This window comes from Equus quagga, chromosome 6 (genome assembly GCF_021613505.1).
Source record: "Equus quagga isolate Etosha38 chromosome 6, UCLA_HA_Equagga_1.0, whole genome shotgun sequence".
Classification (NCBI taxonomy): domain Eukaryota; kingdom Metazoa; phylum Chordata; class Mammalia; order Perissodactyla; family Equidae; genus Equus; species Equus quagga.
The window spans coordinates 63,375,090-63,519,268 of NC_060272.1; the positions used below are offsets into that span (position 1 = coordinate 63,375,090).

The 144,179-nt window shown below is 36.4% G+C and overlaps 1 protein-coding gene and 1 long non-coding RNA gene across 3 annotated transcripts; one reads left to right on the forward strand and one right to left on the reverse strand.

Moving 5' to 3' along the window:
* Positions 1–2,055: 2,055 nt before the first annotated feature.
* LOC124240610 (uncharacterized) lies at positions 2,056–6,862 on the reverse strand. Its single transcript, XR_006888956.1, has 2 exons — positions 6,488–6,862; positions 2,056–2,395 (listed from the first exon to the last, which is right to left on the reverse strand). It is a non-coding gene; the product is annotated as an uncharacterized LOC124240610 (long non-coding RNA).
* A 17,075-nt stretch (positions 6,863–23,937) lies between these two features.
* COG6 (component of oligomeric golgi complex 6) lies at positions 23,938–105,451 on the forward strand. 2 transcript variants are annotated; one of them, XM_046664475.1, is made up of 19 exons: positions 23,938–24,134; positions 26,858–27,001; positions 30,982–31,053; positions 39,544–39,602; positions 42,757–42,868; positions 44,496–44,578; positions 44,948–45,018; positions 47,208–47,301; positions 52,427–52,555; positions 52,634–52,725; positions 54,458–54,522; positions 59,115–59,206; positions 63,902–64,019; positions 82,730–82,861; positions 83,197–83,364; positions 86,113–86,220; positions 89,339–89,392; positions 92,239–92,318; positions 103,895–105,451. In XM_046664475.1, exons 1-19 carry the CDS (start codon positions 23,982–23,984, stop codon positions 104,040–104,042), a joined length of 1,974 nt encoding a protein of 657 aa, XP_046520431.1. In that variant the 5' UTR covers positions 23,938–23,981; the 3' UTR covers positions 104,043–105,451. The 2 variants fall into 2 exon arrangements, with proteins under 2 accessions (XP_046520431.1, XP_046520432.1); XM_046664476.1 differs by lacking the exon at positions 89,339–89,392.
* Positions 105,452–144,179: the final 38,728 nt, after the last annotated feature.

Consider the following 144,179-nt stretch of genomic DNA (forward strand, 5'->3'; position numbering starts at 1 on the left):
TAGATTTCATATATAAGTGATATCATACAGTATTTGTCTTCCTGTGTCTGACTTATTTCACTGAAATAAAATGTGTTTTAAAGTGATTTCAGAAGCATATGTTCGTGTTACAAAATGTATTTTGGGGACAGCAACGTTTCTGCACCACTGTGTAGTAAAGGGCTTGAGTGTTTCCCTATTTCATCAAAGAGGCAGATATGAAACCAAGAGAAGAAACAGGTCTCTGTGCCCATCCTTCTCGAAAAGCTTAGTGAGATGGGCTGCAATAAGGCATCATTTGTTGATACCCCACTTCTCTGTTTTTAGGACTGGCTCCTTAATACTTGAAATTAAATAGGTAATCTCTTTTTCTATCCCATTCTTTGCTTTTTTGCTCGCCTTTTCTCCTTTGTCTCATTTCTTTTAGCTGTCCTGGCAATATCTTTTAATGATTTATAGAAAATCAGCCCACGCCAAAAAGATGATAAATTTAAGATTTCAAAAATAGTGCCTGGACACTTACTTAAAATTTTGCTGCACAGCTAAAAGGACCTACAACTAGACTACACAACTATGTACTGGGGGTGATTTGGGGAGAAGAGGAAGGAGGAGGAGGAGGAGGGGAAGGAGAAGAAGAAGGAGGAGGAGAAGAAGAAGAAGGAGGAGGAGAAGAAAGAGAGATTGGCAACAGATGTTAGCTCAGGTACCAATATTTAAAAAAATAAAAATAATTTTCCCATATTTTTTACTTAGAAATTCATTTGGTTGATGCCATGAGCTCAAATTCTACTTCCAAAATATATCTCAAATGTGCACGTGTTTCTCCATCTCTAGCCTACAAAAGGCCACACCCATCTCTCCAAAGCTTTACTAATGAAGCTTTGTCTGCTTCTTCCTTTATACTTCCATCTCCTCCATGGAGAACAATGGACCATATTACTCAGCTTCCTAAAACCATTCGTTGGATGGGTTTAGGATAAAATCTAGCATGCTTAATGCAGCCTACCAGGCCCTGCATAATCTGACCCCAGCTGTACATATCAGCTTCATCTCCTACCACTATTCCCTTCACACATTATGCTCCAGCCACATGGCCTTCACTCAGATCCTCAAACACGTCAAATGCTTTTTTCCTCAGGGGCTTTGCATGTACTGTTCTTTTTACCTGCCATGCTCTTTTCTCCAGTCTTTTCTCTCTCTGAAATTACAGTTATATTTCACTTGCTTTGTCTTTGGTTAATTCTAAAAATTAAAAGCCAATAAATAATATTTAAGAAATGATTATGTAAATATAAGTCATTATAAAAACAAGTAGTAAGATTGGACCCATTAAAAAAATTCACTCTTAGGTGTTTACTCAAGAGAAACACAGGGGCTGGCCCCATGGCCGAGTGGTTAAGCTCTTGCACTCTGCTGCAGCAGCCCAGGGTTTCGTGGGTTCAGATCCTGGGCGTGGGCATGGCACCACTCATCAAGCCATGCTGAGGTGGCATCCCACATGCCACAGCTAGAAGGACCTGCAGCTAAGATATACAACTATGTCCCAGGGGGATTTGGAGAGATAAAGCAGGAAAAAAAAAAAAAAGTTTGGCAACAATTGTTAGCTCAGGTGCCAATCTTAAAAAAAAAAGAGAAGCAAAAACATATGTCCATAAAAAGACAAATATTCATAGGGCTTTATTTATAAAAGCAACAAGCTGGAAACAATCCAAATTCCATCTACAGAAGACTGGATAAACAAATTGTGCCATATTTGTACATAGATTACTACTCAACAGCGAAAAGAAATGGACCACCAATAACACACAATAAGTTTAATCTCCAAAACATTATACTGAACAAGTGAAGCCAGACATGGAAGAGTACATATTGCATGATTCCATTTATGTAAAGTTCGAGGGTAGTAAAATGAATCTATAGCAATAGAAATTGGAACAACTGTTGTCTCTGGACGTGTATGTGGTGGTGGAAGGAAGGGAGCATTGGCTTGAAATGGCACAAGAAACTTCCAGGTGCTACCGAACCCAGGTTCGTTTTTGCCCGTCACCCAGAAAGCCAAACACTGAGCCAACAAGATTGAAGCAGAGAGAGAGTTTTAATCACAAGGCAGTGAAGTGAGGAAACAAGAGAATGAGTTTCAAATCCACTTCCCTGAAAACAGGGACTCAGGGATATACATGGGATAGGGGGCAAAGTGGTCTGAAATGTGGAGATAGATGGTTGGAGGTGAGGAGAGGTGAGATAATTGATGATCTGCGCAAGCGTAGTCAGACTTCATGGCTCTTCATAGGATGCATGTTCACAAAAAGGCGGCATTAGCATGATCTGAGGGAGGAGTTTTAGCCTCTTGACGTCAAAAAGTCGCTTATCGGATATCTGCGCTGGCCCAGTTGATGGGTTGGTGGTCTCAACAGGCCTGAAGAGGACAAGGGGTTCTAATCCCTAAAAAACAGCTCAAATACCCATTACTATGGTGACCCAGGCTCCAGGGAGACGTTATCTATAGGAACCTAGTGGGAGTCAGATAGCATGTTGCCTAAACAGCACAGTTAACAATGAGCGGGAGAACAGCTAAAGGCTATAATCAGTAATTGCAAAAAGGAAAAGGACTTTTGCTCCTAACTTCTTAACCATCAATGTCTACCTGTTTGCTGGTTTCACGGAGGTGATCGAAATGCTCTGTATCTTGCTTTGGGTAATGGTTACATAGGTAGGGTCAAAACTTAATCTGTACACTGAAGATCTGTGCATTTTATTGTGTATGAAATATGCCTCAATTAAAGAACTATATAATCTTATGTGTTTGTAATTTTGCTGCTGGAAGGAGATTTTTTCAAGAATGAAGTCCACTGAGTCATTTTCTTTTCTTTCTAGCTTCCTTCACTTCTTCTGGATCATATTAAAAGCATATGCATGTTAATAATGTGAGACATTAGCAGGCCTCCCTCTGGATCTATGGATCCCATTGTACACGCGGTGTTATGATCCCAGATATCTCATCCCCAAGCCTACATCAGATTAGAAGTAGCAGAAAAGTACACAGGAAGGCACATTGATAATAGTAAATAGCCTGACACCCTGATAGTGAAGGAGAAAGAGAAAAACTGAAAGTATGACCTAAGAATTCAAAAGAGTGTGGTCCTAGAATAATTGAAACAAAATCAGACAATGCTATACATTCCCCTAGCCACAGGGCATCACATTTTATAACAGGCTTTACCCAGAAATGTTAAATTATATGCAATATAGTCTATTTTAAATTCAAGTAAGAGTAAATACATGAACATTCCATCAAGAACAGTTTAAATAATTTTTTTTTTTTTGGTGCTCAAGGGGATAAAACTTCAGATATCTGGATTAATCCAGTTAGAGATTAAAGCCACTCCCTGGTAGAACCTAGGACTGGTGTCAAAGGAGCCACCTCTGAGTAGATGGCTACCATTAAACAATTGAGTGGAGCTCCAGGCAACTGGAAGGGGTCATGCAATCCCGACAAGTACTGACCTAACACCATTACTACCACCATGTAATTTCCTTACCGCTGTAACGATGCTGAATAATGCAGAAAGCATGTGCTTTCCTTGGGGCACATGGCTGTGAGCACTCCAGAGGGTGAGGCCCATGAAAAGGTCTTGCTAGTTTTTCTGAAAGTAAATCATTCTAAACGGGCTCCTAGAAAGTTTTCTGGGTGATTTCTACTCTACAGAGATTTGATTGCAGAAACTTTCTGGTATACTTTAAAAAAAAACCCAAAATTCAACTTCCTATAACACTTAGAAATTAAACACTTAGAAATTAAAAACACTTGGTTGTTGCATTGAAGGACAACCTTGATGAGTAGAACTTCAAAACTAGAGAAAAAATGAAACAGTCAATAAGACGAAATTTTCTGATTGTCAACAACTAAACCTTGTTAAACTTGGAAAACATAATGAAAAGGGGATCCATCCTAGTTGGGGCATTGTATCCTTGAGCCCAGATTCATGCTTGAATTAGATGCTGTGTATTTACAGGGATAAAGGACCATGGAGAATGAGAACAGGGAGGTGGATGCTGTTGGAAGGGGAGAGCATGGAATGTCCGTAGTGGTCAAGAGACATGCACATGTGGGTGTGTGGGAGGGTATCAAGGGAAATGAACTCTGCCAAGCTGATTTATTTTCTAGCTGCCAAAGCATTCCTGGGACATTCTCTCTAGATGCTGGGATTACAGAGGTGGCCAGTTTCAGCAATATGTTTACGCATTAGAAGCACAAGGATTTTTTTTCTAGCAGATGTATTTTAAATTCTAAAAAGACAATGATGACATTAAAGAAACTTGGAAACAAAACGACCCCTCATAATTCCACTGCTCTTTAACTGGTAGTATTCTATTTTTCTGTTTTCTTCTAGACTATAATTCTCTTTCTTTAGCAATACTTTTGGGAGAGTAAGTTTCCTCTTGGCATAATATGTATTAAAGCAGCTTCTGACCCTTAATAAACTGGGAACAATTCTCCAGTCATTCTGGAGAATTATATCATTCTGCCTTAAACTGGAAACTTGAACTGCAGAGACGAATTACCTGAAAATATCATTTTACAACTGTTGTCAAGATTCTCCTTTTCAACAACTGCTGATCAATGGTCCTTTGGCCAGCTGATGTAAAGGAAGGCAAATATTGTGGGTAAGAGAGCAACCCATTCTCCATAATGGGTTAGGGGTCATCCATCCTAGCTCCCTGTTTAATAAGGAAAAGGATAACCAGAAAGTTCACAGAACTAAAAGGTGCTAGAGCTGAGATTTGAACCAAATTCTTAAAAAATAAAACTTTTAATTCAAGGTAATTTTAGATTTATAGAAATGTTTTAAAACAGCACATAGAGTTCAGGTAGACCCTTCATCCAGCTTCCCCTAATGTTAACAATTACACAACCACAGTTCAATTATCAAAACCAGAAAATTAACAGTGGTACAATACTATTACTTAAACTACAGACCCTATTTGAATTTCATCAGTTTTCCCTCAATGTCAAAAAGACACTAGACTACACTGTCATTCTAGGATCGAGTCCACAAACTCACATTGCACTTAGTTGTTAGGTCTCCTTAGCTTCTTCTAATCTGGGAGAGTTCCTCAGTCTTTGTCTTTCATGACCTTGACACTTTTGAACAGTACTTCTCAGGTATTTCGTAGAATGCCCCTCAACTGGGATTTGTCTAACGTTTTCCCAGATTAGATTGAAGTTATGTATTTTTGGCACAAATACCACAGAGGTGAAGTGTCTTTCTCAGTGCATTTTATCAGGAAATACACATGTTGATATGTCTTATTACTGGTGAAGCGAACCTTGATCTCTTGGCTGAGATCATGTCCGCCAGGTTTCTCCACTGTCATTTTACTATTTTTCCTTTGTAATTGATAAATATCTTGCAGGAGATACATGGGGACTCTGCTAATATCTGTTTTCCCTCAAACGTTCACCCATGGATTTCAGTATCACTGGATCTTGCCTGCAACAATTAATATTGTGATACTTACGTGGTGGAAATTTTGTAATGTATTTATATCAATATGTATAGACTCATGGATATTTATTTTCTGTTATGGATTATAACCGAAGGCTATCATTATTTATTTTTTTGCTGAAATTGTTTCAACTTTGGCCATTGGGAACTCTTATAAGTTGGCTCTTGTATTCTTTTGTCATGCCTCATCATTGTGAGGTTGTTATCGTTTTGAGTATTTCCTTATTTTCTGACACAAGATTTTCCAGGCTCGATTAGATTTCTCTTACTCCAGCCCTAGAATCAATCACTATAAATCAAGACTTTTTTTTTTTAGTGAGGAAGATTGGCCCTGGGCTACGACCTGTTGTCCATCTTGCTCTTTTTGCTTGAGGAACAGTGGCCCTGAGCTAACATCTGTGCTCATCTTCCTCTATTTTGTATGTGGGTTGCCACCACAGCATGGCTTGATGAATGGTGTAGGTCCACACCCAGGATCCTAACCCGCGAACTTGGGCTGTCAAAACGGAGCAAACTTAACCACTATGCCACCGGGCCGGCCCAAGACATTTTGACATAAACCTCTTATGCTCCTTCCACCAGCTTGTGTTACATTTGAAACTATTTTGACTTGAACTCTTTGTAAATTTTCTCAGAAATATACTATAAAGGTCAATGGAGTTTGTACTTGTCAAGTTCGTTCTAATCGTCCGATGTTGCCTTGTGGTTACTCCCAAAGCTCTTCTGTCCACTCTATTCGATTGCTGGGATGAGGTAGCAAGAAGATGAGAAGATACAGAAGTGGATTTGAGTGTAGCTAAGGGTACAGATGTAGACAGAAATGATGTGGATATACATGGAGACATGAATGGGAGGCTGGGAGAATCCCTGGATGCGACTCAAATATACACATGTAAATTCATTCTGCTTCCCCACTATGCAAATCAAAAAAACACAAAAGTTTCAAACGCAAGTCAGAATTTTTAAAGTTTCATTTCTTTCTGGTGCTTGCTCCACTCTACCTGTTCGGAAGGTGCTCTCTGTGACTTCAGATTCTCTTCGCTCTCTCTTACTCTCTCAAGTTGCCTCCGGGGCTGTCTGGGCTGATTTGTGGGGTCATGGCAAGTCTTCTTCTTGCTGAGTCTCACACACTCACTGAGGACATATTAATATACTCTCTGTGTTAGGGACAGATAAACTTCAACATATGGGTGTTAAATGAAAACATAGCTAAATTCACAGTGGAAATTAAAAGGAAGACCAAAAACAGAAACTTTAAAATTCTAGATCTCTAATCTTTTGCATAAAACAATAGAACTTAAAAATCAGCTTAGAAAACTATTGCAAATAGATGAGTATGTATCATGATTTAGATACTTGCAGTAAGACCCATATTCCATTCCAGGATTTAAGAACACTTAAGAGTAAAAACCGCAGTTTCTTAGAGTTCGTTGTGAGTGTAAGGTTGTTTTTCTGCTGTATGAATAGTCATTCCACATCTTTTTATTTGTAGTTTTCTACAAATGCCACTATACTTTTTTCTATATGCTTTTCCCTGTATGTGCATGTGTGTGGCGTGTGTGTGAGAGAGAGAGAAGACGAGAGAAGGAAAGAGAGGGAGAGGGAAAAGGAAAGGGAGAGAAAGGGATGACATACTAGTTTCTTACTTTTACAGGAAATTTAATACATGTCAGCACAAATCTAACTGAGACTGACTCATTTGGCAGGAAGAACAAGTTCACACGCCAGAGCAAACAGAGAATGGGGTGAGATCTCAAGAAGAGGGAAAGGGTGGGGAGGCAGTCTACAATTTAAGATATGAGTAGCGGTGCTTTATTAAAATTGTTTTCAGTTTCTCATTGTCATGTTGAATTTTTATCCTGACCTCCACAGCACTTACCTTAAACTATCTAGGAAATTTCTTCCTACTCTCTGATCCCTGCAATCATTTAGTCATTTAGTTAACCTATTCTGCCTCCTCCATATCTTGTACGTTTATCTCCTCCTTTCTATCCCAGAGGTACTCACTCGGTTCAGGTCTTTACCAAGTTTTGTCTGGACTATTGCTATAGTTTTCTTCCCATCCTTGAATTGTTCATCCCTTAAAACTCATCCCAGGCATCTTTTCCTACTCAATAAGAGCTAGTCATTTCTTTCTTGATGCCATCACTGAACCTCATGTGAATCCGTTCGATAGTTCTTCCCCAAATGTATTCTAATTGATCATTTATGTACTTATCTCCCCTACTTGACTGAGGCTGTGAGCTCCTTGAGGGCTGGGATTGTGTTCCTATTTCCATATCCCCAGTGCCTGGCCATGTTGGGCACACTAGGTGTGAAAAATGCTTAGTCACTGAATGAAAAAATGAACAAATGAGTGAGTGAATAAAAGAAGGAGTCCACCCAGTTCACTAATGAATTATTATTCACTAATAAAGTACTCATTGTCAATCTCCAGCAAATGTTTCTCCCTGGAGCGAACAATTCACTACATGGAAGATCACATCCTTTAAGATGACATCTTACAAGCAATAGTTTCTCCTCTACAAATAATTATTTTCTCAAGTTGTTATTTTTCCTTTTTGAAGGCATCTGTAATTATTATGCCTCATATCTCCATCTAGTGAAGCAAACTGGTAATACAGCCATTGAGATATCTACATGTGAATATAAGAAACACAGATGTGAAAAAAATCATTTATAGAAAATTATCTTTTCTTCTCCAGGTTCAGAAACCTTCCATTGTGTCTACTTTGTACTTTCCAGAGTTCAGCAAGTTTTCTCTTGCCAAAGTAACCTATTTTTAAATATCCAGACAGTTTCATACCACTGAAAGAAAATGTGGATATATGAAAAACAATTATAATTAGGTTGTCTTTCATCACTTTTAAATCAAAGAGCTATTGATATTTATTAACACAATGTTATCTAGATATTTTATAGAGTAACATTTTTGTAAACTATGCAAATAATACCAGCAATTTGATTTGTGTCTATTGAGAAGATTTTAGTCATCAAAATTTGCTTCAAAGTAAATATTATTTCATCATAATACTCATTTTTATAAAGCTTAAAAATAAAGATAACAAGATATATTGTTTAGGTAAGTCTCTATCTATCTTTCTGTAGACTATAAAGAAAAGCAAGACATTTGTGAACATAACCTTCAGATGATGGTCACCTTTATGGAGAGGCTACGGGGAATGGAGCAGAGAGCAACCTCCAGTAGCTTCTAGAAGATTAGAAATGTTTCAATCTGTGTGAAGTCATGGGTTCATGGATGTTTATTTTATTGTTAGATGTGCATATTCTTTGACCCAGTAATCCTACTTTTAAGAATATCTCCTACAGAAACAAAGTACCAGTATATAAGGATATGCATAAAAAAAAGAGAAGAAAGAAAAAAATAAAATAAAGAAATGAATACAGTTGCTACATAACCTTCATGTATACTCTACTTTCGTATTTTTGTCCAAGTGTGATATGTATTGGTTTTTCATAAAGGCAAAATTTGATAAGTACTATGAGTATTACCATATAATATGCTTCAACAAAATTATCTATGCTTTAAAACTATTTTGTTAACTTTAAACAATATTGTAACTTAAATATATTGTTTGGTATAAATAGATACATATGCATAAATATAGTAAGGTATATTATGCTGATGAACATTGAATATTACAGAGTAGAGAAAGTCTGGTAGCATAAAAAGAGGTAAATGAATTACAATGCTTTCATATGGGGACTTAAGAAACTTAAAGTTTAAAATCATCCTTGCTGTATATTACAGGTACACAATGTTCTATAGCATTTTCTCCCACCTATCACTTTAGTGTGAATTGGTACTTGTTCACTCAACAATATTTTATACAAAAAACGAATGCCCCAAACTCAATGTGAATCCTGCCATTCATTATTGTTGTTATGAATTCAATATTTGCAGCTAGAAAGATAATTACATGACTTATCAAATTATAAAAGAAAATCAATTGTATTTCTATAGCTAGCAAGAAACTATTGAGAAATGAAATAAAAATTACCATTTGCAATAGCATAAAATACATAAACCTGTTTATAAAAAATACAAGCATATAAATGGAGAGGCACGTCATGTTGATGGATTGGAATACTCAAGTTTGTTGATTTCCTCAGATTGATCTATAGATTGAACACAACCCCAATAAAAACCTCAGTGGTACTTTTTGTAGACAATGACAAGCTGGTTCTAAAATTAATATGGAAATGCCAAGCACCAAAAGTAGACAAACCAGTCTCAAAAAAGAAGAAAAGAGCTAGAGCTTATACTATTTGATTTAAGACTTACTGGAGAACTAGAGTAATCAAGACAGCGTGCTATTGGCATAGTAATAGACAAAGAAGCCAAAGGAACAGAATAGAATCCAGAAAGAGACCCACATATATATAGTCAATCATTTTGACAATTGTGCTAAAACAATTCAATGGGGAAAAAGGTCTTTTCAACAAATGGTATTATCGAACTGGATAAACATATGCAAATTAAAAAAAAGAGAGACTGAAAGCCTACCTTACACTATACACAAAAATAAATTTGAGATGGATCATATTTCTAAACCAGTGTTTCTCAATCCTTTTTTCATTATTACCTCCTCCTCTTAGGAGCCTTTTTAGATGGATTTTCCCCCCAATCACCTCTCCTCCACAGTGGCCAAAATGAAAAAGAATAGACTTTGATAGTCCTGGTAGGATATTAACAGTCCTTCTTGTCACAAACAATGTTTGCAACTATTTTTTCTGATTGCTAAATGGTCAAAATGGGTGTGAAGATGGCAAAACTAGCCCTGCAATAAATTATGTAACTTCCATTACCTAAATTCCCTTCATTATCTGTGCCTACACAACATGGTTGGATGATATCACACTGAATTAATAGATTTAACACTTATTATCAGCACAACAGCCTGCCCTCTAAAATAAGCTTGTACATAATCAATTACTGAGCTAGTTGATATGTATAAGAGTGACCAAACCTATCAAAACCTGAAATCACTTCTTGTTTTTAAAAAGGTATCTTATAGCTGTGTTAGTCAATAAATAAGACTGGAAGTGGTCAATATAATTGAGATCTGGCAGATGATTTTAAATACAGTTGCACTCTCCTTGGAAATGGCCTGTAGAGATTTGGTGTTTCTTCCTGCTCCAAATCATAGACTCATGCCATGGAAAGGGACTTCAATGTGATGTTCCACCAAATGGAGAAGTTTCTTCTGGACCTCTCTGAGTTATTGTTAGCTGGCTCCTGCTTCACCCCTTCTAGTGAGAGTTGAATGTATGACCATTCCCTTGTTGGACAGTTCTAAATGATGGAAGGTTCTTCCTTTCCAAAATTTTCATAAAAATGCTAATCCTTCTTCCATGAGACGAGTCTCTCCGATTCCAAAGCCCATATTGTTTTATAGTATCACACGGCCTCCAAATGAATGCCTCCCATATGCCAAGAAGTTTGCAAGATAATTGTCAGGAATCCAAAAATTTATGAGATCCAGAACCTCCTCTCAAGGTGTTTATAATTTACTCATAGAAGAGATAATACATGCACATAATTATTTCTAATTCAAGTGCCAAAGAGAACCTTTAAGTACTATGAAACTTTGTTCAAATGAGGTAAAAAGAACGATACCCAAATAGAAGGAGATTTCATGAAGGAGAAACCTGGTGGGTGGTGATGATATAGAGGTAAAGCAGGGAGAGCATTCAAGGCAGAAGAGAGAGCATGTACAGAGCGAGGATGAAAAACACTGGGCGTGTTTAGAAACAAGACATTAGAATGCGTAGAGTGCAGCATAACATAAATATAAGGTAGCAGTGAGAGTGAAATTTAGGGGTGTATTGTTCAGACGGGCTGGGGGCAAATTAGAGAGCACCAGAAGCCAGAGACAGCAAGCACGGATTTGATTCTCCTCACCAGTGTTCTCCGAAGTGGGCATAACCCCGGAAGGGATGTAAGGGAATGCATTGGGGTTTGAGGAGATAGTCAAACTTCACTTACTTTTCATTTTTAATCTTAAAAATGAAAGGAATTATGCATTACTAACATTTACTCTATTGATTGACTGGGGTTTCCTCACTGTCCGTGTTTCGAGGCCCCAGGCTGCATTCTAGCACAGTATGGGAGGCATCCTGAGAAAAGGGTGGGTGCTCCATAATGCCAAGAGATTAGGAGGGACCCTTCACTTTTTGCTGGTTTTCAGTGAGCTGCTCGCTGGAACATGCTACCTTTCAGTGAGTTTTCGAATTTGGGCGTCTAGTTAGGTGGATTTGTAGATTATGTCATCTAATTTTAAGTAAACTCATCCTCACAAAGTGGCATATAGTTTAAAAAGATTCCCTCAGAACCCACCGATTGAAGATAATACTAATAATACAATCACAAGTAAATACAGAGTGGCAGAGCTGAGAGTCCTTCTACTCTAAGTACGAGATGTTATCGGCCACATTATGAAACAAACAAGGGGACAATCTGATGCGATCTGACAAAAAACACTATTCTAAAAAGTGACATTTGAAATATGGATACAGATTCAATTTTATTTATAACGAACTTTCTCATAAATGGTTTAATATGTATTATGCCTTTGTGAAATCTTGAGAGGTTTTTTTTTTTGCCATGATATCCCTTAAACTAGGTATTGAAACAAACTGAGCTTGAAACAAGAACAGCAACTTCAGTTGCTATATCACAAAGTATTAACCAAAATTTTCAAAAATAATGAAGCATATATATATACTATAAATATGAATGCGTATAAAATCCATGAATATAAAACAATTAAGCATATATAATACCTATAAATTATATGCTATGTAAGTAAACACGTATGATAGAATATTAAAGACAAAAATTTAGAGTTAAAAAGTTATCTGAAACATTAATGAATAAAATTATTCAACATGTGTTTATTTTCTCTTGACCTCAACCTTTTACATTTTTATGTGTGTTTAAGAATGTATCTAACATATTAGTACAGTTATAACTTAAATATATATTTAGAAATACGTGTGGGTCTGTACACTGCACGTTCTCAAAATGTTTAACCTGAGAGGGGGTGAGTTTTTACAAATCTGAGGACTACCACTTTACATTTTGCAATGGGAATTCATTAAAGATTTTGATCCAGGAAGCGATACAGCAATACATCAAGATGTATCAAGAACTGTATTTAAGAAAAAGAAAGGTACCAATGTGCTATAAAACAGACCATGATAAACTATAAAAGACAAAGAAGAGAGATGGTTAATAAATTGTTGAGCTAATTAAGGGCTGGAGCAAGAGAGAGAGTGATGGAAACAGGAAGGAGAAGCCAGACGTAGTGGATATAGTGGAGACAGGACATACAGGATTTCAGTAAATGATTCATTACAGGGGGAAGTGAGAGGAGTAATGGAGACAGACCAGAGGTAACTACGAGCTTCTCCTCTGGATAGCTGAGTGAAGAGTGAGGACGTTAATAAGAACAGAAACGCTATGTTTTCAGTTTGGTTTAGAATAGGATATAGTTTCTTAAATTTGGGTCATAGCTTATTTAAACAAATTAGTCTGTCCCTTTATTCACATTAAATTTTAATTTGCTCAACAAGTACTTATTCAACTCCTACATTTCAGAAACTGTGTACCAAGTATTCAAGTACTAAGTACCAAGTATTCAAAGAGGAATGAGATGGTCTAACCTCAGGGAGCTCACAGATTAGTGAGAATAATAAAAATGTATTGATAATGTTATATAATGTGAGAAGTGCAATTGCAATGAGAGAACCACCTGTAGGGTGATTCAAAAGCACATGGAAGGGACACCTTGCCTGACTGGAAACTTTTATGGAAGATGAGGTCCCTGAGCAGTCTAAAAGAACCAGTACATGCTAGTCAAGGGAAGAAGAAGGGAATGTGTTCAGGCAGAGTGGGTAGGATGGCTAAGGCAAAGCACAGTGCATGTAGGAAGCTCAAGCAGAAGAAGAGTTCCACAGAAATCAGATTCTCTGTGACAGGTGGACTGCGTAATTCTGCTCAGAGGCCATGGGCTCACATATTCTGAAAAAAAAAAAAAATCAATAACAATGCAAAGCAGAAGGCTGTCAGGCCTATGGCGACAGGGGGAGGCCAAATAGAAAGAAGGGGAAATATATAGCTATGCGCTAAAGCTGCAGCATAGATGTTAAACAATGAAAATATTAAGTGTAGCTATTTAAATTGGAGACATTACTATCCAGTGATTAAATGTGGTATGCATTAAATAAGAGAGGCCAGCTGGCAACCCTGCAGATTGGAACCGCCAGCACAGACAAGTAAACACCATTAGAAGCTTGCTCCCGGAGAATAAATTCATCCATTTAAAGGAAAGAGGACACAGCCAGAGCTCCAGAAGCTACATGAATGTTTATACCATAATATTAAACTATGTCTTTAAGTATATGCATGTACATATATGCGCCAGATGAAACTTGAAGCTGACAGGGGATAGGAAATGTGTGACAATATATGTGCTTTATCTGAGAATGTGGAACTGTTGCATGAGACTTGGGCAAGAATGAAGGATTACTGTACAGTTCCGCCGATGGTGGTATAAAATAGCTCAGATAAATGTAGCAACTATGTGCTACTTTACAGATTATATAATACATCTCCCATGCATCTTATTTCACCCAATCCTCATTACTCAATAACCCAGGTGGTGCTATAGCAATTGCAGATGAGAAGATTAAGTATTGGAGGCAAAAGATGAGTTGCCCAGTATTGTATGGTGGCAGAGCTGAGCTTCAAACCTGGTCTTCTGACTCCGAGACCAGGGCACCTACCACCTTACCAATGGGTTTCAGATGGGCTTCATGGAGGTCCAAGGGTTTTGCAGTTCTGTGTCAGGGACAGCATGGTGGACATTTGTAACTTTTCAGCTGTCAAGCATCATTCTCTCTTCCCATTGTGACAATGTATCAATATCTCTTTGGAGATTATCATTTGATAATTGAGGGATTTTTTTTTTAATGTGTAAAGATAGCTTTTTGTGCAGAGAGGAATCCTGACATCTGCATTCATTTTCATTAATAATCAACACATTAAAATTTTAATTGTAAGTTGTAGATACAACTTATATATTAAGTAAATCTACTTACAAATCTAGTGATGGTTAATTAATATTCAATTGGTTCCAAATTTAAGATATTAAATTTCCCCAAGCATTTAAGTATATCTTATAAATTTAATTCATAAATTATTTTAAACATTTAATATTAAAGTCATACAATTTATATGTTCTCCTAAATATTTAAAAACTTTATAAATGTGATTGATTTAATTATCTAAGACTTTTAAACTTAAAATAGGTATTATATCTAGTTTTCTAAAATATTTCAAACAGATAAGCAGATGGAATTACAAATCTAACACACAAAATATTCCTAAGTACTGAAATAACACTTATAAACCTAATAAAGACTTGATCATTCAGATTTATTTAAATTTATAAATTCTGTTAAAAACTTATTAAATACTATTACACCTTTTAAAATTAAATTCACACACAAAAATTTCAAGTTGAAATTATAAGTTTAATATATCAGATTTAAAAACAAAATAACACACTTTTTTCAGATGATTGTACACTGTTTAGATTTCCAATTTTCTTTTACATTTATTTTCTGCAGTTGTGGTCACCTAGATTTGCCCTTAACATTCTAAATTTGTACAAAACTATTGATTCCACGGAAGTGATTTTATCACTATTTTCTCTATGCTTATTTTTACATCTTCCTGGAGTTGCTAAGTCATTTATCATCTCTTTACTTAAAAACTTTCAGGCTGTGGTTAGAGATTCTGGACAGGGATCTGGAACCTAGTGGCAATTTCCAGAATAATTCTACCTGAGCTGCTTATTAATATACCAATCCTGATCATACAGAGAAGAAACTTTTCAAGTCCTTGCCTTTTCTTGCAAACAGTTTCATCTGGCTACTTCTTAGGCATTTTATTTTTAATATAAGTTCTGATACAACTCTACTATAACTCCTTCATAAATATAATTGCCTAATTTGGGTACACAGCATCATATACCCACCCCACCTCCCACCCCACCCAGTTGCAATTAATCTCTCTGTCTGTTCAAAGTTAATTGAAATCTGCACGACTGCCCCTTCTACTCCCCTGTGCTGGAGTTGTAACTAATCTCTTTACTACCTAGTTGGATTTTTGCGTCTTTTTTATATAGATTATTTCCTTATTTGTCTCACAGACCGCGTATTTATGGTTATTGTGTTGACGAGAATTACCTCTCCGGTGCTGCGTGCTGTCAAGTTGGGACTGTAAATCATGGTGTCCTGACCAATGGATGAGCACGTGGCCAAAGTGGACTCACTTCAGGACTTTGAATGTTGAGCAAAGGCAGAAGAAAGAATTATCAGCAGGGCCCTAAAAACCTCCCAGTGGTTCCAGCCACTGAGATCCTCTATTGCTGCTGGTTCCCAGCTGAGTCTTCAGCCTTCCCTTCAGTTCTCTGGGCTACCTTCATAGCCTTCCAGTAAACTATCCTGTCCTACTTTGCAAACCCCACAACTCTAACTGACACAGGCAGCCAAGGGGGAGCTGCATAGATGACAAAAGGGGTGAAGTAAGTGGAGAAAGGGCTCCAGGGTTACCCATGCTTCAGTCAGATCAGCCACAGTTATCCTTTCTGCACATTTCATTTGAAGAAGGTTTGAATTCCCATTTTACTACTAAAAAGCTTTGAAATTGTTACATCTGTGACTGCTAAGGTTTCAGTCAGGAAATCTTAAGATTAAAGAATTTTAAGGAAAAGTTGAAGGATGACAACTATCTCATAAAATGTGTGTAAATAAAAAATGAAATGAGAAACTTGAGGCAGCTTTCAAAATTCATGAGGTATCAGAGAGAAGAGAGAAATCAGGATGTATTTCCATGTGAGAAGCCTCAATGCCTAAACATTGAGGACTAAACAGTAAAGGCAGATAATAGAAGATCCAAAAAAAGGGCTCAGGGAGTCCTGGTTAAAGAGAGATAGGGAATGTGATGTCATTACTTCAAAGTCCCTGAGGAAAATACGCAGCAAAGACAGTACATGTTACAACAACTTCTACAGAGAAATTGATTTAACCAAAAATGAAAGCCAAAAATTTCATACCTGGTTTCTCAGCTTTTCTAGAAACTAGGGACATGCTTTAGATTCAGCTTACCAGACACACAAACATAGAAACACAATACAAGGGCTCAAAGAAACTGGTGCTGTGGAGATTTTTCCTAGAGGTGATGTTTGTGGTACTGTATCAGTTTGCAGTGGCAGCAGTGCCAATATGACCAATGGGAGGTGCAATGTACAGAATCAGCTACCAAAATCCAGGGTTCAGCTTGGAGGCCAGTGATGTCCTCGAAAAACTGGTCCTAGGGAGTAATTTTGACCGTAGTTCTGGCAACATGGCTTCCTTTTGTTTCTTCCTATTTTCTGAATTTGGTTCTCCAACTTTCACAGGGATTCTTTGATTTATCAGTAGTAACAGAACCTCAAGGAAATGATGAGGAATCTAGTAGCTGCTCTCTGGTCTGATTGGTGCTGAAGACAGCAAAACCAATTAGTTTTAAGAGAGAAGATTTGGGCAGCCTATGGCATGCAATAACTAAAAAGTTCATCTAATTATCACCTGTGGTCACTCTGGAATAATAGGCTTATTGATGGCAAAGCTTTGGAGGACCATGTGGCCTCCACTTTGATGGACATTCTTAATAATCAGATGAACAAAATGACCAATTCTGTAGATGGCAGTCATCCTTTTTCTTAACCACCCCCAAGTTTGTTCATTGGGCCCATGCACAAAGTAAAATAATGACAAGGACTTGGACTCAACAATGTGGATTTCCTTTCACTTGGCTACCACCGCTGCTGAGGGCCCAATTTGCCAGCTGTAGCCAAACTTGAGCCTCCAGTATATTAACATACCCTAGGAGGACTAGCAGCCATTGCATAATTTGATTCCTTCCCTCGTGTAGGAGAAATATTTTGTTCTATTGAACTAGAATCATGCTTGAATTTGCCTTCTTTTTCTACTATCTGTTGACTTATTGAATGCTTTATTTACTACCATAATTTTGCATACACTTTACACTTAGGAAAATCACTTTACAGTGAAAGAAGTATTTTAATACCCATGGACTTCATTAGTCTTATTGTGTATTCCATGATGAGGACGCAACTACAAAATAGTGATAGAAGCTATTATTGATTCATTATGGCAACAGTCAGAAGACAACACCTCAGAAGTTTAGGTGCATGCTATTCTTAAACTAGAGACCAGTATTTGCCCTGTTTCTCCCATAGCCTGAATATACGATTTAAGAACAAATGGAGGTGGGTGGAAATGGCACCTCTCTCTATGTTACCCACTTGCAAACCTTGCTCTTTATCTCCAAAAGTCTGGTACCACTGCTGATGCTGTCTCTGGAATTCTGTGCTGCTTAAACTTCTACTGCCTCCTGAACATGTAAGAACTGATGCATGTAATTGCAGAAACTAAGTTGAGATTAAAGGGGTTAGGGCCTTAAGAAAGAGAGCTTATACCAGGAGTAGCAACAGTTGTCCCATTGGACTGGATGATGGGACTCCTGGTGACAGTGGGTGAACAGACAAATAAGAGGGTTATGTGGTTGTGCTGAGTGACTGATCCTAACCCTGAATAAAGGGGAATTTGGGTTTTTGCTATATAGTAAGAGTATAGTATATAGTACAGTTAGGAAGGGATAAGGACAGAACCTAGACAATCACCCCAGTACCTCCCAGGACTTCCATGTCCTGGGGCAAACTTTAAAGAAAAGTACAGTAAATTAATACAGCCAGAACCACCAAGGCCCAGGTTCTTTGGGCATGCCAGTTTGGTTCACCTCACCAGATAAAGAACTTTGGTCAGCTGATGTGTTGGCTGAAAGTGAAGGGATCATGGAAAGGACAGAAATCATACATTCCAACAACAGCTTTGTGACAGTTGCAGAAATGAAAACTATGACATTTAACCCTTTCTATTCTAGCTTTTCTTTCTTGAATAACAGTTTATAGAGGATGACTTGGTGGTGGTTACTTTATAGTTTAGTCCATAAGTTGCATGATATTGGGAAAAGACTGTGACAAGATGAGAGAAAGACCTGGCCTTGAGCTGAATAGAAAAACAGATTCAATTTTGAGTTGTTCCTTAGGGGAGAAGGTAAGTTTTAGTCATGTGGTGAATAAATTGCATTATATTAGGTAAAAATATTTTTAAGTCTAAGTATAGGAAGAAGCGTATATGTTGATATTTTCCAACTGAAGGGCTAATTTATGGTGGACATTTGCCATTTATTTGTTTATTCATCTATCTATTTCTTTATTTATTAGTGGGAATAGGGGTTGCTCAGTATGTGAATACTCTGTCTATATTTAAGTAATTGTCTACTTTCTCAGCTCCCCTGGTAATGGGCACAACTCTGTTACCTAAGCTCTGCCAATGAGAAGCATCTGCCTTAGAATTTGAATAAAGAGAAAGTGACACAAAAAGCATAGACAGTGGAGAACTCTTCAGGAGGTGGTAAAGTTTTAAGCAACATAGTCTCCTGAGACAGCACTGGCAGTCCTGCCGTGGAGGCATCCTATGTCTACGGTCAAGAGTGTGGGTGGAGCCACCTGTCAGTCCCAAGCTTCAGCAGTCATGACAGTGGGGTCCACGATGAGCTGTTCTGTGGAGAGATTTTGATGATGGTTTCTGTGCCCAGCCTCCTTTGGTTACTGCCTCTCTTCTGAGTGTGGTTCTTCATCCTTCCTATTGATTCTGAGACTTACCCAATGTCCTTTTGTTAAACAAGTTTCTATTTAAATTGTCCATAGTCAGCTCCTATTAATTGCAATTAAGAACTCTAACTTATAAAGCCATAAAACTTCATTTCACAACTTTTCACTCCGGAAGCCTTTAGTAAGTACATATATTGCATAAGATATTGTGATGGAATCTAGGAAGGCAAAGATGAGTGACATAGTCTCCCTCATCCAGGCACTTAGAGTCTAGTGGGGAAACAACAAATCCATAAATAAATTTTAAAAATGAACATATGATACAAGTTATAATAGTTGTTATATATTAAGTACTATGGAACTTCATGAGGGATCAATTAATTCTGCCCCAGGACAGATGGGGAGCTTTGGGAAGGTAGAGAGAAGAAATCATACTTGAGTGGAGCCAGAAGGATAAACAGGATTTCACTAGTTTCACAGGAACAGATGTTCCTGGAAGAGTGGGTTCTATGAGTCAGCGTATGGAGACAAAAGTTTGCGATGTGTTTGCAGCCCAAAAAACACAGGTGGCTTGCATGTTGCAATCACAAGCAAGTGCCTAGAAGTAACATGAGTGATAATCTGAGATCTGATTATGAAAACCTATGTAAACCATATTAAAAATTTATTTTACTCAGTGACTGCCATCATGGTTTTTAAAGCAAAAAAGAGATATGACAAAATCCGTTTTAGATAAACAATGCCCGTGTCAGCGTGAAGGCAGTAAGAACTGTGTCAAGGAAATACTAACAGAGCACATTTGAAAGTTTACTTGCAAAAGTTTTGGCCTATGTTCCAAGGGAGAGGTGTACACAACTCAAAACCAAAACTGAGGAAGTAGCAATAGAATTTGATAACTAACTGCCAACTCAGCTGGTAACTAGCTGTGTGATCTGAGGTTAGCCATATATCCTTGGAAAGATTTCCTTAGCCTTGGATTACTCATCAATGACAGGGTACTAATTATATGATAAGATGGTAATGATCGTTATGGTGCAGGTAGTTATGAAGACAAGAACAGTGTATTAAGAGGATCTAGCACTGAGCCTGATTCTCACTAAATGTGGATGCTAAATTATAGGACCTATTATTACTAATACAGTGGAAAATGCAGAGGGCTGAAAATCCCATTCTATTCTGCAATTCACCAGACATGGCTTTAATAAATGTCATATATTTTGATGAAGCCACAGTGGCCAATCTAATGTGACTGCCACTTATTCAGAAGCCAAAGAGCAAGAATGCTTAAGTAAAGGAGAAAAGAAGAGAAGTGGGCGAAAACCAGAGGCCCTCCTTTCAACCTCAGCTTTGAAGGGAAGAATCTCCATATTTTACTCTACAGCGTGGTTCTTCTGTAGTTATATAAAAATGCTTTACTATTTTACATGCATGTATTTGTTCTCCCATTAAATTAAAATATTTAGGTCAGGACCTGTCTTTTAATTCTTTTAGTGCTCTAGTATATCAAGGAACTCGATATGCAAAAATATCTTTGACATTTTCACTGAAAGAAAACCTTTATCTTCAATAATATACACCTCTCTATATAACATAGTTCTCTGATGAGGCTTACTTGAATACCTAACTGTTGAAAAATATTGATTTTAAGCACTTAACTCATATAGTTAACCTCATAAAATATACGATAATTAGGTAAACATTAAAAAGTGTTTTTTACATTTTTTACATACAAATGGCTTTAAATGTTTAAATTTTACAATAATTTTCATCTTCATACTATTTCATATTACTTATTATATGTTACAACCATAATTTCAAATTATTTTGTTTCCTTTTTTTACAATTGCAAATTCAGAGAAGTACAAATAAACAAAGAAAAGTGGGCCATAATGATCCCATCTTAATAACCTCTGTTAATATGTTCAGTAACACAGGTAAGATTAGAAAATCTTAATTCGTTTGGAAAGGTACAAAGTGAAAAGTGGAAACTTTCCTTCCACAAGAATGCCATCCTGGAAAAAAAAAGGCTAAATTTACATGTATCTCTCTATTTCATATGCACAAGTGATCACACCATATACCCTATAATGCGCCTTATCTTTTTCACTTACTATATTTTGAAATTCTTCCCACATTAGTATTTAAATCTCCATCATAGCAGGTGACAGTTGCATAGTATTCTTCTGAGTGAGTGCACCATAATTTATTTATTCAGTCCTTTATAGATGGAACTTTGGTTGTTTCCATTTTCCCTCCTTCCTTCCCTTCCCTCCCTCCCTCCCTGCCTCCCTCCTTCCTTCCTTCTTTCCCCTCTTCCTCTCCCTCCCTCTTCCTTCCTTCCTTCCTTCCTTCCTCCCTCCCTCCTCAGTTGGGACATCAGAAATGTCTCCAGAAATTGCTAAATGTCCCTGATAGAGACAATTGTCCCAGGTCAAGAACCACTGTTCTCAGCCATAAGCATACGAATTATCTAATGCTACATAAATTACCCCCAAACTTAGTATCTTAAAAGAACAATCATCATAGTTTCTGCAGGTCAGAAATTCAAGAGTGGCGTGGCTAGGCAGTTCAGTCTCAGGGTTTCTCATGAGGTTGCAATCAGATGTTAGCAGGACTGCCGGCATCTGCAAGCTTAACGGGTGCTGGAGGATCCACATCCAGGCTGCTGGCTCACTCAGAGGGCTGGCAAGTGGGTGCCGATTGTTGGCAGGAGACTCAGTTCCTCTCCAAATGGGCCTCTTCCTTCCTCCTTTGCTCCCTTTCTCCGTTCTTTCCTTCCTCCTGCCCTTCTTCTTTCCTGCCCTCCCTCCCTCCTTCCTTTCTTCCTGTTTCTTTAGTATTACAAACTGAGATGTTAGGAATATCTTTGTCCATATACTTTGGCATATTTGCATTACATCCATAGCAAATTCCTAGCAGTGTGAGTGCCATGTCATGAGGACGTTCAAACAGCCCTGTGGAGAGTGTATGACCTGTAAATTATATATCAACAAAGTTTTAAAAAATCTAATATAAATTAGTATTTTTATCACTTAAAAACTTTGTGTATTTACCTCCCCCCTCATTCCTTTTTAGAAACAGCTTTGAGATATAATTCAAATATCATACCATTCACCTATTTAAGGTGTACAGTTCAGAAGTTTTTAGTACATTCACAGAGTGGTACAACCATCACCACAATCTAGGTTTAGAACATTTTCATCATCCCCAAAACAAACTTGTACCCATGAGCTACCACTCCCTATTCTCTCCTTCCAAAAACCCCCTCCCCCAAGAACCACTAATCTACTTTCTATCACTATAGATTTACCTATTCTGGAGATTTCACAAAAATGAAATTGTACACTATGTGATCTTTTGTGACCCTCCTCACTTTGTGTCCTATCATTGCCATTTATTTTAATTGTATATATTTTTAAGCTCCATAAGACATTACATTATTGTTTCACACAGTTGAAATTTATTTAGGTGTACACACTTATGCACACCTTGATATTTTAATTTTGGTCACGTTGAATTTGAATGTATATATTAAACATAAACGGTATCTTTACAATCTTAAGTCTTCCTGTTAAGAAGTACAATATATCTTTTCATTTACTTAAGTTTGATGTTTCCCCAGTAATACTTCAAAGTCTGCTTTGTCTAGGGTCTGTGTATTTCTTGTCGAAATCCTACTTCGATATTGTGTTTTTTCGGCCTTTTCTTTTTCTTTTTGCTAGTTGACCCCTCTCTTCTTTACTTACTAGAACAGAGATGAGTAATTTTGTCAGAACTTTCTTCATATATATATATACACGCAAAATGAGGCAAATTAAGGACAAAAGCTAAATGGTTAATGTTTCAGAAAAATAATTCACAAGAGGTTCAGAGATTTTATCATGATCCAAATTTTAAAAAGTGAGAAAAGAAAGAAAAAAATAACGATGTTTGTCACTAGACCCTCCTGAACTTTACTTCTCATCTTGTTACTCCTTCCGTTTCCTTGCTCTACAGCGACACTGGCTTTGGCCACTCTGTGGAACAGCCACGTTCCTTCTTGTCTTTCTCCTACCTGGCAATGATTTCACCCCATGTTTCAGATTCTCCTTCAAGTCTCAGTTTAGACGTCAACTCCTTCCCAGACCTTCCTGGGTGAAGTAGGTCCCTCCCTCCGTCACTCTCTTTCTCTCTACTTCATTTCCTTATGAGCACTCACCACAATCTGATAACATTTATTAACTCTTTTGTCTGAGGCAGGTAATATAGGTCCCCCAGTGCCTACCACAGTACCTGGCGCATAATAGGCGTTCAATGAATACAAACAACCCCCAATTCCCTTAAAGTGAATTTAATTAGAATTAACTTTTATTGAACGTACATGCCAGGCACAGGTCTTGGTGTATTTTATGCTTAGCTCAAACATTCACAGATTCAGGATTCCGAAATCCTTTTAATCCCATACATCTTAATCGCCAAACTAGAAATCCGATTCCAATTTCGGACCGCTTGGCGAATTCGCGTACCAGTCGTTCCCTCCGGCCCTGCGGTCCTGCCCCTCCTCCCCTCACTCCTCCCCCACCTCGCGCTTCTGCGAGCCTGGCTGGATGGCTGTCCCGGCAGAGCCTTCCGAGGGCGCATGCGCGGCACGCTGCGCACATGCGCACTACGCGCGCTGCCGGCGTGGGTCCCAGCTGGGGGCTGAGGTGGCCGCAGAGGAGCCGGGGGCGGGGCTGGCGGCGCCATGGCCGAGGGCAGCGGGGAAGTAGTCGCAGTGCCCCCGTCCGGGGCTGCCAACGGCCTCAGCAATGGGGCAGGTGGCACATCGGCGCAGAGCAGCAACCCGCTGTCGCGGAAGCTGCATAAGATCCTGGAGACGCGGCTGGACAACGACAAGGTAACCGGGGCTGGCGGGGCCGAGCACTGCCCGGGGCGGTCTGTGCCGGACCCACCACGGTATCCCTCGTCCCCGCCGCGCAGGGCACCCCAGGCCCGCGGGACCCACTGCTCTGCCGGCGCGGGGCGGGTGAGAAGGGGAGGCCGAGGGGCCCTTGGGAAAGCGAGGAGGTTTTCTGGGTGTTACCCCTGTTTCAAAAGGTTCCTCAAAAACTCTGGATCCCGGAGGCAGATGGTGGCATCGCCCCATCGCGGAGGCATTCGAGGGTCTGAGCAGGCAGAGAGGAGAGGAGAGGAGAGCACGGGGCAGATGCAAGGAGCAAGAAACAGATGCAAAGGAGCAAATTACCAGATAAGGCAACGCGAATCGGGGGTTAGGAGGACAGGAGAACAGGGCGCGGCATAGTTGAGCATTTCCTTTGACAAGTGCCAGCGGCTAAAATAATTGGCAGCGCAAAAGAATACTGCCTGCTTTTGGCTCAGATGGAATAGTATCTACTAGTTTCTGTTGTTTGCTAAGCACTGCGTATGATTTGTGGGCTTTAGAAGGTAAACTGTCCACATGCTCTCCCAAGTACCTCCTGAAACTTAGATTGCACTTTCCAGCGCCCGTCGTAGCCGGTTCTCTCTTCTCCATCACCGAGTCGCTGGGTAAATCGGTCATGCCAGTGTAGCATAAAGAAAAAGTATGTAGAAGTGAGAGCTTTACAGATAAATTTGTAGGTAACTGAAAATAAGCTGTCAATGAGAATTTGACTCCAGTCTGTAAAAAAATAACATCATAAAGTGATTAAGAAAGACAAGCTCTGGGGCCACCACTTATTAGATAAAACCACCACATTGCTGCATTATGGTTTAAGTAAGTCGCTTAACTTCTGTCAGCTTGTGTTTCATCATTTCTAAATTGGGAGTACTGCTAGCAACTTTCTCAGGATTGTTGTGAAGGTTCAGTGAGAGAATCCGGGGAAAGTACTCAACCCGGCACTTACTGTTTCTTATTAAGTGTTAATTTTATCATACAGTTAAGTGTTTAAAGTATCTATTATTGACATTTATTATCTCTTTAAGGCAGCTACTGGATGCTTTCATAAATTAACATTATGTCCTTTTTACTCATGAGAAAAATGAGGTTTGGAGAGCATGGAACTAGGTTAAGTCGTATAACCAGTAACTGGTGGAGTTAGTTGCACCTAAGTCTATGTGATTTTTGTTCATTCACCATTTCCTGACTACTTTTTTTGAGCCAGGCACTAGGACATTTCAAGGCTGCAGTCGAAAGAAACAGCTTTATTTTGTGGGTTTTTTTCTTTTTGGTATAATAATTATTTGTAGTTGTACAGGTATTTTTGCTCTAAGTATTAAATTGAGTTTTAATAGCTTTACTGTTTTTATCAATACATCCAATATTTCAGAATAACATTGTAACCAAAACATGGACAGGTAAGCCTGTTAGAATACTGGTTAGTTCAGATGTAAGAACTTATATTTGCAGGAGTTAGGGTACTGTTGGATATCCTGGGCTTGGTCCTCTGCCCTGTCTCCTCTATCCATATTCTCTGTAGGAGAACCTCTTGCTTTCATGGTTTTAAATAGCAAAAAGCGTGATGATTCTCACATTTATAACCCTGCCTGACATCTCTCCTGAGCTCCAGATTTATACCATCACTTGTCTATAGGACACCTCGAAATGGATACCTGATGGACATTATGAAAATTTAACATGGCCAGAACTTTTGATTTTTCTCCAAGCTGATCCTGCCCCTACTGTTACTAAAGAAAAGCCCATTTACCCATGTAGGCAAGAAGTGTATCAGTAATTTTTGTCCTGTCGTGTTTTTCACATCCCACATCCAATCCATTAACAAATCCTAGAGACTCTTAACTTGAAAAAAATTTTTTTGAAATGTTTTTTTTTCATTTCATCTGCAATGCTATGGTCTTGGTCTAAGCCACTGTCAAATCTTGCTTGGCTCCTTTTACTTTCTTCCTACCTGCTTCCTTTCTTGTCCCTTCCACCATCCATTCTCCTCACAAAGTTGCAATAAACTTTTAAACATATAAAGCATATTACATTACTCCTTTGCTTAAAACCTTTAGTAGTTTCCCACAGTGTTAGTCACACTGGCCTGCTGTTGTAGGGGCTTAGTACTCATGGCTTCATCTGCCTGTGGAAGGCTTTGCCCCCATGGGTGCCTCTTTCCTACCACTCTGGCCTCCGTTCAAAAGTCATCTCAGAGAGGCCTTCCTCTCTAAGTTCCTTTAAGTTCTGCTCCCAGTTACTCAGTTCCTGGCCCAGAGGCTACCAGTGGTACTTACTTCTTATATATATTCTTCCAAAGATAGTTTATGGATTCACATATTGCATGTATGTAAGTACATAAAGATTTGTGTAAGTACATAAAGAATTTCTACCTTTTAAAAATAGATGTATCATAATTCCTTTAGCCAATCTTCTTTAGATGAACATTAAGGTTATTTCCAATCTTTGCAATTCCAAAAAATTCCACAGTGAATAACCTTGTATATATGCCACAATACACGAGTAAGTATGTCCTTATTGTGTTCCAGAAATAAGCTTACTGTTCAGTAATGTGAAGGTCATCCAGTATTTTTTGAATTGTTTAATGGAAACAAATTATTTGAAAATGGTTTAAGTTTTGACTTGAGAGTAGGAAAACATTTGAAAGTTGGTCCAATAATTTTCTTCTATTATCACTTCTGTAGGAGATGTTGGAAGCTCTCAAGGCACTTTCAAGCTTTTTTGTTGAAAATAGTTTGCGGACTCGAAGAAATTTACGTGGAGATATTGAACGCAGAAGTTTAGCCATCAATGAAGAATTTGTAAGCATTTTCAAGGAAGTGAAGGAAGTATGTAAACTCTCTTCATTTGGTATTTGTTGAGAATTTACTATCTACCTGGCTCTGTGCGAAGTGTTTTTATGGATTAGGTTGACATATTTGCTGTTCATGTACCATGTTCAAATAGAAAATGTAACTACTTCTCCAGAAGCATCTAGGTCTTTTGTAGATTAGTGTGATTTCTGTGTCTGTGACCTCCAATGATGTGGCTTCTTAGAAAGTTATAACATTTGTTCTAGGATATTCTCTTAGGAATTTTAGCTTTTTTAAACAAAACAAAAAAACATTTCTCTGAATGTTTTTCCAGTAGACATATTCCCTCATTGAATAAACCTCTGTTGGATAACCACTTCTCCATTGGAAATTAAGATTGAGTTACTTTGCTGCATGCTAAATTATGAAATTTTCAGATTAGTTAAGATCAATACTTCAATACGCAAATAATGATTCGTCATACTTGAGTGAGCAGTCTACTCACCATAGGGTAAAAATGAATTTTATTTTTTATGCTATATTTTATTTATTGTGTAATATATTGTTAACTATGTTAATATTTCTCTGTGAGTTGTATTGAGTTATACGTGGTTTCAATGAGTCCTTAATAAAAACAGATTATTTTTAACCCAGTTTAGTAGGATTTCATTGACTGAAGGCTAATAATCTTAAAGATTGAAAGAAAAGTTTAGTAGTATTCATAAAAACAGGAAAAGTTAGTAGCAATGAGCACATCCAGATTGTGATCTCCAAACACCACCGTTTCCCACTGAAAGGAACAATCTTATCAGGACCAGAAAGCAAGCAAGCTAGCTAAGACTATTGGGAAGGTATCACAAAGACTGGAGCTAACTTCAAGAGGCTTCTACTGGCCAAAGATAGGACGGTTTGAGCATCAATAAGAATAACTCAGTGGACTGAAACACATCAAAAATGTTTAAGTCATGAAGACATAATGATACTAAAAACAAACAGAACCTTCATTAGTTATCTTTGGTGGATATAAGGGAACCAACTTGTTACTTTGAGAACTGCTAAATAAAAGGAAAGAGTCAAGCATTTATCCTGTGTGTTGTACCAACTACATACAGTTGTTGAGGGGAGACTTTTCCTTAGAGGAATATTCCATCTCATAAAGGAAGAAGAAATGATAGAAGATTCTGCAGCCACTCTTGAATTTATGGATCTAGCTCAAGGTTTTTCAACCTTGGCAGTGTTGACATTTTGGGCCAGATAATTGTTGGGACTGTCTTCTGCAGTGTGGAATGTTTAGCAGCACCCCTAGCCTCTTCCCACTAGATGCCAATAGCCCCACTTTTTCCCTAGTTGTTCCAACCAAAAATGTCTCTAGACATTGCCAAATGCCCCCTTAGGGGGCAAAATTGCCTGATTGAAAACCACTGATCTAGCCATTGGCCTTCACTAGCTGCTAAGCTCACAAAAAGAGGAACAACCATATATGTGACTTTTAATTAGGTATACAACACCACCTATGAAGAATTCTTGCGAGAAATTTGAATCAGAGTATAATCAAGCTTTTAGATCCAACTGCCAGTTTATAGGAAGTCCTGGGGACAGAGGAGTATGTTAACACCGTGAAGATGCAGTCAGCAAAATCTGGAATATTGAGAACTGTACTGGCAAATGAACTGGTTTCTTTAACAAGTAAATTGTTAGACAAAGAAAAAGAAATAGTGAGGAGTGAGAATCTATAGATTAAAAAAAGAAGAGAAATATCAACCAATTACTATTTGTGAATCATATTTGATTGCTGATTTGAACAAGTTATTAAAAAAATGAGACAATTGGGGACATTTGAACACTGACTAAATATTTGGTATTAAGAGATGGTTGTTAAATGTTTAGATGCATATAATGGCATTATGGGGTTTTTTTGGAGTTCTCTTAGAGGTGGATACTGATATGTTTATGAGTGAAATGATATAATATCTGAAATTCAGAATAATTCAGTTTGTCAGATGGGGGAAGGGAGCTCCCTTCTTTCAAAAAGTGGATGGGGAGAAAGGTAGAAAGCAGGCAGTGAGAGAGATGGAACAAGAGTGGTCACGAGTTTATAATTGTTGAAGCCAGGTGATCTGTACATAGGCGTTCCTGTTATCTCAGCTTCTGAAAATTTTCCATAATAAAAAGTTTTTAAAAAGTTTTATTATACTCCAGTTATATTTCACAGTCTAGAATTTTATTTAATTGGGGAAAAAAGGAAGACAGTTACCCTAAGTTCAAATGAAGACTTTAAATTAAAGGCCCTTGAATTACAATTTAATAAATCTCTGCATTTAAGTCATATATTAAGGGGTGTAATTTCTGTTATTTTACAAATCAAATCCATTTACTGTATTATGATAGTAAAGTAAGTATTAGGAGTAGTTATTCTTGACCAGGCTGCCTGATAATGTCATAGTGCTCTTCTTACTAGATTATACTGTGAAATTTAAGGGAATGATGATATTAGTTAGTTTTATGTATCTGCTATTGTGGATATTAATTGATATATTGAAATCATGGTGCTTTTACTGTTCACCTCAAAGCAGTTTAGGACTTAGTTTAATAATTTGATTTACATCATATTTATAGTAAAATAGAGAGAGTAACATTTGAAAATATCTGGTGCTATGATTTTTATAATTCAAAGTACTTTATAAACAGAAGGGAAAAAATCTTTATTTTAGAACTAAGATTTATGCTCATATTCTTATCTGTGATTTCCCGCTCTGGTTCATACTCACATTTTGTTATAGCTCTGCTTAACTGCTTTCTTATCTCTTGCCCTGTGATGGGCCATCCATTCATAAAGCTGTCATGTTTCTCTGAAGGTCTGGGCATTGTGTTGAACGGGATTACAGTAAGACCCTGTGTACCACGGAAACTTTCCTTCCTCGCATATCTTTCTGTTGTGTGACACGAAGTGAATTGGGAAAAAGAAGATAATAGTGCCATTGGAAGCTAAAAGTGATTTTGTAATACTGTATTTTCGTATAAGAGATTGGTTCAGTGAAGTCTAGAGAATGGTTTTGTAAAGAGTGTAGAGCCTGGGAGACCTCTAGAAGACCTTATTTTATCACTCCATGGAAGAGAGAGCAATTGACCTGAACTAAAGTAGTAGCTGTTTGGGTAGTAAAAAAGAAATGGAGAAGATGTATATATTAGGGGTATAAATGATAGGACTTAATGACCAGTTAAATTCATACTTATGTGGAAGGGACTGGAGGTGAAAATACATAGGGAGAGAGTGTTACTGAGAAAATTATTGGATTTTTGATATGATCTAACATGTGGTGACTTTCAGCAAGATAGGAAGAGGCACTATTGTTAGTTTATTGAGTTTTCAAATTTCCTTGTTTTTATTAATTAAAAGCTGCAAATCATTATATAAAAGTTTGGTAAGATCAGAAATAGAAAGAACAATTACTTATGATCCTAGCACATATATATGTATTTTTCTAAAAAATGGGGATGTTATATGTATTGTTTTATAACACTTTTTTTTACCTTACAATAGACATCTTTCCATGTGGATAAACATATGTGTACACACCCACACATGCATATAGGCACACACATCATCCTTAATGTATGCACAGATTTCCATTGTGTGGTTGGAAATGTTTCACATTTTCCGTTTGTTTTAGGCAGCTCTGTGTTATTCATCCTTGTGTATATACTGTTGCAAACTCATCTGTTTAAATTTTTTAGAATAAATTCTTAGTATTATAATTTTTGAATAAAGAAGTATTAATATTATTAATCAATTTGCCATTTCCTATTACACCCTCTAAAAAGAATATATTAGTTTCTTTACGTCTTTTCTAACACTAGATGTTATTCTTTTTAATCATTTCCAGTCTTAAATATGGGATCTTTTGTCATGCTTTGGCAAAAAAAAAAATCATGGGATGAAAATAAGGTTTTGGCTAACAGAAGAGAAATTTATTTGATGATATATATAATGTTTGATGTTTCTTTCTCCTTTTCAGGAACTTGAAAGCATAAATGAAGATGTTCAAGCAATGAGCAACTGTTGTCAAGATATGACAAGTCGCCTACAGGTACCATATAATGGCTGGATTTTAGCATAGTTCCTGGTACAAAGTAAGCTTTCAAAAATTGTTAGGTCTACAAAATGTATGGATATCTAATACATCATGCCCTTTGGGAAGTTTGAATATAAATAGTATGCTTATTTTTTAAATTTATTTTATTGAGGTCATATAGTTTATAACATTGTGAAATTTCACTTATACTTTGTTAGTTACCATGTATACGTGCCCCTTTACTTCTTATGCCCAACCCCCTTCCCCTTTGGTAACCACTAATGTTTTCCATTTGTCCACATGTTTGTTTATGTTTCATGTGTGAGTGAAATGATACAGTGTTTCTCTTTGTCTGGCTTATTTCACTTAGCATAATGCCCTCAAGGTCCATCAGTGTTGTTGCAAATGGGCCGATTTTTTTTTTTTTTTTGAGGAAGATTAGCCCTGAGCTAACTGCTGCCACCAATCCTCCTCTTTTTGCTGAGGAAGACTGGCCCTGAAGTAACATCCTTGCCCATCTTCCTCTACTTTATATGTGGGACACCTGCCACAGCATGGCTTGACAAATGGTGTGTAGGTCCGCACCCAGGATCCGAACTGGCAAACCCCAGGCCACCGAAGCAGAACATGTGAACTTAACTGCTGGACCACTGGGCTGACCCTGATTTTGTCTTTTTTAATGACTGACTAGTATTCCATTGTATATATATACCACATCTTCTTTATCTGTTCGTCAATTGTTGGGCACTTGGATTGCTACCATCTTGGCTATTGTGGATAATGCTGCAGTGAACATAGGGGTGCATAAGGCTCTTCGTATTGTTGATTTCATGTTCTTTAGATAAATACCCAGTAGTGGGATAGCTGAGTCATATGGTATTTCTATTCTAATTTTTTGAGAAATATCCGTACTATTTTCATAGTGGCTGTACCAGTTTGCATTCCCGCCAGTAGTGTATGAGTATTCCCTTTTCTCCGCATCCTCTCCAACATTTGTTTTTTGTCTTGGTAATTATGGCCATTCTAACAAGAGTAATGTGATACCTCATTGGAGTTTGATTTGCATTTCCCTTGTCATTAGTGATGTTGAACTTCTTTTCATGTGTCTGTTGGCCATCTGTATCTCTTCTTTGGAAAAATGTCTGTTCAGATCCTCTGCCCATTTTTCTTTTCTTTGTTTTTTGGTGGGGAAGATTGGCCCTGAGCTAACAGCTGTTGCCAGTCTTCCTGTTTTTGCTTGAGGAAGATTGTTGCCAAGCTAACATCTGTGCCGGTCTTCCTCTGTTTTGTATGTGGGATGCTGCTACAGCATGGTTTGATGTGTGGTGTAGGTCCATGCCCTGGATCTTAACCAGCGAACCCTGGGCCACCGAAGTGGAGTGTGCAAACTTAACCACTACACCACTGGGCTGGCCCCCCCCACCCCATTTTTTTGATCAAGTTGTTTGTTTTTTTGTTGTTTAGTTGTATGAGTTCTTTATATATTTTGGAGATTAACCACTTGGGTATACGATTTGTAAATACTTTCTCCCAGTTGGTGAGTTGTCTTTTCATTTTGTTCCTGGTTTCCTTTGCTTTGCAGAAGCTCTTTAGTCTGATGTAGTCCCACATGTTTGTTTTTCTTTTGTTTCCCTTGCCTGAGTAGACATGGTATTCAAAAAGATGTTTCTAAGACCGATGTCAAAGAGTGTACTGCCTGTATTCTCTTCTAGGGGTTTTATGGTTTCACATCTTAACTTCAAGTCTTTAATCCATTTTGAGTTGATTTTTATGTATGGCAAAAGATAATTGTCTGCTTTCACTCTTGTTTGCCATTTGCTTGGAGTATCATCTTGTATGCCTTCACTCTGAGCCTGTGTTTGTCTTTAGAGGAGAGATGTGTTTCCTGGAGGCAGCATGTTGTTGGGTCTTGTTTTTTAATCCATCCAGCCACTCTGTGTCTTTTGATTGGCGGATTCAATCCATTTATGTTTAGAGTGGTTATTGATATACAAGGACTTAATATTCGTTTTATCGCTTATTTTCCAGTTGTTCTGTATTTCTCTTGTTTCTCGTTCCACGTATTTCAGACTGCCAATTCAGTTTGGTGGTTCTCTATGATGGTTTTCTCAGTTTTCTCTTTATTTATCATTTGTGTCTCTGTTCTGATTTTTTTTAGTAGTTACCATAATGTATCTATAAAAGATCTCATAGATGAGATAATCCATTTTCTGGTAGCCTCTTATTTCCTTAGTCTAAGCAGGTTCCATCCTGTGCCTCTTCTGTAAGTTATTGTTGTCACAACTTACTCTGTTTTTGTTTTTTTTTTTTGAGGAAGATTAGCCCTGAGGTAACATCTGCTGCCAATCCTCCTCTTTTTGCTGAGGAAGACTGGATCTGAGCTAACATCTGTGCCCATCTTCCTCTACTTTATATATGGGACGCCTGCTACAGCATGGCTTGCCAAGTGGTGCGTAGGTCTGCACCCAGCATCCGAACTGGTGAACCCCAAGCCACCAAAGCGGAACGTGTGAACTTAACTGCTGTGCCACTGGGCTGGCCCCAGCTTATTCTGTTTTGTGTTGTATTTGTGATTAAAATGAAGTGATTATAGTTATTTTTGATGTTTTTCCCTCCCTTTATCTTTAATGTTATAATATAAGTGTTTGCTAACCTGTTCTGATAGAGAGCTGTGATTTTTTGATTTTGTCTGTCTTTTCATCTCCTTGTTCAATGAGGCCCTTCCTGATCATTTCTTGTAGGGGATGTCTTCTGGCAATGAACTACCTCAGCTTTTGTTTACCTGGGAAAGTTTTTATTTCTCCTCGATATCTGAAGGATATTTTCACTGCATAGAGTATTCTTGGCTGAAAGCTTTTGTCTTTCAGAATTTTAAGTCTGTCATTTTACTGTCCTAGACTGTAAGGTTTGTGATGAGAAATCCACTGAAAGTCTGATAGGGCTCCTTTGTAAGTTATTTTCTTCTGCCTTGCTGCCCTTAGTCTTATTTCTTTGTCATTGTCTTTTGCCAGTTTTACTAATATATGCCTTGGAGAAGGTCTTTTTACATTGATGTAATTAGGTGTTTTATTGGCTTCATTTACGTGTAATTCCAGCACTTTCTCCAGGTTTGGGACATTCTTAGCTATTATTTCTTTAAACAATCTCTCCACTCCTTTCTCCCTCTGGAATACCTATAATCCTTACGTTGCATTTATTAATTGAGTCAGCTATTTCTCAGAGAATTTCTTCATTTCTTTCTAATCTTAGTTCTCTCTCCTCCTCCATCTGAAGCATTTCTATATTTCTCTCCTCTAAATTACTAATTTTGTTCTCTGTGATATCAGCTCTCTTACTTATAGATTCCAGATTTTTCTTTATCTCATCCATTGTGATTTCCAACTGCAACATTTCTGATTGGGTTTTTTTAATAGTTTCAACCTCTTTTGTGATGCATTCCCTCTGTTTGTTAATTTCTTCCTGATTTCATTGAACCATCATCATCAGTTTTCTTGTAACTTGTCGAGTTTCTTTATGACAACTATTTTTCATTCTGTGTCATTTAGATTGTAAACTTCTGTGACTTCCAGATTGATTTCTGGGTACTTATCATTTTCCTTCTGGTCTGGAGTGTTAATATACCTTTTCATGTTATTTGATGGGATTAACTTGTGCCATTGCATAGTGGTAGTATCTGGTCACAGATTCTACCTCTTGCCACTAGGAGGGACATGAGCTGTGTATTCTGAGCCCGCCACAATCCCTGGCAGCTGTGCCTGTCCTTTGGAAGCTGTGCTGATCAGGGCCTGTCTGTGTTTGCCTGCTGGCCATCGCTGCTTTACACATGTAGGTGCACAGTTACTCTAGTGGGAGTCCCCTGCTCTAGGCGATTGGCCGAGCTGGTGCATCAGGTGGGAGGGGGCTTGAGGGGTGCTTTCTTTTGTGGGCATGATCCCAGGGGCACTCCCACTCTGCCCTTACTGTCTGCTCTACTGGGCTGCTCCGCTTGGTGAAGATGCCCCTGCGATTGCTTAGCCTCCTTGGTGTTGAGTGTTCCCACAGGCTGGGAGTCAGCTTCAAGAGCAAAGGTGTTCCCATGGAGGGCTGCCCTTTCCCCGTTCTCCTCTCAGAATCACGTGCCAGCTGCTGCACAGAGTCCCACACCCTAGGCCATTGCCGTTGGGGGCCGGGGCCAGAGCTCCCTTACCTCCTTCCACTGCCTCCCGGGTGGGTCCAGCACCTCCACCTTCAGATGTATAGCTGTGTGGGTCTCTCAGGTGTCTGTTGTGTTGTATGAATGTCCTCTGTTGGTTTATGAGTGTCCTTTTTGTTTTATCAGCGAGAGACTAAGGGAAAAGCTCACTCCATCATGATGCTGATGTCACTCTCTGCTTCTTATTTTTTTAACTATTAATGTCTGTGTTTCTTTGGGTGATGGTTTACTAATATTGTTCAGTTAACTCCAGAAGCCTTTATTGTTTGATCTAGCCAGATTGAAGAGCTAACTGTGTAGAATTTTGATAAACCTTTTAATACCGTGATAATCTCTTAAGTCCAGCAGAAATGAATTCCTTAGTATAAAGGCTTAGGAATAAGTCCAATCTAAAGCTATGCCTGGTAAAAACCCAGCTTAATTGTGATTCATACTCAGCCTAAAAAAAAAATCTCAGGAAAATATTGTAATTTCACATCTGTTTATTAAAGCCTTTCTAAAACCTCTAGTTTGGCTGCAGAGTTAGCACTTAACCTAATTACCCTCAGTCATGTAATTGGAATAGTGAATAGAATAGCTTCCTCCTAAAAGTCAATAATGCTTATGTCTCCTGCTTCACAATTTATTCCAAACTTTTACCTCTAAGGTTCTCCTGGAACTGTTGACTAGGAGAATCATTAATCTATGCATATTCCACAAATTAATTGTAGGCTACTTGCATGATCTGACTGCAGAACTGATCAATTTCCTGTTTCTCTAAAATTTTAATTTTCCTATCTTGTGTAAATTTTTATATTCTTACTAGTATATAAAATATTACTGGCCTACTTATTTTCCAATCTTTAGATCTTTGTTAATTATACAATTCTTAAATAATTGTATAATCTTTACTAATATTGTCCTTTCACATTTTTTGCATGTTACTTTTGTTGCTAAGTAATTGATTTTAACTATTTTTTTTTGAGAACAGTTTTTTTTTTTTACTGAGTTCATAATAGTTTACATCAATGTGAGATTTCAGTTGTACATTATTTCTTGACTATCACCACATAAGTGCTCCCCTTCACCACCACTGCCCCCCGACCCCCTTCCCCTGGTAATCACTGATTTGTTTTGTTTGTCCATGTGTTTGGTTGTATTCTATATATGAGTGAAATCATCTGGTGTTTGTCTTTCTCAGTCTGGCTTATTTTGCTTAGCATAATTCCCTCTAGGTCCTTCTGTGTTATTGCAAATGGGATGAATTTGTCTTTTTTTCTGGCTGAGTAGTATTCCATTGTATATATAAACCACATCTTCTTTATCCAATCATCAGTCAATGGGCACTTGGATTGTCTCCATGTCTTGGCTATTGTGAATAGTGCTGCAGTGAACATAGGGGTGCATATGTTACTTTGGATCGTTGACTTCAAATTGTTTGGGTAGATACCAAGTGGGATAGCTGGGTCATATGGTAGTTCTATTTTTAGCTTTTTGAGGAATCTCCATACTGTTTTCCATAGTGGCTGCACCAGTTTGCATTCCTACCAGCAGTGTGTGAGTGTTCCCTTCTCTCCACACCCTCTCCAACATTTGTTATTTTTAGGATTTTGACTGTTCTTTTTCTTTAACTTTATTTTTCTCATCTTCCAGCTTTTATGATTTAATACCTTTTCCCAAACAATAGTCTATGAAGTTTTCTATATTATTCTCTTGTATTTATTTTGTAATACTAATTTTACATTTTGTGTTATTTGGGATTACTCAATTTCCTCTGTTCTTAAGATGGTAGTACCTCTTATTGTATAATTCTTATCCTTAATTATATTTTTATTTTTCTATCATACCTGTTTTTAAATGTAAAAAGATCAAAGTATTTTTGCTCTTCTTGCTATTTTCAAAACAGTTGGTAGGAAATAAAAAATGTCATCTATTTTGTCTGTTGTATTTTCTTTGCACCCCTCAATCCTGCTTTTTTCCTGTAATGACAGGGCTTTCTTTTCCAATCAACTTTATTGAGGAATAATTTATGTACAACAATAAACTGCATCCACTGGAAGTATACGGTCAATACATTTTGACAGTTTTATACACCTATGAAACAACCACCATAATCCAAATATAGAACATTTTCATCACTTGCAAAAGATTCCCTCCTAGCTTTTTAGAATATTTAAAAGTATTTTATGCTACCTGTTGTTTATCTTCAGTTTTGATTCTTAGATTAGTATGGATTAGATCCATGATTTTGAAAGGTTTGTTCATCCACTGGCACTAATTTATTTGAATATAGGTAATTGCAATCTTAATAGTACCCACTCCTGTCAACTCTGGAATAATGTTTTCAATTTGTTCATTCATAAAGAAAAGTATTTCTTGGAATGCTCCCCCCCCTTTATTATAGACTATTATAAGGACTAATTTAAGAAGTTTATTTTTTCTAAAATACTCTGCATTTGGGACAATTTAGAAGTTATTATTATGAGATATATTTAGAAATTTAATTGGCAATTTTTATATGCTATTGTTTATCCCTTTGACTGTGGTTTTGCTTGAATAAATTACATTTAGAAGTATGTTTTTATTATTTAATGAGAAATAATCATCCTTAACATTTAAGATAAATTGACTGGAAATTGTTTTAGGATAATAATCTTATTAGACTTTATTTCAGAATCCTTATCACAATTTATAAATGAATAGTCAGGAAATCCACAGAAATTCTTAATTGTGTAACATTGTACTCAAGTATCATATTTCAGTGATTAGTAGATGTTATTTGTAAGATATACCCTTAATAATGGCAGAGTAAAAAGAAGCTAGTAAGCGTTTTTTGATATTGCTTTTGTGAAGCATTCTTTTTTCACAGATTTTAAAATGTAAATATCTTTTAGAATTGAGGAAATACTATATTTAAAAAAATTGTACAAGGCAAAAATAAGGCTGGAAGTGGATCTTTAAAACAAAATGACTTTAGGAAAGATAAGCATCTGAAGAAATGTTTGGGTTTAAAGAGGAAATTACTGGATTTAAAGAGTAAAAATTTTAGAAGAGTACCATGGGAGCTGTCATGTTCAGCTCCATTCCTTAAAAGTTAGTGATCTGCTGAATTATCTAGGTTCAAATCTGTTTTCTTAAAAATATCTACTATTTGCTAGACATGTAATTTGGTTGCAAGGAACGCAGGCTCAAAAGAGCTTCATAGCTTCAGTAGAGATGGGGATGGGGCCCTGTTATTGACGGGATGTGCGTGAAGCAGTAAGACAGAACACTTCACTGACAATCTGAGAATTTGTCAGAAGATTAGGCCTCTAAGAACCCAGGACTTGTGCTTCTGGAAACATTAGCAGGTCTAGAAAGAAACATTAGCAGCAGAAGCTTGGCTCTTTATTATAGTGTTCCAGCATGAAAATGACTCAGTATCTTCATGTGTTTATTGTGGTATTCTCTCTTTAACAGACTGACCCTCCACTGTATGTGTTTTTGTCTACTTTATAATTTCTGCTTACTAGTGGCTTTATTTTTACGTAATTCTGGCTTGCCTAATGTCCCTTCAAGACGTGAATACCTTATCTCTGCCTCACGCCCACTGTTTCTTGTCTCATTGTTAACTGCCTTATGTTCGGGTCTTTGAGAGAGAAACTGATTGGCTACATTTGTCTTTTGTTTCAATACGCTTTGTAAATATTTGCCTAATATTTGGATAGATTACCTTTTCATCATGTTTTCACTCCTGATCCTTCCAGTTCTGGCTTTAAGGAGGGAGGATTGCTTAGTATGAAACTTGGTCAGGAACAGCCCTGTGTCCTTCAGATAGGGCTATCTCTAATCTTCACCAAAACCATATATGAGGGGTCGTTTGTATATTCCAACTCTCAAATTTTCATCTCCGTCTTTGGCCATTTCTTTCGAGTTCCAACTCAGCATTTCAGTGACTTAACTTACAGCTCCATTTAGAGGTCTCATGGTATCTCAACTCACATGTGCGTAACTGAAGTCATGCTCTTCATCCTTAACTTGCTCTTCCAGGGCTCTATTTCACTAAAAAGCATCATGAACTGTTAAATTTCTTAGTCAGCATCCTGATACCTTTTCGCTTCTTGTAAGCCTTAGCATTATGTGTGTATTGAGAACTCTGAGTGAGTTTCTCTTAGGAAAGGTATTGTATGAGCCTCGAAACATCTGTTTCAATTACTTGGGCCTTTTTTAAACTTTTGAGTTCTGGAGTGTGATCTCATTCGCTGTAAGTCTGAACTCCAGTAAGTAGTAATATTAGTTTTCTGAAATATAATCCAATTGAAATGTATTGATATGAGATATGTTTATAATTTTAGGCAGCAAAGGAACAGACTCAAGATTTAATAGTAAAAACCACTAAGCTTCAAGCTGAAAGGTAAGTTTTCCTTTATATAGTCACTTCTTCATTAATTTGGAGATTAAGTAGAAATAAAATTATAGATAACTCCAAATCAAAGTTAAAAGAAAATAATAAAAATCATGATTCAAAATTGATGTCGCATATAAGGTTTTAAACTATTATCCAAGAGTAAAATAAACATAAAGCAATACTTTAGTAACATTACACTTGATATTGGGATTGAGAGATTATTCCCTCTTTGGAGGTGGTGATGTGGTGTTTATTGTCTGCTGTGAAATTAAAAAATGATTGCTTTTTAAAATTTAGATGTTTTCAGATTTTCAGTAATTTTTTTTCATAATTATTGTGTCTTATTTTTTAGCTATGATTACTCCTCTCTGGTATAATAAAGAGTTAACGATATAAACTCTTCTTGTAGTAGTTTACAGATAGGTTTACTAATATTTGTTGACTGAGTAAATGTGTGAATGAAGGTGGGTACAATATGGATTCATGTATTGTAGTGTGAATTACAGTCTCTTATAATTAATTGTTGGTTTGATTGTCTCTTTTCCTACTACACTGTGTGCTCCTTGAGAACCATGACAATTTCTTATTCTCTTTTTGTATCTCCAGTGCCTACCCATTGTAGATTAAATAGTTTTTGAGTGAATGAATATGGAATGCAACTATTCTAATGTCAGGAGAGGAAGAGAAAATAAAACTGAAAAATAAGCATTGTATTGGAGCTGGTAATATATATAGGACTTTGCAGTATTAGAACACTGTGCTTCTGTTCATATATTCTCAAAACTATTTAAGCAAGGGTATGTTCGTTATTTTAGTAAGCCCATGAGAGTGAGTTGGACTGGTATGCTTTGGGTAGTGAAAATTTGTGACATCCTAGTATCCCAAGAGCTATAGATAGGATGTGCCGAGTGAACATTTGTGTGAATGTATTTTAGGAAAATTACATAGCAGAAATTATGATAACAGATTCCTGGGAGACAGAGTGTTGTTTCTCCATTTTTAAATATTACCTTTTCTTTTTAAGAAGAAACTTTGTTAAATAAGCAGTTGGCTTTAGAAATAGAAATTCTGTGGGCTTATTTGGATAACGTGATATTCATATTCAGACAACTGTGTAAAAGATAGAAATATTTTTCCAGCTGGGTTAGAAAGAGGTCAGTCATTGTGACAACTGATGCTCTACCAGGTAGCGTGTGATGTGGAATTGTCTTCACAGAAATGCAGCTTAGCATTTCCCCTTAATATTTAGTTGATAGTCAGTGATTACATGAACACATCTCAAATTCTCTAGAAGTTGTAATTTATAATCATCATTTATACGTTTATGTTAACATTTATTTCCTATAACTTTTATTTAGATATTAAAAACCCTCCAAAAGATACCATATTTCACTTGTGATGTGAGGTGAGGGCAAGCTCTGCATCATATTTAGCTTTTGTCACACAAGACTCTGGCTTTGGGCCTTTACACATGGTAGGTCCCCACTAATATTACTCAGTTGCACAAACCAAACCAAATCATTGAACCATCTAACAGTAACTTACTGCCAGAATGGTTGTGAAATTTTACCTGGAGAGAATATATATGGTGAAACGAAAGAGTAATATGATTTTAGAAATAGGTTAGAATTTATTCTGTCACTAATTTAAAAGTTGTCATCTTGAGATAGCAAACCCTTGTTTTAGCAGTGTGCCTATGTTAAACATATTTTTGGACTAAATCTTTTGTAGATTTAGAGCCTGTGATTCGAAGTCTTTATTTCATTCATCTGTCTTTAGATACAGTCAACCATATTATTTGGAATGAATTTTAATGATTAAGGGGTAAGAGCAAGATGGGTAATACTAGATTTGGTTAAAACAAAATGAGGCTATAAACTAAATGGATTAATTTTCCTCTGTGCCTAGTAAATTGACTCTAAAGATAGATCCAACAGAAGCACCAAAAAGGTTTTATTTGTATAGTCTCAAGGAATTTTATGAAGTTTTATAATTTAAGTACTGTATGATGATGATTGGAGTGTACTCTAAGAGTATAGAACAAAACCTGTTAAGATTAACGTCATTATCAGTAATAAGATGATTAAGGACATATGCCATTTGAATCTCTGTAGATTTAATTAAGTGATTTATGTTATCATTTGAGATAAACAGAACGTCACTGCCACCCGGAGGACTTTTCCTTTCTTCCTTTCTGTACTATTCAGCAGCAGCATTTGATTTTGTGAATTTAAAATCTCACAGTCCAAGAGTACAAACAAAGATGGCAGACACATTGTACTGTGTATACAAGTAATGTTAGTATTTATCTTTGTTCACTCTTATTTGAATATTGTTAGACTGTAGACTATTGCTGCTCTGTGAATACTAGTGAAACACTTACAATTGTATTTATATATCTTCACATGTAAGATCTAGGAGCCAGGAATGTTCAGTTTCTACCTAGGTAGTGTATATTTCTAACTTGCCTCTAGATGGTGAGCCTTTTCAGTCCTTCAGGTCCTTGCAGATTGTGTTCCAGGCTAGAGCGTGCCTTTTCCTAGTTGTCAGCTAGCCTAGATAGGCTGCATGCAGATATACTTCAAAACACTTTTTTATTACCATAATATGCAGAAAATTTGGGGAAGGTGAAGTGGAGAAGTGACTTTATGGATTTATGAGGAATTAGTAAATGAGTTCCTGACTTGTATTTCTAATGTAAAATAAAAAATAACAATAGATCTGATTTTTGGTTGTTGTGTACTTCATGTGAAGACTTCAAAGGGTTAGTATTTTTTAGTGACTGAGAAGAAATTAGTTGAAAATGATCATATTTCTCTCCTGTAAGATAAGCTTGTTATTACAAGGTAAACTATTCAAGTACATGTTAAGTGGCTGAGAATTTGTAATGTGGGGACCATTTGTGAACTTATTTCTTCTTTTGTGTGATCATTAACTCCTTTTACTGTGTTCAAGTATCTGAGATAGAACAGTATCAGCTAGTTTTATCACCTAACATCCCTGATTAGTTTCCAGTGTTTGAGGCAGAAATGAGGTTTGTGAAGATGTTGGGAGTCTTTCACGTTTGTTTTAAAATTATGTCAGAGAGGTAGGTTGTTTTAGAGCTATGCAAATGCATAGCGTGCTTGATTTTTATTTTTTCTTTTTATTGTTATTGTAGTCAAAGGTTAGAAATAAGAGCACAAGTTGCTGATGCCTTCTTATCCAAGTTCCAACTGACTTCTGATGAAATGAGTCTTCTCCGAGGTACAAGAGAAGGACCTATTACTGAGGTATCTTGCTTTTGTTATAATCATTTAAAACATAACAGTTACAGATGTTATAGAGAAATCTTTTTTTTTAAGGTTTTATTTTCCCATCTGAAAAAAAAGTTTGAAAATATTTTTAAATTTGAAAATTAAAATGTATATTTTAAATTATCTTATTTTTTGTTTTTCAAAGCAGTACATGTATTTTTTTTTTTATATAAGTCAAAGAGTACAACAAGGCTTATAAAGAAAACCTACATCACCTTTTCCACTCTTAAGTCCTTCGTCAACCATTTTCAACTTTGTTGATTGCTTCTTTTGTAAAGTCTGTATTCTACATCTATAGTTGAAAATGATATGCTTTGATTATCTAATGTTAACTGTTTTCTATTGATTTTCTGTCATGAAGTGTGAGGATTTAGCCTCTTTCTGCCCTGCCCCCTCCTCTCACACACGTGCGTGTTCTCTTTCTTTCAGACCTCATAGGAGAGTTATATGGCATTTTCTGTTTTCATTACAATGATTACATGTTCTTTCTTTTACAACTTTTTGTCTTTCTTAGAATTAGAAATCCTTTATCTTTTCATATAATTAATTTTTTAACCTATGCCGTTCTTTACAGACTGACACAGAGCTATAAAACCTCTCAAAATGCTAAACAACAGGGAAAAGTTTCCTTTTTTTTTTTTCTTGAAGACATTCGGTTTTTCCAGAAAGGAATCTTTTTGTCTCCTCACTGGGAGGGGCTGTAAACACCTGCTGTCATCATTCTGGGATCTGAGGACAGGAAGAGTTCTTGAGGTGGGGGTGAGGTCTCATTGAGTGGCTCTTGATAGATGTCACTGTTATCTTATTGCCTAGGCTTGAATGGAGCCAGTCACCTGGGTGTAGGGAGTTAAGTAAGTGAGAGAATTGGGTGGAACATACATAGCTGCCCTTGTAGTTTGAGAAACTTGGCACATTTGAAATATTTGACATCTCACCTTTTTTCCACTTGGCAGAAATAGTAAACAGCACTAGAGATTTTTTAAATAATATTATTCATCAAGAAAAATAACACATTCATTATTTTCATGGTTAGAACACTATTTGTGGTTATCTGGAAACTAAGGCTCCAGTATGTTTTTCTAAAGGAAAAAAATCCTGGAGTTCAAATCAGTCAACTCTGTATATTTAACGAGCATCTTTTATGCATCCCACTTTGCATTTTACTCTTGGATGAGGGAGCAAGAATGGGCATATGAAAGATATATAAAATATCATCTTTGGTGATAAGAAAGCCATGGTTAAATCGTGAGATGTGTAATACATAGCACATTTTCTCTAGGTAGTAATCTTTAGGTTTGTGTTGCTCTCTTACTAGACCATACATTTCTTAAGGACAGGGATTTTCGTCTTTATAAATTTTGTGTCCCTGACAGGTAGCACACTATTTGGCATATGGTAGACATTGAATTAATATGTTTTAAAATGCAAATAAATGCTATATTTTCTATAAAAATTTAGAGAAAGTTGCAATGAGTATATAGGAAGGCTTTGTTAGAGTAGGTGAAAGAATTTGTTTTTCCTTTGTAGTGATATTTCAATTTAGAGTAATGTAATTTTACCTGAAAACAGGAACATTTTAAAGTCATATTTCTTAATTTTAAAGGATTTTTTCAAAGCATTGGGAAGAGTAAAACAGATTCATAATGATGTCAAAGTTCTCTTGCGTACAAACCAACAAACAGCAGGGTGAGTAACCTTTTCAATTCATAATTGCATTGCCTCTTATATTTCCAAAATTTTTAAAACATGCTAGATTATTTTTGAAGCTATCTGACATTTTGGGAAATAGGAGTTTAATCTTTATGTATCTTTGGATAAGGAGGAGGTTGTATGCTGATATGTTCAGAGTAAAACAGCAGCTGGATAACTAAATGATGGTATTGAAATTTGACAATATTTATTTAATTATAAAAATTTTAAAAATCATTCCATAAAATGATAAAAAGCTAATATACTATAACTAAATCATTTGTAATTAAACAATAATTAGGTTCTTAAATGTAGCTATTGTCTACTAAAAGTTTAAATTATAGTAAATCTTTATTTTTTTTTTAGTTTAGAAATTATGGAACAAATGGCCTTGCTTCAAGAAACAGCTTATGAAAGACTTTATCGATGGGCTCAAAGTAAGTGATTTCTTTCATGTGGTCTGTATTCAAGAATATCAGTGTTAGACTTTTCTTATTTCGCTTGGTCTTTATTTGATATCGTATATTGATTTTAGTAATCAAAAAAGTATTTTTAAAAAGAAAAGCGCTACATTTGAACATAATGTTTGTGTGTGTATCATGAGCATCTACTGTCAGTCAAGAAACATACTTGATTGAAGATGGGAATAAAAAATAAAGTCAATATTTCTACCCTAGATTATCCTAAAGTTGATTGGACATCTCGTTATTTATGTAACTGCATTATGAACGGTGAAGTAATTTCCTATTGCTGTTATAATTTTCTTTTGCTATTGTAATTACCACAAACTTAATGGCCTATAACCAGACAAATTTATTATCCTGTCCTTCGGTAGGTCAGAAATCAGCCATGGTTCTCACCACACTAAAGTAAAGTGTTGGCAGGGTTGCATTCATTTCCAGAGGCTCTGAGGAGTAGTCTGTTTTCTTGCACATTCAGTTTGTTGGCGTAATTTTGTTCCTTGAATCTGTAGGACTGAGGTCTGAGTTTCCTCACTGGCTGTCACTGGGGGCATTTCCCAGTTCCTAGAGGCTGCCTGCATTCATTGGCTTGTAGCCTCTTCCTCCATTTTCAAAGCTAGCATTGGACAATTAAGTCACTCTCTCACTTGGAATCTCTCTTGCCTCTTCTTCCATCTTAGATCTCTGAGTAACTCTTCTGTCAGCCTCTTCCACTTTTAAGATCTATGTGATTACCTTAGACCCACTTGGGTACTCTGGGGAAATCTCCCTATTTTAAGGTCTGTCACCTTAATTCCATCTGCAGTATCTTTTGCCATTTAATATAACCTATTCACAGGTTCCAGGGGTTAGGGATCTTTGGAGGGCCATTATTTTGCCTACCATGAATGGTTTATTTACTTTAGTTTTGTTTTAAAATGCTTCAATAGGCTATTCACAAAATTATCTGTTAAAACCAAGGAATGTAGTTAAGACAGCAAGAATGGAACCAGGAGCACATGATATTTTAATACGTGTTACCAACTGACTATTGGACAGGGCAGGGATGAAATCCATTTAAGTAGTAACACCTGTGCTGGACTGTGAACACCTAATTATCTGGTTCAGATGATTTACTCTTTATCTCCAAAATGTGTTTCTTTTTCTGCCTCTCTTGCTTGCACTGTTTACTCCTCTTTGGAGTGCTGTCTGACTTTCTCTCTATACCCAGGTGCTACCTCAGTCTTCAAAGCTGAGTTCAGGTTCTGCATCTTCCTGGAACTCTCCATGACTACATTTGATCACAGTGATTTTTCACATCTCTGAGCACTAACTATCAGAAATATTTATTTGGTGTTTAATAATGTACTACTCTATTTTTTTTTCATATATGCATTTCTTAGCTCTCCAGTTAGATTTCTTTCTCAAAGGCAAAGACATTCCCTCATATTTCTTTGTGCTTCCATGACATCTAACATAGTGGTTCCAAACTGTGGGCCTCTTACTCCTATGGACTCTGGAGTCATTTTAAGGTATCTCCAATTCCATACAAGCGTATGTTTTTCTGAGTCAATGCTTGCTGAAAATATACCGCTAGTGTGATGTCCTCATAAATCAAAAGGTTGGGAATTTCTGTACAAGTTTGAAGTTCTTTGAACATAGTGGACACTTAATGAGCATTTTATGGATAAGATTAGAAGAGTAAAATAAAGAAAATGTTGATGTTGAGGTTTTTCAAAGTTTAAAATCTAAACTTCAAAAATTATAATCTTATTTACCATATATTAGTTACTCATATATACATTTTTAGCAAACTGCTTGAAGATTACTCCCGAAGGAAGGAATTGGTAATATGTTTTTAGTATTCCTCCTCTCCCACCTTGAACATTGCCAGTTATTCAGTGAAGATTTGTTCATTGATTGGTTTCTTCAGAACTGTCTTTTTTTAATAAAAATGAAGTAGAGGTTTGTGGTGTACTGGCCATTTGAAGTTATATAAATACTTAACTTGAATTTTTAGTTTGGTTGACAGCATCAACTAGTTTTTGATTGGCATATTCTCTAGGTTTTCCCAAGCATTTTTTTGATGTGATATTTGCTATAGGATTTAGACTCTGGGTATACAGCAGACATAATAAAGACTTAACTTTAATTTAATAAGAATTATAATGTTAATTATTTTTCAGATGAATGCCGAACATTGACACAAGAATCATGTGACATATCTCCAGTATTAACTAAGGCAATGGAAGCCCTGCAGGATAGACCTGTCTTATATAAGTTGGTGACTTTTTCCAAATTAAAAAAAAAAAACCCTACTTTTTCTTCCATAATTTTCATGAACTGTCAGTATTATTGAATTCATATACAATAGTTTAAGTAATCTTGATGATAATTTACAGTGATATTTTCATCTCATATTGTGTGTGTATCAGCTTCTTGCATGTTATGTGCTATGGAATGTGGTATGGAGGGGAAAGCCCAGATGTCCCTGTATCTAGATTGCCTCTTATTTATGTGGAGGCCAAGGGGCTTTTCCCCAGTCTGTCGTCATTTACTACCTTGGGATTGTAAGTAGAACTCCTGTATCAACCCTGTCCTGGAGAGGAGGTCAAATAGACTAAAAAATATAATTGCTCAGAGATGAAAAAGAAAATTTAAAATCAGGATTCCAGTAATAGGATTCAGGAAAAGAAAGTGTCCAGGTCTTTGATCCTGTATGTTATGCCAGCCAAGAGATATGTGATAATATTTTGGATAAGAACTTTATGCATTATTCACATGTATACATATTTTTTGTTATTCTGTATTTTAATTTTATTATCTTATTTCTCACATAAAATAGAAGTAAGTACTTTTTATTTTTGATGCCTGGAATATTATGAAACTAGGGTGACCAAGTGGGGAGTTATTATTCAGGGAACAGCCAGGGGACCCCTACTTAGGCACTGAATCCTTCTCTGAATCATCTCGAACTTTCAGATGCTGGTAATGTTTGTAGAAGATTTCTCCATTACTCTTCTTCCTGATTGGTACCTTTCTGGAGTCTAAAATAAGGTTCTAGAGTACAAATGCTGGGACAGCTTTGTGAAAAATAACGTTCCAGTGCAACTTACTGAGTACTTACTGAGTGTTAAGCACAGTTGTAATCGCTAGAGACACAACATCAATAAAACACTGCCTGGCCTGCTGTTGCTTTATTTTATGGAAGCAGACATAAACACATCCAATGAATTTATTAATTGCAATTCTAGAGGTCATGTCTCAGGGGCTCTGTGGCTCCAGTGTTCTGTGGTAGGGGAAAGGGATGAACGTTAGGGAAAGTCTCCTCTGGGAAGTAGGTATGAAGTGAGTTCTGAAGGTTGCATGGGCGTTTTCCAGGAAGAAAAGGAAGGAGAGAACATTCTAGGTTGAGGGACCAGCAGGTGCAAAGATGTGCTTTGAGAAAGAACATGCACCTTGGGAAAGTAATTGCAGAAGCTTGTGCTAGCTCTGGGGTCAGCAGCGAGAGCAGGGTCATAGTAGCCCTGAATGTTGTGCATGTTCGCGTGATAACTGATGTTCGCTATTGATCGCCAGCTCAGCAGGGTTTATCAACTTTGAAATTTCTTTGCCATCTTTTTCACTTTAAGGCATTGGTGTTTGATTATGAGAGTCTTTAGTACTTAAAACATTTGGCGTTTGGGTTTAGTAAAGTGTTACGTTGTCCACAGATTCGTATTTGTTCACAAAGTTAACATTTTTTAAAAAATGCCTTTGTTTTGGGCATCTGAAAAGGTCAGCTGACTTCTACCATCTAAATATATTTTACTAAATTATCATTCTTGATTAACCCTTGGAAAAGAGCAATATTGCATAAAGGTTTAGAAGGTGGGCTCTGAGTTAGATTTTTTGACAAGCTCCGGAACCTTTGTAAGTTCAGTTTTCTTAGCTGTAAAATGAGAATAAAAATAGTACCTGTCTTACAGGGCCTACATGACAGATGGGGACAAAGCCTGAAAGACAATAAAACTATAACAGAGAGGCAAAGAAGATTTTCTCTGAAGGGCATGTGTCAGAGAACAGGGGCCAATTGTAAAATTTGGAAGATTGTCAGAGGCATGGGAAAGAAGGAGGATTTTAAGACCAGTTGATTACATTAAGATGAATGCTAAAAAAGAGAAAATTGGGGCCTGGCCTCACAGTGTAGTGGTTAAATTTGGTGCGCTCTGCCTCAGCAGCCTGGGTCCCGGGCACCAACCTACACTACTCATCAGCCGTGCTATGGCAGCAACTCACATAGAAAATAGAGGAAGATTGGCACAGGTGTTAGCTCAGGGCTAATCTTCCTCAAGCAAAAAAAAGAGGAGGATTGGTATCAGATGTTACCTTAGGGCACATTTTCCTCAGCAAAAAAGAAAAAAAACAGAGAGAGAGAAAATTGTTCTTTCATTAAGTAATCATCTATTTTCAAAGTGATAGTTTCTTTAAATTTAGGAAAAACTTAATAATGTATCATGTTAACCACCAGATGGCACTATCTGAACTTTATTTAAGTATTGTGTAAAAGTGTCAGTGTTTATTATGGTGTCTCAAATGTGTTGATATCATGTGCAAGAAAGATGTCAATTATTGAAGTGCTTTAAAATTGCCATACTCACTTTTACTTAAGTAGTATATAACAGGAATGCTTATGCATTATTAACTTTTAATAAATCAAGTGCAGAAATTTCTTCAAAAAGAAATATATTGTAAGTGGAAATGAAAAGATTGATGATGTCTTCTTTCGTTTGGTAAACCTGCAGAATATAAATTATTGAAGAATGTAGTAATATGTACAATGCTGATTTTTCTTCATTCTTCATGTGTTTGTTACATTTCTTAGGCTTTTACAGTATTCTTTCATCTTTTGTTTTTGACCAAAATTTTTCATCTTTTAATTTACTTTTTGACCACGGTTTTCTTTTTTTACTATAGCTAGACGTAAAAAGGGGGGATTTTAATTTTAACTAGAGGCATTTTAGAATATTTACCTAATTTTAACTTTCACTTTTGTAAAGCTGCATTTTGAATTTTTGACCTTTATTGGAAAGGAATCTGGTTTTGGTCAAAGAAGTTTTCTTCTGTCTCTGGGAAAAGATATTTCATGTCTACAGATATTACTGAAGGTTTATTGTAGCTCATGCTGTTCTTGCTTCAAATTATATGTTATCGCAGGAGGAGTAATATTTATGTTCACTGGTATTTCATAGTATTATACAGATTAGATTCCACTGTTTGTCAGGCTTGATAATTTCATCCCCATTTAAAATGCCAGTGGATTCACTGGTTTCTAATATAACTTGTGGTCACAGTGAGTGTTCTAGAAACAGAAGTTACATTGTTTCTGTTTACTGTGGGCAGTTGGGTCCTGAGAGTGAGCATTTGTTTTATATATTTAAAAACTTGAGGGACTTCCCTGGTTGCATAGTGGTTAAGTTCATGTGTTCTGCTTCAGTGACCCAGGGTTCACTGGTTCAGATCCTGGGTGTGGACCTATCAAGCCATGCTGTGGCAGCGTCCCACATACACAATAGAGGAAGATTGGCACAGATGTTAGCTCAGGGACAATCTTCCTCAGGCAAAAAGAGGAAGGTTGGCAACAGAAGTTAGTTCAGGGCCAATCGTCTTCACCAAAAGAAAAAGGTGAAAGTTTGTGAAGTTTGTGCTGTGATAAGTAGTCATCTGAGCTTAAGTCATTTAAAGGAATGCATTCTTTACGCTAAACATTTATAATATAAGAGCATGAAGGGAAAAATAGAAATAAGCATTGTGGTTCTAACTTGTTTTAAACAATAGTGAATGGAAGGCGGTTGTGCCAATAGAAAAACTTACATTGATATTGCATTTTCATGTTGAAATATTGCTAGTATGTCACTGTAGGAAATTTCAAAACCGTTTCCATTCAGCTGAAAACAAACACACACAAAGAACCATGATCTGGTTACTAGTGAGCAGTCCTTTAAAAAGGTTCAGATTCCTAAAAATTTATAGCTGTTGACCACTATGCTTTCCCCTTTATTTAAAAATATTCCCTCTTCCAGCTTTCTTGTGTTTAAAACAATGTGAATTTTTCGTTAAATCAGTAGCATATCAAAGAAAGCAGTATAGCCTAGGAAGTTAATTCTTTGGAAATCTTTGAGAAATTTTGGTAACTTTTTTTATATGTACAGTAATGAAATAATTCTTAATAGTCTGTTAGAATACTGTTTAGGGATTTATAAGTTAATGGGTCTAGAATCCGCTGATAATGGACTGAGAAAAAATATTTTATTTTCCTGTGTACTTTTAAAATAGAAAGAACTTTGAATGGGGTGATGGGTGTAAGGAATGGTGGTGATAATGGGAAGCAAAGACTGATTTTATTCAAAGAAATGGGTACTCTTGGAAACTTCAGTCCATCCTGTGATTTCACCCCAAATTGTCTGAACCCCCAGTTCAAAGCTTCCCTTCCCTAAAAATCCCTCACCTTAGAAATCGTTTTTTGCCTTTTCAACCACAATGGATGACTTCTAAATATGCATAAGAGAAAGTATTTGCTCTCTATGCCTAGTTGGTCAGTGAATTTAAGAAGCATATAATATGTCTAATATTGAAGTCAAAATAAGGTTTTAAATATGGATACTATGTTTTGGGCAAATTTTGATGGTAAATTGTGATAATATGTATAAAGGGGAATTTTTTTTTTTTTTTGCTGGGAAAGATTCACTCTGAGCTAGCGTCTGTTGCTAATCTTCTTCTCTTTTTTTGTCTCCCCAAAGCCCCGGTATATAGTTGTATATTCTAGTTGTAAGTCCCTCTAGTTCTTCTCTGTGAGCTGCCACCACAGCATGGCTACTGACAAATGAGTTGTGTGGTTCCACGCCCAGGAACCGAATCCAGGCTGCTAAGCAGATGTGCTGAACTTGAACTGCTAGGCAATCAGGGCTGGCTCAAGAATTTTTTAATGTAGAAGAAAAAGTCTTGCTTTTTGGATTGCAGAGTTGTCACTGTAACTAGCCTCTGAGAACTGAATATTATGGCCTAATGTGAACAGTGGAGCATCATGTCTGGGACGAGGAGGGTACTGAAACCTGAAGAGTCCAGGATTCCCACCTTACCTTGGTCTTTACTTTTACCAAATGTGGTGCTCTGTCCCTTATTACCGTGCTCTGTTATTGATCCCCACTCCCAGCATTCCTTCTTATGAGGAATAAAAAGATGTACCTTTAGATGGATTTTCATTAGGATAAAGTTATTTCATAAATATTTTTGTTAAGAATGGTACTGCTTGAGAAAGTTGTGTAAAGAAGCTTTAGATGTCTTGTTTATCTCAGAAATTGCGGGAATAGTTTGATATAACCATTAGGAAGAAAAACAACTGTTTTTTGTACAACTTTTCTTCTAGGTATACCTTAGATGAGTTTGGAACAGCCAGAAGAAGTACAGTTGTTCGTGGATTTATTGATGCTCTTACAAGAGGGGGCCCAGGAGGTACACCTAGACCTATTGAAATGCACTCCCATGACCCTTTGAGGTACAATAATCAGATAAATTTGGAGTATTTGGTGTTTTTCTGAAGGAAATCTTTACTAACATTTAGTTTTTTCATTAGGTATGTAGGAGATATGTTGGCTTGGCTCCATCAAGCTACTGCTTCTGAAAAAGAACACCTTGAAGCTCTCTTAAAGCATGTGACTACACAAGGTGGGTCCTCCCACTGTTATTACTAATGCCTAAATATAGAAAATAACACAAGGCTTCTCTGTTTCTATTCTTATTGCTGTCTTCTTTATGGAGATAAACTCTTCACACCTAGATAGTACAATAAGCATCCAATTAATCTTCCTCTCTCTAGTTTCCCACTTTTTCTGCTGATAGACTTTTTCCTCCATCACTTTCATCCTGTCACACGACTCTTCACACTTTCATAGCTGACCCTTGTTATCAAGCCTGGACTCCTGCTTCACTTTTTTTTTGAGGAAGATTAGCCCTGAGCTAACATCTGTGCCCATCTTCCTCTATTTTATTTGTGAGACGCCTGCCACAGCGTGGCTTGATAAGCAATGCACAGGTTCGTGCCCTGGATCTGAATTGGCGAACCCTGGGCCGCCAAGGCAGAGCGTGCAAACTTAATCACTGTCACACCAGGCTGGCCCCTCCTGCTTCACTTTTAAGGCATTTCTGGAGTGCCTAACATACGTTATCTCAGGTCTTCTGTGCCACCACACTTTGAGGGCAGAAGATGGCGTTATCCTCATTTTATCTGTGAGTAAACCGGCTGAGTGACTTGCTTACGGTCATTAAACTGCTAATTCTTTCCTTTCTACTGCCTGCCCCCTTTTTTCATTCTCATGTGTTTTAAAGTTTTTGAATAACTACATATATACTAAATGTTTTTAAAATTTTGGTCTCGATTTCAAGGAAGAAAAACTACTATTTTTGCGTTGCTCATGTCTGTGGTTTACAGAATTTCAAATCTTAGCTGTGACTACCTTAAGATGCCTGTTACAGAAGGGGTTAATGGATAATTAAGATGCTCTGTTTTTGATAGGACATGAAGAGAAATATTGTGACTGGTATCACTTGACTGTTTTGCATAGCTTAGCCCCACATCGTTCTGCTTCACCAGTAATCTGCAGGAGAGACCAGTGCACAAATTGGTGCAAGACTTAACCTCCTGGTTTTTAACTCTTTGGTATTAAGATTAGACTCAGCACATATGTTAGATTGGCACAAAGTCTGCACTTTGTAAAGTTGTTTTCTCTTTTGCTAATTACCCAGTTTAAAGGAGTGTATTTCTTAAAAAATGTTTTAGTAAAATATATATGATACGCAGCCTTAAGAGGTGGGAAGAAAATATATTGGAATTAGGTGAAATAGGTTATTCTGTGGGAACGGCTTAATTTTTCCAAGCCTCAGTTTCTCCATCTGTAAAAGTGAAGGTGGTTACAAGCAGTAAACATCAAGGACCTAAGACAGAGTTTGATAAACAGTCAGTATTTAGTAAGTGTTAGTTTTCCATTAGATTGCAAGGTATGTTTTCCGTCTTTCTACTCTCAGCTTCTGTGGTAAGTGCCGCTGCCTGGAATAGGCTGTCTGTGGAACGAATGCTAGCGCATCTTCACGTCACTCCTTTCAGTTAGGACGTTTAACAGTCTTCTTCCCCTTGACTCATGTATTTACTCTTTCACAGGAATCATGTTCATTTTATTAATCAGTAGTCAAATGAATTAACAGGGCTCTAGACTCAGATATTAACATAATTGGTAATGTCCTAAAAGATAGCGAATTTAATAAAATATTGTTATGGCTATTATAAATGTTTTTTATTAGTGCCATTAGTCATATGTATTATTGTTTGTTAGTTTGTTGAACTTATGCGAGGCAAACTGTAATCGGAAAAAAAATTTTTCAGTTATGTTATAATTAATTGTAGGCGTTGAAGAAAATATTCAAGAAGTTGTTGGGCATATCACTGAGGGTGTGTGCAGGCCTCTAAAGGTAAAATGTTTTATTTTTACATATATGGTTTGTGGGTAAATTATTGCCTTATTCTTATGAGTTTAAAGAAACTGATAACAGCTTGAATTCAAGCTGTAATTTCGTCAAATTAACAGATTAACATAGGGTGATAAAGTACATTTTAAAATAATCAGTCAATTTTCTAAGAAAGAAAATTCTTATTTTGCATATATTGACTTTTTTTCATATTGTGTTTCCCATAGTAATTTATGTTAATCAGTTGAGCAAAAGACTATTAAATTGAAATAGCTAATCTTTGAACTCTTAACAGAGATTTACTCAGAACATATTCCATTTACTTTATTACTTAAAGCATAGAAAAATTTTGGTTTATCATAACAATAAATAATGGTAAATCCAAGGATAAAATAATAATATGTATAAATGTTATTATCAATACTATTTATAGTACAAGGAACAGAATTTAAAGTCCAACTTGGGTTAGAACCCCTACTTTGCCACTTAATTGTGTTCATTTGTTCCAATTGCTAACTCTTCTGTGTGTTAATTTGCTCACGTTGAACCTGTATATAAAAATACCTGCCATTAGGGTTGTTGTAAGGGGTAAGTGAGAAAACTGTGTAGATGAAGTACATAGTTCCTTGTATCTACTAGGCCTGCAACAGATGTTATTTTTCCTTATTAATGTTTCTAGAACACTTTGCAATTTTTGGTTTACTTTTCCTTCTTAACTGACTTCAGTTTATTATATAGAAGTTGAAATCCAGAAGTTTTATGATTTTTTTCTTACCAAGAACTAAATATTAAAACTAAATTTTTTTTGTATCTAAGATTTTCTTTGGTATTTTGTCCCAGGCAAGGAAATCTCAGGTGACATGTCTTGTGACAATTGATTATATTTACAAATTTAATTAGTGCTATAACTTGATCATCTTAGGGCCCAGTTACATATTCAGCTAATAAATAGCAAACTATTTCGAAATTATTTTGCTTATTTCTCCCAAATGAAAAATTTACCTTCCATAGTTTGATTTTCAGACATTTATATTCATATAATATCATTTGTTTTGTGTAATAGCAGTTATTAAAAAGACAAGAACAGGCAGAACAAAATTTGCTTTTTCTGCATTTTTCATACTTTTTTATAATGACATGTAGTTAAATGAAACTCCTATTCACTTTGGTGAATAAATTGTATTTCTCCCCCTCTCCATTATGTTCCTGATTAGAGCTTTTCTTTTTTTTTTTTTAGTAAATTGTATAAATTCTAATTCTAGATCTGAGAGTTGGAGTAGACCTTAGAGTTTCCTGTCCTGGTCTGAGTAAAAAATGTTAATTATGTTAAAAATAACACCCATTACTTATATAAAGAAATTATATACTGAAGTCTGCTTTTGTTTTAAAAATGTATTTAGAATTCTCGTTTCGTCTTCCTTAAATGTATGGAAAGGTGTTTACAACAATTGTGGGCCATTACTGTGACTCCCTGGGAAATTTTAACATAAGGTTTCAAAAGATAAAGAAAATTAGTAAGCAAGCAAAAACCTTTTTATTGTAAAGTGAAGAAAAATCCCTTTAGTTTCTGAAGTGACAGAAACCTTAAATCTTTCCATATGATAGTAATATTTATTGCATATTCCAGACAATGTAACAGGTATTCATAGTAATTACACATCAGGTTGGCTTGGTAGTGATGGATGATAGGACCCACAACTCTTCCCTTCCTTTATGGACTCACAGACAGTGTCACATTATTTTAAGAGTTTTCTTTCTGTATTACCTCATTTGAGTATCTAATTTTCTCAGTGATCTAGTTGTTAGCTAAGAAAAAAACTTGCTTTAATATTGTTTTTGCAGTTATAATTTGGAATTTTATTTTTAGTGATCTATCTGCTTTTACATTCCATTGATATAAATTTTTTTCCTCCTAAGTGATAAGCAGCTAAACTTTTTTCATAATGGCATAAGATATTGAGTGTTTTGGCTAAATTTCTGTCCTTCAATCTTTTTTCTTTGTAGGAATGTATTTTTTAGGGCAGGAAAGATTTTGATTTTTAGAAGCATAAAGAAAAAAGGTTGTAATGGTAATGGGAGATATTGCAAAACTATATATTTGTTTTACTGTACTCTGAATTAAACTTTTTCTTTGTGTTAATAAAGTAAAACTTCATGGGCAATGGACTATATATTTGTAAGTATATGCATTGGGATATGATCTCTGAAGTTATTTCCAGTTTTAAAAATCTGTACTTTAAAACTAAAATTTCATAAAGATAAAATTACTTATATTGTGGAAAGGGTACAGTAGTCCCCCCTTATCCATGGAGGATGCCTTCCAGGAACCCCGGTGCATGCCTGAAACTGCAGATAGTACCGAACCCTGCATGTACTATGTTTTTTGCCTATACATACATACCTATGATAAAGCTTAACTTATAAATTAGGCACAATAAGAGATTAACAGCAACAATGATAAAATAGAATAATTATAACAATATACTTTAATAAAAGTTACCATAAATCTTAGCAACCTCAATATACAAGTTTTTTTTTTTTCTTACTAAGTTGAGAACTTTCACGTTTTTCACTTAAAGGAAGCACTTTACAGTTTCTCTTTGGCATATCCAAATTGCCAGCATCACTGTTCTTGCAATTTGGGGCCATTATTTAAGTAAAATAAGGGTTATTGTATTTATCAGTGCATTTATCACAAGCATTGTGATACCACGAGAGTTAATCCGATAACTGAGAGGGCTACTAAGTGCTTAGTTTTCTTTAGTCTCTTTTACCCTTTTACTTTTTTATTTTTGTTTCTCTTACCTGCTGTGGTTTTTCCTGTGACTGTTGGCTTTTGCTGACAATGGGTGGCCTCTTATATAACCCTCATAAGACAGAGTGTGACAAACCAGCTGGTCCTGGTGTCTCATACAGAAATCTGATTTTTCAGCCTTTCTCTGCTATTTTCATTGTAGCTAAAAGAAGGCTACTTTTCCTCAAAACTATTGTGCATGTGAAAAGAGGTGAAAGTTATTTTTTTTTTAATCTTCCTTCCTGCCTCCCTTCCTTCTTTTTCCTCTCTTCTTTTCCTCTCTCCTCTCCTTTCTCACCTTCTTTAAGGGAGTTGAAATGAAGAGTATTTTCTTTTCTTTTTCTTTTTTTTAAATATATGTTTATCGTAGGAAAAAATAAAACAAGAAAATACCCCTCAATATCCACCACAGAGATAAATACTGTTAAATGTTTGAATATACAAATGTATAGGTCAGTAAAAATATTCTTAAATATGAGATCATTGTATACATGTAGTTGTACTGTGCTGAAGGGTATTTTTGTGATGCCTGAAAATTCTGAAAGGCAGGTTGCCAGATGGCCGAGATGGTGTTATAAATCTACTAGGGAAGGGCTAACTGTCTACAATTAATATCCTTTATATATTTGTGTCCTAATAATTATGTTAAAATTCAGAAAATATCACTTTTATTGATATAATATACAATTTAAATAGCTAATGAGGCCTTGGACCTATAAAGAAATTGTAATATGAAAATTTATGGTTTTTAAATTGAAATACCATTCGTGATTTATAATATTGTGTTAGCTAGTCTTTACTTTATGCCAAAAGATGTATCAGTTTCATAAACATGTTAATGTAAAGGTCAGTTAATTTCTATAATCCAAAAGGTTTTTGTATGCTCATATACATAGATTTATAAACTCTCAATTTAGCAGATCACATTTGTTGGTATTATGACATATTCCAAAATCTAAGTACAGAGAAACTTCAGCTATCAAAAGCGTTTATTAAACATCTATTGTGTATTTGCTGTTCTACCAGATGCTGCAGAGATGTAAAAGAAGTGGAAAACATAATGTCTGTTTAGAATCTAGTTAGGAAACAAGATGACACAATTTAAGCAGCAGCTTAAGAATAGATATAATGTAATATGTAAGTAAGCACATAGCAGTGTGGTTTAGATTGTATTCATTAACTAGGGAATATAAAGTAAGAGTAATCAATGAGGGATGGAATTTGATTAGAAAAGATTCTTAGTAGTTAATCTTGAGACAGAGCAAATTAGATCTGAAATTGCCATGGTAGTCTTATAATTAAACAAATACGTTGGCGCTAATTTAAGATTTTCTGCTTTCCTATTCTCTAATTAATATAAAAAGAAACTTGGTATAATAGTTTAAAGATAAGAATTCTTTCATTTTTTTCTAATATTTGCTGAAAGAACAGTACATTTCCACTGAGAACTGTTTTTAGAGGTTTAACAGCTGCTTTGTGATTTAGTGCTCAACTAAATTCCATTATATACAGGTGAAAAACCCCAAAATGATCTCATCATTATATTGATTATTTTGGTAACAGTTGCCTTGAGCTAAATTGTATAGATAATTGATCAATTGTAGAGTATATCTGTGTTAAAATGTTTCTATTGTAATGTCACCTATGACAATATTCAGAAACTCTTTATTTAGAAGGAATTTTGTGATTTCTGCAATAATAAAATTTTCTCTTTTTTTAATGCTGTTTATACAACATGTAATTAATGAAGAAAAGTTATACTTTTAAGAAATGTTTAATTTTTTCTCACATGTTTTAATAGGTTCGAATTGAACAAGTAATAGTTGCTGAACCTGGGGCAGTTCTATTATATAAAATTTCTAACCTCCTTAAATTTTACCATCATACAATCAGGTATGTGGAGTGGTCAGATGTGCTTGTTAAATGCCATGTGATACCTCATTTCAGTTAGAACACAGTGGCAGAGTTTTTTTGTTTTCACTATCTGCATGACTAAAGTATAACTAGTAAAACCTCCACACCACACGAATTGTTATATGCGTGTCATACTTGCTCTGTTTTGAGATCTGTCGTTTACTTTTACCTTTCTTCTCTAATGTGACTGTGCACACACATGTTATACAACAGTATAGGTGTATAATGTAAGCATTTTTTGAGTCCTCCTGCATTAGTGAAAGAGATCCATGGCACCTAAAGCAACTATATATTGTACTCAGAATAGGCCACAGTAAGTGAAATGTCTTATTCTGGATGTAAATAACATCAGTTCTTCTTTAACATTTAGTTTTCTATTAGTGACAAAACAGAACCATAGCTTTATCTTCTCTAAATGAAAGCTACTCTATCTGGTTAGGAACCACTTGTCTTATTTAGAATATAATCTTTGACTCCAAAGTTTGCATTCATTTTTGCTTTGCATATATATGTTTATGGTATACACTTGAGCTTTATTATAAATGTCACTATAAGACCATGTTATATGTATAGCTGTGTTAAAACAATATCCTCTCAAGCTATATGTTTGATGGGTTCCATAATTAGTCCATTAAAAAATGATTTAAAAATTACTTTTCATCCAGTATGACAGTATCAGGAACAGAAGGACAATTGTGAAATCCAAGAGGGTTCTTATAACTAACAGATCCAGGAGAGGTGCAGGGATCACTAGTTCATGAAGAACCAAAGGTCCATGACGATGATGTAACCTACCTCCCAGTGGCTGCGATTAGCCACAGAAAACTTCACCGCTGAGAGATGGATTTCAAATCCTACTGGTAGATTTTCAAAGAAAACTAGCAAGCCACAAGCTACCAAACTGATCAGAGATAGGATTTGGGTTAGTCCTGTAACCCATTTTAGATATAAATTTATTATCACTACTTTCCATGATTCAAAAGCAATAAGTTAGTTTCAATTGTAATGTTATAGGCTTCCTAAAATAAGCAAATGATACATACTTAGAAAATGCAGGAGCAGCTGAAAGCAGCTAACTCGTAGCTAATGCTGTATTATGCAAAGATAGTGGTAAAGTAATTTTTAAGTTATCTATTTAGTAATGCCCATGATGGTACTGCATGAAATTTATTATTTGAAGATAGTGATAGCTCAATTTCTAATGTAGGGAATGCTAAGAATAAAATCATTTGGATTCTGAAAGAGATAGTAGATTTTTAGGCTCTGAGAATTCTAATTTTTCTGTGCTTTGAAAGTGACAATTTTGAGGATGACAATTAAGATCTTTTGATACATTTTTGCATGTACTTTTTTTGCTTGTTCACACATTTCCTCATTTAGTCAATTAAAAAGTTGACTATAAATGCTGTTCTTTTAGGTGCTAAGGAAACTGCAATGAACAAAACAGAGCTTAAACTTACATTCCAGTGGGGGAGACAAACAGAGAAGTATAAAATAATTCTAGGGAGTGATAAGGATCCTGAGGAAAATTAAAGCAGGAGAAAGGAAGTAGAAAGTATAGGGAGAGACCATATATGAGTAGATGTATATACATATGACTGTTTTTGAAGGCCTTTCAGTGGAGGTGATTTTGAACAGAGACCTGAATAACATGAAGGAGTTAGGCATGAGACAATCTGGGAGAAGAGTGTCCTAGGCAGAGGTACATTCTGGCCCTGAGGCCAAGAAACACTTGCATTTTAGAAAAGTAAAAGGAAGGCCAGTGGTTGGAGTGGAGTGAATTGGAAGGAGTAGGGGGAGATGCAATCAGAGAAGTAGGCAGAGGCTGGATCACGTAGGACTGTAGGCGGTGGCAAGGATTTAGATTTTATACTGAGTGGGTTGGGGAAGATGTGGGAGAGTTTTGAGTGACTTGAGCTGATTTATAATATAAGGTGACTCTGAGCACTGTATGATATAGTATAATGGGGCAAAAGGGGAAGAAGGAAGGACTTTAGGAAGCAGTTTGTGGTTCTGAGCAGAAACAATGATAAGTTAGACTAGGGTGGTAGTCTTGGTGGTGGTGAAAAGTAGTTGGTTCTGGAGATTTTTTATGTTTTAGCCAATAGGACATATATATGGACTAGATGGGCTGAGATATGAAGAGTCAAGTATGAATTCTTGGCTTTTGGTTTGAACAACTAGATGAACGGTATTGTCGTTTGCTGAGATGGGGGACGTTGGAGAGGAACAGGTTGATGGGAGTGGGTGGGTAATGAAGAGTTCAGTTCCGTTTTGGCCATGTCAGTTGTGATGTACCTGTAAACATACAAAAGGAGATGCTGAATGAACAGGCAACAGAGAAATTGGGGCTAAAACTATAAATTCAGTAGTTTGCAGCATGTAGATGATATTAGGAGCCATAGGACTAGGTAAGATCACTTAGGAAGTGAGGGTAGATAAAGAACGTGGCCTAGGACTGAGTCCTGGGAAGATCCAATATTTAGAGGTTAAGCAGAGAAGAAACCCACAAAGAAAATTTGGAAGGAATAGCCAGTGAAGTTGGGAAAAAATTGGAGACAAGCAAGTTCTCAAAAAGTTTTGCCTCCTATACATTAAAACTCCTAGAGGTTAGAGTCTATCAAGAGGTAGTAGTAAACAGAAAAAGGAAGATGTGGAATCCAGGAGACAGGGAATCGGCATACTTCTATTACATTTCCTTTCCTGTAAAACCTTTTCTCTCTGCAGTTACTGATTGCTTGGAGTTTGCACTTGCTTACTTTCCTATGCCCTTCTCACTATTTCAGACCCAAACTATTAAGTGGACTCTCCGTGTTCTCACCATGTAGTCAAGCACATCAAGTAATCCTTCCCAGCATCCTTCCCTCTTCCCTTCCACGTCCCTCTTGGAGCCCTCACTCACCGTCTCCAGCCCAGGCTGGGTACTCTCTAGGCCTGCTGCATGGATGTCCCACTAGGGTTTGTCTTCCTCACCAGCCTGCTCATTCCCCTGTGTTGGATTCTCTGATTGCTTGACCAGCTCTACATAGTATTTACACGCTTGTAATAATGTAAACATTGAATATTTATTTACCAGAACCCTCTGATACAACTGTATTAGGAAGCCTGGGACAGATGAAGTTTGAGTAGATTGTGGTGGGGGAGGAGCATTGCATAAGAGAATTTAACTCATCTTCTGTATCAGGGAATTTGTGTGTAATACTTAAAATTGAAAAATCAAGTAATAGCAATGTAAGCATCTTGGGTAGAAATATGAAGTGAAATACAAAAAGCATCCGCAAGTATGTCTCCCAGTTACTGATACCTAGTGAGTACTTAGTAAACAAGAGTACATCCTAGGTCTGAGTAACTGCAAAATACAGCTGATAACTGCAAATTAAAAAAAAAAAAAAAAGAATGTAAATGTATCTTGATATCTCTCCAAATTTTTTGTTAAAATATCAGTTTGTATTTGTAACCATTCAGTTTTTTTCCACTGTTTAGTGTATTCATAGGCATACTTATTTTTATTGTATCCATAGGCATATGTGGGAATTCCGTCCAATTTACTTTGGTGTTTAGCCTATAATATTTTAACTGAAATGACTTTTATCTTTTTTTAAAATACAAGTATTATGGCTACCTGGTTAGGAATTTGCTTTTACTTTGCTGTTTGTTTTATGTATTTTTTTAACTGATAATTTGTTTTGTCTGCATTAACTGTATATGAATTCATTCCAATTTATTTTAGTTTCAGAATGTATCGAAATACATAGTATTAGTATTTGCTTTTATTATATATCATATGTAGTATTTCATTTCTCAGTAAATTTATTGTACTTTTTGTTTACTATCTATTGGTATTTATTAATGCCACCATATTTATCTTCAGCAATCTAAATTTTTTTAGGTATAGTAAGAAGTTATTGTGCCTTTAAAAATTGTGATTTCCCACTGGATTACAGTATATTTTCACATCAACAAAAACGTTTTACCCTAAAACGGATTCTAAAATCACTTTCAGTACATGAATTAGGAGAATAAAATTGGGAATTGTTTTATATACATGCTTGTCTTACATCCTGGCAAAAATGAGAAACCCCATTGGATGGGTCTAAGAAATATCCTTGTAATTGCAAGTTGAGAATTATAGAATGTACTAGTAATTATTTAAAAATATTAGGGATTTTTCATAATTAGTCTTAGTATACTGCTATTAGGCAGCTGTATAAAAATTGAGAAACTTTAAGTATATTATTGATATGGTGTAACAGTTTTAATTGAAAGGATAACTCAGTATTAATAAAATTTAAGTATTTTATTGATAGAGCTATTGATGGAATGGCTTTCTTAGAATTAAAATTAGATCTTGGATAATCAAGACATACATTTACTGTAATTGAGGAAAAATAGAGATATGAGTTTAGATATTACAAGTGTCTGTTCTAACCCAATGTTTTTCTAAAAGATTGTGAAATATTGAAAACATAGTAGTTTGTTTTCGTTTTTTCATACCCTGACTCAAAAGGAAAAAAAAACTTGTCATTTGTATATGAAACTAGAGTAATTCTTTTTAATTCACAGGTTATATTCTACACAAAAACTTATTTGAATCTGGATTTTTTAAAAGAATTATACTCAAAGAACTGAATTATTTTAGTCTGTTTTGCAACCTAAAATATTCTTTGCTTTTAGTGGCATTGTTGGAAATAGTGCAACTACATTGTTGACTACAATTGAAGAAATGCATTTGCTAAGCAAAAAAATATTCTTCAGTAGCTTGAGTCTTCATGCAAGTAAATTAATGGACAAGGTATGTTTGAAAAATGCAGTTCTTAAACTATGTGATTGTGAATCTTTCATATTTAAAAATGTTGTTTTACTGTTTTTATATTGGTGACAGTTTTTTCCCATTCCATGCAGTGTTCTTTTGAGTTCTTCCTGTGAACAACAAAATTCATTTTGAGATGGCTTACTGGATCTAGGTTTATAGTCTGTTCCTGGAACAGTATATCATTGAGTCATAACTGGAGATAGAATCTCAAACATTAGTTTCATTTTTCTTTAGTTAGCATTTTTCTGTAACCAAAAATTTATAATTAAAGCTAGCTTACTATATTTAGGTCAGGGCTAAAATGACATACAGATTGGAAGACTGGAACTCTTACTAAATGTCTTTTCTAAACAGCTTTCTTATGTTTTTACTCTCTGATGGTCCAGCTTTGTCCTTATGAAATTTATGTTCCTTTGAATTATATACTATGAATAATTAGAAAACAAACAAGATAACCCATCCACAAAAACTAAATAAACAACAAAACTGAGACTCCTATAAGAGCTAATATTTTAAGTTAATCAGTGTCTTGTGGCAGAACTGTAAGGAATGGGTTTATAATAATTAGATCCTTCTTTATTTTTGTTTCATTATTAAGGACTCAAGTTTTTTAAGGATTCATCACAGTACCATGCTGGCTCTTTTTTTTTTTTTTTTTCAAATCATCCATCTCTGTCTAAGAGCCTGGTTATCTTAGGTACAAGTTTTGTAATATAGTCTAAAACAGTCAGTCACAATCCAATCCATAGTACCTGTTGCTTTTTACATTCCTAAGCTCAGAGAAACCTTAATAGGAGTCTGCTTTCTGACCCACATTCATGACTCAGATTCTTCTGGAAAAGCAACATGAATTTGTGGAACTGGAGTATTTATCTTATATTGTTTCCTGTTTTATGTATTTCTGTTTGTGCCAGAAGTTTACTAACAATTCTGGTTATATATATGCTTATATGAGTTCTTATTTAGACATAATTTTTCTAAAATCATTCATACATGATACAGACTTTGAACATGAACAAACACATGCTAGCTGATAAAGTACAAGGACAAACACAATCAGGATCTTTTGGGCTCAGGTTGCTTTTTCTTTGGTGGAAAAGAGTCTAATAAATCAGTGATTACTATAGAATCACACGTTTATGAAAGACTTGTGCCCAGAGTGCTTTGTCTGCACAACAGGAGGTATATAATCTAAGTATACTCCTTTGCAGAGAGGGAGCTTTCCAGGGAAGGGGACTTAAGAATTGAACTTTGAAGGACACAGGGGATTTAGATAGGTGAAAAAAAAGGGTGGGTAGAGGTCATCCTCAGTAGAGGAAATGAATAGAATATGCAAGAGCACAAGCTGTGAGTCCCCAACAAACAAATTTTCAATTATTTAAAAAAGTCACTTGGGAAGTGATATGGCATGTAGATAGGAGAGAGGCCAGGTTGCAGACAGGAAATTAGGGGAGCATTGAAGTAGTTTTTATGAAAATGCATCATCTAAGGCAGAGATTCTGGGAAGAGCCATGAAGGGACAGATTCTTGAGGGGTAAAGGTAAATCTTCAAAACTTGCTGACTGATTGAATGTGGGTAAATGAGAGGGAGGGAGGAGTCTAAAATAATTCCTAGGTACCAACCTGAGAATATTGATACTAATCATAAGTATTTAGAATACAGAAAGAGCATAAAATTTGAAGGATAAAGCTGACGCTATTATCTAAGTTAGAGAAGATACCCGTGGGATATCCCTCTGCAGTCAATCTGATAGGGAGCTGTACATTTGGATTTAGAGAGTTTTGCATATAAAAGAGAGTGAAATCCATGAGTTTGGATGAGGTCACAAGGAATCATGTTTAATAAGAGTAGGACTCCCAAGACACAGTCTTGGGAAACACTGACATTTAAAAGAAGGAAAGAAACCCACCCATGGTAGGATGCTGAGGGAGGATGACTGGAGAAGCAGGAGAAAACTGAAGAGAGGGTTTTGTCAGAAAACCCAAGAGAATAGAGTTTCAAAAGGGAGGACATGGTTAATTACAGATACAGTATGAAGAATTCTAATAAAACAAGGACAGGTTTGTTGTCTTTGTCAATATACAGATGATCCATGACTTACTGAGAACAACTATAGTCATGGGGTGGGGACAAGAGCCGGATTACAGTATGTGGAAAAGCACATTGATGAGCATATTACCCAAGGTTTTACCAATTGGAAAACAAATGGGCCAAAGACTGAAAGTAAAATGCAATAGGCATTCTTATGAAATTTAAAAGAGAATAATAAAATGGTAAAAGGAAAGATGGAATTAGCTTTCTAGGATAAATTACAAAACAGAAAAACAAAATTTATTATTTGTTGAAAGATCAACAAAATTGGCAACCTTGTAGCAATTCTTTAAGGAAAAAGGAAATTTAAAATTATGATATCAGAAATTAGAGATAATAAACAGAATGAGGATTAAAACTTATTAGAGAATATCATATTAAATTTTACCAATCTTATGCTAAAATAATCTGAAAATCTAAATAAAAAGAATAATTTTAAGACAATGTAAGTTGACAAAATATGGTTTGAAAAGAAGTGGAAAACTTGAATACACTTAGGGAGGAAAGAAAAATTATTAAAGAACATGCTGCTAGGCCTAGTTCAGATTATATAGGTTCACACCTATGCAGAACAAATAATCTTCCAGAGCACAAAAAAATATGGAAAGCTTCCCAGTTCCTTTTAGGTGGTGTAACACTGACATAAAAGCCTGTTAAAGACAATATAAAAATGAAAACCTCAAGCCAGTCACTTTTTAAGCTTTAAAAAAAGTAAAAATAGTTAAAAATACCACTAGGTCAAATCCAGCATATTAAAACTAACTGTCGGTTATTCCCAGGAATACAAGAATGTTTCAGCGTTAGAAAATATGTTAAATGTTTCAACGTTAATTAAGAAAATTTTATATTCTCATATTTTATCAAATTGTTAGGATAAAAATCTCAGTAAATATGAAAGTAAAAGTGCTACCTTCATCATATAAAGATAGATAAAACTAACAGCAAACATAATGATTAACATAGAAGCACCAGCGATATATTCTATTTAAGTCAAGAAAGAGCAAGACAAGAATGCTTGCCAATAACGCTTTTAAATAATAGAAAAACCAGATAAAGGAATGAGATAAATATTTAAAAGGAGGCGACATTAGTTTATTTGTGGGTACTGTGATTGTCTACTTCAAAAACCCAAGAGAATTAATTCAAAAATTGTAGAACTAGTAAATGGATTTAGAAAGGTAATTGTTGACAAGATCAATGTACAAAAATAAATAATTTTGGGAGAGATAGCTAAGTAGGAAGCATCAGGAATTTGTCTCCTCACCTAGACTACAATTGTACCGGCAGAATTTCTCTAATATAACTATTTTGGAACTCTGGAGTCTATTGAAGGCTTACAATTTCTAGGGAAAGGCTTGGACAATAAATTGCAATCAATTTTGGTCAATTTCAGCTCTTAGCGGAGTAGCAACTACCCATCTTTCACCCCCAGCCCTGTAGCAGGCAGCTGTACATTTGTTCCTGGAGCACCTTGCACACAGCTTATGGAGCCAGTTTGGACAAAAAAGACGTTGTCCTCCAGACCTCAGGAGGATCTGTGCGCTGATCACAGAGGTGTGAAGAGGAGGGTGACCATTGTTTTTGCAACCCCTCCATTGTTGCAAACACCTCATCCTCTGTCTAAAGTGACTTCCTGGGAATTTCAAGGGCAAGTGCATTTTTTTCATTCCCTTAGTTTTTCTCCTTTCTCTTTTATGAGCCAGACATTAGAGACTAAGACGTTCAAAAGCAACTGTATATACAGGGAAGATTAGAAAGTAACTGTGTATGTCCAAAGAAAGGAACAGGCTCAGAAAAGACCTGAGAAGACCTTAAGTGTATACTTTATGCTGATCCTTGTTGCAGAGACAGCCTACAACAATTAAAAAACAGATAACAGAAAATGACAAACCCTGGGGAAGGAACAGAATATGATTTCCAGAGTTACCAAATTACTACATACAAATGTTCAGTTTTCACCAAAAAATTACAAGGCATGCAAATAAACAGGAATGTCATATTATGGTCCATTCAAAGGAAAAAAATAAGTCAACAGAAGCTTCCTGGGAAAGATCTCATGGCAGATCTACTAGACAAAGGCTTTAAAAAAATTGGGGTAGAGATACTCAAAGAACTAAAGGAAGATGTGGAGAAAGTCAAGAAAACAATGTACAAACAAAATGGAAATATCAATAAAGAGGTAGAGGAGCTGATCCAGTGGTGTAGTGGTTAAGTTCGCACACTCTGCTTCAGTGGCCCAGGATTTGCAGGTTTGGCTCCTGGGTGTGGATCTAGCACCACTCAGCAAGCCATGGTGTGGCAGCATCCCATATAAAATAGGGGAAGATTGGCACAGACGTTAGCTCAGCAGCAGTCTTCCTCAAGCAAAAAGGGGAAGATTGGCAACAGATGTTAGCTCAGGACCAGTCTTCCTCACACACACACAAAAAGAGTTAGAACACCTGAAAAGAAACCAACCAGAAATCCTGGAGTTGAAAAGTATAATAACTAAGATGAAAAATTCACTAGGGGAGTTCAAAGGCAGATTTTAGCAGGCAAAAGAAAGAATGAACTTGAAGATAGGACAATGGAATTATTGAATCTGAGGAATGAGAAGAACAAAAGATTTAAGAAAAGTGAACAGTGCCTAAGGGAGCTGTGGAGCACCATTAAGTGGACTAATGTATGCATTGTGGGAGTCCCAGAGGAGGAGGAGGAGAGAGAGAAAGGAGCAGAGATTATCTGAAAAAGTAATAGCTGAAAAATTCCCAAATTTGATGAAAGATATGAGTCTAAACATCCAAAAAGCTCAACAAACTCCAATCAGATAAACTCAAAGAGACCCACATCAAGGGGCCTGCCTGGTGGCACAATGGTTAAGTTTGCACATTCTGTTCTGGCAGCCTGGGGTTTGCCAATTCGGATCCCAGCTGTGAACACGACACCGCTTGGCAAGCTATGCTGTGGTAGGTGTCCCACATATAAAGTAGAGGAAGATGGGCACAGATGTTAGCTTAGGGCTAGTCTTCCTCAGCAAAAAGAGGAAGATTGGCAGCAGATGTTAGGTCAGGGCTAATCTTCCTCAAAAAAAAAAAGAGAGACCCACATCAAGACATGTTATAATCAGTATCACATTATAATCTGAAAGCTGAAGATAAAGAATCTTGAAAGCAGCAATAGAGAAGTAACCTGTCACATAAGATTATCACCAAATTTCTCCTCAGAAACTTTAGAGGCAGGAAAGCAGTGGCAGATACATTCAAAGTGCTTAGAGAAAAAAACCCCATTACCAAGAGTTCTGTATCTGGCAAAAGTGTCCTTTAAGAGTGAGGGAGAAATTAAGACATTCCTAGATAAACAAATCTGAGGGAGTTTCTTACCACTAGACCTGCCCTGCAAGAAATGCTCAAGAGAGTCCTGCAGGGTGAAATGAGAGAATAGTAGGTAGTAACTCAAGCTATATGATAAAATAAAGATCTCAATAGAAGTAAATACACAGGCAATTAAAAGCTAATATTGTAACAAAGGTTTATAACTCCACTTTTTGTTTTCTGTGTGATTTAAGAGACTAATATATTTTTAAAATTTATTAGTGTAAAAGCTGGTATTGTTGTAACTTTGGTTTGTAATTCCATATTTTGTTTTCTGCATAATTTAGGAGACTAATACATTTAAAAGAATTATTAGTTTATATTTTGGGCCACAAAATTTCTAAAGATGTAATTTTATGACATCAGTAACCAACAAGGGTTGGGATAGAGCTGTGAAGTTTTTGTATGTTACTGATTAGCTGGTATAAATTCAAATTAGAGTGTTAAAACTTTAGTAACTTAAATGTAATTCCCATGGTAACCACAAATAGCTAAAGAATATACATAAAAGGAAACAAGAAAGGAATTTGAATGTTTCAGTTACTACAAAAAATCAACCTAAAAGAAGATAGTAATGCAGGAAATGAGAGACAAAAAAGTCTTTCAGGTATATAGAAAATAAATAGCAAAATGTCTGAAGTAAGTCTCTTTTATCAGTATTTGCTTTAAATGTAAATAGATTAAACTCTCTAATCAAAAGACAGAAATTGGCAGAATGGATAAAAACACATGATCCAACTATATGCTGTCTACAAGAGACTCGCTTTAGATCCAGCAACACAAATAGATTGAAAGTGAAAAGAAGGAAAAAGATATTCCATGCAAATACTAACTGAAAGAGAGCAGAGTTGGCTGTACTAATATCAGACAAAATAGATGTTGAGTCAAAAAAGTTTACAGGAGATAAAGAAGGGCATGAGATATTAATAAAAGGTTCAATACAGTAAGAAGATATACCAATTATAAATATTTACATACCTAATGACAGACCAGCAAAATATATGAAGCCAAAACTGATGGAATGCAAGGGTGAAATAGATCTACAGTAATAGTTGGAGACTCCCATACCCCACTTGTAATAATGGATAGAACAACCAGACAGAAGATAAAGAAATAAGAGACTTAACACAATAAATCAACTGGCTCTAACAGACATATAGAGAACACTCTACCCCACAACAACAGCATACACATTCTTCTCAAGTGCACTTGACTCATTTTCCAGGATAGACCGTATGTTAGACCACAAATTAAATCTCAGTAGATTTAAATAAATAGATATCATACAATAATCTTCTCTGACCACAACAGGATGAAGTTTGAAATCAGTAACAGAAGGAAGACTGTAAAATTCACAGATGTGTAGAAATTTAACACATTCTTAGGCAACCAATGTATCAAAGAAGAAATAATGGAAATTAGATACTACTTAGAGACAAATGAAAATGAAAACGCAGCAAGCCAAAACGTATGGAATGCAGCAAAGGCAATGTCAAGGGGAAAATTTGTAACTATAAGTACTTAATTTAAAAAAAAGAAAGATCTCAAATCAACAACCTAACTTTACAACTTAAGGAACTGGAAAAAGAACACACTAAACCCCAATCTAGCAGAAGGAAAGAAATAATAAACACTAGAGATAAGTGAAATGGAGAATAGAAAAGCAATAGAGAATATCAATGAAACCAAAATATAGTTCTTTGAAAATATCAACAAAATTGACAAACCTTTAGCTAGATGGAGTAAGAAAAAAAGAAAGAAGACTCAAATTACTAAAATCAGAAGTGAAAGTGGGGACATTACTACCAATTCTACAGAAATAAAAAAGATTTTAAGAGAGTGTTATTGAACAACTGTATGGCAGCAAATTGGATAACCTAGATAAAATGGACAAATTCTGAGAAACACAAAAGCTACGAAGAATAAATCATGAAGAATTAGAAGATTTGCAGAGACCTATAACTAGTAGAGAGATTGAATCAGTAATCAAAAAATCTCTTCCCAAAATAAAAATCCTAGACCTGATGGCTTCACTGGTAAATTCTACCAAACATTTAAAGAAAAACTAATATCAATCCTTCTCAAACTTTTTCAAAACATTGAAGAGGAAGGAACACTTCTTAACTCATTCTATGAGGCCAGTGTTATGCTGATACCAAAGCCAAAGACACTACAAGAAGAGGTAACTGCAGACCAGTATCCTTTATGAATATTGATGCAGAAATCAACAAAATACTAACAAACCCAATTAAGAAGCATATTAAAAAGATTATACACCATGACCAAGTGGGATTTATTCCTGGAATGCAAGGATAGTTCAGCATATCAAAATCAATGTAATTACCACATTAATAGAACAAAGAAAAAGACTCACATGATCATCTCAATTGATGCAGGAAAAGCATTTGACAAAATCAACTCCGTTTTACGATAAAAACACTCAAGAAACTAGGAATAGAAGGAAACTGCCTCAATGTAGTAAATACCGTCTATGTAAAACCCACAGCTAACATCATCCTCAATAGTGTAAGACTGAAAAATTTTTTTTTTAGGATCAGGAATAAGGCAAGGATGCCCACTTCTATTCAACATATCACTAGAAGTTCTAGCCAGAGTAATTCATTAAGAAAATGGAGTAAAAGGCATCCACATTGGAAAGGAAAAAGTAAAATTATCTCTGTTTGCACATGATATGGTCTTATATGGAGAAAACCCTAACATACCACCAAAGAAACTTGTTAGAACTAACAAATGAATTCAGCAAAGTAGCAAGATACAAAGTCAACACAAAAGTTAGTTGCATTTCTATATGCTAACAATGAACAATCCAAATAGGAAATTTAAAAAACAATTCCATGTACAATAGCATCAAAAAGAATAGGAATACTTAGGAAGTAACTTAAGCAAGGAGATGAAAGATTTGTACAATGGAAACTGCAAAACATTGCTGAAAGAGATTAAAGGAGACGTCAATAAATGGAAAGTCATCTCCTATTCATGGATTGGAAGACTTAATATTAAGATGTCAGTACTACCTAAAACAACCTACGAATTCGATTCGATCTCTATGAAAATCTCAATGACACTTTTTGTAAAAAGAGAAAAACTCACCTTAGAATTCGTATGGAATCTTTAATGACCCTAAGTAGCCAAAACAGTCTTGAAAAAGAAGAAAACTGGAGGACTGACAGTTCCTAATTTCAGAACTTCCTATAAAGCAATAGTAATGAAAACTGTTTGATGCTGGCATAAAGACAGACATATAGAACAATGGAATAGAATAGAGAGCCTAAGAATAAACCCTTGCATACATGGTGAAATAATTTTTGACAAGAGTGCCAAGACCATTCCATAGGGAAAGGACAGTCTTTTTCAACAAATGGTGCTGGGAAAACTGGATATCCACATGCAAAAGAATGAATTTGGACCCTTATCTAACACAATATACAAAAGTTAACTCAAAATGGATCAAAGACTTGAATGTAGACCTAAAACTATAAAACTCTTAGAAGAAAACAGGGCAAAAGCTTTACAACATTGGATCTGGTAATGATTTCTTAGATATGACACCAAAAGCACAGGCAACAAAAGAAAAAACACAAATTGGACTTTATGAGAAAGATTTAGTACATTAAAAGACACTGTAACAGAGTAAAAAGTCAACCCACAGAATGGGAGAAAATATTTGTACATCATGTATCTGATAAGGGATTAATATCCAGAATATAAAGAGAACTCCTAAAATTCAACAACAGAAAAACAACCTGATTCAAAAATGGCCAAAGGACTGGAAAAGTCATTTCTCCAAAGAAAATATACAGATGATCAATAAGCATATGGAAAGATGCTCAGCATCCCTAGTCATTAGGGAAATGCAAATCAGAACTACAATAACACACTACTTCACATCTATTAGGATGGCTACTATCAGAAAAACCAGAAAGTTACAAATGTTGGCAGGGATGTGGAGAAATTGGAACCCTTGTACACTGTTGGGGGGAATGTAAAGTAGTATATAGCTCCTGTGGAAAACAGTATCACAGTTCCTCAAAAAATTAAAAATAGAATTATCATATGATCTAGCAATTCCATTTCTGAGTACATATCCAAAATAACTGAAAGCAGGGTCTCCAAGAGATGTGTGTGCAGCTTTGTTCATAGCAGCATTATTCACAGTAGCTAAAATGTGAAAGCAACCCAAGTGTCCATCAGTGGATGAGTGGATGAGCAAAATTTAGTATATACATACAGTGGAATATTATTCAGCCTTAAAAAGGAAGGAAATTCTGACACATCCTACAACATGAATGAAACTTGAGGATATTATACTAAGTGAAATAAGCCAATCACAAAAAGAGAAATACTGTATGATTCCACATATGTGAGATACTTAGAGTAGTCAAAATGGTAGAGACAGAAACTAAAAATTGTGGTTGCCAGGGACTGGGAAGTCGGGGGATGGGGACTTATTGTTTAATAAGTATGGAGTTTCAATTTACAAAATGGAAAGAGTTGTGGTGATGGTGATGATTGTACAACTTTATGAATGTATCTAGTACCACTGAACTGTACACTTAAAAATGGTTAAGATCGTTAAATAAATAATTTCCTAAATGCCAGCTCACAAGTTACACTAATGACTGATTCACTCTTTTTCTGCCAGCCTGTGATCTGTCATTATCTTGCCATTATTTTTAAATCTCTTGCACTCTTGTAATTTTATCACGTTCACTTTGCAAAACCACCCTGGATTCATACAACTACTCAGTTTCTTCTTTGTATTCTGTGACTGCTGAGCACTGCTAAAGAAAATCATATAATCAGCGGGCTATAGTCACTAAAATTCACTCTCCATCAGCGAAGCCCTCCGTGATGTCCAGCATTTCTGCATGTTCTTAGGCCAGCCACTTATATTCACTGAACTTTCACATGTTTCCTCAAATCTTCCATACTACTTGCTACCAAAAGTGCCAACTTTTGCTAACATTGGATAATAGGCATTTCAAAATGTCTTTGCCAATATGATGAGCAAAAAGTGCTATCTTATTCTTTTTTTATTTGGATTTTGGTGCTTCTAGTGAGAATGAACATTTTAAAATATGTTATTGGCTGTTTGTAAATTGCTTATTCATGTCCTTTGCCATTTTCCTACTAGGTTGTGTCTTATTATTATTTTTTAAATTTTTTATACCTTGAGAATATTAACTCTCATATATATTGCAAATATTTTCTCTAAGTCATCATTTGCCTTGTAAAATTGCATATGGTGTTTTTTGACATGTCACTTTTAATTTTTGCGTAGTAAAACATAACATTTTTTTCTTGTTTCTCCCTTGGGAGCATGCTATGCTTGAAAATTTCCCCACAAACATTTAGAATTTAATACGTGCTAAAGTTAGCGTCTATCAGTGGGAAAATGTTAGATTATTTAATAAATTCATTGAAATGTATGCTGTTGGGTTGTTGTGTGGTTTCACTTTTATATCAAATTTTTAATCTACCTGAAGTTTATTTTTGTCCATGCTAGGAAGGAAGGATCTTATTTATTTTTCCCAAGTAATTATCCATTTATTTTATTTCATATTTGCTCAAAAACTCCCCACTGGGGCTGGCGCCGTGGCCAAGTGGTTAAGTTTTCGTGCTCCGCTGCGGCGGCCTAGGGTTTCACTGGTTTGGATCCTGGGCGCAGACATGGCACCACTCGTCAGGCCACGTTGAGGCGGCATCCCATGTGCCACAACTAAAAGGACCCAGAACTAAAAATACACAACTATGTGCTGGGGGGTTTTGGGGAGAAAAAAGCAGGAAAAATAAAAATAAGATTGGCAACAGTTGTTAGCTCAGGTGCCAATCTTTGAAAACAAACAAACAAAAAACCCCCACTAAGTTCTTATATATTTTATTTCTCTTGTAAAGTTAAAATGAAAGTTTCAAGAAAGTAGGAAAGTATAATGAATAATAAAAGCAAGTTTTGAAGGTGGCATCTTCCAATTAAAACTTAGAATAAAATAGGATAAAAACAGGGAGAGAAAGAAATTGTAATTTGAATATATTAAGTGCCAATTAATACTGCAGCCTATGTGAGTTTACAGCAGTGAATGAGTTTTGACTACTATTATTGTTTAGTGTTGTCATTATTACCAATAATGTGCCTTGAAATGTTTTTCTCAGATATGAATTGGGCCACATTTAGGAATATTTTAACATTAAATTGAGATTGGAATATGATACTGTTTACAGGTTGTGTATTGCTTAGATCTACAACCATTTCAGATTTCTTTCAAGAATTGTCTTCTTTTCAGCAAATTTTAATGTTCCATATTTTATATAATTACATCTTGTAATCCATTTGCTTCTTCTAAAAAGATTCTAGCCTTATGAAGAAAACAACACTTACTGCAGAAAAGTCTTCATTAGCAAAACCCCCAAGTGGAAATTTTTGTTAATAGAATTTTAAGTGGATAGTAAAATTGTTGGGAGAATAGCTTTTAAAGTAAAGGTATAGCCAGAGATGAGCTCTTTTCATATGATTCCTTCTGTGCTTTTAAAAAGACGTATTTGGGAGCTAGTTATTTATCTAATATGAAAAAAAAAAATTCAGGGACATCATTTTATTGAAAGATGTACTTTTTCCCTACCAAAGCAGTTTGAAGCACTTGAGTGTTCAAGTATGTGTTCTCCCTTCCTTATCAGTCTCTCCTGAAACCTTCACAGCTGTAGATCTTGCTAAGTCTAAAGGGAATATGTATGTGTACTGCAAAAGACACAATGCCATAGCAATTTAAGCTGGACAAACTCTGTCTGAAATTCTTTTCGCTATAGTAATAGTACAATTCTAATTCTAAAGGATATTGTATGTCATAAATGAAACCCATACCAGATTAAAAGTAGTCAGGATTAATTTGCTCAGCCCTCTGAGAAAAACCTAAATGGTCCTCTAAGTAAATTGTGCTTTAAATTCTAGGATATGGTTGCTGTTTAGAATCTCTTTTTACTGTTCAGAGTGTAGTACATGGAGCAGCAGCTTGGGCAGCACCTAGGAATTGTAAGATATGCAAAAATCTCAGGCCCCACCCCAGACCAAGTGAATCGGAATATGCATTTTAACAAGATTCCCTGGTTGTTCCTATGCAGGTTAAGTCTGGGATGTGCTGTTCTAGATGAGTAATTGGAATTTTGCATTATTCCTTACAGATTGTTCTACTAGGGAAAACAAACAAAAACAATGTTTTCAGCTAAAATGCTTTTTAAATAAAAGTATGTGAAATAAAAAGTTATAATTAGAAGGTGTTTCAAATGTTAGTTTGCACTCTTAAATTTATCTTCAATAATTTTGTTGACTTAATTTCAATTCCATAAATAAATAAATAAGGCAAGAGGAAACTTTTGGAGGTGATGGATATGTTTATGACATAGAATGTGACGGTGGTTTCGTGGGTGTGTACTTATCTCCAAACTCATCAATTATATACATTAAATATGTACAGCTTTTTGTATGTCAATCAAACTTCAATAAAGTGGTTTTTTAAAAAAACTTAAGTTCCATTTATTGTCAATTACTAGAACATATATGAATTTCGATAGAACAAAAGGAGTCTACATATAGAATGAAGACATTAATTTAAAAGTATGAGGGGTTGTTTTTTGGTTGATTGGTTTTCTTAAATTTTTTTGAAAGCAAATGGGTGAGTGGCTTAACAAGCTACAGAACAGAAAATTGGAGGACCTTAAGTGGAAGATATTTAAAAGGATATAACTAAACTTGGCAGTGGAATGGGGTTGTGAAAACAGCTTTTGGTTTTTTTATGGTGCAAGCTTTTCATTTTTCTCTAATAAAGTCAGAGAATCTATCCGCAAAAGGGATAGAAAGTGTCATAGTAAATAGTCGCAGGAAGAATGAGAACTCTGTTTAGTGTTAGAGCTCTATACTTTTCAAAAAAGAGAGGTTCTAATATGTGGAATATGAGGTTTTCAGTAGACTAAATGCTTTTAAATGTGAAATTTTTCTTTACACTTCAACTTTATCAATTAGAAGATGTACATAAAAATTACGAATATATCTTTCATAAAGCTCTTGAGTATTATTAATGATCACTTTGTTTAGGAATTTTGGATATTTTTATAAAACGATTCTCAGTATTTACGTAATACAAATAAAAAGATCAAATGAACTTTCTTTTTAAGTGAAGATAAAACTTATAGTACACAAATCTTAAATGTACCGTTCATTGAATTTTTGTATTTGTATATATTCATTAATCACCACCCAGATCAAGATGTAAAATGTTTCCAGAATCTCAGAAAGCTGCTTCATGCCTCTTCCCAGCCAGTACCCGCCCCAGGTGGACCTCTGTCTGACTTCTGTTTCCTCTTTTTGTGTGCTATTTAAATTCGCATAAATAGATTCATGCAGTTGAACTCTTGGGGCTGACTTCTTTCATTTGGCATTATATCTGTAAGATTCATCCATGTTGTATGTAGCAGTAGTTCACTTTTTAATCATTGTGTAATCATTGCGTTATATAAATGCACCACACTTTATTGATGGACATTTGGATTGTTTCTAGTTCTTAGGTATTAGAAATAAAGCTCCTGTGAATATTTTTGTACGTGTCTTTTGGTGGACGTCAGTTTTCATTTCTCTTGTGTGGGTGCACACAAATGGGATGTCTGGGTGATAGGGTTGATAGCTTTAGTGGGTACTGCCAAGGACTTCCGCAAAGTGATTTTACCAATTTCCTCCAACAGAAATGTGTGGAAATTTCAGTTCCTCCACATTCTCTCCAGTACTTGTGTTAGGCTTTTTTATTTTAGCTATTGCAGAAGTTGTGTGGTGGTATTTCATTTGTGATTTTCACTTTTCTGAGGACTAATGATGTTGAACAGTTTTTCATTTTATTGGCTGCTGGATATACTCTTGAAGTCTGATGCCCAATTTCTATTAGATTACCTGTGTTTTTCTTACTGATTTGTAAGTGTTTTAAAAAAATGTGTTCTGGATACAAGTTCTTTATGGGATAATAAGCATTACAAATATTTTTTCCCAATTTTGACCTGTCTTTTCACTCTCTTAATGGTGTATTTTGATGATTAGTTTTTAATTTTAATTCAGTTCTGTATACTAATCTTTTATTTCATGGTTATTCATTTAGTCTTTTTCTATCACAAGGTCTTGAAGTTGTTCTTCCATGTTTCTTCTGAGAAGTTTTATTGTTTTGGCTTCCACATTTAGGTCTTTGATCTATCTCAAATTAATTTTTGAGTATGGTGTGAAGTGGAGGTTAAGGTTAATTTTTTTTCCATATGGATAACTGGTTGATCCAGCACCATGTGTTATAAAGACAATCTTTTCCCACTGAATTACAGTGGAAACTTTGTTACAAATCACCCGTGTATGGATTTGTTTTGTAACTGTTTTATTCTGTCCCCATTGGTTTATTTGTCTGTCCTTGCTCTGGTACCACACTGTTTTAATCATTCTAGAACTTTATGTGGTGCCTTGATATCTAGTATATCAAGTCTTTTTGGCCTTGTATATCTTTTATTAGATTTATTCTTAGGTATTTGAGGGTTTCTTGATGCTATTTTTTAAAAAATGTTTTGCTTTTTAAATGTTTTTGTTTTGCTTTTTAAATGTTGTTTTCCACATATGTGATGGTAGTATGTAGCATATAGTTGATTTTAAATGCTGACTGTGTCTCCACACACCTTTAAGGCATTTGGTTTTTAAGTGCTAGGGTAAGCCATTGAATATTAAAGAGCTTAATGAGAAGGTCTGACCTCTTTGTTTATTTTTAAAACATTTTAAAAAGAACATTATGGCTGCTATGTGCTCAGTAAAAGGTCGAGTTGGGGGAACAAATTTCAAAGCAAGGAGGCCACTTTAGGAGACTCTTGGAATGGACCAGGCAAAAGATGATAGCCATAGCATTGGGATGGTGAGGAACAATTGTGTTTGGAATGTATTTTAGTAGTATGGAGCTCATTGATCAATTAGATGAGGGAAGTGTGAAGAAGAAAAATCAGTGACTACTCCTGAGTTGTTGGTCTGATTAATTAGATAGCATTAATGTATTTAAAGTTTACGTTAATGTAAAGTTAAGCAAATATTCCCATTCATTTAATATTCATAAAGCAAAAAGTGATAAATTAGTTGTTGTTCCTACTCCCTTTTACATATAATAGATACTTAACATTCTTTAGAAGTTTTTTTGTTTTGTTTTTTTAATGAGGTAGTGAAGACATCAGCTTTTGGTAGTAAAAATTTTGGTAAAACAAAAATGTTAACCTTACAATGTAATACTAATTTCTATGCTTTTAAAATCTTAATTTACAATTTAATATGTCTAAGTTTACTTGTGCTTAAGCTTATATTGGAGCCCATGGGTGGGCTTCTATTAATCCTAAATGGGTTGTATAATTTTCCATGTGTTTATCTTTTCCTTGGAAAACAAACAATACCTTCTATGAAATTCTTAAAGGATGTTTGCTTTCTCCCCCTTCCTCACACCCTCATTACATATAAGAATCACTGGTTTGGAAAACTTAAGGCAGGTGAGTCACAAGGTATAAAATTAGCTAGCAAAATTTCAACATAACAGAAGATTTAGGCAGGAAGGATGCTTTATGTAAACTTGAAGAAGCCATCATCTTTGTTGTAAGATACTGGAGCCATTAGCACAGGTAGATCTCAATGTGGTGATGATCTTAAGAGCTTTTAACAACACTTTATCGTAGATTCTGTACGATCTATATAATATCCTCTTTGAAGAAAATTAACTTTTTTTGCTATTCTTATATGTCTTAAGTGATTTTTGTTCCCCTCTCCCTCCATTACTGCCTTCTTTTATGTTAAGTAAATATTTTCTAGTGCACTACTTTTAATTCTTTTGTTTATTTAAATATGTGTGTGAATGTGTATATATAAAATATATATTATGTATACATTTAGTTATTTTCTTGGTTATCATCTCTGTTTATAGCAATGTAGTTTGGAAAAATACCAAATTCTTTTCATTAATATACAAAAGCTTTGCTCCTGTATAGCCCTGTTCTCCACTTCTTTTACACTATTATTGTTACAAATTATATCTTTCTACATTGTGTGCTCATCAGCATAGGTTTGTAATGTTTGCTTCATGCAGTTATCTTTTAAATCGGGGGAAAAAAGGAGTTATACACAGAAAGTACATCAATACTGTCTTTTATATTTACCTGTGTTGGAACTTTTACTGATGTTCTTTATTTCTTCATGTGAATTTGAGTTACTGTCTAGTGTTCCTTGATTTTATCCTGAAGAATTTCCTTTAATATTTCTTATAGAACAGGAGAAGTTTTGTTTTTGTTTATTGGGAATGTCTTAATTTCTCCTTTATTCTTGAAGAATAATTTCACTGAATATAGAATTCTTGGTTGACAGTCTATTTCTTTCAGCCCTTGAATGTGTCATCCAGTGCCTTCAGGCTTCCATGTTTTCTGATGAGAAATCAGCTGTTAATCTTATTGAGAATGTTTTGTTCATAATGTTACTTTTCTCATTACTTTCAGATTCTTTCTTTGTCTTTTGACACTTTGATTATGATGTGTCTCAGTATGGATGTATTAAAGATTATTCTACTTGGAATTCATGAATTTCTTGCATGCTTACATTAATTTTTTTAATCAAATTTGTGAAGTCTTCTGTTATTTCTTCAAATATTCTTTCTGCACCCCTGCCTTCTGAGATCTCCATTGTACTTATGTTATTGATGGTGTCCCACAGGTCTCTGAGGCTCTGTTAATTTTCTTTTATTTTTCCTTCTGTTCCTCAGACTGCATAATCTTAATTGACCTGTCTTCAAGTTCACTGATTCTTTATTCTGCCTGCTCAAATCTGCTTTTGATTCCCTGTGGTGAATTTTTCGTTTCAATTACTGTGCTTTTCAACTCCAAAATTTTTATTTGGTTATTTTTTATTATTTGTGTCTCTTTATTGATATTCTCTATTTGGTGAGATATTGTTCTCATACTTTCCTTTAGTTTAATAACATAATTTCCTTTAGTTCCTTGCACATATTTAAAATAGCTGATTTAAAGTCTTGGGCTAGTAATTCCAACATCTGGGCTTCCTCAGGGAAAGTCTATTGACTTTTTTTTCTATGCATGGACCTTATTTTTTGGTTTGTTTGCATGTCTCATAATTTTATTGTTTTGATTGCTTTTATGAAGGAGGATGGGTTTTCAGAGGTCCATACTTTTCCATTTCTGCTGATGTCACTTAAGTATTAACTTTTATACATAAAATATTCTTAATATAAATCCTGGGGTGTTTTAAAATTTTTACGTCTTTCTGTCTTCCTGACGCAAGACTATAGTCTCTTACATGGATTCTAAGTACCAAATTTTGTTTCATTTACAAAATCTGACTGTATTAATATAATAAATACTCTGAAAAATATTATTGAAAAAATTCATAGGCACATGTTCTTGGATATTGTGATGCCAGCAAGTAGGGATAATAAACTCAGTATACTTCCAGTTAGTAAGTGCCAGGTACTCTACTCAGCAGTTTAGATGCAACGATTTCATTTAATCCTTGCAGAATTCTTCTGAAGCTCTGAGCAGTTAAATAACTTTTCCAGGGTCACACAACTAGTATGTGGTAGATCCAAAATGTAAAATTACTCTCTTTAACTCCAGAGCCCAAGATTGTGTGACGGTGTTATATGGTTTTGGGGAAGTGTGTGACCCATAGACCAGTTTTCTGAAAATCACCTGTGGTGCTTGTTGAAACAGAGATTCCCAGACCCCAAACCTATATATACTGAACCAAAATATTTGAGATTTGGGCCTGAAGGTGGGTGATGATTCTCAATTATATTATAGTTGGGAAAGCGCTGATCTCTGGATTGCTTTTTTCTTATGACTTGGGTTAAAAAACAAAACAGCCCATTTCAAATCCATATGAAAATATAATTCTACAAAGACCACTAAGTTTGCTTAAAATATTTTGAATTTTAGAAGTACAAATTCTCTACTTCTAATTATGATGTATTAATTCTGAGATAATCTAACAAAAAACTTTTGTGTCATTTTCTGAGCTGGTTAGTATAATATAAAATAAGCTATTGAAAAATTGTAGATTTTGTAATGTGTCAGCCAATGCTTTACATCTTTTATATGCATTATTTTATTGTGAACTGGCATTTATTTATACATTCAGGTTTAGTGGAGAAATATAAGCAGTGGATAACCATCCCCTATTTTAGGTTGAACTCCCACCACCTGATCTTGGACCAAGTTCTGCCTTAAATCAGACACTCATGTTGTTGCGTGAAGTTTTGGCATCTCATGATTCTTCAGTCGTACCACTGGATGCCCGTCAAGCTGATTTTGTGCAGGTGCATTGTAAATTCGTTTTTAATGATTGCTTATTGCTCCTCTATTGTACATTCTGTTGAGATTCTGGCATTTTATAACCCATATATTTCGATAATCCCTCTCATTGATTTTTCCTTCGAATATTAAACAAATTCTCTTTGATTTAAAAAGTATTCAGTGATGCTCATTTTTAAAACTATTATGATTATTGTACCATTTAATCTTTTTCTTCTGTGCTTCTGTAAGTTGGCCCCCTTCCAGTTAGTTTGGCATTCATTCTGAAGTGCCATTAACCCAGGCCTGTATCACTGTTTGGGAAATAAAGAATAAGTTTTATTTTATTTTTTGTTTATAGGTTTTATCATGTGTCTTGGATCCTCTCCTCCAGATGTGTACTGTATCAGCCAGCAATTTAGGCACAGCTGACATGGCCACTTTCATGGTCAATTCACTATATATGATGAAGACAACATTAGCTCTGTTTGAATTCACTGACAGACGTCTGGAAATGCTACAGTTTCAGGTTAATTTTGCTATAAAATGATTGCTCACTGTGATGGAATCTTTTTTTCTATGTATGATCTCAGTTACTGGCTTTAACCTAATTTCAATGACTTAATTCCTATAAATCCCTTGTTGTAATCTGATGGAAGGCCACACACACACACACACTCACACTCACGCTCATACTCTTAGTATTTCAGTTTTGTTTTGGAGAAGGCAGAATATGTGATGGGTAAGATATTTTATTTAAACCATAGTATGTGATGGTAGAATGAAGCTTTTCTAATGTATGCAGATTTCAGTTTCTCAACTGTGAATAATATGCTATATTTTTCAAGCTGTGTAGCTAGTGCAGAAGGTGTTATAGAGGACAGATATATTTTTATCTATGTGTAAACCAGTGTTAGGCAAAACATTACAATTTGTTATACCAATCACTCTAGTCCTGTAAACCAAATGGTATCTCTTAAGAGTCTGTAAATGGCTAAAACAAAGCCATTTATAATATTTATCAGATACTTGGCTTCTGATTTTGAAATAGCAATTTTTGGGGAGATAGAATGTTTCAAAAAAACTCTGAATGTTCTGTATTATCACAAGTGTATAAACAGTTTTTCAATGACTATAGTAAAAATTCATTTGTAAGGTTTTGGGGTTTTCTGAAGAATGAGTTTTGACACATCTAAAGTTTTGATATTTTATGATTTCTAATTCCTTTTTTTAAAAGAAATATAAGGAAGTATGACTGATTTTCCTTATTTGCATAAATTTTTGTTTTATGTGGAATAATAGAATTCTTTTTTAAAACAAATTCATTGATCTTTACTGTATTCATCAATAATTCAACCCCAAACTCTCTGCCATTTGCCTAAATCTTTTCTCAAGATGTTCAGATACATCGGGTGTTCATCAATCTATTTTATCACCAATTATCTGCATTTCTTACATATTCCATAGTCACCTTTTGCCTTTTAGGAGGACAAGCCCCACTGTGTAAGCGCTTATTGATCCTGTACTTGCATCACGCTTGCTCATGGGCTCTTGGCCAATGTTAGTTCCATGGACCAGCCCATAGTCACTGTGAGAGGATCAGATGAGGATGTGGTTGCTGGAAGGCATAGTTTATTTGTGCCTTGCACAGTAACGCTTCACCTTGTTAAGTTGAAGATACTTAATTGTCAGACCTTTTCTATCAATCATCTATTGATTTTCTTCTGCTCCTACTTTGCTTCTTCTAGTGTTTCAAGTAAGAAATCCAGGCCAGTCTGATTTTCTCTTGTTTGTGGTAATGTATTCTATCCATCTGGAAGCTTATAAGGATTTTCCTTTGAGTTCAAATATTTCCTCAGGATATTTTTTCGTATTTCTCTCTTTCCGTCATTTCCATCTTGGACATTGCAGAGCCATTTCAATCTGAAGGTGCAACCCTTTCTTTCGCTCAGTAAAGTTTTCTCTTATTTTTAATTAATTATTACTCCTTCATCTGTTACTTTTTATATTCGGAGTCTTCTGTCTTTAGTTGGTTTTATCTCCTGATTCTGTTTTCTAATTTCTTTTTAAATCTCTTCACTTTATTTCTTTGATGTTTTCTCTGTATTATGTTTCTTCTGTTATTCTCTCAGATACTAATTTGGTTCTTAGCAGTAACTCTTTCATTAAATGTTTACATTTGCACATCTTGTTCTTCTTTTATTTCTAGTAAGTCTAGTAAGTAAGGGCTCTATTGTACTTTCTTGAGCATTCACTTAAGAAAACAAAGTACTCTGCGTCTTTTGTTCCCTCAGGGAAAGATACTTGTTCAGATTATTCAGGTGGGTTTCCTCTTAGAAGCTACTCACCTCTTTTATACCAGTTATAAGTTGTTTAGATGGAGGGGCTCAGCTGTTGGAGTTCCGTGGACAGTGGCAGGCATTCAGATGGTAACAGCACAGTTAGTAGTGTACTGTGCCGTTGGCAAACAGACTGGTAAAACTGCGGGAACTTGTGGTGAGGAATAGAAGGAAGAACTCTGGACTCTCAGGCCTGTACTGGTAAAGTAAGGGAGCAGCAGACTTCTTCCCACTAGGGAGTTCTTCAACCCATCAGGGTAGTCCCCTTCTGTGTCTTCTGCCCCCATTAGCATTAGGTGGCTTCCCAAAAGATGGCACAAGGCAGCTGAGCACATATAACTCACATCTCCTAGCCAGGTCTTCTTAGGCAGTTTCTGAACTGAAGTCTTTGACCAGTCTTCTGCTGGGTCCTCACCTCTCCTCTAGTAGTCAAAGACCTGCGTTCTCCTCAGAAAAGCTTATTGCCTCAGCCCCAAAGGGATTTCCTCCCGGCTTCTCCAGATGGCATATTTGATTGAGTCAGTCCAGCAAGTGGGGAGGGTGAGGGAGCATGGAGGTCAGGAACATCAGGCCTTCTCCTTCCCAGAATTGTTCCTAAATATTTTATTTTACACTGTTCTTGTTTATTAGTGTTTTTTGTTTGTGTTTTGCTTATTACCAGCTTCAAAGAGCTGGGAAGCAACTCAAATGTTTTGACTGGTGGCTAGTCCTGGAATCCTCCTTGGTTATCATTTTTTAAGGTAAGACTTTCTCTTTCTTTTATAGGAGGACTTCCTCTTTGGGGGAAGGAAAAGCCTTTGTTATAGAAGCAGCCCCTGTGCCTCAGAGCCACTGCAGGGAACAAGTCCGTGATGAAGACCTAAGACTCCAGGATAGTCCACTTCTGCTGTCATCAGTCTTCTTTTAAAACATTTTCTTTCTTTTGTGTTTTATTTTAGATTGAAGCACATTTGGACACACTTATAAATGAACAAGCTTCTTATGTTTTAACTAGAACAGGCTTGAGTTATATCTATAACACTGTACAGCAACATAAACCTGAACAGGTAAGCACATGGATGTTCCTAATTAGAGAAATGCACATGTTTAGAGTTTGTCAATGAAAATAATCTATAAATGAAAATTTTGGGTGAGTTTATTCTGAGTTAAAATGTGAGGACCATGGCCCGGGGCCTTTCTTCCCAAAGGAAGAAAGGGCACCAAAGAAGTGGGGTGTACAGAGTGGTTATATACCCCCAAAGAGGAGGTTTCACATATGATTGAAATGTCGCTTTAACAATAGTCATGAGACTGCTCTGTCGGCACAGTGATTGATGGACACAGCAGGTAGTAGGTCTCCTGTCTTAGTGGACATAGCAGGGTGGTAGGTCTGTTGTCTTGAGCTGGGTGGTCACAAGTGAGCACAGCAATCAGTTCCTAGCCTAAAGAAAGTTTCTTATCCTTAAGGAAATGCCAATGTGGGGGGAAGTTGCACCTTTATCTTAAGAGCATTTGTTCTTAGCATAGGAAATGTTTAAAGTAGATATACAATGCATGCTCAACAGCCACGTCAGGCCCTTTTGGGGGAAAAAAACAAAGTCATGCTGAATTAGGTTTACACCAAATGGCTTCCTCATATACTCCAATATATCCTGTTGCTTGCCATTTCTATTTGTCAAGTTCTAGTGGTAGACTCTGGTTTGAATCTTAGCTCTGCCACTTAATAGCAATTTTTCACTGGGAAAGTAACTTATCTCTCTGTCTTATTTCCTCATCTGTAGATTGGGGGTAATAACATCTGTATCACACAGTTGTTCTGAAGATTAAGTGAGATAATACGTATATAATTCTTAGATGACTACCTGAGATATAGTAGAGTGCCCCAAAATATTAACTGTCCTTTTTACTACACATAGTTTGGGTTAAAAGTAATGAGAATATATAAAAATTAGTATTATAAAGTATATAAAGGACAGTCTTGATGTGGGCTTGGCGAACCGAGGAGTCGAAAGAAAGATTTCTTGGACTCTCAAGGTCTGGCAGTACTGCTCTTTTATTTAGAGAATAGTATGGAATACCATGGGGACAGGACCCATGGGCAGTAAGAGCTGCAGGCATGGGGACAGGACCCATGGGCAGTAAGAGCTGCTGCAAACATGGGTTGAGGGTAGGGCTAAATTTAAGGTATAGGTATGTGAGTTATCTCTTTACAAGATGCAGGAAGGAATATGTAAAAAAAAGTCATTAAAATGGTATCAGTACAGTTGGGGTCTGGTTATTGGGTGGTCCTATAACTTTTAGATAAGAATCAAACCGGATTAAGTAAATGGCTGAAGCCACCACCTTAAATATTATCTTCAGCTAAAGACAAAGGAGGATGTTGGTGGTGGGGGTGTCAGTTACATGAGGTTACCGGACAGTAAACAACTTAAGTCCTCGCCTTCCCCATTAAGAGTTTCTAGAGATAAGGTCATCCCCCCTTCCTCCTGGTGCAGAGAGAGAGAGACACCCCCACAGATGGAGACTTCCTTCACAAATGCAAATATCTCTCATCAAAGGGCAAGCAAATTCCACTCCTCAGAGCCTCCTTCCCATCTGCAGTTTTTGAAAGTAACCAGCCTAAAATAATCCACATCAGTCTTACTGGTAAATTTTTCAGAGTCCTGTATCACTATCAGTTAATTGAATGCATAGATTACTGTATAAATAGCACTCGTTCCCTTTTTAATTTAGTAAATCGTGGTCTATTACTTTGGAAAGGTAAATATTTCTGGGGCCAGCACTTGATCTTAAGTTTTAGTGCTCCAGTAGAAATAGATAATGGAGTGGTGGGAAACTTAGAAAACTATGTAAGCATCTTTCTTTAAAAAGCAAAGAACTCTGTTAAATGACTTTAACATGAGGAGTATTTTATAGCCCAGGAACTCTTAAGTGAAGCTTTCAAAAATCACAAGTTCTGGGGTCTGGCCCCGTAGCTGAGTAGTTAAAGTTCTGTGTGCTCCACTTCAGTGGCCTGGGTTCATGGGTTCAGATTCCAGGCACAGACGTACTGTACTCACCAGCTAGGCTGTGGTGGTGTCCCACATACAGAAAAAATAGAGGAAGATTGGCAAAGATGTTAGCTCAGGCCTGGGCTCATCTTCCTCAAGTGAAAAAAGAGAAGGATTGACAGTGGATGTTAGCTCAGGGCAAATCTTCCTCAGAATAAATAAATAAATAGATGGATAGATAGATAGATAAATCACAAGTTCTGACTTAAAGTAGTAAGCAAATTTCTACCAGTAGAAACCAATTCTGCTGCCCTTCTTATACTATCAAAAATTGTCAGAGTAAAACTCATAAAGCCTTTCACTGCCATTTTCTAAATGCTTCATTGCTTTTCTTTCTTGCTTATGAGTACTTCTGAAGTATCCTGGCATTTCCATCATTAATAAACGTATGTGCTTATCACTCCCCCCAACAAATACTATTGAGTGCCTTCATGCTTGTGTAGGGGAGGAAGACATTTCCTCTACCGTCTCTGGGTTCTTCTGGCCGGAGAACGAATTAAATTCACATGGGACAGAATAACAGGAGAAAATTAAACAAAGCTTTATAACATGTATACATGGGAGAGGCTCAGGCAAACTGAGCAACTGGCCAAAATAGCTGAAGCCACCACCTTAAATATCATCTTCAGCAAAGGAGGATGTTGGGGGTGGAGGGGGAGTTGATCATGGGAGATTACCACACAAGTACAGTAAACAAATGCAGATTTAAGTCCTTGCCTTTGGCATTGATTAAGAGTTTCTAGAGATAAGGTCATCTGCCCCAATTCTTCCTGGTACAGAGAGGGAGACACCTTTACAGGTGGAGATTTCCTTTACAATGTAAATGTCTCTTAACAAAGGGTAAGTAACTTCTACTCCTCAGAACCTCCTTTCCTGTCTGCTGTTTATTAAAAGTAACCAGCCTAAAATAATCCTCATGCCAAAGAGACATATCTTGGGGTGGCCAATTCCCATCTCCCACACTAGTTACACAAAAGTGAGCAAATCATAGTCCCTGCTCTAATTGAGGTTGAAGAGATGACACTTGAGTTCTTTGGAAATAAGCTAAATTTCCAAATTTGGGCAATCCACTATTGGACTATATTTCATAAGTGAACTGAAACATATAGCACCTTTTTTTTGCCTTTTTTCCCAGGGCCCTTTAGCTAATTTGCCCAATCTAGATTCTGTGGCATTGAAGGCTGCAATGGTAAGTGCATAATAAAGCATTTCAGTATAGATTTCCTTATGGAACATTATTCTTAATTTTTTTGGTAATTTTGTCCTGTGTGGTAATTTATCTCTTGATATTCTGTATTTACATGGGGTCCAAGAATAATGACTGTGCATGTATTCCTTTAACTAAAGAGGTCTGACCAAGACATACATTTGTGGTAGGTAATATTCTGCCATACCATAATAGTTGCATCATTTCTGTTTAGGTTTTCTTTACTTTCAGAGTTTTACTCCTAACCTAATGGAGAAATAGGAGTGGCAGATGTGAAGAAGTTAGGCTGTTTATCATTATAGACTTCCTCCTGTCAACACTCCTTGGCTTATAGTTCTTAACTTTGTCTTGAGAGGATAACTGAAATTGGATTCCAGTCTTAAAAATAATATATTACGCTTGAGTGTGTACCTCCACTTTAATACCTTCCTTTCAAGTGAAGACCTTGCTTGCACATCCCTTTCTGTATGAGTGCAACTTTTTGTAGCATGTTTCCATGTCTTAACTATATACTTTGTATATCATGTATATCCATCAGGTGGATGACACTCATTTAACCCTCATAGGAATTACCACCTTGGAAGCTTTATAATAATACCACTAGTAGTAGTAATAATAACAATGAATAACAACAACAGCCATTAACATTTTTGAGCATGCCAAGCATTTTTCATGTATTAACTCTTTAATCCTCCTAACAACCCCGTTCAACCCAGTACTTATGCACTTAACTACTATCCTGCTTATCCTAGGTGTTTAAATACTTGTACTCACTACCACAATGTTTTCACTTTAATAAATAGTGCTCTTGGATAACTTTTTGATTCCAGGGTTTTCCTGTCCATCTTACAGAGCTAAATTTAACTGAAAATAAAAGAATAGACTGACAAGTTACCTAACAAATGCAAAGAATGCAGAGCTGACAATATTAATATTAGACAAGGTAAATTTCAAAAACTGAATAGGATAAATAAAGAACATTATGTCATGATAAAAGACAATATACATAAAAGTAACAGTCATAACTGCTATATATGAAACATAACAGTAAAAACTCTAGAAACGCAAAGATTTGGTTCTAAAACATTCAAATAAAAATAAATGAAAATGAATAAATTTTAGATTTATTAAAAAAAATAAGTTGCTTAGTTACATTCATCATACTACGTAGTAATTCCACTTCAAGGTGTTTACCCCCGCAAATGAGGACATATGTCTACACAAAGAGCAGTAACCTTAGTTAGTACTCAATAACTGTTTCCCTCCCTCTGCTTCTCCTCTCCCCCGACACATATCCAATCCATAGTAGAAACCCACAAAATATATTTAAATCTCATTACAAATTCTTGTACACTTGGTCTTAAACTTTAAAAACAGTTAAGTTGAATATTTTATATCTCTCTTAAGAAACAAAATCTTGATTGAGTTTTGTGTATGAGCCATCATTTTATATCTAACTGTTGCCTCCATTTGGATGCTTCAAAGGCACTGCAGTTCAGGATATCCAAAACTGAGCTCTTCTAACTCTTCCCCACCCGCTAATGCCAGGTTCTCTTCCAAGTGTTCTTAACTCATAAAGTGGTAAGAGCATCTATCCATCTGTTATTTCAACAATTATTAATCAAGTGTTTCCTATTTTCTAGGCATCATGCTAAGAACTGGGATGAAAATAGACATGATTTAGTAAGGGATGTGGCTATTACACAACTAAATAAATGTACAAATATACAGTTATGAATTATAACAACACTGAATTATACAGATTCAAAATCTGGGAGTCAACCCCTTCATCCTATCAATAACCAAATCTTGATGATTTTACTCTTTAATTCTCTTCAGCATCTCCTCTTCTGTCCACCTTTATTGCCCTTGCAGTCTAAGATGCTGCAATAGCTACCTATTTGGTGTCCTTGCATCTACCATTACAACCTTCCATTCCATTCTTCTTGCTGTAACCAGATTTAACTTCTTAAAATTTAAATTAGGTAATTCCCCTACTTCAGTGATTTCCTAATGCTTTTAAAATAGGAATTAAAATCCTTTGAAAAAGCATACAAGTCCTACAGTAACTTACCTCTATTAGCATTCTCTTTCTCACATTTCTCTTTCTCACCTTCATCCATGCTGTCCCCACTCCCTGAACCCCTGCTACACATGCATTTACTTAATGTCTGTTCATCTTCAAGTTCTCACTTCAGTGTCATCTCCTCAGAGATGCTTTTGCCAAACACAGAGACATAAATCTGTCCTCTTGATTTATGCTTTTATAGTACATTGGTTTTTTCTGTTATAGCATTTCACACAGTTTATAGTTACATATTTAATTACATTATTGTTTGTTTCCTGCCTCTCCCACTAGGCCATAAGCTCTATGAGGTGAGGGACTCTCCTCTTTTGCACACCATTATATTTACATTACCTAATACACCTTATAGGAGGTACTTAATAAATATTAGTTGAATGAATAGATGAATTAATAATTAACAAATACAGTAGATTTAAGACTTGAAATCTGATGACTTTACTTCTTGAAATAATAAGTATCAGAGTATTAAACTCGGAAGTTTGGTGGGGGAGACTAGGATGAATGGCTTGGATTCAGAATTTTAAAAGTATGTGTTGCTGATATTGACTACGTTGAAAAGTTTGGCACTTTTAGGGAGTTTTGGTTAGCATATTTGAGAAATAACTCATTTTGATCACAAAGAAATCATTATTTGAAATATGAGATTTTTCCTGAGATTTAACCCTTTAAAGAGATGTTATATTTGAGATGTCTATTAGCAAATATATGCACCTTATGTGTTACATTTCTCTGTTTCTTTTAGGTTCAGTTTGATCGTTATCTGTCGGCCCCAGACAACCTGTTAATGCCCCAGCTGAATTTTCTTCTAAGTGCCACAGTGAAGTAAGTATTTTTTTGGTCTCAGTTAGTTGGTTCACATATTTTTAAATACCAAGCACATTTCCTAGAAAAAAATTATTTTCAAGAATAGATTTACCATTGAAGATATAGTTCTCAACCTTTTTCTTAGTACCCCTAAGAGATCTGACCCTACCTTGTTTGTACTTATTCCTTGCATGTATCTAGCTCCAAAATCTCTATTTAGTGAATGATTTTTTAAATTGATGTGAATATAATTGGAGCTACATAGCCTTAATACCAAATTCCCTTATATTAACAAACATGTCAGACGACATTGAATATGTCATGAAAGAGCCATAACATGTTCATTGTGCAGTGTAGATGGTGTGCTGTGTAGACTATTTCGGATCTAAGCAGTTTCTATAGATACATTACAAAATTGTCCGGTATCACATATTTATCAGGAATGTGTTCCAGATAAAGAACTATATACTAAAATATTAGATTATTACAATTAGAAGAAACTGAGAGATCCTATTGTCTGACTGTCTTGATTTTAAGGAAAATATTGACAAATGTAAATTATCTATAAGTATGAAATCAGAGAACATCTATACATTTTTTTCTTTCCATTCAACCAGCTGTGTATTAGGTGCTTTCTATGTAGCAGGCACTAGGGATTAAGATTGAAAAGCCGTTTGGACTGTCTTCATGGATTATGTAGTCTGATGGGTCAGTTAGACATGTGAACAGATAATTACATTAGAAAGTGCAGTAAGGAAAACTGTGAAACTTGAAGAAAATGCTTCAAGAAAGGATGTAGTAGTGCAGAGGTGGTGACTTGTTTTCTCGTGTTCTGCAGAGTAGGCCTACAGCAATAAAGAAGGAGAAGGCAGCTTTTGGCTCAACAGGCAGAAATGATTTTAATATTTTTTTGATTCATATTTTATTATTCTAAAAGATCTCATACTGTCTACATAGCAAGAATTCCAAAGACCCGAGAGATTATAAAACAAGCTCCATTATGCCATGGCTCAAATTGTGTGTATTTCTTAAATTATTTAATTTTTTAGCCAAATACCTGCAATTTTTTTAGATTTAACCATGTTTCAGTACTTAATATTTGAATGTTAAGTTGTTTGGAACATTACTAATATAAAACATACCGTTATTCTTTTCATAATATAATGATTGAGGGGAAATTTTAATGTGTTTTAAAGCATGGCATGTAGCCCAGATGCCACAAGGGAAAAAAGGGGCAGATTTGCCTACATAACACTCTTAAGTTTTTTTTGCAGAAAAAGACAAGATAAACTAAGTTAAAACATGAAAAATAATTTGGAAAAATATTTTAAAATTATGAAACAGCCAAATTATTCTTAATGTATTATCCTTAATATAGAACGAGATTCCACAAAACAGTACAAAACAGTAGAAAAACACACACTGTTGTGTTTGGACAATTCACGGAAGAAATGCAAATAGCAAATGAATTATGAGAAGATAATAATTGTCCAAAAATGCAAATTAAAACAGCAATGAGAATTCTGCCTATCAGATTACTGACAATAAAAAGTTTGTTATTATATGCTAACGGAAAAGGTCTGGGAAAATGGGTATTTTCATACTCTGGGTGACAGTATAAATGAGTACAGTCTTTTTAGAGGACAATTTGGCAGCATTTATAAAAATTTTAAAAATAAATGTCCTTTGGTTTAGAGATATCTCTTAATAGGTTTTTCCCCTTTCTTAGTAAAAGTTAAAATCTTAGTAAGAGTTAAAAAATAAAGTTGTTGAAATAGCTGCGGCATTAAGCACTTTCTAAGGATCTATCTGAATTCTTTATTTCTGAGGACTTCTCAGATTTTCTAAAGCTTATATGATATTCAGAACACGTTTGTCTTCTGTTACTGAAAAAATATTTTAGCTTTCCATTTATTTTTATTGTTTTAACAGTTTAACAATTAATAGTTAAACAGTATTAACAATTAACAGTGTTAACAATTAATACTGTTAAACAATTGTTTAACAGTAATGTAAATTTTGTTATTTTATTAACAAAGTCAAATGAGCCTAGTTTTTGGTAATTATTTAAAAATCTGAACTTTTATTTAGTATTTTGGTTTTATAGTATGTACCTAACGCCCTGTTATAAATTCTTACTAATTATAATGACATTTAAAAATTGAGATATGCACATGGTTTATATAAATAATAAAAGTGCAACTAAGAATTAGAAATTGGTTAGTACCTATTTACTCCTTTTTCCTTCAGAAAATTTCTAAAATATTATTTTCAAAGTATTCTAAAATTAAATATAACCTGTGAATGTTTTTTCAGTTTTTTAAGAAGAAAAGAAATTATGGTATCAGTTTGGCTACTTATTTTAAAAATCAGCTTGCTTGAAAATATAGAGTATTTTACATATCTAAGATTCAACATTAAAGCAGATTTTATAACTGTGCTTTTTACCCCCTTTTTTTTGATTGATGACATTTCCCTATTTTCAAATATAATTTTTGTCCTTATTTCTCCTACTGTGTAGGCGTGGTATATATTTGATCTTATTTTTATAAAGCATTTGAAATAATAGGAGTTAACTTTTATTCAGTTAAATTTTAAATGTTTTCAAAATGGCAATTCACTTTTAAGCAAAATTAATTTAATACTGTTGTCCCCAATTTCTTTCTTTCATATTTTATTTAAATATCACTGGTTTCTTTGAAATAGATCTTTGAAACGAAAAACATTCTTTTTTCATCCTGTCTCACTTGGTTTTGTTAGTTCTGTCTCCTGAAGTTTGCCTGTCTCTATGGTTGCAGGACCTTTGGGACACCAACCACTCTGTCTCCCTTCTTCTTGTCCTATAGTTTGACTGCCTTCTTCCTTCCTTCCTTCCTTCCTTCCTTCCTTGCGGTGAATTAGAAGAATGGTGTTCTTTTTTCAATGCCAAACTCCTGGATTCATCTTTTAATGGTATAAAAATGGCCATTGGACTACAAAAACCTCAATTATGCATACATAAAATGTTCTCAGTGTCTTTTCTTATTGAATAAGAATTATTTCTGTGAGTAATTTAGGAAATAAAGGGACTATAGATGCTTCCTAATGTGAGCATATAGGAAAGTGGGTAAAATTTAAGAATTCTTTTATTCAAGAATCTTCTTTTATTATATATACTAGAAATAAAGCATATGCCTTGCAAAGGAACTGTTTTCTTTATGTTTAAGAGGTAAATGGAATAATTTTCTTTTCTTTACCTCTTTTAAGCCACTTGTATTAACTATCAGGAATACCTGTATAAACAAAAATAAAGCAGGTATGGGGGGAAAAAACCTACCAGGGCAAGAACAACTACTGGAAACTATTGAGCTGAAAAATAAGTGGAGCTTGTACAATGCTTTAGAGACCTCTGAACAAAGTCCAGGCCTTAAAAGGGTTAATCGAGCCCTATGGTAAAAGCAGCTTTAGACTCACACTGAAAATAAAGCTTAAAAACAAACCTCTAAAGGATCACACTGATCTTTAACTAAATTAACTGCCTTCCAGAGCAAAACTTACCATCTTAAGGATGACAACAAATACAGACAACCAACAATGTAGCATTTATAAAGCTGAGCATGCAATAAAAAATTACTTAGGTGAAGTAGTAGGAGAATCTGAACCACAACTGGAACACAATCTGTCAATAGAAACAGACTCACCAATGCCAGAGTTTACATAATTAGCAGATAAGGTCTTTAAACAGCTATTTAAAATGTGTTCAAGGACTCAAAGGAAAACATTATTATATTGAGAGAAAAAAAGAATTTTACAAAATGGGAATGCTAGAGCTGAAAAATACAATAAAGTGAAAAAGTCACTGGATGGGCTAAACTGCCAATTGGATGCTCTAGAGGGAAAGATGAGTCAACTTGAAGACAGGACAATAGACCATCCAAACTGCAGCACAGATGGAAAAAAATTAAAGGCTGGAAAAAAGATGAAAAGAGTCTTAATGAGTTGTGAGGTAATATTAAGCGGTCTAATGTAGGTAGAACCTGGAGTGACATAGTGAGATTGGGGCAGAAAAAATTTGAAGAAGTAGAGAAGAATTTTTTCCAACTGTGATGGAAAATATGAACACACAGACCTAAGAAGCTAAATAACTCCAACAGGGACAAGGCACACCATAATCAGATTATAGGAAACTAATGATAAAGATAAAAAATCTTAAAAGCAGCCAGAGGGGGAAAAAAGACGTATTGTTTGCAGGGAACAATGGTGAGTATGCTTCTGACTTCTTGTTAGAAATAGTGCAAACCAGAAGACAGTAGAATATCATCTTTAAAAAGCTGAATGATAATTAAACAATGTCAACTTTGATTATATACTCGTCAAAAGAATCTTTCAAACAAAGTGAAATAAATACATTTTGAGATAAACAAAAGTAGAGAGGATTTATCACCTGAATACTGCATTGCAAGAAATGATGAAGGAAGTTCTTCAGGCTGGAAGAAAGTGATACCAGAAAAAAACTCAGATCTACACAGAGGAATGATGAATGCAGGAAATGCTAAATATAAAAGCTGACCATTTAAAACAAAAGTGCTAACAGTGATTTGTAAAATTTGTAACACATAGAAATAAAGTTATGATAACAAAAGCACAAAAAATGGAGTGAGAGGGAAGTAGAAATATACTGTTGTGATTTTGTAAGGTTATTAATTTATCCATGAAGTGTATAATATTGTTTGAAATCAGATTATAAATCTTACAACCAGTACTGAAACAGAAATCATTTAACATGCCAATAGATAAAAAATAAAATGGTGAAACAACAAATATATCAAAAGAAGGTAGAAAAAGAGGAAAAAAGAACAGAGGGGACAAATATAAGACAAATAGCAGGATAATAGACCTATAAATACAGCCTTATAGGTAACTATATTAAATGTGAAAAGATTGTATACTCTAATTAAAGGGCAGAGCTGGTTAGATTGGATGAAAAAGCCCAGCCCAGCCATCTTGCTGTCTATAGGAAATCTGCTTTAAATATAAAACACAAATAGTTTAAAAGTAAAAGGATGGTAAAAGATATAGCATGCAAATACTAATCATAATAAAGCTGAAGTAGCTATATTAATATCAGAAAACTTAGACAGCAGGACAGATAACACCAAAGATAAAGAGGGACATTTCACAGTAATGATAGGATCAATTCATGAAGAAGATATAATAAGAAATACGTGCATCAGATCAGAGCTTCAAAAAACATGAAGTATAAGCTCATAGCATTGAGGAGGAATAGATACATTGACAATTATATTTAGGTATTTCAACATTCCTCTCTCAGTAATTGATAGAAAAAGTAGATGATAGCTAGTATGGTGTAAAAGAACTGAACATGCCACTAATTAGCTCAACCAAATAGAAAGATCGAGTACTACACACAGCTACAGAAAATAACATTCTTTTTAAATGCGCATAAAACATTCACCAAGCTAATGTAAAACGGAGCAAAAAGGAAATAAGAAAGCCACTAGTGAATATTCCCATCTATGAACATGGTATTCCTATTTATTCAGATCTTCTTTTAGAATTTCCAGTAAAGATATATAGTTTCTTCATATAATTTTCTATGTATTATTGCCTTTATTCTTAGGAAACGGTTCTATGGCTATTATGAGAAGATCTTTTATTTTCCATTACATGTTCTAATTAGATAATTGCTGGTATTTAGGAAAGGTACTAAATTTTGTATGTTAATTTTGAATCTGGCCAAGCTACAAAACTCATTTTAGTTCTATTAGTTTATCAGTTGTTTGCTTTATTTTGTTTTTGGTACAGACATTTAAAATTAATGTGTTATTAATTCTTTTCAGTATTTATGACTAATCTCATTATATTGGCTAGGAGCTCCAAAGTAAATAGTAGATGTAATAGTGAGTGTGAATATCTTATTTTGAACTTTAATGAGAATATTTCTAATGTTTGATCATCAAGTGTGTTGTTTGCTATAGATTTTCAGTGTTCCAACGTGGTTACATGGTATTTTCTTCTAACTGATTACATCATGTAGTAATCTGTAAATTCAATATAACGTCAATCAAAATTCCCATGGAACCATTTTATTAAATATTTATCTAGAAAGAAGTATGTGAGAGGAGACTCTGGTCACTTTTGACCATCTCCGCAGTTACCCTCCACATCTCCACAGTCCAAGCTACTGTCATCTGTGCCTGGATTATCACTTTAGCCTTTGAAATGTTCTGTTTTCACCCTTGCCCCCTCCACCACCGCCACAGCAGCCCCTATATCTAATCTGAGCACCTCAGCCAGAGTGATCCTTCAGTGGATTACTTCACTTCATCTTTCCAGTGGAAGTGGAAAATAGGATCTCCATTTTACAGAAGAGGACATTGCTTAGAAAGGTCCAATAAATGAACCAACTCAAACAATTAGTAAGAAGCAGAGCCAGCATTCATTTGAATCTGGTATTTCTGCTGCCAGATCCTGTTTTCTTTGACACTAGCCTGAAGTGTATTTTTATTAACTCTTTCTATGTTGAGATTTTATTATTCTTCTTAAAGGAAGCTCAAAAATGTTAGGCATATGTGATAGATAACACTTAATGTGAGATATGTGGCTTTAGTCTCATGGAAAATATACTTTAATTTTACTGTGAGTGACAGAAAGCCGACCCAGGATGAAACATTGACTTGACCCATTGTGACATCTTTGATGTTTATATTGTGATATACAGTCTTTAATGTGCATTCTTTCAACAGTCTATTATTCATAAGTATGTTATCTTTTCTCTTACTTTTTCAGGCTCATGCTGTTAATATTTCTTTTCTCCTGTGGCACATTTGATTACACTCTTAACTGTGGTGCTGTAATAAAGCTCAATTTTAGTGATCACAGAACCTGAATGTTGAAATAAGCTATTTTTAGAAATGCTGGGTTTATGATAATGATGAAAGTTGTATCATGTTGTTATGGCAACAAAATCCTAAAGTACTGATTAATGACAGGCTCACTGATTCTGGAAGTAAGCAGTTCATTTCTTCTCACAGCTCAGTGCTTTAAATAAGTAAAGTACACTTAATTTCAGTGAACGTATTTTAAAATGAAAATGATATCTCTGTTTAGCTATATGTTAATCTTTATTAGTATTTTTGAAATTTATAATACTAGATTTTTATAGCATTGTTACGTTTATAACTGGATAAATTGAATTTCCTAATGTATGATATTGTGATGCATAAGTAACTGAAAAATGTTCCCCTTCTGTAAAATCGTGTAACAAGCTCTTCTCCTCCTTCAATTTTTTTTCTTTTTCCTAGTAGTAAATTAACCACGTGATTATTTTCTTTGCTATATGATACACTGATACAGTACACTACTTTCTAAATGTAAGACAGACTTTCCAAGACTTGCAGAATAAGGCAGATGGGGTCTGGGAGAACAGCATGTCCTTTCAGTTTCATACTGAAGCGTTATTAACATGCCCATCAGAAATTACTTACTTATTTAGGGGGACGTACCATTGTTTGATTGTCTGTTTGCTATTGATGACAGGTCCCACGGTTTTTCATGTCCTGTGGTTTTTCTTGCTGCATGGGACATTAACCCATTTTGTATCTAACCTATTTTATTCTAACCTTCCTATCCAAATGCCTATAAATGACTAGTTCCTCAACATGTTCTGTGAACCAACTTTACCATCTTAGTAGTTTACTCATTAATGAGTTATTAAATTTTTGACATTCTTTCATTCTTTTCTGTATGAGTCATGTTTTTAATTTTTGAAAGTTATCCTTGCACTGGGAGGATTATTAAACTGTCCAAAGGCCAATAGGGCACCACTTAACAAATTACTACCTATGAGAATTTCATGGTCATAAAGAGACCAAGAAAGTTAATGCTCTAACTCTATAGATCATAGCTTACATTCAAATAAAAGTTTTTCCCTTTCAACTCGCCTTTTTGCATATCCTTTGGTCATGTGAAAAGCAGGACTTAATCTTGAGAGTTTTAACATACAGAAACAGTTCTAAAAGTACTCTCCATCCGTCAGCTATGTGCTCGACTGTAATTGATCAAATACAGCATGTAAGTACAATCTGAGGTGGATGCCCATGCTAGAACCAGTGCTCAGCACACACTTCTAAAAAAATACTGCTTTTCTTTACTTGTCCACAAGGTGATGAGTGGATAAGGATTTCCAAGTTTTCAGAAGTACATGACTGGATGGAGATGATTTGTTAGTCATTGTGTGTTTAGTTAGAGAACACCTGAAACTTTTCCACTTCAAACATTGACTGTCACTATAATGATTCATCATTATTTGAGACTGTGTATTTCATACATGATATTAGTGAATAATTTGGGCAAAGCCACCAAGCAGGCAGGCAGACAGATAGAGCTACAGATACATGCATATACTTTTTAAGATAAAGGATGAACATACATAGGAATTAACACTATAAATTTGAAAAAAGGGGTAGTAAAATGGCAAGAAAATAAAGCTGTTTTAGCACTTCAAAAACACCAGCCATTTATATACAAATAACTGATATGCTTATTATAAATAATTATTTAGGGATCCCAACTCCCCAAAATAATGTTGGTGTGTTTTTGTGCGTGTATACATGTATGGACATGTGTGTATTTATGTGTGTGAATAGAAAGGCACACAGATGTTTTTAACAGCAGTTCATTAAAATTCTCTCAATGGAATGGTATAATTTACAGTCTGAAAGTACTATAAACATTATGAGTTCAATATTTTGTTTTACAACAGTAAAAAGGTTAAATTGGAAACGTTAGACTAGAAAGGTTAAATTACTTGTTCAAGGCAACAATTAGTGGCAAAGCTTCAGCTTGAGTCAAGGTCTCCTGACAGTAGTGTCTTCCACTATACCGTTTATCTCAATCATGTGTAATTCATTAGAAAAAAATTAATGAACATGAGTGTGTGGACTTAGACCTGGCTTTGGTAGGGACAAATGAACTCTTAGATTTGTCCAGAAATGCAGAATCACTGTCAGGCACAGTTCTTGCTCTTGACAGTTTGACTTTGACTCAGATTCCCTTTGGAGAATCTCCGTTTCTATTGTGTTTCTGCCTTCTTGGCTTAGCAGCTAACTGACAGGCAGGAGGAACAGTTCTTTCCCCTTCCCTTTTTTCTTCCTACTACGTGAAAGACCTTTTTCTCCACGAGCTTTGGTATCTCTCATCTTGTTCAGCACAGCCATGTTTATTTTTTAATTCCTTCCTTAGCTCAGTGGCTTCTTAAACTGAGGAGCAGAATGAGGAAGCCCTCTGCCTTGAAACGCCAACTTTATTCTGGTCTCTCCACTGCAAATTTATAATGATTTGTCAGCTGCATTGTGAGTTACAGATATTTTTAAGCTGGTTTAGCTTGTAAATAGAAATGTGCCCTGAGTTACAACTAGACTTTAGTAAATTTAAAATTTCATTATTTGAACTTGAAAATAAAATTTAAAATTCATTACTTCAGAATTTTCAATACATTCTACATTTACTAGTTACTCTGGATTTTTAAAATTATATTTAATATTCATTACTTTACTTTAGCATAATTTTAAACTTCTAGTGAGAAGGAATAGCCTTGTTTCTTTGTATTCCTTTCATAGTATAAATATATATACTATGTTCAGATTGAGTGAAGTGTGAGTAATGGATGCTTTATACACCCCCCAAAAATCTGTCTTATTGCTTTGAGTAAAGAGCTTAAAATGCTATATCTAAAATCCATTATTTGACTTGTTGCAAAATGAGTATCAGAGATACATTATATTTAACAAATTTTTAAAATAGCAGTTTATAGTATTTTTCAGCTATTTCATTGATGGAAGATAATTTTTGCATGATTTTGATGCACTCATTGTTAACCTCAATTATAGGAATGATCACCAATTGGTAAATCAAAAATATCTCGAAGCCTCATCTGGTTAAGTAGATTTCAGACTGGTTTCTACCATCCTCCCTTGCAATGAGAAGGTGGTACAGCCAGTAGCATTACTCCAGTCTGCTCAGAATTTCCTCAGCGTATCTTCCTTCTACCCACTCTCATTTTGGAAGCTTTAGCAAATTTTGGAAAATGTCAAGTTGCTTCAATTCACCAGGAGTTTGAGATCCTGTCAGAATAGGATGCCGATGACTCAAGATCATAAGTGGACTTCCCTCATTCCACCCAACTAGTTTTGGGTTTTTTTAGAGGACAGATACACATATTTCCATAGTCTTACAAAGGTGTTATTTTGGTCATGGATGTTCCAAAAATGGGATAATTCTTTCTACCTCTGAAGATCAAGAAAGATTTCATGGATGAGGGAGCACATTTTTGCTGAGGATTAAGGGCTTTTAAAGGTTAGTGGGAGAAAGATATTCTAGGCAAGTGGAGGAACGTGATACAAGGAATTGACGTCAGCAAGAGCAGGGCAGAGAGAACAGTCAGGAGTTGCACCGGACTGTAGAATTAGCGTAGTGATAGAGAAGGTATTATAAAGGATTTTGAATGATAGGGTAAGGAATTTTGACTTCTCTGAAATCAGAAGAAACCATGAAAGCTTTTGAAGGAAGGCCCTGGGTAAGGGGGAGACATGATAAAAGGTATGCTTTAGAAAAGTTAATCTTACCGCAGTGCTTATGTTAGATTGGACGTGGAAGAGACTGAAAGGGAAAAACCAGATAGGAGTTTTTTTGTATACTCCAGGCAAGAGTTTATTAGGGTCGGAACGAGGTGATGGAACATGGTTATGCCATTGACAGAAGTTGGAAACATAAGAAGAAAAGAAGGTTTGAGAGTAAAGCTTGAACGACACATTTTTAATTTAGTTGTAAAAATTAGAAAAAAATATTGTTTTCATCCCTACATATAGTGATACGTAAATAGAACTAGCTAGGGATGACAAGAAGTAAATGTCATGGAAAGATGGAGAGAGTTGATGCAGGTTTATTGAACTCAGTGCTGTTTTTTCTGGCCAGATATTTTTTTAAACATTTTCTTCAGTTGATTTAAAACTTTCTATTACTATTTTATGTGCTTCTGTAGAAATGCATATTTGGAAAGTGCTGTTATCTGTTGTAGGCAAGTGTCACATTATTTTAGCCTGGTGATACAAAGAGATGAGAAATCTAGGAGATGTGGTCATTAGTGTAGAAACTGTAGGTGAAAGAGCAGTTTATCAGTTATTCTGAGATTTGCAGTCTTGATAAATTTGGATAATTGTAAGCCTCTTTCTGTAATGTGTTAGCAGTCGTGTTTGCAAAATCAGTACATTGATGGTAGGTCACGTTTCTCTTTCTTGTTTAGTGATCCACTATATATCAGGCACTGTTCTAGCCCTAAGATATAGCAGAGAAGAAAACGTAGTCTTGCCCTCCTGCAACCTACATACTAATGGTTAAGGTTTAATATATAATAAATCTAAAAGTTTTGTCCCAAAATCAAGGTAAGTAACTTGTGTAGCTGTACAATAATGTTTAATAGTATATATGTGATAATTATGAAAATGAAATGCGTTGGTTCAAACATGAAATTTTCCTATAATTCTCAGTGTTTTATTTTCAGATTATGTGTTCACATTTTGTTTGTTTATCAATAGAGAGCAGATCATAAAGCAGTCTACAGAATTAGTCTGCAGAGCCTATGGTGAAGTGTATGCAGCTGTGATGAATCCAGGCAATGACTACAAAGATCCAGAGAGCATTCTCCACCGATCGCTGCAGCAAGTGCAGACACTTCTCTCCTGATTATCTTATTTGAATGTATTAGCAAAATATTGTGTCCCTAAAATCCTGAAGGTTTTCTTGGTTTTTAGTCTGTTAATCTTTAGGTTGGAATTTTATGGTTACGGTTTTCTTTGTATCATAAGATTGTGGGTCCCAGTAATTGCTTTACTTTGATCACAATAATGTGGACGTAGGTTACGTTGACCTGACTTAGTGTTGCTCTGTGTCTGCTCTCCATGTAGAGATGCTGTCTTCTCTACTAGCCACCTCTCCAGCTCTGCAGTTTCCCCTCGATTCTGGAATGTAAATGTGTGGGGAAAAAGTAGTATGAGAGTTTGGAGGATTTCATTTTTACAAGAACTAGTTCTAAATTAACCATACATAAAAAAATTTATCTAAACTTAAGAATTAGTTTGAAGATATAATCTAATAAATGTCTCTTTACCTAAGTATTCATTTGCTTTCTTACTAGTTATTAATGTGAGTAGGTATACTTAAACTGAGGAGCAGAAACATACACTCAGCAGAAAAGGGAAAAAGGGAGACAGAAATAATTTAAACAGCATGGCTTCCACTCTGTGTCCCCTGGACTGAATTCAGGGTGAAGTTCAGCGCTTCAGATGGGTTTTAGGTATATGGGCATCCTGTGCTGTGTGTAAGTCTGGTGTTTACGGGTAGATTTTTGTCATACAATGTGGACTCTAAATGCAACCAACTACAAATTGTATCTGGTGTTCAAACCAAAGAGATAACGATCTACTCTAACACTGGCAGGAAAATGCCAGGGTAGCAATTGCTGACTGACAGTGTATCTGTCCCCATGATGGCCCCTCACAAAGAATAATTTGACCTCTGACTTTAAAACTTGTGAGTAATTTGAAATCACTGTTTTTTTAAAAACAAATCTCAATGTATTTGATGTGACTTTACTTTGTTGGTTAGATTTTGAGGACAATTCTTAATAACAAAATATCTTAATTTCTGGTAAATCTATAAACAGAAGTAAATCCCTACATTATGAGAAAACTGAGGCATAAAGAAAAAAATGACTAGGTTAAAATCTTTTGAAAAGTAGTTAGTTAAAATTAATATTTATATAGCAAATAATTAGTATTTATAGAATGTGGCCTATTCATCTATCTGAAATTTATAATTGTTTATACTAATATGATTCTTTTGGAGCAAGAGTGATTATATATTGTCTCTTTTGGTATTAATCTGTATTTTTAGTCTTTTCCTTCAAAGGGTATATGCGATGTATAAAAGATAGAAAATAAAGTATAACACAAATCAAGAACTTAAATTTTATATAATTTATTTCTGCCATGAAAAAAGATTGCTACTTTACCATTAGTGAATTCCTTTGTTTTCTAGGAAAAAAGTGTATTTGGCTTTTTACCTAGTTTTCTCAAATAAAATGTTAAACTATTTCTAGAGCAGTGATCATTGCAGCGTTTTTATACATCTCACTGATGTACTTTTAGAAAATGTACTGATAGAAAAGGAAGTACAATACAGGGCCAAATTGAGATAACCAGTGAAAGGTTGATGAGCAGAATGTGGTGTCAATATGATCTTGAGAACTAAGTCAGAATAAAAGATTGTAAGTGTTAATCCATTAGCATAACGCTCGTATTTGCTGTATACTTCATAGTTTGTGTTTTGAACTGTTTTGATGTAGCATAATTATAACCTTAGATAATGCATGTCAGCCTTTCCTTCAGAGAGAAAAGGTGTTTGCCCGGCAAAAACCTTCTCTGGTTGAACTTTTGCATTTCTTCTCTATGCCTGTACTTGAACAGGTGAATGTTACCTGCGAGAAATCACACAGATGGAGCAACTGACTTTAAATTCGTGATCACAGTCTTCAAGTGGCACTCAGTATTGTTTTGTAGTTTTACTCTGTCTCTTTGTTAAACTCACCTCCCCACTTTTCAAGATGATTTTTCCTCTCTGACTCTTAGTTAACAACATTCATAATTCATTGAGAAAAAAGAGCCTGTTAGATTACTCTCCCTCATTTTCCTACCCTCAAATATTGGCCTCATCTTCTCCATCTTTCCTCCTTTTGTGTTGGAGACAGTGTCCCTCCTCCTGTGACAGATTGTTCCCTTGCTTTGTACTCTGAATTCCATTCTCTCACCTTCTCAGAGACTTCTCTCTGAGTTATCCCTTCATTTTGTTTCAACAACTTGTGCCCTCTCTATAGGATTATTCTCAACAGCATACACAATGCTCTAGTGTTGATAATATCTTTTAAAACTTCCACCTCCCAGATCCTAACACCACTATTTCTTTGCTGCTTTTTATGGTTGTTTACACGTGCTGTCTTCTACTTCTACTGCCATTCTGTCTTTACAGTAGCCCAATATGTCTTAACCTCTCACCACTACAACAAAACTAACCCTGATGAGATCTCCACAGTGTTGTATGTTGTTGAATCCAGTGGATTCTTTTCTATCCTTACTGTATTGAGCTCTCAATAGCATTCTACACACTTCTCTTTGAAATATTATCCGTCCCAGGCTTCCATGCACCACTTTCTGCTAATTTTCCTTCCATTTCACTGGCCAAACCCCTTTCAACCTTCTTCCCTGGTTCTTTTGCCTCTATGTAATTTCTAAAAGTTGGCACACTCTAGGGCTTAATCCTGAAATCTCTTTTTTCCTCCCCTTAGGAGTTGTTTAGTACCTCATCATAGCCCAGCCTTTCCAGACTACTATTAGCTCAAACGTCTTTAAATATATCCATGTAATGGAATATTCTACAGTAGTGAAAAATGAGTGATTTCTGCATATGTAATGTTGAACAAAAAATAAAAGCACAGAATAATATTGAGTCCATTTGTAGAATATTTTATAAAAGGTGAAAGAAAATTATATATTATTCATGGAGACAAATGTGGTAAAGCTATAAGGAAAATATAGGAAATGATTATCACAGAAGTCCAGATATCTCTGGGGAGGGAAACACAGGATCTGTTCAAGTCACTAAAAATGTTCTATTCTTGCTCTGGATTGTTGGTATGTGAGTGTTCATTTATTTAATTACTTAAAATTTCCATATGCATTACATAAACTTTCATTTGTATGTTTCATAAGTTAAAAAAAAGTTTAAAAACTTGCTTAACACAGGGCCTACAGTAAAATTAGACCTCAATATATTATAGCTAGTGTTTTTCATTACTCTTGTTGCTAAACACGTTTAATAAGTACCTACCAGGATCCAGGCTCTGTGAGAAGCAACTAGAATTTTAAAAGATCACTAAAATGGGCATCTGTCATTGAGGAATTCCCTGTCTTTCACAAAGATAGTCACTTGTATTATGAGTAAACATAATGCAGTTTGATAGGGTGCTTGTGTATGTAGGTAAGAGGAAAAGATGAACTAACATCATCCTTTATAACAGCCAGATGTATGTACTTGATGCTAAGAAGCTGAGAGCACAGAAAAGAAAGTTTTAAAACACAGCTGTGCATTTTTCATTCTGAGATGATCATAATTACTGGGTCCCATTAATTGGCTATTGGATTAAGATGTAAAATCCTATTATAGGATGGGGACATCAGCAAAAATGATGGATTAAGGAATCCCAAAATTCTGCCTCTCCATAAAAGCAACAATAAAACTGGCCCCAAAATACTGTCAAAATACATTTTCTCAGAATTCTGGAAACTAACTGAAAGCTCACAGCAAGTGGATTATGCTTATTATTATTATTTTTTTAAAAAAGGGTGACTCTTGGTAAGAGTCTTGGTGGTATTTTAACTTCAGGTAGCTGTATACCTTGCTCCAAAGCTCAGCAGTAGCCTTGAAAATAACATCCTACATTCCTGGTACTGGAGAGAGCAGAATGGACCTTTTTTGCAAAGATTGTCCTTATTTGACCTGTCTCATGACTGCCTGGAAAAGCTTATCTTTATCTTGCCTAACTTGGAACTTGCCCAGTGCTAAAGTCACAGCCCAGTGGGAGGGTTTAGTCATGGGGCAGGGCATTTCTCTGCTGGGACAAGCAATAGACTAAGCAAAAAGCTTGGGAAGAGATTAGAAATGAGCTATGCATAAGGGCTTTGAAAAACGGACATTCTTGGCAATCTAGAAAGCTGTACACATAGCTGAGACTGTGCGTGCTCAAGGAAGACCAGAGAGACCATGAGCTCTCGCTGATTTTGAGGCTTTGTGCAAGCAGGAAGTGAAGGCTGAAGCAAAGTTAGAAGCTGCCTGGCTGAATGTTGAAGGCATGCCTCAACACTCACACTGAACACCCCAACAAAGACTGGGAGATATTTTTGGTGCTAGACATTTAAGGAAATCTCTGTCCAATCATTAGCTGACAACAAAGCTAATGGACCACCTTAAGTGGTCACACACAACAAAGAATGTGGATTTTACAGAGTTGGTTAAAAAAAGTCACAAAAACACAAAATAACTAAAAGCAACAAAAGCAAACTCTGAGGCATAAGATGGAAGACTCTGATTTACCAGCACATTATAATATTCAAAATGCCCACACTTCAAAAAAGAAGTTGGCAAGGTACTAAAGCAAATTATGGCCAGTACACAGAAGAAAACCAAAGCCGTCAATAGAAACTGTCCCTGAGGAAGCCCAGATGTTGGACTTACTAGACAAAGACTTTAAATCAGCTATTTTAAATATGTTCAAGGGCTGAAGGAAATATGAGAACAATGTCTCACCAAATAGAGAATATCAACAAAATAGATATTGCAAAAAGGATGTTTTTATAAAGTTATAAGTTTATCATAAAAGTTATGAAGTTATAATTTTATAAAAATTATTTTTAAAACTTCTGGAGTTGAAAATGATAATAAGTGAAATAAAATTCACTGTAGGAGTTCAACAGCAGATTTGAACCAGCAGAAAAAAAGAATCAGCAAACTTAAAGATTGGTCAATTGAGATTATCCAGTCTGAGAAACAGAAAGAAGAATAAAAGAAAATGAGCAGAGCCTCAGAGACCTGTAGGATATTCTCAACAATATTTGCACAATGGGAGTCTCAGAAGGAAAAGAGAGGGAGAAAGGGGCCAAAAGAATATATGAAGAAATATTGGCAGGAAGCTTTCCAAATTTGATGGAAAAATATAAACATTTGAGAAGCTCACCAAGCTTCATGTAGGATAAACTCGAAGAGATACACACCGAGACACATCACAATCAAACTATCAAAAGCCAAAGACTAAGAGGGAGTCTTGAAAGCAGGAGGAGAGAGAACTCATCCTCTACAAGTGAGGCTCAATAAGATTAACACCTGATTTCTCATCAGAAATCAGGCCAGAAAGCAGTGGATGACATATTCAAAGTGCTGGAAGAACAAAAATGTTAACATATTTCTATATCCAACAAACTGCCTGTGAAAATATAGCAGAAATTAAGACATTCCAATGTAAACAAAAACTATCAGACCTGCCTTAAATGAATGTTAAAGGGAGTTCTTGAGGCTGAAATGAAAGGATACTAGACAGTAACTCAAACCAACAAAGAAAGAATAGCAAGGAAGTAAAAACTTGGTCAACACTATAAATCAGCTAGATCTAATAGACATCTATGGAAGACTCCACCCAAGAACAGAGTACACACTGCTCTCAAGTGCACATGCTACATTCTTCAAGACAGACCATATGTTAGGCCATGCTACAAGTCTCAATAAATCTAAAAAGATTGACATCATTCAAAGTATACTCTCCAACCACAATGACATGAAATTAGAAATCAATAACAAAAGGAAATTTTGAAATGAATAAATATGTGGAAATTAAACAACATACTCCTAAGTAACCAGTGAGTCAAAGAAGAAATCACAGAGGAAATTAGAGAAAACTTTGAGCTGAATGAAAATTTGGTATGAAACAGCATACCAGTTCTTATGGGATTCAGCAAAAACAATGTTAAGGTGGAAATTTATTGCCTACATTAAAGAAGAAATAAACTAATAACCTAACTTTGTACCTTAAAAAATTAGAAAAAGAAAAGCAAACTAAACTGAAAGCAAGAAGTAAATAATAGCAGACATACAGAAAATATAGAGTGGAAAAGTAGTGTTAATTCAGTGAATGGATATACTAACCATTATGTACAGCCTGCCAACAAGTGTTTAAAGATATATGTAAGAAGACACGTGTTTCTAGGAAAGCTCCCTGCTTATCATGTTGAGAACAGTGTTATTTCAGTTATTGGATGTGCTGACCATTCAGCATCACATGTAGAGAGGTGTTTAATTATATGTGTAAACATATAAAATAGAAAAATAAAGAATAGAAAAGTTAATTCTTTGAAAAGAAAAAAACTGACTAACCTTTAGCTCGACAGACCAAGAAAAAACAAGAACCAAATTACTAAAATCAGGTTTGAAAGAGGGGACAATACTACTGACCTTACAGAAATAAAAAGGATAACAATACTATGAATAATTATGTGTCAACAGTTAGATAACATAGATGAAATGGACAAATACCTAGAAAAACACATACTGTCTAAACTGACTTAAGAAGAAATAGAAAATATGAATAGACCTCTAACAAAGAGGTTGAGTCAGTATTCAAAACAGTTCCAATTTAAAAATAGCCCAGGACCTGGTGGCTTGCTTCACTGGTGTCTAAACAAATGTTTAAAGAATTAACACTAACCTTTATCAAATTCTTCCAAAACATAGAAGAGGGAGCACATCCTAACTTATTAGAATCTTCCAGTATTTACTATTGCTGTAACAAAGCCAGAAAAGGAATCACAAGAAAACCACAGACCACTATCCCTTATGAAGATGAGTACAAAATTCTCAATACTATCAAACAGAATCTAGCAACATATTAAAGGGTTATATGCTACAACTAAGCAGATTTACCCCAGGAATGCGAGATCAGTTTAACATGTGAAAGTCTATCAATGTACTACATCATATTAATAGAATAAATGAAAAAAAAATACATCACCTCAATAGATGTAAGAAAAGCTTTTGATAAAATCCAACACCTTTTCGTGATAAAATAAAAAACATTCAACAAAGTAGGAATGGAAAGGAACTTCCTCAAACTGATAAAGGACATTTATGAAAAACACACACTTAACATACTTAGTAGTGAAACCCTGAAAGCTTTCCCTCCTAAGATGATGAACAAGATAAGGATGTACAATTTTGCCACTTCTAGTCCACATTGTACTATAAATTCTAGCCAGGGCAATTCGGTAAGAAAAAATAAATGCACTCAGATAGGAAAGGAAGAAGTAAAACTATGTCTATTTGTAGATGATATGGTCATACATATAATCCTAAAGAATAAAAAAAACCCCCAAAACTAATGAACAAGTGTAGCAACATTGTGGTATATGAGATGAGTATGCAAAAATCTGTTGTATTTCTATACACTAACAGTGAGCAATCTGAAAATTAAATGAAACAATTCCATTTATAGTAACACCACAAAGAATAAAATACTTAGGAATAGATTTAACCAAGGAAATTAAATGCCTATCCACTGAAAACTGCAAGACACTGTTGAAAGAAATTAAAGATAGCCTGAATAAATGGAAAGATACTTCATATTCATGGATTGGAAGACTTAATATTGTTAAAATGGCAATATTCCCCAAATTGATCGCCAGATTCAATGCAATCTCTATTAAAATTCCATCTGCCTTTTTTTTTTTTTTTTGAGGAAGATTAGCCCTGAGCTAACATCTGTGCCCATCCTCCTCTACTTTATTTGTTGGATGCCTGCCCCAGCATGGCTTGGTAAGCAGTACGTAGGTCTGCACCCAGCATCTGAACCCTGCGCCACTGAAGTGAAATGCACGAACCCAACCACTACGCCACTGGGCCGGCACCCCATCTGCCTTTTTTTTTTTTTTTTCCAAAAATGGACAAGCTGATCCTAAAATTCATATGAACATACAGAAGACTGTGAATAGCCGGAACAATTTTGAATCTTCCCAAATTTAAAACTTATTACAATGCCACAGTAACCAAAACAGTGTGATACTGGCGTAAGGATAGACATACGGTTCAATGGAGTAGAATTTACAGTTCAGAAATAAACCCACCCATCCATCCTCAACTGACTTTTACAAGGCTGCCAAGACCATTCAACGGGGGAAAGAATAGTCTTTTTAGCAAAGGGCACTGGAATAACTGGAAATCCACATGCACAAGATTGAAGTGGGACCCATATCTCATTGCATATACAAAAATTAACTTAAAATGGGTCAAAGATCTAAATGTGAAAGCTAAAAGCTACAAAACTCTCAGAAGGAAAGGTAGGTACAAATCTTTGTGTATTAGGCAACAATTTTTCAATCTTTTATACAATGTGGATTTTAAAATATATGGATAAAATACAGTCACGTATTAATGTTGAATACTTGCAGCAGGTCAGCTTATTTTTTCTATTTATATAAATATGCTGTTTAAATAATAGTATAAATAAGTAAGCCTACGTGGGCTGTAATTGTATTTAAGCATGACTATCTTGAAAGTGCATATTTATTTCTCAGAGAGAAGGTGTTTTTGGATAGAGATAATATAATTATGTATTTTTACAGATCCAAATATAAAATTACTATAAATTGGCTAGAAATGAATGTAATAATCATATTAATAACAGCATGCTGGTCTCTCAAATTCAACTAACATTAATGCCAGTGAATGTTAAAAATGAAAACTTTCCTAGCACTGATAATTTAGTAAGTAAAAATAAATGGTACTTATAAAAATGAGCTGAACTGGAGAAAAATTTTGATAGGGCCAAAAATATCCATGTGAAATGTTTGCTTGCTTTGAGGAGCTGTATCATTTTTTGACAAAGTGTTTTGTCGTGTATTTTAAACAGTGAAAGTCTACATCAATCTAGGATTTTGAAAGTGTATAGTTTTGCCACTAGGAAATTAATTTACTTGAATATTCTCTTTATCAATGTCAAGATCTGAAATTCCACTGGAGCAAGTGTTAGTTTTTTGCTTACTAAATGCAAAATGACAAGAAACGAATGATTTTTTCTTTGTGCAAGCTAGCGTCAGAAGTTGGGTCTCCTGTGTTGAGATGGCATGAGCCTTTCTAGGGGCATCATCTTTATAAGCGTCGTTTGCAGGATTCAGACAAGAGCTGACTGCTGTTTGCTAAGCAAGCCTCAGATGGAATATAAAATGGTAATGGGTATTGAACTGAGGGAGAAAAATGCAGTTGCCTTAGAATCTAAGTCTTATCAAGGAAAGCAAAGATTTGATTAGAATTCCACAGACTTGCAATATGTATTTAATAGCAGACCAGAAATGTTTCTTGCCTAAAAACTGTATTAGTTCCTTTTCATAAACAAAGATATAAGCAAAGCAAGCATTCAAAAACCAGAAAGCTTTTGAGCCAAAAGCCAAAAACCAAAAATAACAAAAACAAAAACACCATATAAAGGTACCCTGTCTTTATTCTGAATCTTACAAAGAAGAAAATCATCTATCCACTGAGGATTAACAGGTTAATGTAATCAATCATACAATAATAAACCATAATGGAATCCTCAAAAACCAAGAAATGCGTCAATACACTCTTGTGATTTACCGAAAGACTCTCTCTTTGCAAGTGATAAATCCCTGGCCATGTGTTGCTCTTGGTAAGCGCAGCTCTCAGGGAATGGTGGAGAATTAGTATTGCTTCCTACTTTCTGTGTGTGATAATAATGGGGTGAGGCTAATGCCATCTCTGTCATAAATCAAATATCCATGTATGTGGATACTTCTCTGGGTATTTTTTGCATTCTTTTCATAGGTTTATTTATTCCTGCACCAGTAACAAATATTTTAATTAGTAGAGCTTTACGATAAGTCTTAATATCTGGTAGGCTGTTTCATTTGCTTCACTTGGAGTGCCTTGGGCGTTCTTGGCTTTTGCTGTTCCACTGAGGTTTTAGAATCAACTTATATTTCTCAAACAGCAACTGGGAATGTAGGTAGGATTACTTTGAATGTATATATCAATCTTGGTAGAATTAATATCTTTATGATACTAAATAATCCAAATCGTGAACATGTTAAATTTTCCCTTCGTAATTAGGATAGTTTTAGTGTCCTTCAAAAATTTTTTATGATTTTCTCTATATAAAGTTAAGAAAACTTTGACATATTTATTCTTAAGAAACTTGTTCATAATGTAAATGGCATATATTTTTAATTACATTTTAAAATTATTTGTTGCTGTATATAGAAATGGAATTGATTTTTGTATGTCAATTAGATCTAAGCACTCAACTCACTTATTTCTAATAATTTTGCTTGAAGTTTTCTGTATAGATATTTATATTATTTGAGACTAGATATCAATTTTCTTTCTTTCTGTGCAATATATGTACCCTTTATTTCTTTTTCTTGTCTTAATATGCTGGCTAGGACATCTAGAAGAATGTTAACTAATAACAATGATAATGGATGCTTTTCTTAGTTCAGATTTTAAAGGTAACATTCCCAACATTTCACCATTAAGAATTGTTTGTTGTAGATTTTCAGTAGACTATCAGAGAGGAAGTTCTTTTTGATTCTTATATGCTTAGTTATTAATTATGAATGTCTTCAATTTTATTAAATGACTTTCAGAATCTATTGAGATGATCATGTGGTTTTTCTCTTTTATTTATTAATGTGGCAAACGACATTTATAGTTTTTCTGATGATAAACCATCTTGCATTCCTAGGATAATCCTAAATTGATCACATTATTTCCTCTTTTGGTGTAAACCACTGGATTTAGTTTAGTTTTTGTATGTTGACTAGTGACCTTGCTAAATTTACCAGTTAATTCTAAACTTCTTGGATTCTTTTTGTAAACTTTATGTGTAGATTCAGTCACACAGTATGTGATTAATGACAGTTTTCTTTCTTCTTTTTATCCTTTCTGCCTTTATGGCACTGCATAATGTTCACCCAGTACAATGTTACCGTGTTGAATACAAGTGGTGATAGTGGTTCCCCTTGTCTTTTTCCAAAATGTAGGGAGGGAGGTTTGTCAAAACGGTCCTGGTTTGTTAGGATTAATTTAAATCATGACTGAGTGTTCGATTTTATTACAGTTTTTGTTATCTGTTTAGATAGCCATATGGTCCCCCTCTCCCTTATTTGCTTAATGTGGAGAATTTCAAATGTCAACCTTGCATTCTTGAAATAAACTCAATGGTCATAATTTACATCTTCTTATATATCTCTTGATTTGACTTCCTAATATCTTATTTAGAATTTTTGCATTTGTGTTCATGAGAGAGATTGCCCTGTAACTTTCCTTTCTTTTAGTGCCTTTGTCAGGTTTTGGTAATAAGGTTATACCGAGCTCATGGAACATAGTCTCTCTTTTTCTGTTGTCTGAATTCATGTAAGATTGTTGTTACTTCTTCCTTAAATGTTTAGAAGAATTCCAAGTAAAACCAACTCACCTGGTGATGTGTTTGTAGGAAGGTTTTTCTTTTCTTAAGGAAGATTAGTCCTGAGCTAACTACTACCACTCATCCTCTTTTTGCTGAGGAAGACTGGCCCTGAGCTAATATCCATGCCCATCTTCCTCTGCTTTATATGTGGGATGCCTACCACAGCATGGCTTTTGCCAAGTGGTGCCATGTCCGCACCTGGGATCCAAACCAGCGAACCCTGGGCCGCCGAGAAGCGGAACATGTGAATTTAACTGCTGCCCCACCCTGGGTAGACCCTTGTGGGAAGGTTTTAAATTACAGATTCAATTTTTAAAATAGATATAAGACTATTCATATGCTTCATTTCTTCCTGTGTCAGTTTTGACTAATTCTATTTTTCAAGGTATATGTCCATTTCATCTAAATTTATTGTCATAAAGTTGTTCTCCTTACTATCCTCTTATCTTTTCATAATGTCGGTGGACCTGGTATTAGTAATTTGTTTTCTCTTTTTCTTTGAGGAAGATTAGCCCTGCACTAACGTCTGCTGCCAATCCTCCTCTTTTTGCTGAGGAAGACTGGCCCTGAGCTAACATCCATGCCCATCTTCCTCTACTTTATATGTGGGATGCCTGCCACAGCATGGCTTGACAAGCAGTGCGTAGGTCTGCACCCAGGATCCGAGCTAGCGAACCCTGGGCCATCGAAGCAGAATGTGCAAACTTAACTGCTATGTCACCAGGCGGGCCCCTTTTTTTTCTTGATTGGTCTTGCTAAGAGTTATGGACTTTATTAGTCTTGTCAAAGAGCCTGTTTTTGACATGATTGATTATTTCATGTTAATTTTCTTTTTCATTGATTTTTGCTCTATCTTTATTATTTCCCCCTTCTACTTTCTTGGTATTTTATTTGCCCTTCTTTTTTTGCCTTCTAAAAGTGGGAGCTTATATCATTGATTTTCAGACTTTCTTCTTTTGTAATATATTCATTTAAATATGTTTATCTGTATTTCCACCTAAACAGACTTAGCTATATCCATGTTTTTATGTCGTATTTTCATTATCTTTTAATTCAAGGTATTTTTTAATTTCCATTGTGACTTCTTTTTTGACTCATGGATTATTTAGAAATGTATTTGCAAACATATGAAAATCTTCTTGTTATCTTTTTATTATTGATTTCAACCTTAATTCCACTGTAGCCAGAAAATATATATTGTATATTAATCCTTATATATTTGTTCATACTTGTTTTATGGGACAGCATATGGTCTATTTTAGTGAATGATCTCCTCTTTATACTTGAAAACAATGTGTTCGGTAGTTATTGGGTGCAGTGCTCTATGTATGTTAAAAGGATAAATATTGTTAAACTTATTCAAATCATCTGTAGTCATTCTGATTTTTGATCTGCACGTTGTATCAGCCAGTGAGAGATACTTGTTAAAATTTTGAACTAAGATTGTGGATTTGCTTATATTTTTATTTTTGTCAGTTTTTGCCTTATCTATTTTGAGGCTTTTTTTAGATATTTAAATTTTATCCATTATGATTTTTTGTTTGAACCATTAGTTACTTAGAAGTATGTTATTTGCATTTTTCCTATTAAAGTTTTTAGCAAGGTAGTGAGGCAATAAAATGTTTCTTAAAAAGAATAATTGATGCTGAGGGTAGATTTCCTTCTGCCATGCCCCGTTGACATCCCTCTCTCTCTGTCTTCCTCCACAGTTGTAAAACTAAACCGTAGACTTACCAGTTAAGCCAGTCAGTGATATGTGAACTACTAGCAGCACCAGTCACTTTGGTCTCGTGATGAATTAAGCTAAATCCTCACAGCATATTGAGGTACCATTCATGTTGTTCACTTCTGTCCTTCTCTCTCAAAGCCCGGGTAGGTTACTTGGATTCTGTTGACTCTGACTGATTTTTGAATACTAGCCTATGACTAATCTCTAAGAGGTCTTGGTGTTTTATATGGTAGAGATAATCTGATTTCATTGACTGAAATGACCTCATCTCAAAGTGAGGTATGGTACATAATTGCGTTAACAAGTATAAGCAAGTATGTCACATTGATTTCCAGCTTCCAATTTTTTGAGATTGTAAAATGCGAATCCTTTTTATCAGTGAATGTTGCAACATTCCTTCTGGATAGCTTCTTGAACAAAATGAGGCAGTTTTCTTGCTTGGTGGATATTCTGCTGTTTATAAAACCATCCGTAATCTGAAGCGTAAACTTAATGTAAAACTCAGTTTGGTTTATGTCCAATAGCTCCTGAGGAGTTTTCATAGAATTTTGGTGGTCGGCAAAGGAATTATTGGAATAAAAATATCACAGCTTCTGTGCTGTGTGCAGATACTTATTGAGCGTGATGAAGGAATTACTCTCTAACCGAGCACATGTTCTGAGCAATTAGGCCAAGTGCCAAAACCATTAAGGCTTAAATGCCAAGTGCCTGGAGGGAGGGTTCTGTTACGGGATTTAGCAACCAACCCCTGGCTCACTCACCAGAGGGTGGCACTCCATGCTTCCTGATAGCTGTGCCAGCCTGGCTGAGTCTCAGCAGCTGCCACCCGGCCACTGCTGGCTTCTAGGTACTCTCCCCAGGGCTGCCTCTGTCCCCACCCTTCTTGCCCTTCTGCCCTCCATCTGCCTGCCACTTGAGCAGTGGGAGCACAGTCAGGGGTACCTGACGAGTTGAGTCATGACACCCAGCTGACACATTGCATTCACCTTTCCTATGCCTCCGCCCCCCACAGCCCCTTCTCCAGCTTGGCAGCTTCAAAGGAAAGGGTTGCCAATTCCTGTTTCATAACATTTCAGGGGCTCCATTCTGAGGCTTCTGGAGGATCCTGGCGCTCAAGGACACTGGGCTTTGGCGTGGGCTAGGGAGACCCACTCAGGACATTCTGGACATCCAGGTGCCCCTGGCCTGCGCCCAGGAAGACCTGGGGGAACAAGAGTAGCCTTTGTAACTCCCAAATTTTATCAGGATGAGCTGAAGTCTGGTTCTGTCATTTCTCCGTCCTGCCCTGTCCCACAACCCACCCCTCCCCCGCCAAAAAAAAAACCCAGTATAGTGCAATATCTTAACAATTTGACTTTTATCCAGAACTGAGGCTCTTTATTTATGAGAGCTAAGCATTTGGTCCAAGATTTTCTAATTCTCTCTGTGGGAACTTGAAGCAGCACCCGCCTTCCCGAGCTCCCACAGAAGAAGCAGATGGGGCTCTTGGCGAGGTTCTGCAGTCCAGGGCTTGGACAGGTTGAGAGTTCTATTTGCCAGGCTGAATTGCTTGTAATTAAAAAGCTTATCCTGCTCCTTTTTTGCACTTCTGAACTTATCTGAGGAATCGAGAGAGTATTTAATCATGCACAGAAATGAATCTGTCCATATAAGTGAAATCTGCATTTGAAGTCAGGGGCTTAGCCTCGGAGGTGAGCCCTGCAGGCTGGTTGCGCGATGGGCCCCATCGGTGTTCTGTGCACAGGTCGGGGCTGGGGTATGCGACCCTCTTCTCTCTCCTCCCTCCTCTATCCCCTGTCTCCATCTCCGTGCCTAAAATAAACACTTCTGGACTGTGGATTCTGAAGCCGGTTTTGGGTCTTGTTAGCGAAGCTAACTGACACCAGATTGTTAATGTTTATCTGCTTTCTAATACTGAAAAGAAAATAACTCATTAGTCCTGACATTTTAATGTGCAAGCGTTCTGAGACAAAACTTAACTCTGCTCCTTCCAGACGAAGTTGTGCTAATTGCCAGGTTGAGTGCATGTGAGAAATGAGAACAAAGAGAGGCATGACCACTTGTGGCTCTTGGGGTAATAAGAGCTCAGAGTTATTTTCAGAAATAACTGATTTTTCTGAAATATTTTCCAAAGAAGGTGAGTAGCTGAGATTTTCTCCCTTTAGGAGCTCTTATATAAGGCACTGGCAATTTTAGGGGTGGAAACGGAGGTGCAGTAACAGGAAGTGTTGTAGTTGGTGCACCACCTGTGAGGGAAGAAGAGCATTATCTTTCTGTGTGTTATGGTGAGAGGGTTTACTGAGTCTAAGCAGAGCCTGGTCGTGTGCATACTTCCTGGAGATGGGGGGAAGATGTGACTTGGAGGGCTCCCTGACAGGTTGGCAAGAGCTTTTGCTGTTGCTTGGGGTTACTTCCCCCTGGAGTCATTCTCAGATTCTTAGATTTCCCAGTCACACAAGCAGACAGCTCCAATTCCAACTCTGAGTTCTGCCATGAAGGCAACCAAGCATGAAAAGTGCCAGTTGTACAGCTTGTTGGGTAGCCGTGGCAGGCTGAACTTTAGAGACAGCTAAGGGACAGAAAAGATCTTTCCTTAGAAAATAGAGCTTTATCTTCCAAGATGGAGACTCTGCAGCAGGAGATGAGACCTGGTTGCCATTCGTGAATCCTAACTCTGAGCCATCATTGCACAAGAGCAGCCACAAGCAGCGGATTTCACAGGTTGTTCAGAGGGTCCATTAAGTATCCAGGTGCTCCTTCTATCTAGGTGGCACAGTCAGGCACTCTCAGATCACTCCCGCTCACATTCATTTATGCAATTGCGTTTTCTTGCAGTTTAACACGCATGTCTCTGTCTCTCTCTTACACTCGCACACAATGAGATTTAGAAACCCATTTTAATGAGGCAGTTATATTTTACCTCTATTATGTGCAATTATCCACTCACTTAAATTGCCTCAGCTGGAGCGCCTGGTGTTGATGTCTCACTAGCACTCACTTGCGGGCCCCTGGGGGCAGCTGGGTGGCCAGGCCTGGAACACTGACACTCCTGCTGCCCCTGCTGCTCTCCACAGGTGGCGTAGTGCTGCCACAGGGCAGGCACAATTGCAATTTCTGGCCCACCCAGTGGAGCTCTTGATTGCTGTGTGGGTGGCCTAAATCTTTCTCATCTGCCTTGCTCTGCTGGCAGGGTTGTTTATCTGGGCCCCAGAGCCCCAGGTAGCCTTCTAGCTTGGAAGGGCCAGAAAAAGAAACTTGGTCTGATGTTTTTTATTTTTAGTCATCTAGGTTCTAGGTGCCTAGGGGTGGGGCTGGAAGGCAGAGGCTCCTGTATACCCACCCTAACTTTGCAGTTAAGTCCCAGTGGTCGCTTTCCAAAAGAAAGTTTTAATTATGAGATATCTACTTCATTCAAAGTAATGTATCTAATTTATATGGCAGCACAAAGCATAACAAGGCAGTTACCTATGGACTTACCACCCACCTTAGTAACTAGAATATTCCCAATACTTTTGCATCTACCTGTGGTATTTATCCCACCCTTGCTTACCCTCGGAGGGAACCATTTGCTTGAATTTTGTCCTTAGCTTTCACTTGATTTTTGAAAAAGTTTTATCACATATGTATGTATTCCTATTCATTATTTGTTGGTTTTTCTTGCTTTTGTTGGTGTGGTGTCATTCTATAGGTAGCTTTCTTTAATTAACTCTTCTCTGCTCAGTGTAATGTTAAAGATTCATCTCTGCAACTGGATAGAGCTGTGGTTCATTCATCTTCACTGCTGCACAATATCCCATTGTGTGTCAAGTTATTTATCCATCCTCCTGTCAAATGAACTTGTTGGCTTTTCTAGATTTTTTGTTTTGTTTTGCATTATGAACAACACTTTCATACCATTTCTGTGTATGCACACTAGCTCAAATGCATGAGAGTTTCTCTACCTTGGAGTGGAATTTCTGGGTTGTAGAGTATGAGAATATTCAAGATTATAAGAGAGTGCCAAATTGTTTTCCAAAATGGTTGAACCAACTCATAGCCCCTCCAGCCAGGCAGCACCTTTGGCAATTTTCCAGATTCCCACAGTATTCTATGTCTAATGTAACATAATGGTTAAGAGCATTATTTGGATATGAATTCCAGATGTTGGCTGTGGGACCTTGGAAAAATTAGGGGCTCCCTCTAAACCTTAGTTTTCTCATCCATAAAGTGAGGGGAAATACTTGAGTACATATAGTACCTAATATCTAGTGGTCACATTGGCAAGCTCCTTGCCTTACAAAAATGCAGCATCCCCCAGCAACCAAGTGCCTTAACGTTGCCAGGTGCGGCTAGCCAAACTTCCTTGTGCTGCTGTTTAGGATATTTGCTACTTAGTACCATTCACGATTTAACTCTGTCCTGCAAAGAAAACGAGAAATCAGTAAGATATCAGAAGGTATAAACATTTTCTGGTTTGCATTACGTGGTAATTAGGTAATTTACCTAATTAACACCCACCACTGTTGCTGTTATCTTGTACATATTAGAAGGATTTTCTCTTTGGGCTGTCAGTGGAATGCCATTGCCCTCAGAGCCCCGTAAGACAGCCCAAGCTACACCAAGACTCCCTTACATTGATGGGGTTGCCCTTAGAGACAATAAATAGTGATGCTAGGAGCAGTAACATTAGTATAGGGTTTTCACAAAGCTTATTCCTGTTTGGCCTGTCATTTGTCTCTCCACTGAGGTCCTCAAAGTTAAATGTTATTTCTATTCCCATTTGTACATATACAGAAACTGAGTGTTAGAGACAATTAAGTGACTTGTCTTATGTAAGTGACAGAAGCTTGACTGAACCCCAAATCTTCTGTCACTGGATCCAGTGCTTTTTTCCCCGCTACTTCACCTTGTCTTACTGTATTATGCTCTATAGTGTGTGTTTATTCATTTTTCCTTTCTATGTTATTTAATATAATCTGCTTGATTATGTTAAAAATAAGAAAAAGTCCATTTTGTCTCTAGAAGTAGATATAGCCATTAGTTAGAATACTGAACAAAGTTCACTGTCAAAGTTGCTTTAAGAGGAACAGTTCAAGAATTAATTGTGAAAGACTAATTCATAATGAAAAAGGCTTACGATCACAGGCTTTAATTTCTTCCAATCAAGTTGTAATTACTGAAAATTTTAGTAATAACTGAAGTAAGTAGTTACTATACTCTTTATGGCTGGGAGGCTTTTTCACAAGAGCTTCTGCCTCATTGTCTTCTTGTTTCTACAAGACCTCACTTGATAGTATTAATCGTCTTTTGAGTGTTCACTTTCACTAAAAAACATTCTGCATTCTCTGGGGCTCAAGCATTAGCTTCTCCTCCTTAACTGCTCCTCATGTCATAAGTAGCAGCAGTTCAAATCAGTGCGGGCACAGGTAAGGCTATGCTGCACACTGCCACCACCCCCACAGTCAAGCAAGAAGAAGGTACGGCTACCGCTTGGGGTCGCTCACACGAGGTTGACTGGTCTGAACCACCGAATTCCCAACAACTCGTGGGCAATGCTCTGAGTATCACTCAGCAGACAACAGATCAACAGATCTGTTAGATCTTATTTCCCACAGATACTGAAAGGCGCTTACCACACTCAAGTCGCACTGCAAGATTTCCAAGCACTTCTTTGTGTCCCACCATCTTGATGTTGGATAAGACCAGCCAGGTGTGTTTGTCCCAGTGGTACTGAGATGGAGTTATATGTGGGGTGAGCCTCAGCCTTTCCCCAGGTCTCCCCAGTGAGACCCTGCCTTGCTGCTCACTCCTGTCGCTTGGTCATCACAGCGAGCTTGTGACTGGACCCTGGAGCACAGAGTTGAGAAATTGCATGGGTCCAGGTTTTGGCCTCTGCAGGAGACCAGTCATGCTTTCACCCCCGATTTGGGCTACTCCCTTGGGGGAGTAAATTTAACCCCACTGGCCCTTTCTTTCCTTCCAGACATGGTTCCTGCCCTCAGGGAGCTTGTAGCCTTTATTTCCTCAGCTCTGCATTATGAGGGAGGAGTTGGCCCTCACTTTGGGCTCTTTGCAGGGACACCAGCCCCTGAATATTAGTTGAACTGGCTTGGTCGTTGAAATTCAGAGGCGTTCTCAATAAGCACCTGAAATAGACATTCCTAAAGTTACTCTCTGGCATGGTGGTGTTACATCATTTATCATCTGTCTTGGCTCAGGGACCCTCTGTGACTCCCCTTCCTGGCCTGAGAGCTCAGTTCTTAACCTGTTACAGACAATTCAAATAAACAAGCATTTGACTCACCTGTGGTCTCCTTGAAAATCTGAAAAACACCCCTCTTCCACTTGCCTTGGGCTCTTGTGCCACTGCTGGGGAACTGAAGGGTTTTCCTAAGCATCCAAATCCTCCAGCTAGAGGCTCTAGTCCCAGAGCAGTTACCAGCTGGTAAGGACTGCACTCCTGTCGCTGTCCTGAGGACTGTCTTCCTTCTAAACACCTGCCATTTTGGATCACCAATTTCGGGCCAGGCAATTTGTATATTTTATGTCTCACCCTCACATCAGTCCCGCAAGGCAGACATCAGTATTGCTGTTTTTCAGATGAGAATCAGGAGGGCCTGAGCCATTGAGGGACTTTCCCCAGTGGCAGAGCAGGGATCAAAGCCAGTTCTATCCACCCTCTGCTCTTCTTAACTCTCCACTCTCCCTCCATCCTAATGCCAGGAATGGAAAAACAGCAAACCTGTCTCCAAGGCAACCACAGGAAGAAGACTGGTCTTCCCAGGGTGCAGCTCATTTGGGATATTTACATATACTTGTTTCTTGGGAAGAGGCTTAGGCCTGGATTGAAGTAGCAATGCACACTTTCCAGATGGCCCTCCTCGGCTGTTTGAAAGGAGAGCGCTTCATGTGATCTGGATTCCCCTAACAGTGAGAGCCTTGAGCACTGGACATTGTTTGTGAGGCTTCTGACAGAGAGAAAGAGATTTTTATGCCATTTATACATTTTTCCATTAACGACCAAAGAAGCTGGGACACCATGATTTTTAATAATTAGAAGTTGATTATCTGTTTCTACTTCTGCTTTGATTACAACAGGAGGAAAACAAAATACCACAAAAACTCTGAACTGAAGATTATCTGATTTTAGATAGGCAGTACCAGTCAGTAGAAGAGCTGGGCCACTATCACTTATCAGTTATCATTAGAGTAGTCAAGGGAATGTAGAAATTCTGCACCAGCCTGACTTCGATCAGCATTCTTTCAAAGCTGGGAGTTTTGTGGAAATAGGTTCATTCTTTCCTATGACTTAAGTTCCATCCACTTAATAATCAACTGCTTATTTAAAAGTGAATACAGTCCTTAGAATAAGAAATGCTGTGTTAGCCTGTGTAAAACCTATCATGCTATTCTCAATTAGTCCAGATGGAAATGGAAATTATAAATCTACTGACATTTTTGTTTGCCCCATGATATCTAACTATTGGCTGAAATGAACCCAAAAATTAATCACACAAGAGAACATGAAGGCTGTGAGAAGGTTGGGTCGATTAGTGTAAAGTGGCTGGGTGGAAAGCCACCTGTGTGTGGTGTGTGCTGGGTGCCCAGGCTCCAGAGCGGTCCCCTATTTCACAGAGCAGGATGATCTATTTGTAGGGAATGGCCCAGCCAGTGGCCTCCCTGTCTGTATTAATAGGACAAATAAGAGCATGCTATTTCTAGAATGACCACCATGAGCCCCAGGTTCACATCTGCCAAAGGAGACTAGTTGTAACTTTCAAAGTCTTCTGTGTTATCTATTCTCTCCCAAACTTCATATAATTTTATAACTTTATAAATGTAATGTACATTTTGAAGGCTTCTTTTTGCTGGTAGAAAGTAATTTTTTATAAATTGTTAGGCCAATAGTTTCTGGTGTTCAGGACAGCATGTAAGATACTCATTAAATGTGGTTTTGAAGAAATCTGAGAACTATATTTAGCATTTGGTACAACTTACATTATGCTCAGAGCTCTTCTATTTGATTTGTGGTCGTAGATATTAACAAATTTCTTTTCACTTCTATGGATTTTTATACTGGTTTCTTTGTAAATCTTGTCTATAATTATTTTACTTTTATCAGTGGTTTAGGGTAAACTTCAATATTTTTACATCTAGGTAGTTTACAAAGAGGCAAAATTTGCAAAGGTCATATTTTTACATTATTGCAAAATCAATGTGATTATATTCAGAAAATTCCAAGGGAATGAGATTGCAAATTCATTGTAATGATTACATAAAATAGAGGTTACCAAAATGCAAAGCCACAATAATGACATTAAAATATCAACACTCAGACAAGGGAATATGCGTTTCCATTGCTTTCCCAGCCCTGGAGGGAAGGTCTGCTTTTGCTGAGAGGCCTTCAGGTGTAATGGTTGGGTGCATGGGCTCTGGAGCTGAGGCCTTGGTGTCCCATCCTATCTCTATCATCTGTTACCTAAGGCGCATTACCCTGGGAAAGTAATGTATCCTTTTTGTGCCTCATTGGTAAGATGGAGATAATGGTTTTGTGACTCAAATAAACTAAGACACATAAATATTGCAAAATAATGCAGGGCACACAATTAGCATTCATTGGATATTAGCTGTTCTTATTTTCATTATAGTTACATTGCTGAAATTTAGATTCGAGAAAAAGAAAAAAACACACACAACTCGATTGTCTCTACCCACTTAGTCCTAGGTATAAAGGAAAAAGTTCTAAGTGGAGAATGAGGACATCTGGGTTCTGGTCCTGGCTTTGCCACATTAGCTTTGTGACCCTGTAATGCATCTGGGAGCTTGGTTTCCTCATCACTAAAACAAGAGGGTTGAACTGGAGGCTCCCTGTTCCCACTCACCTCTACCATCCTAAGATCATGCTCAGGTGGCTCAAAAAACCCTAATAACTTATTTTTTAATGTAGTATTACATTTTAAATACATCAAAACAAAACAAAACATCCAGATGCCAGCTGAAGTGAAAGCTGGAAATATTCTAAAACAATCTTTTCAGAGAGACTTCTCAAAGATGTTTTTTCGGCAAAATTCTGATCAACAAAGAGTTGGGAAAATATGACTATATTCATAAAGCTAAAGAAAACAACTGCAAGAGAATGGTAATATCAGCTCTTTTATTCTAGTGTCTGCCTTTGTTTCTAGGAACTATTAGATGAAAAAATGGGCAGAGGAAGGAGGAGGAGGAGGAAGAGGCAGTGAGGGGGCAGGAGAAATAAAGTACATCTTGTGTGTCATGTGTGGTTATTTTAAGAAAATATATTCTGATCAATTTTATTCAAAGAATAAATCAACAAATACCCAGTAGCAATCTGCCCCAAGATTTTTTTTCCAATATAGACCTAATCAAAATAATCAGGTTGTGTCAAAAAAGTTTCCAGTAAAATGGCAGTCTCTAGCTTTTCCAATGTTATTGTTAAATATTAGCCAGTCTGGGGTTGCATAGTCCTCTTGCTTGGTAATGTTAGCTAAGTAAATACTAATACTGTGCACTTTTCCCTCGGAAAAATGAAGGCGCAAGATGTAACAAATGTTTTGCAGCCTTATTACAAATATTTTGTGAATGAATCAGAGAAATTAAAGATGAAAAAGCCCACTAACTCAGCCGGTACCCTGATGTCTCCTGCTGTATACTTTTAAGTGGTTTGTCTGGTCTAGTTTTTAGTGACTCAGATTATAGGGAATTTACCACTTCCCTCAAAGCTACTTTCCTAGTGGAGACTCTCTGGCCTGCTAGGAAAGTTTGTCAAATTCCCCTTGCTTTGTTTAATTTTCTCATTAATCTCATTTGATTTAGCTTATTTAATTGCTTATCTTTAGAGTCTTGAGATTCTTCATTGTTTTCTACGTGTGTTTTATGTTTCTTTCTTTTCTTTCAACCTTTCTCTCTTTAGTTGTTGCCGGGAAGAAAGCAAACAAATATTTTTTGCTTGTGGATAGGTGAGCAGTAACCTTTGGTTCCATTCAATGAATTAACAACAACAGCAACAACAACATGAGTCAATCACTTACTATGTCAGGTGTTGGGCTAAATACTTTCTGTACATTATTATCTCATTTGTCAAGCACCTACTGTTTGCCAGACACCAGGAATGCAAAGTTAAATATGATCCTGTAATTGTTGTCAAAGAGCTTATAATGTACTGAGGGAGACAAGCATTCAAACAGATAATGTCCACATAGCATGCTCAGGGCAAGAGGATCCACTCCAGCAATGAAGAGGAAGGGGCAAGGGCAGAGGTCAGGTGCAGTGGGAGGGTGCTATCCCAGGTAAAGTGAACTCTAGGCTGAATGCTTCAAGAGTTAGAAGGGGAGCGTGGAATTGGAAAAGATGGTTGTTCAAGAAATTACATAGAGTTCAGTCTTATTAAGTTGAAAAACATTGTTAGGAGATAAGGTAGGCCAGGGTCAGATTATGGGAAGCTCTGTACTACTTGCTGGGAAACTTAGACTTTGTTGTGGATTTAAAATAGGAGTGACATGGCTGCCATATGGATAACATACAGGAGTGAAGGCAGAGAGACTGTGACCGTGGCATCTGTCCTGATGAGAGATGATGAGTGTTGGGATTCCAGGGTCAGGTTAGCTCTTCTTGGCTGGAGTATCTTTAAGGCCATCTGTCTCCCTTGACCCTAAGTAGTTGGGAAGTTACTTACCTTCTGAATCTCTGAATGGAAGTTCCCGGTACCTTGGTACTGAAGAGTGGATAGTGAGGAACACATGTTTGCTGCAGCCAGGGGGGTTCTGTCAGTTGGTGGTTATTTACTGACAACTGTCTAACAACTTCTGAGGAAGACTAACTTTCTCTTAATAGCATAGGTGGGGAGTGATGGGAGAGAGACAAGAACTACCACTTTCTGAACATCCGCTCTGTGCAAAGCCCAGGCTATGGGCATTAGCGTTTATTGTATCAACAAGGTGGCAGCAGAGAGTCAAACTTCTGAGAGTTAAATCCTAACCAACACAGAATGGGAAGTAACCTCTTGCATAAGTGATCCTAAGAGATGAGTTGTTTATATTTTCCTCCCAGCCTAAAAATAATAGATGATAAAAGAGGGCTAAGACTTGAAGTCAATAGATTTGATACATATCCAATTTGGTTATGGTGATTATGGTGTATCCTCAGGATAGAAATGGCACTAAAGGAAGCTGTAATTGGATTAATTATATTGTACCAGTCTTGTCTGAAGTAATGTGCTCATAAAAGGTAATGTCTGCCTTGAGTCTAGAAAAAGCAGGATAGGGCAAAAGGCTTCAACCAACATTCTCCAAGGAAAGGAGTGACTGATGTGTTTATCACCATCATTGGATTTCTGAGTGTCTAAAAACACATCAGAATTTCATGCAGCTTGGATGAAATAGTCCTCTCAATTATTGAACACTTTTCCTCAAAATTTGAGCTTATCAAATAATCTCCTTTGTATCAACAGAGCCAGAACGGTATAGTGGTAAACTGGGCTCTGCCTTCAGACCCCCTGGGTTGGTATCTTGGCTCTGACACTTACAAGCTGTGTGTATTAGCTATCTATTGATACACAACAAATTACCCCAAACATACTAGATCAAAACAATAAACATTTATTGTTTCACAGTTTCTGTAGGTCAGAGATTTAGAAGTGGCTTAGTGGGGCAGTTCTGGCTCAGGGTCTATCATATGGTTGCTGTCATCTGAAGGTTTGACTGAGGAAGGAGGACCCACTTCCAGGGTGGTTCACTTTCATGGGGGGGTACACTGGTACTGGTTGTTGGTCCTCCCATGGGAACCTCTCCACAGGCTGCCTGAGAGTCCTCAAGACGTGACGACTGGCTTCTGCTAGAGTGAGCAATCCAAGAGAGAGCCAAGAAGAAGGGGCAATGTCTTTTATCCTTGCCTAGGAAGCATAGGCCATCACTTCCACCGCATTCTGTTCCTTACAATTGAATCTCTAACTCTGATTCAAATTAAGGAAGGAGGAGAATTATACTCTACTCTTTGAAGAGAGGTGTTTTGAAGAATTGTGCACACAATTTTACACTATCACCCTGTGTGACCTTGAGTGATTTATTTAAAATCTCTGTACTCCAGTTTCTTTGTCAGTAAAAAGGAAATAATATTAGTATCTGCCTTATAGAGTTGTTGTAAGAGTAAAATGGATTAATGTAAACACCTGAAAACAGTGCAGGATACGTAATAAGTGCTCACTGAGTATTAGCAATTGTTATGCCGATTACTAACTCTGTTCCAGACCTCTTTGGCCTGTAATGGAGCTAATCTGTAGGCAAGAAGAATACATGCTGGCGTCAGTCATGGGCTTCCCTTTAATTGACCATTCCTATGAGCAACAGAGTTATCTCCACACCCTCCTGTTGGTTTTTGATGAACCTGGATACTGTTCTTGCCTAGGCTGGGGATCCAGGCAGCCTGTTTTCTTCCTTGTTATAAAGCCTCCTTATTCTTTTCTCACCAGAGGAAGTGTCTGGAAAGGTGCCAGCCAGACTATGTGACTTCTCAGGTTCAGTGGCATGGAGGTGAGGAAGACCAAAGGCACCAAGCGTCCTGCTGAAATCAGAGATATAAATCTCAGCTGAGCCATCAGCAGCCATCCAAGAACCCTTGAATACATCCTTTCTGATTCTTAGAGTGGCTTCGTTGAGCAATGGCCTCTCCAGGGCTCTGTCCTTAAGTCGCCTCAGAAAGCTGTGTCTCTGACATTATAGGAAAGAGATCCAGGGCCAGAAATCACTTCAGAATCCCCACCATGGTACCACCTCTGAGAATTGAGCTGTCAGGCACAAATATTGCAGGAATGTTCAAGAATATGGCTACCAAATAGTCCTTAGAGACATTATCCTAGATTAAATAAAATAATAAATATTTATTAGGTGCCTACCATGAGCAAGTCACAGTATTTCCTAAATTGTCAGAAACTTTCTCATGGCCAAAAATGAACAGAATTTTAACCCATGTAGGATCTTAGGGCTATTAATTACCATCTGCTGCAGTCAAAATTCACAGTGATAGTCCAAGAGCATGTGTCAGGAAGTTGAATGAGGAGAAAGCTTTGAATTTTTACTTAAAAATCCATTGGATTCAGAGCAGAAACCAGAATCACTGCCTGCTCCTCACAGTTCCAGCCCTCACACCAGCAAACTTGCCTTCAAAAAGAGAAAAGAAGAAATTTGATAGGGTGTCTGAATCTATCAAGTCTTGTTATCTCACCAAATTACAGTTAAAAATTCAGAACTTTGCTTTTGAGTGTATAATGCAACACAGTGGCTGATTCCATGGAAGGCAAGACCACCAGGAAGCACAAATGTCACTCTCTGGCATGCATGCCTTGGTGGCTGACCTTTCCCTGAAAGAAACGTTTCTTCCATTCAAAGGCAGTATCCAGGGTGAAGTAATTTATAGATTTTAATACAACACATGAAAATCACTATTTCTGGCCAGGAATCCATATTAATATGAAAGAAATGAGAAAAGAGACCCCACAGTTTCTCAAGGCGTTACACTTTCAGCTAACTTAACAGAAGACCCAGCTTCAGGATCAATATTTGGACATTTTATGTACACTCGATTACTTAGGGAGGTCTGAGTATATGTGGATGTAGAATATTACGATCAAGTTATAGCACATATTTTTCAGGCAAAATTGGCCTTTTTAAAGATTACAAACCATCTAATTTCTCCTTGTGTTTATTCCTATGAAAGAATGCCACACAAGGAACCAGGCAGAGAAACAAAGATAAGAGCCTTTTCCTTGCACAAAAGTCCGCACAAGAAAAGGCGGATGGCTCTCAGCACCATGCACAGATGCGTGGCTGTGAACCACATACCCTGCTTTTCTTCTTGGAAAATGGTCCCCAATTAGCCTAGGACACGAAGTGAACTGCCGCTAAGTAAGTAAAGCGGTCATTACTTTCTGCAACAGTGAATGCCATTGAGTTATATCAGCGATTCTGAATTCTTTCTCCTCCAAGGGCCTCATTTGGCCTCTAAACCTCTTTCACAGCTCCTCCTCCCCCTCTTAAAAATGTTTCCTATTCACTGTGAGGCTCTCATCCAAGAAAAATAGATGGCGGTGAAGGAGCTGGGGGGTGGGGACAGGACGCAGAGGGGAGCAGTTTTAGAGAAGAGAAGAGGAGGTGAGGCTGCTCCCACATAATCCACGGACGCTTAGGAGAGGGTCGGAAGATTCTTTGGGCAAGCATTTAGGTCCAAACGCTCCTCCCTATTCACTGGAATGTACAAATTCAGTTGACCGGTTAAAGAGAAGTTTTAAAAAAAATTAAGTTTTTTTTCCCCTGAAAATATGAAATGACTTTGTATGGTAGAAAAAAGTGGTCGCTAATGAGGAGGACTTTTTTTTTCCAGAATGAGAAGCTAAACGGCTGTAATAGAACTATTTCATATTTTAGATGCAGTCTGCGATAGCTGAATAAGCTTCTTATTTTGACTCGCAGCTTCACACAATGCAGGCTTTCATCACATGAAGAGCCACAGCAGAGAGTTTTGGGCCATTTTCTCTCTTTATTCATTTTCTAAGCCTCATCCCTCCCCCACTCCGTCCCCCCATTTCCTCTGTCTGGGTTTGAATAGCTGAAGTGTGCCCACAATATGTGTGTAGTAGACACATTGTTACCTCCCTTTGACCAAAAGCACCTGGCAGGGTCATCGGCCTCCCAAGTCCCCCCATGGAGTCTGGCTTAACTCTTTAAGTGACAAATTTCCAAATATATTTTTGCAATAAATTTAACAAATATTGGAAATAGTCTAACAAACTATTTTAACAAATGCTTCGGAAAGAAAATAAAGCCTGTCATATTTTGTTAAGTTTTATAATGTCCTTTCTACTTTTCCTCTCTTCTTGTCTCCTTTTCCCTTGGGTTCCTAACATTAAGATGTGAGTTTCTTCTTCCCCAGCTGAATCAGTGGGAGACTGGATTGTTAATTGCTTTTAAATCTAAGTCTGAAAATATCTACAGACTTTGTGGTCACAAAACAACCAACCACACATATTTGGTAAAGGAAAAAAACAGTACCAATTATATAGCAAAGCATAAGAATAATCAAATGCTTTGTATTTCTAGAAATCTTGTTCATCTCAAGAGGCCAGAGGACTGTCAGAGTGAAGTCTTCAGATTTCTGCTTCTAGCCAAGATGGAGTAACACGACTGGATGTACCCTTCTGACTGAAACAACCCAAAATCCAAAAAACTTTATGAAATAATAGTTTCAAGACACTGGACAACGGGCAGCTTGGAATAACCCAAAACAGATGCAGATTTATTTTAGTTAGAAGGTGTAGTTTGGGCCATAAGCAAATGAGTTTAGTTTCTTACTTGGTGTGGATGTAGAATGTTGGATGTGCTGCTTGTGTACACTGTGGGTACCTCCACTCTTGTCTGGATCAGACTAGAGCCCTCCCCCAGTGCCGTGTGCCAAGGTTCTGCAGGAAGGACACGAGAAATGGGTTTTGGTGAGGACAACCCTCAGTCTCTGCTTCATTTTCATCTGGACTGAATCTTACAACAGAATCTGAGCTTAATGAAGAAAGGACTGGACCTGTCCTTGAACATGAGCATGAGCTGATTGTGTTTGGAGCCACGGGGTCAGAAGGGAACCATAGAGAGTCTGGGAGCTGCCTCCTTCTTCCCATCACTGCAGGGCAAGTGACCGTCTTCATAATTCCTGGACCAGACTGCAGTCTATGGCTTCCTTTCTCCTTTAGGATATACTGATGGGTAGGTTAAAGACTGAGGTGTTAAATCCTGATTTTAATAATAAGTGCAGTTTGTGAGGGGGCCTCTAGAGTGCTGCTGATGTCCTGTTTCTTGATCTGGATGATGGTTCCACAGTGTGTTCACTGTGTTCATCCAGCTCTACGTTGATGATTATGAACTTTTCTCTATGTGTATTATAGTTCAGTAAAAAGTTATAAAAATAAGCATAGTGGTCCACATTCATTACGTCTTTCTTTTAACTGCCGCTGTTTTGATCTAATTATTATTTTGTTATAGAAGAATGTATAATAAAGCGTGAGTACTGATTATACCTCACTTTTTTAATGGTGATCCTAGAGGCCTTACATGTTTTCAGATAACAAAAAGGAGTTCAGTTTCTGCATTCCTGCAGGTGGAGACAAAGCGATATCATTCAATCCTATGCCCTTTGTTAGGAAACCTTTACTTCTCAAAAAGGAATAAATATTCTCACTGACAAGAGCGTGGTGGCCATTGGGTTAATAGGATGGCATTATTTAGAAATTTACTGATGCTCAGCAACATAAAAGCCTGGCTTTTTCAATTACTGCATGACTAATATTTGTTTGGGTTTTGTTTTGTTTTGTTTTTCTTTTTCCATTCTAATGTCATAAGTGAACACAATATCTTATTTTAAAATTCTTTTTCTCTCTTCTGTGTTTCATGTCAAATTCTTGGAGTGAGGAGCTGTATCTTTTCTGTTTTAAAATGATGCTACAGTTGGCAGTGTTATTCATGTGCTTGTGAGACTGAGAGGGACAATACTTCCCAGAGGCCTTCTTAGACTACAGAGCAATTCAAACTAACCCTAAGTGACCCATCACTTGTGGTAGCAGTATTATGAAATACAGTCCCTGATTTAGACTCTGACTTCACACCAAATCCCAGGACGTCTGAACAATGTTCTTTTTTTTTTTTTTTTTTTGAGGAAGATTAGCCCTGAGCTAACTGCTGCCAGTCCTCCTCTTTTTGCTGAGGAAGAGTGGCCCTGAGCTGACATCCGTGCCCATCTTCCTCTACTTTATATGTGGGACACCTACGACAGCATGGCGTGCCGATCAGTGCCATGTCCGCACACGGGATCCAAACCGGCAAACCCCAGGCCGCCAAAGCAGAACGTGTGCACTTAACCGCTGCCCCACTGGGCCGGCCCTGAACAATGTTTATCTGTTGACCTAGGTCCCCCTCAAGCTAAGAGTAGCCATATACAATAGTAATACAATTTTCATATACAAGTTCAACTTCCGAGTTTACTAAGAGGAATTTTTCATTCCTATCTTGTTGAAGATCTTCAGAGATAAAAGTAACTCCAAGCCAAGTGAGATGATTTTTCATACTAACCTAGGAAGTAGAAGCTGGGCTGGAAGTGGCCCCAAACAGCACGGAGGCTGGGGAGTGAAAGTGTGATGGGCAGGGAAGCAAGGTGGTTGCAGTGTGGCTTGACTTAGGGCTGGCACAATCTGGTCCATCCAGGCAGCACATCTAGCATTAAAATGGGGTAATGAGAAGCTGTCATTACCTTCATGGTGAGCTGAAAGCTTGTCTTCTTCTAACTCTTAGGAGATACCTGTAGGCATCCGTCTACCTAGGTCAGAGTACAACCCGCCTGCCCTCACCTGCAAAGAAAGACTCAGATGCAGGACCTTCAGGGGAGCGTGCCTTGAGGGCAAAGGTATTGCTTAGAATAGATGTGAGAAGTGGGTTGTGGGATCCAGAAGAACTAGAGGCTTGGATTAGTTGGGAGTTTCCAATAGAGAGTTGGAGGAGACCACAGCCACCGAGAAGGAGAAGATGGTCTCTGGACACCAGATCCAAACAACCAGTGTTTACTGAACATGATTTCTGTTCTAGGCCTGTAAGCATTGGATACAGAAGTCAAGAAGACTGCCTTCAGGGAGTTCACGGTCTAGAACACACTGGGCTGTTCACTGAGTTGCGATCAGTCGAAACTGTAAATAACAGTTATCTATATGCCTACAAGGAGATTTCTAACCTTTTTCTTAGTTTCAAAGTTAAAGAAATCTGGATGAAGACAGTGTCCTTAACCAAGGCCCAGAGACAAGAGAGAACAGTGAATCCTTCCAAATAAGTTCCCAAAGAGGGTAGAAAGAGAGGAACTTCTGAGCTGGCTCCTACACCGAGTTGGCTGTTGAAGGAGGGATAGTGCCTCCGGAGCCTCCGGAGCCCCCGGGAGCATGAGTGCTGGAGAGCTACACCCAGGGGGTGGTCTGGTGGCCTGAGGAAGTGCTGGGAAAGTGAGTCTGAGAGCGCTAAAGTGTTGAACTCAGGCTCATTTGGATGTACCCCAGTACATCCCTAAGGGAGCCTTGTACCGGGAAGAGTGAGTCGAGCCTGACCAAGTGCCGTAGACTGGGTAGGAACTGAAGTGGGGGGCCAATCTCAGGCCCACAGCTTTGATCATAACCAACTGAATTATGCTTCAGCCTCATGGCCTTGACGTGGCCACCAGAGGAACTCTTTGGACTGTCTGGTGGCAGCAGGGTTACTTTGCAGCAGCACTGAAGGTGACCTTGAGGGGTGCATCTGAGTCCCTGCTCCAGTAGCAAGGCTGGAAAGCTGGGACCTGCCTTCAGATGCTAGTAAACACCTGGCAATTCTGGGCTCTATCAGGATATATGGTACAGAGATAGGGGCACTGGTTGTGGGATGGCAGGAAGTAAAGGGACTGGATTTCCTGCTATAGGACCTTATGAAAAATTTAGTATTTTATTTGGGGAGGAAGATTGGCCCTGAGCTGACATCCATTGCCAATCTTCCTTTTTTTTCCTGAGGAAGAATTTTGCTGAGCTAACATCTGTATCAACCTTCCTCTATTTTGTATGTGGGATGTTGCCTCAGCATGGTTTGATGAGCAGTATGTAGGTTTGTGCCCAGGATCTGAACCCATGAAGTGCCTGGGAAAGTGAGTCTGCCAAAGCCTACACCACCAGACTGCCAAAGTGTACACCACCAGGCCAGCCTCTAGTATTTTATTTTAAGTCTCCTCTGGTAAATGTTACCTTCCCAGATTTAAATGGACTTATCTCTATGGTCATTTTCTATTTTACTCTTCAAGCGTTTTCTTATATATGCAATTTTCATGTTTTAGAAGTGTCTACTAACAAAAAGGGTCAGAGAACTTACTCTAATTCAGGTATATCTACCAACTCTTTTATTTTTGAATTATTCAATGTTTTAAATATTTAGGGCACTCAGAAGAGATTTCAGCTAGAAGATTATATCTCTTGCAACCTTTTGCTTTTCTAGCTATAAACTTATCCTTAATTTTAACTAAATACTTCAGCTAAGAGAGTGAGGTGGAAAGACCACCCTCAAATCAGAAGACAGAGAGCAGGCACTGGCGGACTCAGAGGATGAAGCGGTTTCCGCTTTGCTCAGCTTTGAGCAATGAAGGAAATGACATATCAAAGTAGAGACCACTCTCAATGCCCTGGGATATAAATGTGATGAGTTTTATGGAGAGTAAGATGATCCGTATGAGGTGTGGTCAGGAGAGAGCCCAGGAGTGGCTCAACTGTGTATCCATCCCTGGCTCAGGAAATCCTGTGCTCTGACAGCAGGAAACGGAGGAGCACACTGAAATCCTGGGGCTTAGGAGAGACTCCTCACTGTCAGAGGAGGGTTAGCAGGCTGAGCAAAGGAAGCTAGATGAACTCAAGTGAGAAGAGAGGAGGAAGTCAGTTACCCAAAACAACTAGGCTCAGAAGCTGTGCTAAAGGGAGAAATTTTCCCCTCCAAGATTACAGGAAGCCCTTCCAGACCTCTGCAGTGGCATGAATAGGCAGAGGAAGGAATGTGAAGGCAGATAAAGAGGGCGGCTGGAACTCTGGCTCTGCCTGTTTTAATTTGCCTGACATGGAGTAGACGAAGAATAGTGGAAGCCCGGAAAAGGGCATGTGGCTCCCATGATGATAGTGGGAGCCTGGAGCATTCCTGTGAGGGCGGGCAGGCACAGCTGTCAGGACTGGGCAGTTTAGAAATCACATTTCTGGAAAATGACCACCCCCTCATGGTAAGTGATATTGAAACCAGTTTGCAGAGAGAAAATCATACTGATACCTGTAAGATTCAACTTTATGGTAATGGCGTTTCAAAGATGAAACTAACAGTCATGTTTTAAAGCGCTCCCAGGAAGAGCTGCTCTGAGATGTGCATTCTCTTTGGCCCTGCTGATCTGAGGTCTCCAGATTCCAGAGGTGACACTGGATTTCAACCACAGCAGCACTATGAATTCATTGCTGGATTCAAGCAAAACTTTCACCTGTTGACTGACCAATTGATTCTTGTAGCCCCTCTGAGATTCTAGCGTGTATGTGAATAGAAAGAAGACGGATTGAACTGCCTCCCATTCATAATTCAACGACTGTACATTCTTAAGACACTGTTTCATCTAAACTGCTAATGGTAACCGAGACACTTAATATTATTAATCACATTATGAGCCCTAGGAGACTGCTTACTGGAAAGTATTTTGAGAAATTTACAGATGGGAAATGGAAGGCACCACAAGTCTGCTGGTTCTCTGCCCATTTTTTTTCAAAGGTAGGAAACATCCCTTTATACTGTGAGATTGGCTCACCACACTGTGAACTGTAATGAGTCGACTGGGTCAAGGGTCAGAGGAGTGGAATGAACAAAAGGGCGTGGGTGGTCACTGCACAAAGGGCCAGTTCCAGGCAAGATGGTCAAGTTTGGTTTCAGCAACGTGCCCTTGCATTGCCTGCCAAGAAGATGGGTTAATTGAGTGGGAAAGTGTAGGAGGAAACTGATGTTAGTGGAACGTTTAACTGGATGCTTTAGCAATTAACTGGGTTCTGTATCAAGTGGAGTGTGTGTGTCTGTATTTGATTCTCATAACAACCCAATGAAATGAGAATTAGTAGCCCCATTTTGCAGATGAGGAAACAAACTCAGATTAAGAAAACTTACCCGGTGGCACAGAGTTATTAAGAGACCTAGTAAAGTTTAGAAGTAAAGCATGGTAAGGTGACTTCTATACTTTTGCACTTTTAAAATATTCACTCTTTTATTTAGTGTTAGCCACATATACACAGGTTTCATTTTATTTTCATTTAAAAAGTGGAGTTGGCAGACAGCAGACAGCAATGCTTCCTTGTGGAATTTCAGGCACTTTGGACAGAGGTGTGGAGAAAAATATAGAGTGGGATTTTCTCAAAGTGCCATGCTTAAAGCTTTCCTTGTGTGATAACTGTCACCACTAGACAATAACCAGCTGTAAGCAGAGTGCTCAATTGTCCTCCCCATTTTCAAAAGCCCACCACCACAAGTACTCAGTCTATGGTCCTGGATAAGTCCTCCTCACTGTGAATGCTCAGGAATGTGGAGCATTCAAAGCAGGAAATTGCACCATCAGCAACATTGTCTTGAATGTTGACCTTTGCTCAAGGTCAGGCCTCCCCAGGGGCCATCATCATCATCTGGTGACCTGTACAGGGCCTTGTGCTTTTGGAACTATGCCAGGTATGTGAGGTGATGATGTCTCGGAAAACTCTGCCCAGCGGCCTGGCTTGTAGAAACGTGGCCAGATGGTTTTGTCATCTGCCCTTGTCTACACTATGCTCTATAACTCTTCATTTGGTGGAAATGTTGTGAGGTACAAACCAAATGGAAACTCAGATTTACTCTTTAGAAAAATGCAGACTGTAATACACGTGTAATAGCACGGAGAGTCGTGAAGGTTAAACAAATAAATACAGGCAAAGCACTTGAAATAGTGTCTGACGAACTTTAAGCACCAATTAAGTGTTTATTCTTATTGCTATTGTTGATATTCTTGTCTTAAATGTGTATTATTTTCTAAATGACGTTAATTTTCATAGGCTGTTAAAAGATAAAATGACTTGAAGAAAATTAGGCCCTAAAGACTTGTTTATTGAACATCTTTTTTCTCTGCCACTCTTTTCTTTTCCCTTAAACTTCAGAATTCCCTTTTGTGTTTTCACAAAAGTTGCTTACTTCAGTTGGCAGAGATACTAATATGCAGGGGATAAATAAATATCTTCACTTGTAGTTGTTGGTTTTAAATTTATTATTTATGAATAGGTAATAACATGTACCCTGTAAAAACATCAAAAGGTAAAAGAAGACACGCAGTGAAAATTTCATCTCGCCCTCACCGAGGACCTTAGTCATCAGAGTCCTCTTCCCACAGGCAGGCCCTGCTGCCTGGTTCTTGTGCATGCTTGACAGAGAATCCATGCACTCAGATAAATATGAAATATTTATCTACTTGATACTGATTTTCCTAATAGGTGTGAGGCAGGGATCCAACTTTATTTTTTAACCAGATGTGATGTATTGAATAATCTACCTTTCCCCCAACGATTTGAAATATATTTTTATCTTATGCTCAATCCTCTCAGTAAGCATAATATTAGAGAGTGTGGGCTCGGGAGTCTGACTGTCTGGGTTTGGACCTTATAGCTCCTTCACTAACTAATAGTTTAAGCTTGAATGAATTATTTAATCTCTCTGCCTCAATGTCCTCGTCCATTAAGTGACAATAAAAAAAATAACCGTTTCATAGGATTACTGATAACTTAATACAAGGCAAATATTATACAGGGCTTAAAATATTGCCTGGTCTATGCTGAACTCTAAATCACATGAGCTATTATTGTTTCTCTACTTTCTTTCTGGCCTTTGTAATATTCTTCCCATCACTCTTCCTACTCTTCATGAATCATGAATCTAGTTTTCATAAATCCACAGATTCACTAAGTAATTAAGTTAGCTTTTTAATATCATTTGATATCTCCTAGGTTCTGTTGTTTCTCACTGCTTTTCTCTTTTAGAAATTTCTCATGAACTAAATCAGCTTATGGAGTTAAAAAATATTGTTTGCATATTTGTTGGGAATACGTTAAATTAGAATATATTGACTTAGGGAAAACTGATATCTGTATATTATTGAGTCTTCCTATTCAAGATTAGCTGTATGTCCATATTATAAGTCTTTGTTTATGCTCCTCAGAAGCATTTTAAATTTTTCTTATTGGGTTGATTCCTAGTTACTTTTCATTAATACATCTACTTGGTTATTGTTTATATATATGAAAACTAATTTTTTTCCCCAGCTACTTTACTTAACTGTAATTATTTGTGATGTATCTTTTAGTTGATTCTCTTGGGTTTCCCAGAGAAACTATGATATCACCTGCAAAAATAGTTTTGCCTCCTTAAATTTTATACTCTATTTTTTTTCTGTTGTCTAATCAGATTGACTGGTAGCTATGGAACAATATAAATTGTTCCATATTGCTGGCAGAGGACGTGCTTTCTTGTTCCAGTTTTAAAGACAATGCTTTACCAAGAGGCTGGTATACATATTTACATAAACCCGTACATACATACATCATCTTCTCTCTCTCTCTCTTTCTCTATATCTAGGTAGTTACTATATCTATATCTAAATAGGTATAGCTATGGGTATGTGTGTGTAATTCACATTAAGAAGTATCTATTTTTAGTATTTAACATTTTTATCTGAAATGGATATTATATTGTATTAAAGGCTTTTAAACATTTATGGAGATGATAACATGATTTTTTTGTCTTTTGATTAATTAATATGATGATCTGAAATAAGATAGTGATAGAATTCCAAATATTGAATGACCTAGACATTACTAAAGGATTCTGTTTGGTGATATTTCATTTAAGATTTTGCGTCAATATTCTAAGTGAGCGTCATCTGCAGGTTTCCTTTTTTTGTATGCTATCTTTATGGAGTGTTGTACTTCAGCTTTGCAAGAAATTTTTGCAGACTTCTATTTATGAAAATATGGTAGATTATATATCTGAAGATACCTTCTCATTACAGAGCACTTAAAAATATTGAATAAAATAATGAAAAGATATTTTCGAATTAATTAGATTTTCTATCTCTTCTGGCGTTGTTTTTGGAAATTTTTATTTAATTAACAATCATGAATTACATCTCAGTTTGCAAATTTATTTACAGAGAGTTGAAGTACTCTCTTACGATCTGTTGAAGTCTTTGTATCTATAATCATTTCCTATTATTTTTTCTAATTTTATGTATTTCTACTAACAGTTATTTTCTTTATTAAATTAGAAAATTGTTTACCCATCTTATTATTTTTCGAAAGAAGTAGCTCTTAAATTTATTAACTTTATTATTTTTCTGTTTGGAAATTATCAGTTTCCTACTTACCACATCTTCCTGATTGCTTCACTTTTGTCATTTACTTTCTATCTTCTTGAGATAAATTTTTTTCCTAATATTTTACCGTGAAAAATTTTATACATAGAACAATGTTGAAATAGTTTTACAGAGAACGCATGGATTTACTCATCTCACAGATTCTACCAATAACATTTTACTATGCTTATTTTATAACATATCTATCCCTCTGTCCATCCAGTAATCCATCTTACTTTGTTGACTTATTTCAAAGTAAATTTTGGAAATCAGTTCACGTTTCCTGTTACACCTACATATCATAAAATGGTTAAATATTTGCTACAATATTTCCTTTTGATGTAAGATTTACATACAATGAAATACACAAGTCTTAAGTGTACATTTGCTGGATTTTGTGTAACCCACAGTATGTATAACTGAAACCCCATCAAGATATAGCACAGTAACACAATATTGGAATCTTCTCCTGCCTCTCGAAGTCTATCACCATCTCACACCCCTTCCGGAGACAGACAGTATTCTGATTTTTTTCCACCATAGATTAGTTTTGCCTACTTTAGAACCTTATGTAAATGTAACCATGTTGTACTCTTTTGTGTATGGTTTTTGTAGTCAGCATGTTTTTGAGATTTATCCATGTTGGCTCGTGTGTCAGTAGTTCTTTCCTTGTTGTTTAGTACTATTCCATTGTATAAATGTCTTATTAATAATAGACAACTGAGCTTTTTCCAGTGTGTGGATATTATGAATAAAACTAGAGTGAACATTGTTGTCTAAGTCTTCCTGTAAACATAACTTTTCATTTTTCCTGGGTAAATACTTAGGAATGAGACCGTTGGGTGATAGGGTAGGTATATATCTAGTTTTACAAGACGCTGCCAGAACTTTTTCCAAAGAGATTTTACCACATTCCCATCAATAATATATGAGAACTCTTATTGCTCTAGATCCTTACCAACATTTGCTATGGTCGGTATTTTTAATTTTGGTCATTTTGGTAAGGAGTAATGTTGTCTCACTGTTTTAATTTGCCCCCCTGATGACTAGTGATGTTGAGGACTTTTTCATGTGCTTACTAATCATTTATAAATCTTTTTTGGTAAAATGTAGGCTCAAGTCTTTGTCTCTCAGCAATTTTTTGTAGTTTTCATTTTAGGAGCCTTGCATGCCTTTATTGGAAGTCCTAGCCAGAGCAATTAGGCAAGAAAAAGAAATAAAAGGCATCCACATTGGAAAAGAAGAAGTGAAACTGTCACTCTTTGCAGATGAAATGATTTTATATCTAGAAAACCCTAAAGAGTCCACTAAAAAACTTTTAGAAATAATAAAGGAATACAGTCAAGTTGCGGGATACAAAATCAATGTACAAAAATTGGTTGCGTTTCTATACACTAACAACGAAGTAGCAGAAAGAGAAATTAAGAATACAATCCCATTTACAATTGCAACAAAAAGAATAAAATACCTAGGAATAAACTTAACGAAAGAGATGAAAGATCTGTATACTGAAAACTATAAAACATTGTTGAAAGAAATCGAAGAAGACACAAAGAAACGGAAAGATATTCTGTGCTCTTGGATTGGAATAATTAACATTGTTAAAATGTCCATACTTCCTAAAGCAATCTGTAGATTCAATGCAATCCCTATCAAAGTTCCAACAACATTTTTTACAGAAATAGAACAAAGAATCCTAAAATTTATATGGAACAACAAAAGACCCTGAATAGCCAAAGGATTCCTGAGAAAAAAGAACAAAGCTGGAGGTATCACACTCCCTGATTTCAAATTATACTACAAAGCCATAGTAACCAAAACAGCATGGTACTGGCACAAAATCAGACACACAGATCAATGGAACAAAATTGAGAGCCCAGAAGTAAACCCACACATTTATGGACAGCTAGTATTCGACAAGGGAGCCAAGAGCATATGATGAAGAAAGGAGAGTCTCTTCAATAAATGGTGTTGGGAAAACTGGACAGCCACATGCAAAAGAATGAAAGTAGACCATTCCCTTACACCATGTACAAAAGTCAACTCAAAATGGATTAAAGACTTGAATGTAAGATCTGAAACCATGAGACTTCTAGAAGAAAACATAGGCAGTATGCTCTATGACATTGGTCTGAGCAGCATATTTTCAAGTCCCATGTCTGACCAGGCAAGGGAAACAAAAGAAAAAATGAACAAATGAGACTACATCAAACTAAAAAGCTTCTGCACAGCAAAGGAAACCATCAACAAAATGAAAAGACAACCTAACAATTGGGAGAAGATATTTGCAAACCACATATCAGACAAGGGGTTAATATCCAAAATATACAAAGAACTCATACAGCTCAACAACAGAAAAACCAACAATCCAATTAGAAAATGGGCAAAAGATCTGAACAGAGATTTCTCCAAAGAAGATATACAGATGGCCAATAGGCATATGAAAAGATGCTCAACATCATTAGCTATCAGCGAAATGCAAATCAAAGCTACAATGAGGTATCACCTCACTCCGGTCAGAATGGCTATAATTAACAAGACAGGAAACAACAAATGTTGGAGAGGGTGTGGAGAGAAGGGAACCCTTGTTCACTGCTGGTGGCAGGGCAAACTGGTGCAGCCACTGTGGAAAGCAGTTTGGAGTATCCTCAGAAAATTAAGGATAGATCTACCGTATGATCCAGCTATTCCACTCCTGGGTATTTATCCAAAGAACTTGAAAACACAAAGGCATAAAGATACTTGCACCCCTATGTTCATTGTGGCATTATACACAATAGCCAAGACTTGGAAGCAACCTAGGTGCCCATCAAGGGACGAATGGATAAAGAAGATGTGGTATTTATACACGATGGACTACTACTCAGCCATAAGAAATGACGAAATCCAGCCATTTGTGACAACATGGATGGACCTTGAGGGTATTATGCTGAGTGAAATAAGTCAGAGGGAGAAAGTCAAATACCATATGATCTCACTCATAAGTAGAAGATAAAAACGACAAAAAAAAACCACACATAGCATTGGAGATTGGACTGGTGGTTACCATTGCGGA

What these genes read in the sequence shown, in the direction of transcription:
- COG6 (XM_046664475.1), top strand. Translation starts at nt 23,982, where the DNA reads ATGGCCGAGGGCAGCGGGGAAGTAGTCGCAGTGCCCCCGTCCGGGGCT. An exon ending in CACTCCCATGACCCTTTGAG is followed by an intron (nt 52,556 to 52,633) that starts GTACAATAATCA and finishes TTTTTTCATTAG; the next exon opens with GTATGTAGGAGATATGTTGG. An exon ending in GTGTGTGCAGGCCTCTAAAG is followed by an intron (nt 54,523 to 59,114) that starts GTAAAATGTTTT and finishes ATGTTTTAATAG; the next exon opens with GTTCGAATTGAACAAGTAAT.